This window comes from Diuraphis noxia, unplaced genomic scaffold (assembly GCF_037042655.1).
Source record: "Diuraphis noxia isolate RWA-SAM2 unplaced genomic scaffold, SU_Dnox_SAM2 contig0001, whole genome shotgun sequence".
Taxonomy (NCBI): Eukaryota; Metazoa; Arthropoda; class Insecta; order Hemiptera; family Aphididae; genus Diuraphis; species Diuraphis noxia.
The window spans coordinates 82241383-82363278 of record NW_028301711.1 but is presented as its reverse complement, the minus strand read 5'-3'; the positions used below and the strand labels follow the sequence as shown (position 1 = coordinate 82363278).

The 121896-nt window shown below is 28.6% G+C and overlaps 8 protein-coding genes, 1 long non-coding RNA gene and 2 pseudogenes across 10 annotated transcripts; 7 read left to right on the top strand and 4 right to left on the bottom strand.

The window, feature by feature from the left end:
- The first annotated feature begins 997 nt into the window (after nucleotides 1–997).
- On the top strand, nucleotides 998–7115 carry LOC149062074 (zinc finger MYM-type protein 1-like; annotated as a pseudogene).
- Nucleotides 7116–13351: 6236 nt separating this feature from the next.
- On the bottom strand, nucleotides 13352–14677 carry LOC149062073 (uncharacterized). Its single transcript, XM_089221942.1, has 3 exons — nucleotides 14290–14677; nucleotides 14057–14225; nucleotides 13352–13947 (listed from the first exon to the last, which is right to left on the bottom strand). The coding sequence occupies exons 1-3, from the start codon at nucleotides 14398–14400 to the stop codon at nucleotides 13487–13489; spliced, it is 741 nt and encodes a 246-aa protein (XP_089078068.1). The 5' UTR covers nucleotides 14401–14677; the 3' UTR covers nucleotides 13352–13486.
- A 5771-nt stretch (nucleotides 14678–20448) lies between these two features.
- LOC149062072 (uncharacterized) lies at nucleotides 20449–21688 on the top strand. Its single transcript, XM_089221897.1, has one exon. It carries the CDS (start codon nucleotides 20627–20629, stop codon nucleotides 21461–21463), a length of 837 nt encoding a protein of 278 aa, XP_089078023.1. The 5' UTR covers nucleotides 20449–20626; the 3' UTR covers nucleotides 21464–21688.
- A 420-nt stretch (nucleotides 21689–22108) lies between these two features.
- Nucleotides 22109–23534, bottom strand: LOC149062071 (uncharacterized). Its single transcript, XM_089215198.1, has 5 exons — nucleotides 23426–23534; nucleotides 23108–23261; nucleotides 22537–22988; nucleotides 22301–22469; nucleotides 22109–22212 (listed from the first exon to the last, which is right to left on the bottom strand). Exons 1-5 carry the CDS (start codon nucleotides 23492–23494, stop codon nucleotides 22109–22111), a joined length of 948 nt encoding a protein of 315 aa, XP_089071324.1. The 5' UTR covers nucleotides 23495–23534.
- A 9615-nt stretch (nucleotides 23535–33149) lies between these two features.
- LOC149062070 (uncharacterized) lies at nucleotides 33150–33822 on the top strand. Its single transcript, XR_016190717.1, has 2 exons — nucleotides 33150–33295; nucleotides 33367–33822. It is a non-coding gene; the product is annotated as an uncharacterized LOC149062070 (long non-coding RNA).
- A 1278-nt stretch (nucleotides 33823–35100) lies between these two features.
- On the top strand, nucleotides 35101–42333 carry LOC149062068 (uncharacterized). 2 transcript variants are annotated; one of them, XM_089221731.1, is made up of 11 exons: nucleotides 35101–35769; nucleotides 38644–38844; nucleotides 39050–39202; nucleotides 39734–39832; nucleotides 39894–39980; nucleotides 40045–40122; nucleotides 40198–40287; nucleotides 40398–40532; nucleotides 40716–40965; nucleotides 41031–41185; nucleotides 42152–42333. In XM_089221731.1, exons 2-11 carry the CDS (start codon nucleotides 38652–38654, stop codon nucleotides 42262–42264), a joined length of 1353 nt encoding a protein of 450 aa, XP_089077857.1. In that variant the 5' UTR covers nucleotides 35101–35769; nucleotides 38644–38651; the 3' UTR covers nucleotides 42265–42333. The 2 variants fall into 2 exon arrangements, with proteins under 2 accessions (XP_089077857.1, XP_089077889.1); XM_089221763.1 differs by lacking the exon at nucleotides 35101–35769 and adding an exon at nucleotides 38188–38568.
- LOC149062069 (uncharacterized) lies at nucleotides 35788–38207 on the top strand. Its single transcript, XM_089215197.1, has one exon. The coding sequence runs from the start codon at nucleotides 36036–36038 to the stop codon at nucleotides 38205–38207; it is 2172 nt and encodes a 723-aa protein (XP_089071323.1). The 5' UTR covers nucleotides 35788–36035.
- Nucleotides 42334–44136: 1803 nt separating the features above from the next.
- Ge-1 (Enhancer of mRNA-decapping protein 4 homolog Ge-1) lies at nucleotides 44137–65823 on the bottom strand. The gene is made up of 19 exons (XM_089221486.1): nucleotides 65316–65823; nucleotides 55791–55996; nucleotides 55482–55708; nucleotides 50589–50726; nucleotides 50291–50512; nucleotides 50113–50231; nucleotides 49841–50024; nucleotides 49616–49781; nucleotides 49320–49544; nucleotides 48366–48514; nucleotides 48220–48300; nucleotides 47963–48051; nucleotides 47523–47854; nucleotides 47331–47449; nucleotides 46843–47008; nucleotides 46665–46791; nucleotides 46437–46590; nucleotides 44662–44822; nucleotides 44137–44591 (listed from the first exon to the last, which is right to left on the bottom strand). Exons 1-19 carry the CDS (start codon nucleotides 65339–65341, stop codon nucleotides 44408–44410), a joined length of 3075 nt encoding a protein of 1024 aa, XP_089077612.1. The 5' UTR covers nucleotides 65342–65823; the 3' UTR covers nucleotides 44137–44407.
- Nucleotides 56620–57960, top strand: LOC149062067 (E3 SUMO-protein ligase ZBED1-like; annotated as a pseudogene).
- LOC149062066 (uncharacterized) lies at nucleotides 60779–63828 on the top strand. The gene is made up of 3 exons (XM_089221493.1): nucleotides 60779–61041; nucleotides 61185–61419; nucleotides 63814–63828. The coding sequence occupies exons 1-3, from the start codon at nucleotides 60875–60877 to the stop codon at nucleotides 63826–63828; spliced, it is 417 nt and encodes a 138-aa protein (XP_089077619.1). The 5' UTR covers nucleotides 60779–60874.
- Nucleotides 65824–86222: 20399 nt separating the features above from the next.
- Nucleotides 86223–109993, bottom strand: LOC107168972 (irregular chiasm C-roughest protein teiresias). The gene is made up of 10 exons (XM_089221679.1): nucleotides 109274–109993; nucleotides 99917–100069; nucleotides 93194–93365; nucleotides 91433–91593; nucleotides 91006–91359; nucleotides 90342–90464; nucleotides 90136–90282; nucleotides 89759–90067; nucleotides 89137–89312; nucleotides 86223–86872 (listed from the first exon to the last, which is right to left on the bottom strand). The coding sequence occupies exons 2-10, from the start codon at nucleotides 100014–100016 to the stop codon at nucleotides 86612–86614; spliced, it is 1803 nt and encodes a 600-aa protein (XP_089077805.1). The 5' UTR covers nucleotides 100017–100069; nucleotides 109274–109993; the 3' UTR covers nucleotides 86223–86611.
- Between the last annotated feature and the right edge of the window lie 11903 nt (nucleotides 109994–121896).

Sequence of the window (121896 nt, the reverse complement as noted above, 5' to 3'; positions counted from 1 at the left end):
TGCGATTTTTGTCTGTTGACCTTTTCGGGTCAAAATCTAAAGCGTGTGGTTTTTGGATGCAACCTAAAAATTTGTACCCTTGATATTTACATCATAATAGTCGAACCGCTATTGATAAGATTATTTAATTTGCAATGAATGACACTATACAATATACTGCCCAGTAAACATAGTACGTATAATCTACGTTTATAATAAGAATAATTTCGGTGTATACACATACGTAGTAAAACAACGGTATAATATACGTTTAAATAGGTTTATTTTACGTTTGCAATACGTATACATGTATTTTTTTAATATTTTCGTTATAAATGTACGTTTATTCCACGTTGATGATACGTTGATCATTGGTAAATTGAACTTACGTCGAAATATGGTTAATTATATATGTACGATGTACCTACCTAAATATTATATTTTATGTTACCAATGGACTTACCAAAATAATATTATAATAATATAGTAATTAATAATAGTAGGCGATGTTTACTGTGGTCTGTGCCGCAACCCGCACTGCCAAGGGGTCACTGGTGTGGACCGCGGTGACTACAATCCCGATAATGCATAGTTAATTATCATTGTGGATTGGTGAATCCCGTTAATAATTTATAAATATATTAAACGTTCCGAGGCTAATATTGCTTAGGCGTAAGGTCATCCCCGTCGTCAACCCCCAACTCTTCCTACCCCCCATCGCCACTTCAGCCTGTCACGTCGACCACCGCCTGTCGGCCATTGCTCAGTTACTCTGCTGCGAGTGCTGTCTCTGCGGTTCTGGCGTTCCGCGTAAACTGTACTACTGTTTGATGTTGTATTTATAGGCGCTCATAGGGGGGGGAGGGTGCTTAGCACCCCCCTGGTATCAAATTAGCACCTCCAGTTTTCCATAAAATTTATTTCAGTATTTCACCAATAATTCATCTGCTTGATTTTATAAACGCCTATTTTACATTGTATTTTGTAATTGCTTCAATTTACTTAACATCAAATAATTATGTTCAGTATTTTTAATAAAACAAAGAAGCTGAATCCAAAAGTTTTGGACGAACCGGTACAATTAGGCATTAATTTTACAGTAAACGAAGATGATCCTTGTAAAATTGATGAAAATGAAAACACAAACTCAAACAGTAATAAAGATACTTTTGTAGCTCAGTTAAGTACAAATATTACAGTAAGTAAAATTATAAATATTTTTTATATTAACTATAGATTATAAGCTGATAAATTATTAAAATAATGTATAGGCACAAAATAGATTTAATTTATTCTATGGTATATTATGTAATAGGGATCTATAGATATCTATTTCCAGTATATCTAAATTGCAGTAGATACTAGGAGTCTTGGCACCTTATTAGTTATTTAGTAGGTTATATCAATGTGTATTATAATTCTTGTTCATTACCTACTTTATTAGTTGCAAAGTGATCAGCCTGCACAATGTACAACACATATGTCTTCTATTCCCATTTATGTCATAAATGACTTGGGTGATTTACAAACAGAACCTATATGTCCCAAATTACAGCTAAGAATTAAAATTGTATTTAATAAATATTAAATAATGAACTTAATTAAAAATAAATTAAAACTTTTACCTACCTACTGAAAACATAATTTGTTATAAAATTACACAAATATTAAATAATTAAAGTACCTCTATTTGATTGTAATACATTATTGTGTTACTTTTTCTGTTTTTTTTTTTTTTTTTAATATGACTAAATAAACAATTGTATTTAATTAACTAAATTGTTTAATTTAAAATAGGCATATCCAATGACAAAATTTGGAAAACAAAAAAGATCATTTGGTAGTTCATACTTCCGACAGTATGAGTGGTTAGAATATAGTCTTAAAAGAGACGCCGTATTTTGTTTTTGTTGTAGAATGTTCGGCAAATCTGAAGATACTTGGGTAAAAATTGGTTTTTCTAGTTGGCAAAAAGTAAGATTTTCGTACTTTTATAATTTATACCTTTAGAATGTGTTTATTTATGATTACTTGATAATGACTCTATAATATTATTGTGATTTTCAGTAAAAAAAAAAAAAACAGCGGAGAGAGCGCAAGTCGGCGGCGACCAAAACTCGTCGTAGTTCGCGCTTCGACGGCGTACGACGGCGTAGTCCACTTGGTGGGAGAAATTAGAACTCGAAACCGCGGAGCGACTTCATTTGGATGGCCGACTTGCACTCTCTTGGCGTAATTAGTATAGTTTTAATTATTTATTTTTCAATAAATTTATGAAAGTACCATCTTTATCTAATAAAATATATTATAAGTTAGGTAAGGTATTACCTATGAATAATTAATTATTGATCTTTAATAATAAATATAGACTATAGTCTGTTATATTAACTATTAATGCATATGCAAAGTATGTTTATATTAATTTTAATTAATACCAACAATATTGATAAGTATTAAAAAGAAATATTTGAATAGTTTTCCTGTTAATAACTTAATACTTTTTGTTATAGCTACATGAAAAACTAAAAAAAACACAACACATCTCTGTGTCATCTGACGTGCGTTGCTAAATTATCATCATATAATTTAAGTCATAAATCCGGATCAGTTTTATCCAATTTTTCTTTTGGACATCAAGAACAAATTTAAAAAAATTATACATACATATTACATTTGATTGATATAGTGTTATACTTGGGAAAACAGGTTAATGCCTTTAGAGGACATTCAGAAGATACTGAATCTTTAAATCAATGTATGTGTAATATTGTAATACCTAACTAATAATACAGATATAATATAGAAAAACTGTACCTATTATATTTTCTTATAAGTTATATATTAGTGTAAGAAAAAATCTTTGATAAACATAAACACTTTTAATTATTATACAATAAATTATGCATATTATATACTATAATATTACTATAAACATTTATTATTGTTTAGGGAATTTTAAAGAATTATGCAAGCTTTATGAAAAATCAGTACCAGATTTCCATTTCATTTATAAGCAACCTACAAACTATAATAGTTGAAGAATTCAAGAAGAGTTAATTGAAATAGGTATGTGCTAATCATATTAATGAAACTATTTTAGATGAAATTTCTACAACTGGATTTTATGCTATTATGTGTGATGAAGCTAGGTGAGTATTTACTAAAAATGTTAAATATTTAATGCCAATATAATTATAAATATTTTAGAATCCACAAAGAAGAACAGCTTTCAATATGTGTTCGCTATGCAGTTGAATTGGAAGTGTATGAGCGATTTTTAGGCTTTGTGGACGTATCAAAAGGACGAAATGCAAAAATTATTGTTAACGCTATATACGCATATTTTGAGGGACAAAAAATATCTATACAAAATAATACCCTCATTGTTGCACATTCCTATGATGGTGCCAGCGTTATGTCTGGGAATATGAATGGCATTCAATCTAAAATAAAAGAGCAGCATCCTGCTGCTGTGTATACTCGCTGTATGGCTCACCACCTAAATTTGGTGGTTGTTGACACATGCAAAAGCATTAATGTATTAGTTTACGTTTGTTAGTTATAAATAATTATAACTATAATATATATGTTCAACTTTGAAACTTAATTTTAAATAATGTTCGTTTATGTGAACAGAGTGCTCAGGCACTTGAATTTAATGTATTGGCAGCAGTGTATGTACATTTTTCAAGGCCATCAAAGAATACTGAACTAATATAAATTCAAAAAAAAAATGGGACTATTTAAGAGTACTGTTAGGCGGGTATTTGATACTCGATGGGTAGGTATGTCGGTTTAAAAACTGTGAATCTATAATAAATAATTTTGAAAGCATAGTTAAAGCACTTAAAGAGGAAGTTGAAGATCAGGTAGACAAAGATGTTGCTCAAGCAAAAGGTTAATATTTTAAATTGTATAAGAAATAATATTAACTAACTAATATTTTCCAACAAATTGACAATGATATGCTAAATGATTATTAATTTTCAGGCATTTTAAGTTCAATAACAAAAAGAAACTTTAATGTCATAATGTTCATTCTTTATTATGTAGGGGAGACCGGGTATGGTTGTCACAATTTTTACATTTCGATTAAAAAAAAAAATCTTTTGTTTTTTTTAACCTTGGTAAGTTCACAATGAAATATATTATCATAGGCACTCCTTGTAAAAATAGCAAACACTAGTATTCAAGTTAAACGCATTTTTAAATTAAAAAAGAAAAAATGTGACAACCAGCCCCTTTTAAAGGTTGGTTGTCACAAGGCTTGGGGTTACTTGTCCCAGGTAATTACAAACATAAATTAAATGACAAATAACAAACAATTTCAACTCTTATTTGTTATTATATAATTTGTATAGAACAAAAAAAACTTTAACAATCATGTTCAATCATGTTTAGATAATGACTAGTTTAAACTTTGTACTAGAATAAATAACAAAAGAAATAGATAAAAATATTTTGTAATACAACTTAGGTAATTAAAATATATAATAACTCGAGTAGAAAGATATGTTAAGCAGAACTTGCATCACTTACAATAGGGATATCACAATTGTGGCACACATAATGTATGTTACCAGCGGTACACTCCTCATGAGACCATTCTTTACACTCCATGCAATGGATCCATTTTTCTCTAGGACGTGAGTTTGAAAAAGGTTCTAAACATACCAAACAAAAACATTCCTCCTCTTCTAGGTGGTCTGTTGATAATTTTCTTTTTTTAGGAACTTTTGGGACAATTGCTTTCTTGGTGGTGTCACTATTTTGTTTTTTTGTTTTTGTTGGTTTTATTTTCCTCATTAATTTTTCTTGTTCCAATTGATTTTTAATTGGACTATCAGTAAGAATAGCAGTTTGACGTTTTCGTCGATTATTTTTGGTTGTTTTTCTAGCAGGTGCTTTTGGAAACGGTCGAATATCAATCGGAGACACAACGGTTTGGTTTTTTCAGAATCGGGCGATGTTGTAAAAGTTTGTTTTGAATGACTTTGGACAGCTTCGGGATTAGAAATTGACATATCGGAATAACTTTGTTGTACAACCGGTATATTTGGTGAATTTGAAATAACTATATCAGTCTCAGATTCAACATTTCCATTAAATGAACTATTAGATTCTACGTTTGTGTTTTGAGTTGTTGGATCTGCTCTATCTGTGACATAACTTGGTGCAAAATTGATGTCTGAAAAAATATTTCGATTGAATGGATATAATACCTGTGCACCTGAAGCCAGATTGAAGATTTGTAGGTGTCATAGAAAGAGGATAAGCTTGAGAAACAGTAGTTGGTATATCATAGATGGTCATTGTTTTTCCTGGATTATTTATTATCCAAGAATCACCAGCAGAATTTAAGTATTTTTTGAACGGTCCAAACACTGTTCTGTCGAGAGGATGCAATTTATGTGAGCAATGCGGAGGAAAAGATAGCATAATTATGCCATTATTTTTTTGCAAAATCAAGCCCCTCAATACTCAAATGTGATCCATGGTTGTCCAACAATAATAACACAAGTTGTTCGATTGTACTTTTTACGTGGTTTTGGAAGTGTTTAAGAAACAATATAAAGTCTTTTTCTTGCATCCAACCAGAAGGATTAGCTGAACCATTGGAACCGGGTGGACCGTTTGCTACAAAATGATCTTTATAATGGACACGAGGGAAAACAAAAAAATGGTGGTATATTGTTACCGATAGCTGAAATTGCACATGCCATAGTCACTAAAGTACCTCACTCTGCTGAAACTATGCTTCCTACTTGTTTGTATCCACGTCGAGCCATTTACTCTATTAGGAGATTGAACTGTTGTCACGCCATATTCTATATTTCATGAGCTTGGAAAAAGTGTCTTGACATGACCGTAGACAAATTGTCAAAAAATGAATTGACGTTTGTACGATTAAAGCTAGAAACTCGAGCTAAACTTGTCGGTTCTGGTGTTCTAATAGACAACGTAGGATGTCGTTTTAAAAATGCTGTAAACCAGTCTGAACCAGCCAATTTATTTTAAGTCCATGATTAATATTCAAAGAATTTTTAATGGCTAACTGGTAAGCTAAAGTTCGAATTTCTTTAAGGGATAAACCAAAATAAATATCAGAAGCTCTTAAAATGTAGGACTCTAGTTGACTCTCTATTGTTTCATTAAAAACCATTCTATTTTTAATGTAACCAACATTGATTGTAGGAGTAACAATTTTACTATCAATCTGTTCTTTTTCGGGTATTTTTTTACAGTACCTAGCAAGTGTGCGATAGTTTATTTTAAATTCCAATGCAGTTTTTCGAATAGACACTTTATTTATGTTGACATTTCTTACAGCCCTTAACATTACATCGGGAGGTGTTTCCCCGTTTTCAGTCTTTTTTTTTTAAGTTACGAACCATTTTTCCTAAAAATTTAAAAAAAATAATTTAAGAATTAGCTTAGGTAATACTTATTAACTTAATAGATATTTTTCTGGGGCTGATTGTCACATGTGACAACTGGCCCCACGTGATATGTGACAAGAAACCCCAGTTCACTACTTCAGATAAACACCTTGATTATTGCTTATCACTTATATGTACGATCGAAAACGATACACAAAAAACTACCTTAGGACATTACTTAAATGTAAAGTTGATAATAATAAGAATAGTAGTATCATATAAGTAGAAAATTTGAATTTAATTCATGAAAAATATTTACTTGCCAACGAGAAATATAGTTTTTTTGATGCACACAAGGTTATACAGCCGCTAACGACCTCGTGACAAGACTAAAATGATTAGAACTATAGTGATTGTGTGCTATATCATTTTTGAATAGAAGCGCCATCTAGTTTCAGAATAATATAGATTGTGACAACCAACCCATGGGATAAATAGCCCCGGTCTCCCTTACTTTGTATCATTAATATCTTGAGCAATCAGCTTCAAAATAAAAAAGCTACATTGGGAAATTCTGGAAAAACAATTAAAGGTGTTATAGTTTTATTTAATAAACTCCGCTCTGATGAAGCTTTTGATAAATTTTGGCATAAGGTTCAAGATTTTGCAAGTAAAAATAATATACTATTGACAATACAACCCACAAGGTTAGTTCTTTATTATTTATTTGGATTTTGTTGTAGTTGTCAACACTGACATTATTATTATTATTATTATTATTATGTTTTCATATACCTACACACCATCAACTGCCATGTTGCTCGGTATCTTTGTATCATCGCATTTTGTAAATTGTCAATTATAATAAAACCACATAAAACATGGCACTGTGGCTAAACTTGTTTGTCGATTGCTATAATTTGTAAATACACTACAAACTCAAAATGGATTCAAAAATACCAAAAGAAATGAACTTCAGCGGCAATATTGAAGTCAATTGGAAAAACTGGAAACAACGACTGTCACTATATCTACTAGCAAGTAATAAAAACACGTGTTCGTACGAAACAAAAACTGCGATATTACTCACGTTACTTGGAGAAGAAGGCATCAATATTTATAACACATTTGGTGAAAAGTAAATCTATGACGAGAAGAAAGTCCTAATATTTCAAAAAGTAATTGCGGCATTCGATGAGTACTACCTGGGAAAAAAAATATTTAAGATTTAATTTTCTTAAAAACAAACGCCAACACGGACAGTCACTAGAAAACTGCATTAAACAATTAAAATTATTAGCCGCACCGTGTGAGTATGGGCAACTCACAGACTCCATCATAAGAGATCAAATTATTATTAATACTTCAGATGTAGTACTCCAAGAACTGTTAATCAATAAGTCTGATTTATCATTAGAAAAAACTATAGAAATCATTAAACAAACAGAAAATGTCAAACATCAAATTTAAATAATTAACAAAGGGGAGAAAGAAGAGTCAGAATATTCCCACGTAGATGCAATAAAAAGAAAAAACTATAATACAAATAAAAATAAAGTTACACAAACAAACTTCCATTGCAGCAGATGCGGCACACAACATGCAGCAAGAAGCTGTCCAGCCTTTGGGAAACAGTGCAAGAAGTGTGCTAAACCCAACCATTTGGCAAATGTATGACGATCGAACAAAATGGTTCAAGAAATAGTAGATGAAGAATCTGCAGCGATCAACAGCTTGTTTGGAGTCAGTGAAAAATCATTGTGCCCCAGACACATAGCATTCAACAACCATGGTTCGTGGAGATTAAGGTAGAAAATAACTATATTATAGATTTAAGCTAGACACCGGGTCTCAAGTTAATTTATTACCTCTGAATATATATAAAACACTAATTATAAATAAATAAATGCTGGAACACTACAACTGTTAAACTTGAGGCTTATGGTGGATATAAATGCATGCCGTTAGGCTCAATAAGATTAAAGTGTGTAGTCAATAATATTATTTCATGGGTGATCTTCTTAATAATAAATAATAGTACCATACCAATACTGAGTCTAGAGGCATGTGAGAAATTTAATCTAATCAAAAGACACGAAAAGTGTATCAGCATGATTACACAGTGCACTAGCCAAAAAGACAACTTTTTGATAGATAAAAAATATTTATAATTTCATAACATTTTAATTAGATTTATTCATTGTACCTAAATATTTGTTTTAGAATATTATTAAATGATTTTGAAAATATGAGGAAATCGAATATTTAAATTGAAATATAATTAAAACATTTTCAAAACAATTCATACCCAATATTATATATCAATTTTCCACAGTATGTTTTGAAAATCAACTATTTAAGCCTAAATATAATCAAAACATTTTCAAAAAAATTCATATCAAATATTTGGTTTTTTTTATAATATAACTATATTCTAATAATTGGCCAATAATAATTAACCTAGGAGTGTATAATATACACTTATATATTTTACGCTAAAATTTTAAACCTGTATTATTTCTAAAAGGGTGGGTAGTATTGATAATAAAAATTTATTGTAAAAAATATGGGGTCGTGGACAGTTTTTCTTCATTTCCTTTTGAAAATTATTTGCAACATGTAAAACGAATTGTACAACCGGGACCTGCTCCATTAGTACAATTATATAACCGTATTCAAGAAGAGCATGAATGTAAAGTATTACCATATGCACCATCTAAACAATATCCATTTTTAGATGGTCATCATTTCAATGGTCCGTTGCCTGATGACTTAAAAAATAGTTCAGTTATTCAATATTCAACTTTAATTATGTCCAATTTTACAATTCGGGTTTCCAAAATTAATCGCAGGAGTACTAAAATGCATGATTGCATAATAATTTTTTCCAATACTATTGGTATAGTAAAAAATATTTGCAAAATTAATGAAGAAATCTGTGTACTTTGCAACATGTTTGAATCAATATTATCTTCTTATTATTATGTTCTTCTAAATCAGTTGGGGTTGGGTGTAGTCAATTGTCTAATAAATTTTCATTATTTTCTATTCGAGACATTCAACTCAATGCTTCCTATTTCCCTATTAGAAATATAAATGATTTGTCAAAGGCAAATTTTTATGTGTGTGCATTACTTCATACAAATTGTAAAGTAAAATTTTTTAGTAATATTAAAATAATTAATAAAATTAATGAACATCAATTTAACTTAAACGTATGCATATATTTTAGAATGGAAAACATAAAGGATTATATTGTTGTGCAAAGCTGAGACATGTATAACATAAGTCCTATTCCAAAAACATGGCTTATTAACGAGTCTAAATTTACTCTTGGAGAGATATGTCAATGGTACTGGCCTGCAGAATTGCCCATTAAAAAGTCTGAGTGCTATGCTGAAGTTAGCAAAGATTGGGATATTAGATCTGGTGTTGCATTAAATATGTCAGGTAATATAAAAAATTTAAGCAATGGTAAGATATTCATATGTAGGTATAAGTGATTTAAATTATAACTTTTATACGTATATTTATTTTCATACAAAATTATGTGTTCATTTTTTTATAGATTCATTTCTCTCAGCCAATTTTATCGTACTGGTGGAAAAATTGAATTCATACAGATTCGTCATTGTAGAGTTTTTAGATGAAAAATCTGCAGTTGCTGTACGATCAATTTGGATCATGTTATAATGAATGGTACCTATTGCCATATTCTAATAGCATATAACATATACTATATTTTCTACCTAGCATTAATAATAAATTATATATTATGTATTCATATCCATTATCCAGTTAAAATTTGTTAGATTAAATTTTTTCTTAATTTTTCAAAATTGTTTATCTTAAATTATGTATACATACTATATACTTAAGTCTCATGCCTTATGTTTAAAATTAATTGTATACTATGAGAAATATTATATCATAAAGGTAAATACAGAGTGTAACAGTACTATTTGACAAATATAGTAGTATTTATAATGGAAATTTGTTAAATAGTACTGTTACACCGTATATATATAAAAAAAATTTTTACACAAAATTTTTAAATGATAAATACATTCCTCTTACACAGCGGCGTAGTCAAGGTAGGGTTTATTTGATGTTGTAACTTGTAAAACACCCCAATCCCCTTAGCTTTTTGCTTAATATTCTTTTTTTATTTTAATAGCCCAATACCATTGATTTTTTATCTGTATATTTTACTTATGTATATAATATATGTATATTTATATTTATATATTTTTATTTATTTATATTTATATGTATATATTTGTATATATATATGACTTATGTCAATTATAGCTAGCTAGCTATAATTGACAAATCCTGGCTACTCAAATCTTACACTGGATATAAACTAATTATAATTTGTTAGGTATTACCAAAAATAAACGGTATGAAACCAAAACTGTATATTTAGTATATAATCAGGGCCGTATTTAAAAATTTTGCGCCCCCGGGCACAGATTATTTAATATTAAAATCTAACTTATCAATTAATAAATGAAAACTGTTTAATAGTAAAAAAAAATTAAAATTTTTTTTTAAACATTTAAGTTTTTAATTTTTTTTTTTCCATTAATATAATGTAAATATCTCCCCCCCCCCCCCCCCGAGGTCACCGTTCATACTTTATTTGAGTATCATTACACCTTACCCAATTATTTTAATGCCTTATTAAGTTTGTATAATGGCCCTCGGTCATTTGTTCCCCATGATGACATATAACTGAATGCACTCGATAATAGATTGAATTAATTTTTAATTTTGTAGTTGGAACTTGATTAATTATTAGGTTATTAATTTTATTTTGGAAATTGTTGGACCAGAGTAATACTATTAACATTTATAGGAGGAAATAAATTAATAATTTGCCCTTTGTCATTTAATTCTAATTTTTCATGATATGATTCAGGTAATACTTTATAAGCAGATTCAAAAGAGTATGGTTCAGTGTTTTTGCTATGCTTTGACTGACCTAGTATAGAACACAATAAATCAAAATTTAATTGTTCATTTTTTGGCACAGCCACTGTGTAGTTGATACTTGAAATATGCGTTTTTAAGAGTTTAACATTTTTAGTTTACGTTTTTGTTACTGCTATTTCTTTTAATTAAAACCCATTTGATCATTTTTTCAATAATGGGTCTAGATTTCCGAGAGGAAGATTCAAATTGGTTATTAATTTATTAGTCCACTTTTCAAGTAAACCTTTAAATGCAAACAAGACATCATGCTTTTTACGTGTACCTGGTTGGGATTTATGAACAGTTCTATATATTTTTTGATAAGCGAGAGCTTCATCCCGATGATTTAAATAGTTTTTTCGACGTTTATGTTTTATTTTCCTTAAAGAATAACGAGTCATTCTCAAAATTAATTACACACAGTTAAAATAATAATACAATACAATACAATGGTACACGGTTAAAATAACGTGCGCGTATTTGAGGTTATAACTTATAATACGTCAGTCAATAAAACATAATATAACGCTGGACGTGCAAGAAGGACGACGGTCGACGCAAGAAAGAACAATATTGATAAATGATAATATACGCGAGCCGGTACGTAGGTATTAAGCCGGGTCCACACGATGATAGTTACTCTTGCGATAGTTGCTATCGTGATAGTACTATCGAATACTACCTATCGCCGTGTGAACATGTCAATAGTAACTATCGAACCATCGTGAGAGCAGCTCTCACACTATCATACGTAGTATGTCCAATAAATACGCGAACTGATTATCTACAGCGGTCTATAGGTCAAAGTACGACATCATACTATTTTAGGCTCACTCTATAACTACTGATAATGCGACAGTAATCGTCCGACCGTCGAGATTATTGTACTAAAAGCACACGTGTCGTTTAAATTTTTAGTTTTTTTTTTGTATTGTCGAAATGGAAATTGACAGTTTAACCGAACAACGAATAATTATTAAATTTTTGGTGAAACTTGGGAAAACCTCACTACAAATGCATGAAATGTTAAATACTGTTTATGGAGATGATGATCTGAAGAAAACAGTTCTTTTTAAGTGGATTAAGCGTTTCCAAGAGGGCCGTGAAGACTGCAAAGACGATACGAGACCAGGACGTCCTTCAACCACTTGTAACGACCTAAACATTGATCGTGTGTAGTCTCTAGTGCTTTCCGATCGAAGAATGACAATCCGGATGTTGGCTGATACGCTAAGTATCGGAAAATCGTCTGTGCACACAATTTTGACGGAAAATTTAGGTTTGAAAAAATTGTGTGCGAAAATTGTTCCAAAGCTGCTAACACCGGACCAAAAGTTGAGGCGAAAAGAGTGCTGCATTGACTGGAAAAATTCGGCACTCACTCCTAATTTTCTTGAAAGGGTTATCACTGGTGACGAATTATGCACTGAAAAAAAAACCACGATCATATTAACAAAAAACTATGTTGGATTGACAATAATCTTGTTGATATACAGCTAATAAGATAATTGTCAAACCAACAAGTATAAAATTGTTAATGAGACAATAATTCTAATAATATAGCATTGTATTATTGACAAATATATTGTTAAAATGATAGTTGAAACTGTTAATTCAATTTATTTTTCATCATTACATTGACAATAATCTTATCACCGTAATAATAATTATTACTTATTCATCCATTTTCCATTGTTAAATGAATATCAGCATTGTATTATTGACAAATATATTGTTAAATTGATAGTTGAAACTGTTAATTCAATTTATTTTTCATCATTACATTGACAATAATCTTATCACCGTAATAATAATTATTACTTATTCATCCATTTTCCATTGTTAAATGAATATCAGCATTGTATTATTGACAAATATATTGTTAAATTGATACTTGAAATTATTAATTAAATATCTTTATCAGCACTAAATTAACAATTATCTTATCATAATTATCAAGGCTGGATCCAGAATTTTTTTTTGTGGGGGGTTTACAAAACATGTATATTGTAATTTTATTGAATTTAGGTTTTGATATTTAGTTAAATATTACAATTTTTTATGCAAATAATTATTAAAATAAAAACGCAGTATAGATATACTCTAAAAAAGTACTTCTGTATTTTACATTTTTAAAATACAATTACTATTTATTGAAGTTCAGCTAAAATTTGAACCAATTTAGGGAAAGGTTTATCATATCTTGAATGTATACAAAAGAAATATTTTTGAATAAACAACCATACAATAGAAGATTCAGACGGATATTCTAGATTAAACAATTGGAATATTTTAAAGCATACTTCAATGGATCTGAGCACTGAATGCACCTTATACATGACCGAGTCAAAGTATACCAATATTTCCTTTTGAACATTTATTGTACCGACAATCACGATAAATGGTTGTATAGGAATCCCTTGGTTTCGAAGTTGCTCAAGGTGATGTTGCTGGGCTTCTACAGATTCTTTAAATACTATAAAGCTATCTTGAGAATCTTTGATAGAATATTTAGTAATATTTTTCTTGCCGTTACTGTCTTTAGTTACCTTTTTTGACGTAGGCGCAAACATAGCATGCAATAAATAAAATAGTGCAGCATTTTTGACATCTATAATTTAAAATTTTAAAGATTCATTATCAAAAGATATGTAAGATACAAATGAATATAGTTTACACAATAAAGTAAAATACAATTATTGTTTAATTGAATATCTTACTTTCGTTTATATCAATGTCATTATTATTTGATACATTTTCTAATATTTTACGGCAATTAGTATCTTTGACTTTTTCATCAAGCAGTTTCATAATTTTTTCTGCTTTATCATTGAAATCTTGGTAAATATTATTAGTATTTGGAAATAAAGCGTTAAAATCAATATCAATCTGAAACATAATTTGATAAATATTAAATTATGTATTTTATTCACTAAACATGTTAATTATTTACTAGTTTATGTCCATAAGGGATTAAATAATGTTTCCAGCTTTTTAAAATTTCTGCTGTTGACGTAGCACATTTTATGTTATTTAGACGATAGTTTATGGTTGCCTTCCACATTGACTCTAATTCTGGATATGTACTTGACGCGGTCCCGCGTAATAGCCGTTTGAATTCAAACGGCCTATGCGCGGAAATCCGCGCCGTCTATTCTCTCTGTCAACCGCCAATCGACGGCGGTCGACACCGACACGCGATAAGCGCGCCTGGAGATGTCGACCGCCGGTACCGCGAACCGTGTTGTAGCAAGTTCAGTTCTACGACCGCGCTAAGAGTGACACGCACACCACGCACCCACCGTCCTCGCCGTGTCGCACACACCTCACCACACAATAGTGTCTCCCATTGTGACTTTTTTTTTGTATCGCGCATTCTATTTTTTTTTCTTTGTCTGTCGCGGTAGTTTTTTTGTGTATAAAAACAAAATAAAAAAAAACCAATCATCGCACCTCAGCGACCAACTAAAACGTGTGTTTATTTTTTTTGTCCTATTAAACCACTATCACTCTCACACTTGTGGGATCCGTCCAGGACCGCCACAAAATTGGCTCCCCGTACAGGAATCACCGGTAAGTAAACACTGTTTATCTTAACTTACCCCATACTACCCCCATTACATTTCCCTGTTGTGCAACTCGCGGAAAAATCCCCGATCCCATACGACGCAAACGTGGTTTGCAGGCGGTAACGGAAAAACCCGGCGTTACGTAACATAACCACAAAGCACGTAACGACCGACCGACCACGCCGCCCGACTTACGGACGCACCGATCTCAGCGCGCGCGACACCGCAAACACACGGAGTAGGATAGGTAGGAACGCTAGAGCGCGACAAAGTCACACAACCACCGCCAAGCACCACCACCCGCAACGTCATCCGCGATCACCCGGGACGGAGATACAAATAACTGCCGCCGCATTCGTAGTCGCGATAGTCGACCGGACAGCGCACACACGCGCAACCGCGACATACGCTGCGAAAACCGGTTAGTGTAATCACCCCGGCGCGCACAACGACAACAGACCCACTGACCTACATTCGGACGGAAATAGCACCGATAAGCGGTCAACAGCACAACAACAACAACAATCGCTGTATAGTGTGTTTACTATTTTCCCCATCAACAACACCGGAAACACAGCCGGACGAGATGTCGGGAAAATACATAAACGAATTGACCGTTGCGGAGCTCCGCTACGAATGTAAACAGCGCGGGCTACCGGAAGGGGGCGCGAAAGACGCCCTCGAAATCCGGCTGACCCAGCATTTCGCGGACATGGATCTGCAGGCCAACTCCGTCCGGTTTCAGCCGATGGAGACCATGAGGGCGGCCGCAAGTGACTCGGACACGAGTCAGACGCACCACGCCGGACTAACTGAGAACACAGCGGACGACCACACGGACAACCACCAGCCGCAGAACATCACCAACCCGCCGCCCACTCAAAACAATCAACAAGCCACGGACCTGATAAGGCGGGCCCGCGGCATACTGCAGGAGGCGCAGCAACCGACAACGACACCGACGCGTGCAGACAGTTTGGAGTCGCGACTGGCCATGCTCGAGAGCTGCATGATGCGTTTTGGTGACGACCAGCGTCGCATAGCAGAGACGATGCGACGCCTGGAGATGGGCATGTCTCAACAAACACCGGAACGACAACCGGAGGTACCATCACCGTCCCGCCTCCACAGCACGATGTTATCTGGACAACACCGGAGCACGCCGGAAACATCGGCGACCGATAACACTCGCGCGGGCACACACACACACACAAACACGTCGACCACCACGGACCACGGATCAAGTTACACCGCGACACGCGAATCACGTGCCACGGATTATCAACGACCCGAACACGCACCCGACCGGTCAGTACGATTTGAAAACACGGCGTGTCATCACAATGCTCCAACACCAACCCACACATATGAACCGCAGCAGTCTATACTGATACCGTACGACGACGTACGTACAGCGAGATTTTCACTGCCAGAGTTCCACGGAACCACACCCGAGGACCCGGTGCGGTTCATACATAAGGCGGAATCGATACTATACCAGTCACGTATAGATAGGTCGGGCTGGACAAACATTATTGAACCGCAGTTAAAGGGCGCAGCCAGTACATGGTGGGACACCATCAGGTTACTGGACCTCACCTGGGATGAGTTCCGCGCCGAATTTTTAGAAAAGTTCGACAACGCGGACATACAATCTCGACTGCGGGCCGAGATAGTATCGGTTAGACAAACGTCGACGCAGTCACTGACGGAATTCGTGATTAAAAAAAATCAACTCGCGCGCCGCATCAACACCGGGCTACCTGAACCACAGCTAGTCAGTACGATAACCGGATTAACGCGAGACGAATACCGCACGCACATACGGCTGCAAAGACCAGCGACATTCGCCGACCTTCGCCGGATCGCTGGCATCCTGGATTACACACCGGAACAGACACCACCACCACCGCTATCTCGACCGCAACCGAAACCGGAATATAAAAAGATCGGACAAGCCCGTGCAACACGGCCGACAAACCAGCAGCGAGCACGGGACGGTACAGCTGGAAAGCCACTACCGCCCAACCCGTGCAAATACTGCGGAGGGCCTCACTGGAACAGTGACTGCCCCGGGTACACACCGGCGTCGGGAAACGGCAACTGAGTCGGCGGACATTTGTCCGCGCCGCCGTCTCACACACACACACACACACAACAACGCCACCACCAGCAACACTCGGCATTACGGACGGGGATATAACTGTCAAACGCGCATCAACAAGCTCGGCGTCATCAGATATATCACCCGCCCACACACACATAATTTCATTAAGTAGTAGGTCGTCATCACCACACACAAACACACAGACCACTACTATGAAATTCACGCGTGCACCGTTGGAACACACAAGTAGCACAGAGGCAACCGAACCGGACGCTCTGATAATGGCGGTGCAAACCGCTCACCAGAGCACCGGAAACGCGGTTCAGAACCAGTTGCCCCGCTACAGTACACAACCAACGACGAGGAACGAAAAGCGAACATGCCCCGACAAAATTCCGACCCCCGCGGTCGAGCTCGAATTTAGGTCAGGCTTCGTAACAGCGTTACTCGATTCACAAGCACAAAAGTCATATGTAAGCCCGAACATTGCACACACATTTGGCACACCACACCAAGGACAATCCACACACGTACGAATGGCGGACGGACACACCACAATGACAAGTGGTACCGCCACATTCGTAGCCAGGATCGGAGACCTAACGGTCACTTTCACTGCAGCCATTCTGGACAACCTATACTGCGACATGCTCCTAGGACACGACTTCCTCGTACACAACGAAGTCACCTGGGACTACACAACGAGCACGATCCACCTTGGTACACATAGGAGAACAACGGCATGCTGGAAGGGTCGGAAAAGCCACCACCACCCTACACCAGACGTCGATAATTTGGTAATACATGGTGACATACACACGCGCGCGAAAATAACCGAAGTAATTCGCAACTACCCGGACGTTTTCAGCGGCAACGTAGGTCGCACCAGATTAATCGAACACGACATACTCCTGAAGAACCAAACACCGATAGCACTCAAACCATATCCCTACCCGCAGGCAAAACAGGCCACAATCGACAACATGGTACAGGATATGGAACAACAGGGACTTGTGGAGCAAAGCACATCACCATGGACCGCACCCGTCGTCTTAGCAAAAAAGAAAGACGGATCGCCCCGACTGTGCATCGACTACAGACGACTCAATGACGTCACTGAGTCCGACGCTTATCCAATGCCGGACCTCAATACGTTGATACGTCAAATGCGAGGCGCAAAAATATTTAGCATTTTGGACCTTAAGTCGGGATACTGGCAAGTACCACTTAACCAAAACGCTCGAAAATACACGGCATTCCGGACGCGTCGGGGTCTGTATCAATTCCGAGTCCTTCCCTTTGGCCTTAAGAACAGCCCCATGACCTTTGTACGTTTAATGAACGAAGTACTGAGAGGGTACCTGGATGAGTTCGTCCGCGTATATCTTGATGATATAGTGGTGTTTTCAAACACTACGGACGAACACCAGTGCCACTTGGACAAAGTTCTGGAACGTCTACAGAGACACGGGTTAACATGCAACACCGAAAAATGCAGTTTCGGATCAACCGAAATATCATTTCTCGGACACCTAGTCACCTCCGACGGCATAGACAAACAACCGGAGAAACTAGAAGGCATCATGCGGTTCCCAACACCAACCAAAGTTAGGGACCTACGGAAGTTCCTGGGCGTCTGCAACTGGTATAGCCAATTTGTCGACAACTACGCGGACACCGTAGCGCCACTAACAGACCGGCTCAAACAGGGTACCAAATGGTCATGGAGCGAGACCGAACAGGCGGCATTCGATACAATAAAACGCGCCTTGTGCGACTCGCCAAAACTGTCGACACCGGATTACGGAAAACCGTTCTGCCTACAAACGGATGCTAGCGAAATAGGAGCAGGTGCCGTCCTTTTCCAACGGGGTGACAGACCGGACGAAAGACGGATAATCGCCTACGCAAGCAGGAAGTTTAGTGACACACAGAAACGGTACGCCGCGGTTGAACGCGAGTGTCTCGCGATAATTTGGGCAATCGACAAATTCAGACCATATTTGGAAGCTCGCCGTTTTGATCTTTACACGGACAACGCAGCACTAACATGGCTCCACCGAGCAAATAACACAAACTCCAAGTTAACCAGGTGGGCACTACAACTGGCTAACCTGGACTACCACATCACGCATGTACCCGGCGTACAGAACGAGGCGCCGGATATGCTATCACGGAACCCGGCACCCGGGCCACCGGTAGACGAGGAACACCTCGAGGAGCGACTAGTAGGGGTACCCACACCACCACACAACACCACTACTAGCGCACCGGCCGACAATCTGTTCGCCACTACGGACCCGGACAAACCAAACAACGACCACACCATCACACACACTATGCTCGCAACTTGGCAGGCCAACGACCCCAAAATACGAGACATAGTGGACAACGGGATACCGGACGAGCCGGCGCACAGCACCAGAAACGCCACGAGAAAGAATAGCCAATACATTTTTACCGACGGCCTTCTGCGGAAAAAGCTGGGCGAACACACACCCGTAGTCGTACCAAACGACAAAGCACAAAAGGTGATTTGGATATACCACAACCACGTCCTCGCAAACCACCCAGGTTGGAAAGAAACATACAGGGCGGTAAGACAGCGTTTTTTTTGGAACGGCCAGAAAAACGACGTCCGACTGTATGTCAAGTCGTGCCACATTTGCGCGTGTACAAAACCACTGAACGCGCGCGCAGATGACCCGATCGCCGCCAGAACACCGCGACACCCCTGGGAGGTAATCAGCATAGATCTCATGGGCCCCTACCCGCGTACGAGTAGGGGAAAACAATATTTACTGGTTGCCACGGATTTGTTTAGTAGATGGACCGAAGCATACCCGCTCGGGACAGCCACTACGAAGACAATAACCGAAACGCTTGAAAGAGAATTCTTTTCACGTTTCGGATATCCCCGTGTGTGTTTAAGCGACAACGGCCCACAGTTCGTATCGAATGACATGTGCAAAGCAATCGAACGATGGGGGGCCGAGGGCTGGACAACTCCGGTATATCATCCGAGGGCCAACCCAGTCGAGCGCCGCAACCAGGAAATAAAAAAAGGTCTACGCGCGCTACTCATCGACGGGAACCACAACACCTGGGACACCAAGTTAGCCCCCATACTGTTCTCTATCAGGAATAGACGCAACGACCAGACAGGATACCCACCGTCGGTACTTGTCCTCGGCAGAGAGGGCAAGCGACCCGGGGACTGGGCACTGACTCGGACAGCGGACAACCAGATAGAGCACACAGATAGGGACAGAGCGAAACGGGAAAGTGCCGTACTGGACGTACCACCTGTAACAGGGGGCCAGACGGACACAAAATACCGAACAGGTGACTTGGTGTACTACAAAGCACACCACCTGTCGAGCGCGCACAAAAAATTTCACGCCGGCTTCGCACCGAAATGGTGGGGACCGGTGAAGTTACACAGACGCGTGGGTAAAGGCGTGTTCCTCACGGACCAACAACCCGCACGCAAAATCCACGTGTCCTGTCTCAAACGGGCGACGATCACAGCATAACCCCACCCTACACCACCCCACCCACCAACAAACCCATAACTAAATCTAACAAATTTTAGTCGGAACAACAGCCCTACCATGGACCAACAACGGCCGACCACACCGCCAACCGCCATCCAACAAGCGGCCGAGTTGCTGGAACGTAGCCAGCAACTACTGAAGGCGGCCAGCATGGAGGAGGCGACCAACACCACCACGGCGGCACGGGTACGGCGGATGTCAACGGCGCAGCTGCAGCGGGATCCGGTGTTGTGGGCCGCCTACACACGGGGGTGGGAGGACCGCACCGAGGTTTTCAAGAGAGCAACAAGCGGCGCTCCCACAACCGTGCTACGGCCAAACAGGTCACGCAGTCCCCGACGGGCGGCAGTACCGGCAACGACGCGACCGACAACCACGTCACGACCGGCAACAACTGCACGACCAATCAGGCCGCTGCTGCAGCACCCGGTACCCGCACCACGGCTGGCCAAACAACCCACGGCCGACGTAGGCAGCCGTCTCGCGCCAACCACGCGGACGCCAACAGCCGTCACCTCCACGCCAACACCCGTACCAGCCTTCAACGCCCGTCAACGCCGGAACCAGCAGCGCCTGCGGGACCATCGGGCGAAAAAACAACAAGAGTCCCAGCAGTTCCGCCTGGAAAAACCGGCACCAATCACGGCCCCCCCAGCCAACTACCCGGCCCGCACCGTGACCTCGGTACCGGAGGTAGTGATACCTGCCGGAACAGCCGGGACCACGGAGCAACCGACCACCGCCTTCTCACAACCCGTTGATATGGAAATATCAGCGGAAGAGGAGGCGGAACTGTTGGACGGGCCGGACACGCACCTTGGTGACGAGGAAGACATGGAGACCGTGTTCGATAACACGTTCCATAGTCTCCCGGCGTCACCTCGGCGGCAGTAGACACGCCGGGGCCACGTCCGCTATCACCAGCCGGAAACACGTGCCGGAACCCCGGAAAAGTGCCCACAGCCGACATCGGCAATCTCTCCCCAGACACCGCCGGGGCACGTCCGCTGTAATCAGCCGGAAAACGTGCCCGCGGACAAGGTGTCCACCACAACCACACTCCAACACCCACACCACCGCACCACCGATACTGGCTGGCACACCGCCGTCGTTGGCGGTTTGGGGGGGGAGTATGACGCGGTCCCGCGTAATAGCCGTTTGAATTCAAACGGCCTATGCGCGGAAATCCGCGCCGTCTATTCTCTCTGTCAACCGCCAATCGACGGCGGTCGACACCGACACGCGATAAGCGCGCCTGGAGATGTCGACCGCCGGTACCGCGAACCGTGTTGTAGCAAGTTCAGTTCTACGACCGCGCTAAGAGTGACACGCACACCACGCACCCACCGTCCTCGCCGTGTCGCACACACCTCACCACACAATAGTGTCTCCCATTGTGACTTTTTTTTGTATCGCGCATTCTATTTTTTTTTCTTTGTCTGTCGCGGTAGTTTTTTTGTGTATAAAAACAAAATAAAAAAAAACCAATCATCGCACCTCAGCGACCAACTAAAACGTGTGTTTATTTTTTTTGTCCTATTAAACCACTATCACTCTCACACTTGTGGGATCCGTCCAGGACCGCCACATACTTGAACCATGTTTAAGAGCATCTAGTATGCCATCTATTTCAATTTCAGAAACTAAAAATATGGAATATTTTATACACAAAAAAAGGTATATATATGGATTAATAAGCATCTTCAATTAGATACATTCAATAAAATTTACCAAATTCTCTTTCAGTCCAGTTGGTTTTCTTGTCATTATATGTTTTATGTTTGACCGCTGTACTGGGGACTAATCCATTGTTTTTTAAATTTCTTAAGCAATTATAATATTTGGCATATAATTTTCCTTTTGGATTCTTATTATTTCCAATTTTCATAAAATATACATCCTGTAGATACACATACAATTAAATAATTATTTAACAGTAATCATAGTGAATCAATTCCAATAATTACCTTTACTTCTGATTTAAACATCACTACAATTTGATCGGCAATTGATTCTGCCAAGATGACAGACATTGGTAATTTTTGTGTTAGGACACGTCCAATGAGGATATCGACCAGCGTCGATCGAATGCCATCATTCAATTTATTATTTTTCTCATAATAATTTAATATTAGAGCACCTTGTGTAGTAGAGTTTAAAACTTCATCCACTTTCAATTGATATTTGATATTTGATGATTTTTGAGTATCTTCTACAATTGGTTTGCTTGAAGGGCACAACACAATTTCACCCAAATTTGTACTACTATTGTGGTCATTGCTTACAATACTAGCATTTGTTTGCCATTTTGTAAGTTCATCTTCAAATTTAAAAATTATTCCCCAAGGAAATGTTGATAATAGTTTCTCGACATGATACGTTTTCATAATAGCTAGAACTTTAATATCTATCAATTGATCTACATAAAAATTGCAATAAAAATTACAACAAAAATATATTAGTTTAAAATTTTTAGATTTATTAAGAATATTTTATTGTAAATAGTATACTAAATTTAGAACTAAATGGAATTCTTACCCACACAGGTTTGATATACACACTGTAAACCCCATTTTTTAAGTAGTTCTTTAAGTTGTGGTAATTCATCATATGGGTAATTATAATCCAACATTTCATTTACAGCAGCATGCTCGTTACTTGATAAATCAGGTAACTGACCAATTTCAGTTAACTACATAAGCAATGAAATAAATATTTAGGTAAGTAATGAATTGTTACTGGTTTCAGTACTATAAGAACTAGGAATGGATAACATTAATTTACTAAGTTGTAAAGTATAAACAATAAAATAATATAATAACAATTTTATTTTAAAAAAATTAAAATAGCACATACATGACAAGAGGAATCTTCATCATAAAAATTGACATGATGTGTATTAGGATTGTCATTACTATTAGCCATCTTGATTTATAATTATAATTTGAAACAAAAACAACAGAATCTATATAGTTTAATCAAAAAAAAAGAGAACATTAATGTAGTACCTATATATATTTTAGAAGTTATACATGATGATAAATAAACCTAAATACAAATACGTTTAAAGCATAATTGGTTAATAACAATTATTAATGTAATTAATAATACTCTTTTAAACGGATCATTTTTTGACCAGATGACATTTTAGTTATATTTATTGGAGGTCCACTAAATTCATCTACATTACAAATACAATTACGATTAACAACTTCTTCGCTATAATCTACACTAAAAGATTCATAATGAGAGTTGAAATGATTTAACTTTATTTCATTAGCCAGGACATACACTATACTATCTGGTTTAGTAATTAATACAATTTCACATATTTTAAATAAGCATATTTTATCATAGTTTTTTGTTAAAAAATAATCTTTTTTGTATACAATTCCATTTAATTTTAATTCAGTATAACAGGCATATTGTAGCACAGATAAATTAAGTTTGTTATTTATATTTTCTGTATAACTACTTTGAATTTTGTGTTTATCATTTACAATAATTTTTTTTTCTGGTAATACCATTAAACTATGAGCAAATTTTAATTGCATTTTTTTTGCTAAGGTTAATGTCATATTTTTCCTGGAAGTAGTTGACCTAGCATACATCTTTATTTCCTTGTGTTTGCCTTCATACCGAAAACACCAATAATGTCTAGGAGGGCCTGAATGTATTATTATTGTTGGATAGTGGATCAAAAAGTGATGTTTCGGTTTCAAGGTATCATTGAAGAGTGTAGTATACATAGAATTATGATTTGAAATTAATTGTTTTAGATGAGAAATTGCACTATTCGTAAAGGTATATGATAGAAGAATGTCTATAATTTGGAGCAGTGAAAGAAAAAAGGCCCAAACTTCATCATTCTCAGGAATAAGATCTCCTATCATAAGAGGAAAAAAATGAACAAAGGTCATAACTTCCCTAGCTGACATTTTTAAATGTTTTTTTTCTAAATGAATCATTTTTATGGGAGGTGAAATGTTACCTATCTCTATGGGTCCATAATTAAAATTCATTTTTCGATTGTTTAAAGTTTCTAGCGAAAACAATTTAGCAGTAACAATATAGTATTTTATAATGTGACATAAATCATAGTGACAAACCCCTTCAAATAAATCATGCATTATATCAATACAAAAATTTTGTGTTACATGAAACCCTGTCACTTGATTTAACAAAGATTCTTGATAAATCCCCGTTTCTTGAAAATTCATACTAGCAACATCATCAGAATAGTTGTGTAAATTGCGCAAAAGACTCAAGTCTTCTTCAAGCATTACTCTAGTTGAGGCCTTAGAAGCTTTACAAAAACGACAAAAAAAATTGGCCGAAAAAGATTTACTGAATTCTAATAAGCTGTTAAGTCCCAAATTATCTCCAAGAATTAAACCTAAGACAAAATTAATATGAAAATGTCCATCTTGAGTGTTTATATCTATCCCTTCATTTTCAAGTGTATTTATTTCATTAACAAGACTTTGCAAACAATTATCATTACCAAATTTTTTTATATCAATGTGTTTTAGTAATGCAGCTAAAAATATAGTAGATAATTTTGAATTATTTTCGGCTAGCTGAAATAGACTGAAATGTGGAATGTGAGCCTAACGGGTTATTTATTTCAAATTCATCCATATATAAAAAAAAAGGTATTATTGTTTTATTAGGAAATAAAGATATTTTTTGTCGCCAAAGACTTCCTTGCACAAAATGTTCAATAGAAGAACTTTCATTATCCTTATATAGTTTTAAACGATTATACTGTTCTTTAAAATTATCTCCCTGTTCAAAATATTTTTTAAACTGAAACTGTAAAGGTAACAAAACACCTTTTGTGTTTTTTTCGCTAAATATAGATTCACCATTGTATTGTACAGGGCAAATTTCATTATTAATTGTAAATTGGTTTATTTGAGATAGAAGTTCATTTTTAATAAGCCAATCACCCAAACGATACTCAGTGCTACAGTATAAAAAAGGATTTTCTATAACAGAAGCAATTCTATGAAATTTAGCCACCTTAATTGGTTCTTTAATTTCATCATCTACTAAATTCTTCAGCATAGATACAATTGGTTTAATTATTTTGTCTAATATGCCAGTTTGAATATTGATAATATCTACTCTAGTAAAATTATTATTATTATGCAAGTTTACAACAAATTCTACTGCTGATTTATACACGGATTCACTAGCTAAATCAAAATTAAATGGAGCATTATTTATATAATCAGAAAAAAGATTATCATCATTAATATTTTCAGTATTATTGGTTGATGTTGAAGGATTAAAACAAGATTGGTCTTCCGGTTGATGATTTAAAAGAATATTTTCAGGGAAATGCTTATTATGAATATGCCGTTTAAATGAAGCTAAGGATAGAAAAGATTGTGTACATGTCTCTTCACAACATGTATAGTTACTATCTGTTTTTAGTAAATGCAAAATTTTAAAGTGATAAACTAAACCCTTCCAACTATCTGCATTAAATTTACATAAATAACAAAGCATTTTTTTTAAATTAACTTAAAAATATGTCTATTTACAAATTTACAACAAAAGGTCAGGTACATTGGGATAAGTACAGCAAAATGATTTAAATCTTTACTTGAAACACTGCTAGGTATCAATTAAAATGAATAGGTACACTACCTACCAAAAAATGTAATATTAATAAGTATAAATGAAAAATCATATCATTAAACAATATTAAGTAATAATGAATAAATTAAAAATAAAAATTATGACTTGACTTACTATAAACGTACTGCAATAGTTTTTAATATTTTTCAAATGAGCTATCCAAAACTATGAATACTGGGTTCATTTAAACAATTACAATCTACCTAAAAATTACATTATATCATTAAATACTATTAAGTAATAATGAATAAATTAAAAATAAAAATTATGACTTGACTTACTATAAACGTAATGCAATAGTTTTTAATATTTTTCAAATGAGCTATCCAAAACTATGAATACTGGGTTCATTTAAACAATTACAATCAACCTAAAAATTAATTTATATCATTAAATACTATTAAGTAATAATGAATAAATTAAAAATAAAAATTATGACTTGACTTACTATAAACGTAATGCAATAGTTTTTAATATTTTTCAAATGAGCTATCCAAAACTATGAATACTGGGTTCATTTAAACAATTACAATCAACCTAAAAATTAATTTATATCATTAAATACTATTAAGTAATAATGAATAAATTAAAAATAAAAATTATGACTTGACTTACTATAAACGTAATGCAATAGTTTTTAATATTTTTCAAATGAGCTATCCAAAACTATGAATACTGGGTTCATTTAAACAATTACAATCAACCTAAAAATTAATTTATATCATTAAATACTATTAAGTAATAATGAATAAATTAAAAATAAAAATTATGACTTGACTTACTATAAACGTACTGCAATAGTTTTTAATATTTTTCAAATGAGCTATCCAAAACTATGAATACTGGGTTCATTTAAACAATTACAATCTACCTAAAAATTACATTATATCATTAAATACTATTAAGTAATAATGAATAAATTAAAAATAAAAATTATGACTTGACTTACTATAAACGTAATGCAATAGTTTTTAATATTTTTCAAATGAGCTATCCAAAACTATGAATACTGGGTTCATTTAAACAATTACAATCAACCTAAAAATTAATTTATATCATTAAATACTATTAAGTAATAATGAATAAATTAAAAATAAAAATTATGACTTGACTTACTATAAACGTAATGCAATAGTTTTTAATATTTTTCAAATGAGCTATCCAAAACTATGAATACTGGGTTCATTTAAACAATTACAATCAACCTAAAAATTAATTTATATCATTAAATACTATTAAGTAATAATGAATAAATTAAAAATAAAAATTATGACTTGACTTACTATAAACGTAATGCAATAGTTTTTAATATTTTTCAAATGAGCTATCCAAAACTATGAATACTGGGTTCATTTAAACAATTACAATCTACCTAAAAATTACATTATATCATTGAATACTATTAAGTATTTATAAAACAGTTAAAAAGAATAAATTATGATTTGACTTACCATAAACGTACAGCAGAGGTGCAATTTAAAACTTTATATTAATTAGTAAGTTCGTAGGTATATGCTTATTTCGGCAGTTTGGCACAGAATGTGAATATTATAGAATCATATTAAATAAGAATAACGAATATTAACCATATTAACAATATACTTATAAACAAATGATAACAGTATTATCACGACGATAATATACCATTGATTTTCGGTAATCCCGGTGTTATAAATAGATATTAATGGTCAGAGAACCCACTACGTACATAATAAGATCGATAATATACGTATTGTTGTTTTAATAATGTATTATTAATTTTGTTATTTTTTGATTAATTTATTGACAATATGTATATTTATATAGATAATACAATTTTTAATTTATCTAAACTATTGTTATAATGACAAAATATTATCTTGATGACCAATATAAACCTTGTTAAAGTTTAATAAGACAATATTGTCAATAATACCAATGGTTTTTTTTTCAGTGTGGTTTTACGAGTACGATCTAGAACTTAAAACTCAGAGCATGGAGTGGAAGTCAAAAAATGATCCCCGAACGAAAAAATGTCGTAAAAGCCGGTCAAAAATTAAGGTCATGTTAATCGTTTTTTTTGACTACCGTGGTATTGTGCATCATGAATATCTTCCTGAAGGACAAACTGTAAATGCTATTTTCTATGTGGAAGTTCTTAAGCGCTTACGAGATCGTGTGCGACGTGTACGACCAAATTTGCTAGGAGAGGACGGGTGGATTTTGCATCACGATAATGCGCCGGCTCATTCTTCTTTGCTGGTCCGTGAGTTTTTGGCCCGAAATTCAATCACAACACTTGATCACCCCCCTATTCTCCAGATTTAGCCCCCTGTGATTTTTTTTTGTTCCCAAAATGTAAAATGGTCATGAGGGGTCAGCATTGGGACGATGTGGAAACCATAAAGCGCGAAATGACAAGACAGCTGAAAAGCCTAACTTCTGAAGACTTTGAGGGATGTTTTGAACAATGGAAACGAAGATGGGATAAATGCATCACTATAGACGGAGACTATTTTGAAGGGGATAAAATTGATTTATGATAAATTATAACAAATAAAAGTTTTATTTTAAAAGTTCGCGTATTTATTGGACATACTACGTACATGCATGATAGTTGAGAGCTACTGTCGTAAGAGTGATAGTAACTATCACAATGTGAATGCTTACTATCACATTATTTTACTATCGAGATTAGAATTTTAAATTTGGTTATCAATGATAATATCACTATTGTTTAAATGTATATTTAAAGTATTAATAAATTTTAATAATTTAAATTTATTTATAGTTTATTGTAATATACCTTAGTAAATTTGTTAGTATTACAATGACTCACAATTTTGATGTTATGGAGTTTCTTGAAGAGTACCAAAAATATCCTTGTTTGTGTGATAAAAGCTTAGAAGAATATAGGAATAGGGTAAAAAGAGACCATGCTGAAGAAATGTTGCTTCAGTTTTCCAAGATTAATTCCTTTATGAATTAAGACAAAAAATTAGAAACATAAGGTGACTAATCTTATTTTTTTATTTATTTAAGTAACATAAATATCTTGCAGGTGTACATATAATCAAGAAGTTGGGAAGATTAAAAAGTCAATGGTAACAGGATCTGGTTCAAATACTATTTATAAACCAAAGTTATCTTGGTTTTCATTAGCTGATAGTTTTAAAAAAAAAAATAATGATGGTGGTTATGAACCAGATACCAATTTAGTAAGTTTAATTTTAGATGTTTTAGTAAAGTAAAGTAAAACATTTACACTCTGCTACTTTAACTATCTGTATATTGTGATTAATTTATAAATTATTGAATCATTCTGTCCTGCCAAGAAACAACCCCTTCATTAATAAAATATTCAGCCAGGGTATCTTTTTTTTCTTGCTTCAAGTAAATAATTTCGCTGGTTTGCTGTTGCTATTTCAACAAATCCAGTTGATTCTGGTTCATTTCTCCAGTCTCCAGGTATGATACAGCCGTTTTCCAAATCTTCAATGTCAACTGTTTTAAGATCTTGATTTAATCCACTTTTTCTAATAAAGTTATGTAATGAACATGCAGCTTTAGTAATTTTCACTACTGTTGTCGGTGCTAGAGGTATTGGCCGTCTAAATAATCTAAATCTACTTGCAAGAATTCCAAAAGCATTTTCGACTATCCTTCTAGCACGACAGTGCCTATAGTTATAAATCTTTTCCTTTTTGGTTAAAATATTACGTCTTGCATATGGTTTCATTAAATAGGATGTCAAAGGGAAAGCGCTTCATCGCCTAAAATAACAGCATCCTCTGGTATATCCAACAAGTTTTCCTCAATGGCTTTTTTAAGTGAGGATTTATTAAAAATTCCTCCATCTGACACACTTCCATGAGCACCAATATCAATACAAGTAAAATTGTAATTATTATCTACCAATGCTAAAAGGACAATACTGTATGTTCCCTTGTAGTTAAAAAAATTAGATCTAGAATTGACTGGACACTCTATCACTATGTGTTTCCCATCTATAGCCCCAATACAGTTTGGGAAGTTCCAAGATGCATTAAAACTATTGATGATTTTATCCCAGTCACATTTATTTTTTGGAACCTGAAATTAAAATAATCAAATAAATTATTTATTTATTTATCCAACCAAAACAATTACAAGCTTATCTCTATTTTTTATTGATTTCACAAGCCATCAGTAATCCAGGGTTTTATCTTACGATTTTTCCTACTTGATTGGGACTTTGATACAATAAAGTTATTAATTTTGTCAAATATATTATTATTAAAAATATTTATTGCTGCATAAGTATTATTGGGTTTGAATAATCCAGTCCATTAGGATATTATTGAAAAACAAAAACAAAAATACACTTATTTATTTTTTGTTTTAATTTAAAAGATAGTAACATCAAAGGAAGCTCAAGAAAATGATGATAACTATGAATTAGTAGATATGTCTAGTATAGTTTTGGAACACAGTGAGATTTTAAATTCCAGTGAGATTGAGCTACCCACAAATATAAATAAAAGAGTATCAAAACTATAACAAAATAAAACAACAAAAAAGTCTAAACTTGATAATTCATTAGATAACGCAGTTGAAGCTCTAAAATTTGCTTGTTCCAAACAAGAAATAACAGAAACTGAATTCACATTATTTGGAAAACAAGTTGGGCTACAGCTGGAAAAACTTCCATTAACAGAAGCATTAAAATTACAAAGTCAAATTCAACAATTACTGATAACAGCTCCTCGCTTCAATGAATGATCAAAGTTTATCATCATCAGTAGTATCAAATCATAACACTTATACCATAACATTACCAAATCAACATAACAATTACACAAGTAAAAGTAATCAAAAAGAAGTACATTATTAACCTCAAACGTTTAATTACACTATATCACAACCTCAACCACAAGAAACACCACAAGACGATGAACCCTCAACATTAACATTATTTTATAATAACTGGAGTTCCTAAATTCAAACATCTTTAAAATCTTTTATCTATATTAATAATGATTTACATAAGTTACACCCTGTTAGATTTAAATGTTTGTTTGTTAGTAACCTACCGTTTTCTAATTATATTTTTACCAAACTATTCTATATAAACTGTATTATAACTACATGTTATTTATTAGATATTTTGTGTTCAAGAAAGGTAACTTGATTATTTTATAATTTAATGATTTTATTTTGTAATATGTTTATACATATCTTTACCAAGAGATGTAACCCAAAGACTGGAAATACAATTTGTTTTAATTTAAATTTAAGTATTGTTTTACCTCAATATATTCTTGTAGTCCTTCATAAATTGCATCAAACACATCAGGTATAAATTCACTGATGGCTGATTTGGAAACTCTATATAAATATTGCAATGATTTAAAAAAGTCTCCCGTTGCTAGGAATCTCAGTGCAATTTCCAATTTAATTTGAGGGATTAATGACATTCTCATCATTGTATCTTGCTTCTTCAATCTATGTTCAACCTATGTAGCATAAAATTACAAAAATAACAATTAATATTTCTACTATATTAACTATTTAGGTAAGTACTATCATTATATGTTACCTTAGCTAGTAAAATATTGAACATAGTTTCATCAATTCTCAGAAAGTTGAAATAACTCTTTGGATCTTCAATTGCCAACTCTTTTATTAGTGTGTTAGATGCCCCCAATGTGTTTCTACGCATTATCCATTTTTTCGTCCAAACACGTTTTTTATTCTTTGATGTTCTTGATCTTTTTAATTTAATTATTTCTGCTACTACACGTAGCATGGCAATAGTGATTTCATTTGATATTTTTAATGAATATTTGTAAAAAATGAAAGTATATATTCAATATTCACAATGTTGTCACTAATTTTTAACTTTATTACTTTTTACCTTTTTTTACCTTGTTTTTATTCACACTACGTCCCTACTATCATGTATTCTACTGTCAGTGTACTATCATAATGTGGATGCTTTATCTCATGATAGTTACTATCACGGTACTATCACGATAGCGACTCTTGTGAGAGTAACTATCATCGTGTGGACCCGGCTTTAACTGAAAACACCGCCACCGCAAGCGCTGTGACAAAGCACGCGCGTACGGTAAAGCCGGGTCCACACGATGATAGTTACTCTCGCGATAGTTGCTATCGTGATAGTACTATCGAATACTATCGCCGTGTGAACATGTCAATAGTAACTGTCCTTAGATCATATACAATGGATAGAGCTACTATGATAATTTCCCGTGTCCAACATAACCCCCCACTTAATTTGTAGTTTTGACCCATATAGCAAATGTGATGTATTGATATATATTTGATATTCAGTTTATATAATTTTTTGTACATTCGATAGTTAATATACATACAATATCGTAAAGATAACTGAAAATCAATGTACGTGTTTATATATCGGTATGATAACTTCACAATATCAAGATTCTGATATCAAAAACATGATTTTCACGCAATGTGAATTAGATATTTTTTTCACGATATTTGCTGTACATGTTATAATTAATATTTACTTGATATCTAAAAATGTTTATCTTAAATCACATATGTAAGGTGTATCTATTAAATATCAGAAATAAGATATCAAATATCTGATTTATGGACAATATTCGTTGGATATTTTATTAATGATACTTACAGAATATATTGTCCCAGATATTCATAAGGTATCTAAAAAAGCTTATCTTGAATATATTATAATAATATAATATAATAATAATAATTATATTCAATATTGATATAATTATATACCGTAAAACCGGGTGAATAGAAACTGAGGGGTGAATAGAAACACTTTTTGGTAATAACTTTTAATAATTGGTATCTTGATATGATTTTTATTTATGTGGATTTTTCTTCCATGAAATAATTGGTAATGTTGTTAACAAACGGTATACAGTATTTACTTTTACCTCCAAACCAAAATTATTATCTTTAAAATATTTATTTTGATAAGAATATTTTGGCTCCAAAAATGAAGCGCAAATTCGTTATCACTGAATAGTATCAAAACAATTTTTAAATCCACTCAATCTATTTTACACGGACAAACATACTTGTGTAAATTAATGTAACGTAAGTATAAACTCGTTATAACTATTATACAATTTATAATAAATTGTTGAACTTAGATTTTTTAATTTTAGGGTGAATAGAAACATGCCCAATCAATACAATCCAGAACCTCGGAGCAACCGTTATAAAGTTCCAAATAAATGTGATCTAGCAAATGCTGTTATGTGTATTAAGCAAAAAAAAATGTCGTACCGAGAGGCTGCAAAAGTATATGGTATTCACCATTCTGTTATATACAGACATGTAAAGAATCCACATATGAAAAAACAAGGCGGACAAACTTCACTCACAAAACAGGAAGAGGATTTAATAATTGCAGGTATTTTACTGTTAATTTTATGTAAGTATGAACTAAAAGACTAGTTATTATAAATTTGTATAAGGCAACGAAAAGACTGCTTGGCTTATTATTTGAATATTTATAAGAGAAAAATATAATTTGTTATAATATTTAAAAAGTAAATAATTATTTTGTTTTGTTATGTTATGTAAAAAAAAAAAAAAAAATATAATTTGTATTGTAAAAACATTGTTTTTTTTTTTTTTAAAACTTCAAAAACTGTTTCTATTCACAATCAAACAGGGTGAATAACAAATCATATTACATTTATATATTTGTTTCTATTCACCCATACATGAGTATGAATAGAAACAGCATACTTAAAAATATATATAAAATCAATTTTGAAATTTAGTTCTTTTAATTTTTAATGATTGTATTGTGTGTTTAAAGACCCAAATTTTAAGGTATTAATATGCTGTTTTGTTATTTCCATTCCAAAGTTATTAGCTTTTGAAGTTGAAAAGTGTTTCTATTCACCCGGTTTTACGGTATATTATTATATAATATTATATAATATTGGTATTATATAATATATTATTATTTATATTGGTACTTCTTGAATTTTATTATTTTATTAATATTTAATAATTATTATATAGGTACTTCAATTTATTATATAGACAAGATGTTTCAGGCAGATCTTTTAGGCATGATCATATCCTAATATGTTTTGTATTACTAAATTATGCATATTATACTATAATATTATGCATGCATTTATATTTTATAGTAATGCAAGTTTTAATTTTTGGAATTTTTAAATACTTTATTATAGATTTTTTGTTTTACTTATAAGGAAGATCCTAAAAGAACTTCTGTTATTTTTCTAATATAGTCCCTCCCCTTTTCACTTCTAATTATTTAGTAAATAATTATTGTGGGAATTTTTATGTATATAAATCAAAATTTGAATAACTATAAGTTCTATAAGTTATGGGATTATAATATATCTATGGAAATAGGTAAAATAGATATAATTATTATAACTTATAAGGGCTTATATGATTTTAAAATGTAACTATAATTACAATTGATCTATCAATATCAATATCAACATTGAATGTGTATAATAAGCTTATAATATAATAATTCAAAAGTATATTCTAATAAAACGTTAAGATCTTGTAAATATTAATTAATATAAAAATATACATATTCAAATTAAATGTTTGATTACATACGATACTTCTTTAAAAAAAACTTTAAAACTAATAATTTCAGTATTTGTTTTGTATTGAGAAGTTATACACATAATATAATATGTTTAAACCTTTCTTCAATTGTTTTAATTATAAAATTTATTTGAATACTTGTGTTAAGTTTTAATACCTCCATTAAGATTTAGATCTAATTAAATGTTGGAACGTATTGTTCAAAATATATCTACCTTATTATGATATATTAATATATTATTATTAATCATCCTATACTATATTCTAATTTTGTTGAATATTTCTGTTACTTTTAAATGCAACTACTCATTTTAACTTTTAATGGATGGTGTTACGTTATGGTTCACTATGGTTGGATACTTGGATAGCCAACAGAGTATAGACATTATAAACTAGTAACTAATAATTTTAGTCTAATACCATGGTATTAATATGGGTAATAAGAACATTTATTGTTTCTAGTATCATCATTCTAATTTCTAATTCATTTGTATTAGCTGGTAATTAGGAAATTGTATCAATATCTAATATTTCAAAACGCGCGCTTTATTTTGCGAAACCATCACAGAAACCCACCACCATGGAGCGTGCGTATTAGCGCTCGCCGCAACGTCGATCAACGGTGATGTCGCTTGATATATATATATATCTTAATTCACTCCTCGTTATCACTTTATCAGTCGCCTGTATACAGTGAACAATGAAAACCTCGTTTTTGTATTACGCCACAATATTATAATTTAAAAGTTATAACCTCACTACAGTCTACAGTTAATTATTTTTTCCGCCAAAACGGCTGGACGTTGGTGCGAAGTGTGAACACTGAAATTGTCTTGTGCATTGTGCTTGTGCTATTCCTAGAGCTATTCCTTAGTTTATTGAACCAAGTCGCACACTCAGACGTTGTTGATTTTATGCTGTGTTGCTGTGATTTCAAGTTTCAAAGTGTTGAACAAAATGTAAGTATAATATTAGGTATTTCTATATTGGTGCAGGTATTACACTTATAATATATTATTTAATGTTCATAGCTATTATAGCTTTAAATAGGTTGTAGGTACCTATATTATATTAGTCATTGCTTTTAACTTTCATTTTTTTTATAATTTTGATATATTTTAACAATAGTTGAGTATCTTATTTACAATATTATAAAATATAATAGTCTGGTATTATATTATTATTAGTTATTAAGTTTTAGTTGCATAACACCCAACTATTAAGTATGTTTCGTAAAAAAGGCTTAAGTAAGTCTGCCAAACGCAGACGATTGTTAGAAGCAAATAATTTTATTGAACATTTATCTGTTGATACTTATTTAGACATATCACCAAATAATAATATTAACAATACTATTTCATCTCTAGTTTCATCTGAGCTAAATAAAAAAGAGGTTAATACTGTTTTATTTAAAACCTCTACTAGTTCATCTGTTGGTAATAGTTTTGATCAATGCTTTAATGATGATGGCTGTGTTGGTTTAGAATGTGAAATAAAGTCACATAGTGAAGTTGAAAGTTCCGAGGAAAGTGATGATAATAGTGTGCTCGCAATTAATGATGAAAGTACTCCAAAGCGAATCACAAATGATTTAATTGAATGGGCAACTAATCACAATATACCTAATAATGCATTGGATAATTTGTTAAAAGTTTTAAAATCTCATAAATGTTTTGAAGATTTTCCCTCAACAAGTAGAACATTTTATAAAATACATTCTGGAGTTTTGTATGATAAACCTATTCAAGTAAAACCCGTTGCACCTGGTATTTACTATCATTTTGGAGTAGCTAGTAGCATTAACAAATATATAGACAAACATTTTTCTTATGAAACCATTAAATTAGTCATAGGAGTTGATGGTTTGCCATTAACAAAAAGCTCTGGTAGTTGTTTTTGGCCTATACTAGGTTACATACGACAAAATATTGAAACTGTATTTCTCATTGGAATATATTGGGGGTACAATAAACCAGTTGATGGCAATTTATTCATTAAAGATTTTGTTGATGAAATTAGTAGCTTAATAATCAATGGAATTTATGTAGACATTATTATTGAGAACACTTTGAAAACAGTTCATAAAAAAGTTAGCATTGACAGTTTTTGTTGTGATGCACCAGCAAAGGCGTTTTTATTGAAAACAAAATCTCATACAGGATTTTTCTCATGTACCAGATGTACAGTGCAGGGAAAATATGTATTACGACGGGTTTGCTTTCCTGACTTAAAATGCTCAAAAAGAACTCATGTAGATTTTGTGAATAAAGTTCAAAGACAATATCATAGCACTGATGGTAATATAACAGAAATATTAAATATTCCTGGTATTGATGTTGTCCAACAATTTTCTTTGGACTACATGCATGCTGTATGCCTTGGTACAATGAAAAAAATGCTTATGTTATGGAAAGGTGATAATATTGGCCGAGGAGATGCAAATAAACAGAAATTAAGTCCTGGATTAATTAAAAAAATGTCTGAACGTCTCTTGTCATTAAAAAATGATATTCCTCTTGACTTTGTGAGAAAACCAAGATCATTAGATGAACTTCCAAGGTGGAAGGCCACTGAATTTAGGCTTTTTTTATTATATGTTGGTCCTGTTATTATTCATTCTATCGTGTCAAAGCAAATATTCCAAAATTTTTTATTTCTAAATGTAGCCATGACAATATTTCTAAGTCCAAATTACAATCACCTAGCCACATATGCTAAGTCATTTATGTTTGACTTTGTCAAAAATTTCGGAATATTATACGGTGATCATTTTATATCACATAATATCCATGGGTTAATTCATTTGTATGATGATTATCAGAATTATGGTATGCTGGATAATATTAGTTGTTTTAAATTCGAAAATTACATGAGCCATTTAAAAAAAATGGTTCGTAAAAGTGACAAGCCTCTTCAGCAAGTTGTTAGAAGGTATGAAGAGCGTTCTAAATATATTCCACCCACAGACTCTTCTGCAAATATAAAAGAAACAGTCCAATTTAAAAAGTTGCATAATGAAGGGCCCTTAAACACACATACTTCTTCTCCTCAATATAAAATTGTTGTGTTAGACAAAATTAAAATTAATGTGGACTCTAATGCTGACTCTTATGTTGGTTTAAAATTAAACGGAACTTTATGTATTGTTAAAGTTGTTAATGTATGCTATTGCCAGGAGCTAAAAAAACAAGTTTTATTAGGTAAGGAAATTGAAAGAATGGAAAGCTTTTTTACTAAACCTTTAAAGAGTGAAAAATTAGGAATTTTTAAAGTAAATAATTTTTCCAAACAACTTAGTGTTTGGAATATTGATGATGTGATTACCAAATATATGATTTTAAAAGCTCATGATTTAAATTGCATGATAGCTTATCCAATTATTCATTTTAATAGGTAATTAAGTTTTACTTATAATTTTAATTTAAAAAAAACTTAGTTATATTTTGACAATTCTTAATGATAAAACTAATTTTAATTTTATATACCTCCTATCAATATAGTTTAGCCTATAATATGTACATATTTTATAAAAAAAATCCTTATTATCTATTTTAATATAGGTACCTGCAATGCTTTACATACGATTTTTAAATAGATGGCTACCAGTTTTTTTTTTTCAGGAACGCCTAAATAAGGAGGGAATGATTTCAATTTCTTATCCTAAAATTTTTAAATACCTACCTAAATACCTATTATTATATTTTATATTGTTCTTTTTACATTATTACACTTCAACAGTTAGTGCACTAATAATAATTGTAATGATAACATTAAATAATTATAACAATAAAATAATTTATTTTAATTATAAACTGCTTCTACCCGCTTCACAGCATAAAACATGTGGTCAATTGTTCATTTTGATGCCGATAACTCTGTTGAACCTATTCCAACATATTGGTTGAATAAAGATAAATCTAAATGTGCCTGGCCAAACAATGACTCAAGTGCTGACAGATTAAGAAATAATAGAGCGAAGCCAAATGCATTCGATTTTTCTTATTTCAGCTGCCGAGTACTGGCTAATAATATTGGTAAGTATTTTATATGTATCCTTTTATTGTTCTGAATTTTGAATATTTTAACTTATTTTATTTTATCTATATAATAAATTTACATTGGCCTTCAAGTCTACAATTCATCAATTTTATTCTATTTGTATAATTCATCTTTTTAAACTCAAAAAACTTGTAAATATTACCTATATAGTTCTAATTATTGTATGTTTAAACATTTAAGGTTCATTAGCCAACGCTGTAAAAAAAGTGAAACTAGCTATGTATACTTCAGATTTGTCAGATGTAGAAGATAAAAAAACAAAATCAGATAACCATATATGTGAAAAAAAAAGAAAAGTTTTTAGTTTATCAAACAATTCATCTAAACAACAAAGTAAAAAACATTTTACTTTACCTCTCATGGAGATTCTTTTAGTTTTTAAAGATGATCTGTGTTTAACTAAAAGTAACAATACCTTAAATTTAAAACTATCTATAATAAAGTGAATAAGCCACTTTTATTCAAAATTAGTTATTATTTTCAGTTTAAAAATTTAATTTTTAGCTTAATGTTCAATTAGTCACAATTTAACCACAAATCAACAATTACAGTCAAGAGAAAGTGAAAAATAAACCTAAAATAACTTAATCACAATCTTAATAATATTAACATATATTAGTATATCTAAAGTAATATATTATATTATTCAGTGTACTACCTAGCTATTACTATTGTTTTTCATACCATATTAACACCTGATTAATATTCAATTAAATATAATTTTCTTCAAATTTAAGTTCTTCAAACACCAAATTAATTTTAATATATTGTGGGTGCTTATAATCACATTCCTTTATAGTTTTAAATCTATAATGACACATTGTGCTGTGTTCTTTCTTCATACATGTTTATTTGTTTGCATAGATTTCAAGAAAGTAAAAAACGATGATGCACTGAAAAAAGTAGACATAGACATCACAAATAATAAGTTGTCTAATGATTCTGACGAAAGCTCAGAAAAATGTAAGTCTATTTTAATTAATACATTATAATATAATAATGTGTACATTTGATTGTTTTTCAGCTTTATTTGATGATAGTGATACTGACAAAAATTATGAATTACCTACAGCTACAGCTGAATGTTTCAAAAAAAGTATACTTAATTATGGTAAGAGTAAGAATAAGACTTAAGTTATGTCCCTAAAATTTATGTTGAAAAAATGTATATTTAGAATCTGAAAATGATGAGCAAAATGATGATACTATTTTCGCTGCAGCTAAATCAACTGCAGTTTTAAACAAGCATCTTGGTATGTATATAAATATATTATTTATTGAAACTTAAGTATCGCGTTAATATTTCCAGTTACGTATTTTTTTATTAGATGAGTATAAAAAAAGTCCAACATTGAATATGAATATTACGCCTATTTCCAAAAAACATGCTACAGCAAACAGAATTGTTTTTCATGAAAGTATACAAATTTAAGATATTTATTCTATTATAATAAAACTAATAATAATCTATACCTACCTTATCTATATGATTTTTAAGTTAATTCTTTGTCTTCCTATGCACTTAAAGATACAGAAAATGATAGTGCCCCTTCAACAAGTTACCATACAAATATTCAAAATGCTCAAGTTTCATGCTTAACCAATGATGCAACAAATACACCAAGTATATCTCCTTTAATAAACGACAATGAACAACATTTGAGTAAGCAAAATATTTTTTATACTTACTATAATTCTATAATTTAGTATACTTATTATATCTACCTATATTAATAATATTATAATTAGGTAGGTATTACTTATTAAATTTAGTATCTTTAAAACTATAATATCATTGTAGTTTTGAATTATTCTAGGCACTTATGTTTAAATAGTGATTTTACAGATTTTCAGAAACTCATTTTGAAATATTTGGCTTCTTTAAAAGTTGAAATTTCTAATATTTCTGACACTCAACAAGAAATTATTAAGATGGTTAGTGATATCCAAAACAGAACTTCAACTCAAGAAGATGATTCATGGGCACATGAGATCGATTATTTTATTTCTAGTTGGCCAATATCTGACCAAGAGGGTCTTAATGATATGGAAAACAAAATTAAAAGCGATTCCAATTTTCGAAAACAAGTTGTAAGGTTTTATTTATAAATTATTGTTTATTTTTATTTGTTTATTTTATTTGTTATTACTTATAGGTAAGTGAACTCGCAAGGATTGGAGGGAAGTCGCTACAAAATTTGATATATAAGATGTTAAAAAAAGTTTTTGATGACACTATTTTACTTCAATTTACATATTATGGCTTAAGAAAGAAGGACAATTTTTCTTTATTGGCTATAAATAAAGTAATAATTGGTAAGTTTAATATTTGTAAATTTTTGTATTATGTTAACTCTGAATTGGTGTGAATATATTAATTTATATTACATCTTGATTAGAAAAATAATTATAATAATATGTATATTAAACATGTCCTAGTAGTTAAAAACATAAAGAATAACTTTTTCTTAATATTTCAGTCAGTACAACAAATTTTTCAAAAAAAGTTAAGATAATATATTTTGTTCATTCATTCAGGTATAACATGACAATACTGATTAAAATATTAATCATCAAGTTAAACAATTTTAGTAAAATTATATTATTCTTAATTATTTTAATTAGGTATGTGGAAATATTATCTTTTATGGTGTTTTTTGTAAGATTAAAATTTTAACTACTGTTACTTATGATAGCTAAATGTTAGACAAAAAAAAATTAATGATGATAGAGATAATATAGGTAAATTTATAATTATTAATTATTGTATATTTTTCTTTTGGCTGAATTAAATCAATATTATATTTACTTTTATTAAATTATTATAAAATTATAAACTATTTTATGTAAATACTAAATAACGTAATAATGTATATAACTAAACCTACTATTTTTTTTTTGTTTTCTTAAGTTTTCAATCTGTATATAACTGAAATAATAATACCTATTACCTAGTAATAGTTACCTATATATAAAACGTTTATTTAACTAATATATACCACAATATTCATTCCTTCTTTTTATAATAATGCAAACACAATATGTTTATTCTCTAATATAATTTCAACTAAATATTTATTAACTTTTAATCTAATTTTTTCCTGATTAATTTAAAAAGTGCATCAGAACCTAATACCTCTACTAAATAACAAATAAATAGGTTCCTATATATTTATATTATATTTATTAATTTCTTATTAATAACAGTGAGAAAATGTCTATTTTAATAATGTTTATATTTCAATGTATTAAATTAAGTTAAGAATTGTTATATGTTTATAGAAGCAGTATTAAAATCAAAATTCAAGAGTCATTCCAATGATGAAATCATAACAGCGATTAGCAAATGGTTAACTGGAGCAAAAGGAAGATTATCCAAAAAAGAAAATGAATAATATTTAAATTTTTTAATAATATAATATTCTTATTAATTGTAAATGAAATATTATAACAATAATAATAAAAAGAAGAATATCAATTAAAATGAAATTAATAAACTTTATTGCATTTTATCATTCTATTTATAATGTCATCACTATACCTAAATATTATGATGTATAATATAAACAAATTAATATTTAATAATAATAATATGAAAATTACTAATTATTTTTTATATACTATAAATAACCAACACGGTATATTGTTTAGATATTTAAACATATGTAATATTGAGATATCCATGAGATATTATTAAATCATTAATAACATATTAATTAGATATCACCTATTTGATATATTTTAGATATTGATTTTTGGTTCATAAGAAATCTATTGGATATTCTATAGATAATTAAAAATTTTCTATAGAGCTATTTCAGATATCAAACATATATGTAAATTAAAATTACAATATTGCTTAGATAACTGTCAGATAAACTATTGCTATCTGGGGAGGAACAAACTACTTGTGCGCATGTGCATAGGAACAAGCCAATCAGGGCAATGGCGCCAAATAATAATAGTTTAAAATAAAATGTATACAATAATGTTATATATTTTAATTATTTGATTGTTATTTTAATTTGTATAAATCAACGTCTGGCGGCAATTTTACAGATTTTAATTATTAATTTTAGAATATTATGCTTTTCACTAAAGTTAAGGTTATTTAAACCTTATAAGATACAAATGCAAAAATAATAAACTACATTAATATGATAATTAATAATAAATTATAATATCTATACAGTCATTATATTATATTGTCAATAGTTTTGTCGACTATTGTATTATTTATGTAGGTTTGTAATTATATAAAAAAAAATAGTAAGTATAATTAAAATAATATCGTGTAATGAGTATTATGAGTACCTAGGTATTATTGATTTCTAAATAAAATTAATTTTGTAAATTTTCGACGTATACTTCTCCCCGAAATTGATAATATATGCATTTTGGCATAATGGTGTAATCTTATCTTGATGTAATGGCGAATTATTAATTGAATTAATTGTGATCGGTGATTATCAAAAACATCTTGATTTAATATATGATTTCTCATTGTGTCTGAATTAAATATTGACGTTTCTAAACAAACTTCGTTCAGTGATTTAATGCACAACATTTGAGTTATATTTTTTTTTGTTAGAAGCATGTCATGATGCATTCGAATTACATATTCTGTTGCAGAGATTCTAATGTTAATTTAGTTTCAAATGACTCAGGATCCTTAAACAAATTCTTAAATGAATATTTCATTTTATTTAAAAGTAGAGTCATACATCACAATATATTGATTCTGTACAATCACAAACATACATTACTTAATTAAATGATTATAAGCCAACAATATATTGTACCGTACAAATTCATAAATTAACGGAAATAGAAGAAATACTTTTTAAAACTAGAAACATTTTTATCAAAACAAGAAATAACTAAATGTAAATTTATAAAATAAATGTAAAAATAATAAACATTTATTCTTGAATCAAAAATAACATAATGATGAAAGTTTCTATTTAAAGAATAAAATTTTATCAATTCAACCACACAGAAGAAGTCTCACAACAAAGTCAACACATACAAATTATATCACTACATTCAACAATTAATTTAAATACCAAATTAAATATTTAATCTTAAAGTGTTTTTCTTTGTTTTCCATTTAGATCTAGGGAACAAATAATTTGAAACTAGAGTAATTCTAATAAAAATAACTACGAAAAACAACATTATTTCTAGTGGATAATATTAAGAACTTACATCATGGTTTATTGTTCTATTATTATATGGATATGTTAGAATAAATAAATATGAACAAATTATGAAATAAACAATATGTAATATGGTTTTTGCATTAATTCAAATCTTAGAATTATACAAATAAATATAAAAATATGAAGTAATTTTTAATACAATTTTACATGTTTGATATTTGTACAAAATCAGCAATAAAAAACTAAAGATAAAAAAAAATGATTAAATTAAGTGAATAATATGGATGATTATGGTCCAATCCATAATAATTCTTAAGTCTCTCATTAAAAATATTAAAAAATATGGTATTTATTCAGATGTTCACTTAATAGCTAATTAATGTCTTATAATTGCCTTTATAGCTAACTGTAACATTTTTAACCTGCGATTATAGGGATTTAATGGATACTGTAGAACAAATTTCTCGACACTAGAATCCATCTTGATCAAAACTAAGCTTGTATTTTCTTTGTGGTGGTCATTGGTATAGTCTAAACTTACAATTGCAGCTTCCAAATACCTTTATAATATGATATAATTAATAAACGAATAAACAATATTAGTTATATATTACAAAATAAAATAATTACTTATGCTTTAGTTCAGTATTATTCGTAAGATCATGGGATAATTGTTGAATCAGTGATAATACAATAGGAGTTTTTAAAGCGTTTGGTGGGGTGAAAAGTAGTTCTGGTTGTACTTTTTCACAAACAAACAGTACCAGTTCTAATTTTGATGCAGACAAAGCCTAAACAAAATAAAAAACACTATGAAATTCAGAGTTGTTTTTGATAAGTTAATGTACATATATATTTATGTTTGTAATTTAAAAATTTTATTAGCTATATAAATGATCTTTAATAATTAAGTAATAATAAACAAAATGTTTAAAATAAAAATATAATATAATATATAAAACTGTGTTAATCAATTGATAAAATTAAATGAATATTTTGGCAATGTTACCAATTGTTTTATTTTTATGTTATTTACAATTCATTATTAGTCGTAAAAAAACATGTTTTTTTGTAATGATTTGTTTTAAATATCAATTGATAAATCCAATTTATCCTTAAAAAAAACTTTAAAAAGTTTAAGCAACTCTAGATGTAAAATTAGATATAATTTCTCAGGTTTTGTTAACTATTTTGTATTTGGAATTTGTAACAATCTAGTCAAATTAGACGAAAAAACAAGTTCAGCTCGAAAAAATTCCTACCTTGTTGAATTTTGGTGAACACCTTTATGACATCGTTTAAAAATCGCCATTTATATCATGTACGCGTCAAAGGTTATTAGAAGTCAAAGGTTACGAAATTTGCCTTTTTTTAAATATCTTACTTTTTATGAGTCGTACAATAAAAAGTTTTAGTTATAAATTGTGGAGTAAGTAATTATCTACAAAAAAGGTCTTATGACATTTTCACGTAAAAGTTATAGTTTTTGGGTTATAAGGCCATCAAAATGTACACTTTTAATGAAATATTATAAATTTTTTGGTAAAAACAAGAAACCATTGCGTTAATATCTCGCTTTATACTGGTTGTACAAAAAAAACTTTCAAACAAAAATTGTAGAAAACAAAATTGTGTACAAGATGATTATACATATAAATCCAATCGCACTTGCGGTATATGAATTTTAATATTTACAATACAAAATTACAATATTATATATGCAGTATAGTACTTCGGTAGTTTAGTATTTAGTTGTGTTAGGTCCGGTCCGTACGAACGTCGTCACGTGTTCATTGTGAATATTGTTTTTTGTGAGTTTTGAATTTATTTATAAGTACTGCTTGTTTATATTTATATAGCCTACTAAATTGCGAGTAATTGTTTTATTTATAAAACCTCCCTATCGGTCGGCGAAACTGCAAATGATTACAAACGTTGAAAAATACTCCCAATGGAACGGAAAATGGACATTAATGAGTCTTTGTATTGAGTGTCGTAAACAAAATACACACAAGAGAAACATTACCATATCAAAAAGAGGACGTGAATAAAGCGCTACAGGTCCATCAGGTCTTTCACCCCATAAAAACGAACAAGTAAATTTGATTTTCAAACGCTATGCTTTGTTTGTGGTGATGAAGCCAAAGAAGATATTAAGAAAAAAAAAACGACAAGAATATGGAATGAAAATTAAACAGGTCAGCACACTTACATTCAAAGATAATATTGTAAGGGATAGAGTTCATTTAGAATATGATTTAGTAGCTAAATACCATGATAATTGTTTAATATCTTTTAATAAATATAAAACTGATGGAACAGTAGGTAGCTCACGTGATGAAAATATAGCTAAAATATGACTATTATTTATATATTATATGATGAATTATAAATAAAAATATTACTTTTTCAAATGCCAGTGCATAATCTCCTTGTTTTATAATATCAGATAAAATCATAAATTGGTTGGCAGTATTATCAGTGTCTTTCATACATGGTTCAACTTGCGACTTCTCTTTAAGTAGAATTGAAAATTGTTTTTGCAAATCATTTTGAGTACTAATAAATATAGAAAAAATTATTAATCAATAAATTATAATTATGTTAGATCCAATTATTTACAAAAATGGTACCTTAATATTTTTTTCTCTGTATTTTTGATTATGTTATTCATGTCACCCCTGAATTTATCAAAAGCGTATTCTAATTTGTTATTGATATTACCATCCTCATTGAGTAGAGACTTTAATTCGTTTTGATCTAAGAATAAAAAAATGTATAAAATGTTTATATGTTTTATTATCAACTTACATTCTAGCGATCTTTCTGTAAAGGATGCATCAATTTGTTTGAACATGGAACAACAAGCATGTTCAAACTTAGGTATAACCGTACTCATAAAAAGATCTTTTAGAATTGCATCAAGAGTTGGATTTAAAGAAGCAACCAAAGACCTTGTAAATAATTCTGTATCTACCTAAATGTATAAATATAAATTTATAATTATTTAGTTACAATACATTCTTAATCAAGTAAAGTAGAAAGGTAACATAAAATAAATGAATACTACTATATACTAATACTAATACTTGAATTACGAAATTAAAATTTTTTATCATTATAGAACACAGTAATTTTAACTATAATACGAGTTTTTAAGAGTTTATTAGTTTTTTTAAAGAGAGAATTACAATTTTGTAATAACTAATAGCTATATTAATAAAATATAAATATTTAAGTAGTTAATTTGGAATTTATTTTTATGTGATTAATGGTTATATTAAAAAATTCTTTTATACTTTATTAGAGTTTGTGGCTTTGACAATCTCTGTTATTTTTTTATGTGAGGTATTTAGTTGATGATCTATCATGATTTGAAGTTTCCGATGTGATTGATCACTAGCATTCTTGACCATATCTTTAATAAACAAAAATTTGAAAAAAAAAACTCCATCAGTGAGCTAATACAAAGTAATTAAATTTATATTTACTCATCAAAACTGGTTCTAGAGTTGCACATAAACTAGATGAATTTATTGACATAGCAGCATTAATTTGACTATCTATTTTTTTTTGTTTTTTTGATATACATTTTAATTGAGTGTTCATCTCATGTAAACTTGTTAAAATATCATCTATTTGACCACCAATTCCATTATCTACTATATCAGACTTATCCAAAGGTCGCCTTATTGTTGAGATATCAGAACCATTAAATACAGAATTGTTTGAATAACAATTGTTTTCTTCTTTCTCATCAATTTCATTAGAATAATTACTCACAGTTTCAAAATTATCAGTGTGTGTTTCCATATAATTGTATCTAAAAAATACAAATTTTGAAATAATACAAATAGTAATAAAAAAAAGCATTTAAATATGTATGCTTTAACATAAAAATTATTATTATAGATAAAATATCTGTATTTACTGTAATTTTTGGTCAGTATGTTGCAAAATAGTCTGAACTTCATTATTACTTGGACTACATTCTCTAACTTTGTTCAAAACAAAAGGATCCTAAAACAGTTAAGACAAAAATATATGTACCTAAATATATATAACATTATCTTTCTAAATAAATTTAAAACTAAATATTAGTTCGGTTTGAACATTTTATCCATAAAATGAATTTAAAAATCTAATTTAAATTCATACATTATAATAATTAAATTGTTTTAAAATTACTTGTGTGTAGGTATATGTATTTGATGATTGAACAATAATTGGTTTTATATTGTTGTAGCTATCCTTTTTCCCATTCTGAATCTAAAATATTCAACATGTTTTAAGATACAAATCATAATGCTGAAAAATAATCAACAAATTCATACCTGCATTGAATTAGAAGGAATAGGAACACTTTTTTGGTCAAGGCTTATTCCTTTTAATCTTAATTTTTCTTTTACTAAACTATGAATTTCCATTGGAGTAAGATCATGTAAAATAGTATTCTCTTCCTTGTGTTTTTGAAAGTCTTTATCTGTAATACACCGTGAAAATAATTTTAATTAAAAATAAATATATAACTATGGTTTAAAAGGAACTTCAAAATGTGACATAAAATACAAGTAAATAGACTCAAAAACATTTATATATTAAGGATAACTAATGTCTATAATATGAATTCATACACATACATTGCACATAAATTGCATGTGAATTCTTAAATAAATATATGTAAGATGCAAGTAATATGGAATTAAGGAACATTTACACATTACTCGATATATTTAGTGTTACCAAGATAATTTAATCCGAAAAAAGAAAAATGTGCTTTTTATTTCATTAAGTTTGTTATTACTAATAATTATACAATATTTTTGAAAAAAGTACTAATTTAGTATCAATCATAACATTATTATTGTTTATTATAATCTGAATATTTTTAAAGCAATTATAAATAATATAATTAAAGATTTTAATGTTTTAAAACAATTATATACTAAAAATGATGGCAAAAAATTAATAAACCTCAGGCATGTCCAAGATTAATAATAATATTTAAATTATTTAATTCAAGTAAAAAAAATTATTCAATTATTTAATAAGTCAAATTAAAATCCAATTATAAAAATACAAAATATGATTTACGTTCATTAAAGTTCTATTGATGCTCAACTTATTTTAAAGGTATCATTATTCAAAATATAACAACTTGCAAATTAAAAAATTTTGGGATACAAATCATACATTTTAATATTGGTACTTTAATACTAAAATCAGCATATTATTGCTTGCTAAAGTTAGTAATAAAATATTCAAGACATTTAATTTCTTATAATTACTTTCAGAACTATTTGCTGTGGGATTAACTGATTCACTAAGAAGATCTAACACTGGTGGTTTTGGGAATATACTTGTAGTTTCAATTTTATTCTGATCCTTATATTGTTCAGTAGTAGATAATTCTGGAGATGCAATAATTAATTGACCTTCTTGTAGTGACTTTGGTTGTATTGCAAATAAGTTAATAACTGTTGTATAGTTACTAGAACTGGTTGAAATACAATCTGTAAATTAAAATTATATTATTTGCGTTATTTATAATAATATAATAAAAGTTGATTCAAAAACAACATACTTGAATTGTGATTTTCTGTAATATCTAAATCATTATGATTAATTTTAGCATCAACAATTATCATATTTAATATGGGACTTTGTAGCAAAACTTCAGTAATGCCAACTATTTTTATGTTTTTTTTAGCAGATTGAATGTCATCAGCTACCTCCATGACATATAATAACTGAAAGAAAGTAATTAATAAATTTAAAACAAAAATTTAATTAATAAATATTAACATACATTATTTTCAATGTCACTTAAAAATATATATCTTCCAGTCCCATCAACTGTGAGCTTCATGGGATTTAGTTTTGTAACAGGTCGAACAAATGTTATTGTTTGAATAGATGTCCATGTTTCACAAGACCATAAAATGATTTCGTCAAGATTAGATAAAGTCACTACATACTTCCAAAGTTCAACACTACAAACATTTTAATGTATACACAATTCGTTTATTTTAAACATAAGAAATATTTAAAAAAAATTTATAAGGCTGAAGAATTACTTACTCTCCATCAATAATTTTACGGTTGTCTAAAAATGCCAAAGATTTTAAAGAACAGAATATTTCTTTAGGATGCCAAGTAAATACACGTTTTGGTGTATCAGAAATATGATCAAACGATACCTAAAAAATAATAAAATTAATGTTTTTTACTCTAACAATAATAGTTCTCTATTGCTTACTTGATAGAAATAAATAGATCCATTACTTAATGCTAATGATATATTTGAACCGTCGGGAGAAAATGATAAACTAATAATATCAGCTTCTTTCAAATTGATTTTTATTACTGCATTCTTAATATTATTTAAAATATTTTTATCCATTGATTTATTTAAATTGATATTGGAAAAAACTGGACCATCTGTAAAATTGCTGGCAATGCCGATATGCCATATTTCAACCTTATAAACAAAAATAAAAAATATTAACAATATATTATAATTTCATAAACCAAGATTGAAATTAAATTATTCTTACTTCTGAAGCACGAACCACTGCCAACATTTTCCCTTTATAAGTTGGTTCAAATTCAAGTTCTTTTAAATAATTAACCTGTTCCGGTATATATTGACACCAAGATAATAAATATTTATTCTTAAAGCAATATGATGGATCCTAAAGAAATGAAATATGTTTGATTAATTTATTATTAGTAATATACTTAAACAAATTATAAAAAACAACTATTAAATACACTGGTGGTTGGTTGTGATAAAATATAAAGTTAATAATTTTTTAATACCTAGAAAATGTATATAATTTATTATATAAAGTATAAAATAATTTATAATTAGCTACATAGTATACTAAATTGAAAAAAAAACATACAAAACAACTAAGAACAATTTTAATGAATGGAGCCTATGGAGGAATTAAAAAATTGTCTTTAGAAATGTAGTTTTCTTCTACTGATACTTTTTTTATGTATATTCAAATGAAAGCCTAGTATGTAAACTAAAAACCACTTCTTAAATACTTAAGATTTAGCTATAACTGCATCAGAAAAAAACAGTTAATTAAGTTCAATACTCACTCATGGCCTGAAAAATTTTAAATATTATATAGAACTCACCGAGCCCAACACAGGTGCCAGATTACAAACACAAGTAAGAATCTCATCTTAATAATAGACAAGAAATAAATTAAAAATACAATAGAGGAACATAAATCCTGTACATACACAAACACCTAAACATCTCTAGTCTTTAACCTTTAATGACAATTGTTACATCAAAATGAAAAACACAATACAGTATACTACTCTTATTAAGGAAACTAACCGAGGTACAAGACAACTACAGGAGCTTACTATAGACTTTTAGAACTAGATGGATCATTAGGTATGTTAAACATATGCAAGTGGGTAGAGCTTGTTATGAGAATCAGGTATTAACAATTACAATAATTCAGTTTTTGAGTAAGTTTTATGAGACTCATTTGATTTTGATTTTCGCTATAGGTACTACATATGCATACATTGTTAAAAAATTGAACCATCATAAAAATATAAATGTACACAAATAATGTTCTTACCATCAAGTTTTATAATAGATCGATTAATTTTTAATTTTTAATTAACGTAATGATCGAAGCAACTTTTGAATAATTTGGACATTTTTAATAAAAGTTATATCAGCAGAGTCCTAGACAGCTCATAAGTGATTGCATAATTTTTCTATCCCAATATGTTGTAGAGTTAGCATAACACATGAATTTAATTTGGCTCAAGAAAGTCAAATAAGTTTTTGTTTGAAACCTTGAACAGGATATTACTCAAAAAACATTAAAATAGAAACCACAGTCAATAGCTATTAAATATAAGAAGCTAAGTGAATGATTAATGCTCATAGAATCAAAAAATATTCAACTGATGTAGACATTTAATCCTGGATGAGTTAGCTAATTGATTGAACCAATTATTTTAGAGTGGATTACCTACTACAAATAATATTAAAACTACAACTGCATATTTCTTATTTCTACTGGTAACGTATCATTTGGTCGGTAAATTAAATGTAGTACAGATATAGCTCGACTTATTCAGGTGCGATAGATAGCAATAATATTAATTTTGTGTTAACGATCAGTGATCACATATTTAAACAATTGTAGATTCTGAACGAAGTGATGAATGTATTGATTTTACAATGATGTGTGTTTTTTTTTTTGTGTGTGTCTGTGTACAGCATAACTAGTCGAAATAATGCTTCGATTTCAAACTTTGGGGGTGGTTTCCGATGTAAAGTTGAAGATCCTTGGTGCATTATAAAGGTCAAAAGTTTTTCCAACAGTTTTCAAAAAAAACGAGAAAAACAAAAAAAAAAATGACAGAAAAACGGGAATTTATACGCAAAATCAGTTTTCGACCAAATCGATTTTTTTATATAGTTGTAATTCAAAAACTAATCACCGTAAATACTTAAAATTTTCAACAAATGTTTATGTTAGTGTTATCTATATACAGTTAAATTTTCAAAATTTTTTGACTTTTTTGAGTTATTTATAGACCACTGAAATTTAAAATTTTTTTTTGAAGTGTCGGTAAAAAAATGTTGGACGACCAAAAAAACTTGAAAATTTAATACACGGTTCCTTATGAGTTGTTCTTATTGTAGCTAAAAAAAATTAAAAATCGTAAGTCACAATTTTTTTTAATAAGCGTTTACAGTTCAAAATTTTACGAAATCTGTCGAAAACGCTAAAATTTGCAAGTAATTTTGAAGTTGAAAAATCATTAATTTTTTTGCGTTTATAACTAAGGATTAAAAATACAACACTAAGTTTACCATAAGTTTTCCTTAAAGTAGCTATAGAGAAAACTCGAAGCATCATTATAGGAAAAATTTTAAGTGCGTTTGAATTTTAAATTTTTTCGAAATAGCATAACGATAACGATTTATCCTGAAACGATTTTAAATATTTGTTATTATTCAAAAAGTATAAATCGTAGATACTTGAAAATTTTATCAGTTATTTAGATTGGCATTTTCTTTACATGATTTAATTTTCAAAATCTTTTGACTTTTTTTGAGATATTTATAGACGACTGAAATTTTCAATTTGTCTGAAAATTTTTTTTTGAAGTATCGATAAAACTTTTTGGCCCTATCAAAATACTTGAAAATTTAATACAAAATTTCTCATAGGTTATTCTTATAGTGATTAAAAAATTATAAGAATACATAGGCACAATTTTTTTAAATTAGCATTTGAAGTTCAAATATTGGCAAAAATTCGTCAAAACCATGAATATTTGCAAATTAGTTTTAAGTTGAAAAATCATAAAATTTTTTGCGTTTATAACTAAGGATTAAAAATACAAAACTAAGTTTTCCATAAGTTTTCCTTAAAGTAGCTATAGAGAAAACTCGAAGCATCATTATAGGAAAAATTTTAAGTGCGTTTGAATTTTAAATTTTTACGAAATAGAGTAACGATAACGACTTATCCTCAAACGATTTTAAACATTTGTTATTATTCAAAAAGTATGTCATAGATACTTGAAAATTTTACCAATTATTTAGATTGGCATTTTCTTTACATGATTCAATTATCAAAATATTTTGACTTTTTTTTAGGTATTTATAGACAACTAAAATTTTCAATTTTTTTGAAAATTTTTTTTTTTAAGTGTCGATAAAAATTTTATGGCCCTATCAAAATACTTGAAAATTTTATACAAAGCTCCTCATAAGTTATTCTTATAGTGATTAAAAAATTATAAAAATACACAGGCAGGATTTTTTTTATTATTAGCATTTGAAGTTCAAATATTGACTTAATACGTAAAAATTAGGGCAATTTTCAAATTATCTTAGATCGAAATCCATAAAAGTTTTTCTTTTTATACCTAAGATTTGAGAATTTAATACAAGGCTCATAATATAGTTTTGCAAAAGCAGTTGAAAAATAAAAGAAATATATAGCCACATTTTTTTTTTACATGCATTCAAATTTTAGTTTTGACAACATACGTAAAAATCACGAAAATTCATAAATTATTTTATTCTAGAAATTCATAAAAAAATTTCCATTTATACCTAAGATTTGAAAATTTAATACAAGGCTCCTAAAATATTTTTACAATAGCAGTTGAAAAATACAAGAAATGTATAGTCACATTTTTTTTTTACATTTAAATTTAAATTTTGACAACATACGTAAAAATCACGAAAATTCGCAAATTATTATAAGCTAGAAATTCATAAAAAAATTTCTTTTTAAATCCAAGATTTGAAAATTTAATACAAGATTCCTTACAAATTTTTCAATCTTAATCACAAAAAAAATGTCCACCGGAAATTCAAATTAAATTTTTATTAGCATTTGAATTTCAAATATTGACAAAAATTCGTCAAAACCATGAATATTTGTAAATTATTTTGTAATTCAAAATTCATAATATTGTTTGTATTTATATCTAAGGTTATAAAATTTAACACCAAGTTTTCCATAAGTTTTGCTTCAAATAGCTATAGAAAAAATTTGAATCGTCATTATAGGAAAAATGTTTTGAGCGTTTGAGTTTTAAATTTTTATGAAATCGCGTAATGATAACGATTTATCCTCAAACCAGGTATATGTATGTATATCTATGATAATATAAGATATTATGAATTATGATGACTACATGATAACTACACTAATAGATTAACCATACCTTATGCAAAATGCGTCTTAATTGAAAAATAAGATATTTGTTTCAAAATAGAATATATGACAATATTTAAATATAATATATCCTATACTGACAAATCATCTCCGTTCAGAATCGTTTTTCGTATACAATGATACCTACCATTGCGTTCAAATTTAATCCCATCCATTACAGTAACCTACTGTACAGCAGAGTGACATCCATGACTTACCCGCTTTTTTTTGTCACATTATATTATTAAGTTACCCAAGCTCTCGTTTAGCTCACCCGACGTACAAAATATCGTCCTAATAAACTATGCTAATTATACTGTGACCAAATTACGTGAAACATTCTGAGAAAGAAAGAAAAATTACTTTTTACTATCCTCGCTACAGATGGACTTATGTCAATCTCTCTTACATTTGTCCATGGGCAACACTAAATAATATAGATAATATGTTATCACAAAATATAACAGCATAATAGTAATTCACATCATTACACTATCTAACATTATAAAAAAAATAACTATTATAATAACTATTATTATCTATTTGAGTATGATAATTTTTAAATCTCTGGTACATTATTAATATTAAATAACCAATATGACACTTAAATTAATTTTATGAAATATAATAAATTATTTAATGAACCTAATTAAATATATTTATGCATATTATATTTTATGCATTCCAGTCATTTAAATACATTATAAAAGATTAACAAACCCCATTGATTTGAAAAACAGGAAAAACTCTTAGTTTTGGAGATGGACCGCTCTCTTCTTTAATGACATACACAAATGTAGTTCCAGATTGGTCGATACAACCCAACATTATTATTTCATAAAGATGAGCAAAACTTATATCTTCAATTAAATTTGAAAACCCTTTAATTAATGCTCTTTCATTACTCTCTGTTTTAACAACGCGGACCAAACCCTCATAAGCATCCGCTACAGTAAAAAATAATAAAAATAATATAAGAAAATAAATTATTTTCAAAAATGAAGTATTTTATAGTTATTGATAACTTACTACTAGAGAAGCCATAAGCTATGAATTTCTCACTTATATGTAAAGCAATCAACTGCCCACGATAATAGCATTGATCCCAATTAAAATTAACAAAATTTTTAAGCGTTAATTTTGAACTTCCTTTGTTATGAGATCCGTGGCTTGAAAAAACTTTAGTAGAGTTGCTATGAATTGTGTGAGTATATTCTTCATCCCCAGTGAATCTTCTGTAAATTACAACAAACATATTAACAATAGTAGAGGTAAAATTAGGTACAGAAAAAAATAATGATAAATATAGATTATTTCATTATTTTATACATTTTAATTAAAAAGGGAAATATGAGTCAATCAGAAGTCTCGTTTGCAACTGTAATAGGTTCTAGAAATCACTGATAAGAAAATAACTTAATTTAGTTTTTTTTTTTACATACTATGTTCAAATATTAGTTTAGAAAAAAAAATCAATACTAATAAAAGTGATATTGATTCCAGTACAAGTGTTAAGTCCATTCATAAAAAATATCAGCATTGGTTTATTTACTTACACTAGTCAGTAGAAGTCCTAACATAATTCAATTTTTATAGAATTGGCTGTCAACAAAACCCTAAAATATGATAAATTAGAAAATTTAATTTAAGTATGTAGTAAAATTGTTTGTCATTTTAAACATTCAAATTTAGGCAGTCAATATTTAAAAGATAAGCAAAAACAACTAGATTTGCCAACAAAAAGCTTGTACGCTGTAAAACTAGGTGGAATTCTATGATTATGATGCTTGATCGACTTTATGAAAATAGGTTCCCAATGTCAAATATTCATGCTGATCGTTCAAAGACTACAGTAGCGATGGCACAAAAATTTGAAGTGACAGAGTACCAAGGGCAGATATAGAAAAGTTAATAAAATTGCTTAAACCTCTACAAAATTATAATGACCACTGTTTTTTGTGAGGGAATATATTGTTCAAGTTCAATTGTTAGGCCCCTTCTAAACAAAGTTATACAAAAGCATATTTTAAAGCATAATATAAGTGATGATGAAATATCTGAACATTTTAAAACCAATGTAATAAGGAAACTTTTAGATTGTTTTAAATTACTATGATGTAATTCTAGTGTCGTGTCTGCTAGGCAAATAGAGTCTTTTCTCGGCCCAAGAGGTTCAAGGACTTAGAACATGAAACAGTTGAAGCAAAAGAGGAAATTCAGACATGGGTTAAAAATTTGATAAACAAAATGGCTGAAATTAATTGCGATGTGCAAATTGAAACACCTGATACTAAACATCACAGTGCTCTTGAATTTTTGTTTGGCGGTGAAGTAAAATGTAATACAGGGTGGGGCACTGAAACGGCCGATTTTAAAAATATATTTTCTCAGTAGTAATTAAGATAAGAATTCTCACTAAATATTATTAGTTCAAAGACAACATGCCATTTAGTAAACATGGAACAGTGGAGTGGTAAACAACGTGCTTATGCGATAAAATTGTTTTACAAAAATAATGACAGTTACGTAGCCGCACAGCGTTAATTTCGTCTTCATTTTAATCTTAAACGGCATGATTTGGTACCATCGGCTAAGGCTATTAAAATATGGATAACCAACTTTGAAGAAACGGGTACAGCAATAAAAAAGAAGCCTGTACGACAAAAAACCATTCGTACACCTGAAAACGTTGTTGCTGTCAGAGCCGCTCTCATAAAGAGTCCGAGTGTGTGGAAAATAGTAGTGGAAAATATACGAAGTAGGCTAGAAGAGTGTTTGAGAAGAGATGGCCATCATCTTGAGGACATAATTTTTAAAAAATAAATGGCATGTTATATACTTCATTATAATAAATAATAATAAATTTTTATTTGGTTTTTTTATTTTATAATTTATCTATGAAAATCGGCCGTTTCAGTGCCCCACCCTGTACATCTGATTCTGACATTCAGTATCAACATTACTTGGCAGAACCATAGTTAAAATTTGATTTTGATGCACTAGGTGAAAGACACGTGCATCAAAATATCCACTAATTATTGCTTTGGCAAAGAAATATTTAAGAATACCAGCAACATCAGTAAGTTCTGAAAGATGTTTCTCAACCCCTGGAAACATAGTGACGGCCAAGAGAAGTTGTTTGGCGCCAGAGACAATAAACAAGCTAATTTTTCTTTACCAAAACCAAAAATTATTATAGCTTCCTAGATTAAGACTCGTGAGTGATTGCTTTGCTATTTTATAGCATATATTTTTTATTTTACCATTTAGTACACACAGCTTGTTGATTAATTTGATATTATTATTATTATTTTGTATTTATTTTATAGTATATTATTAATTAGGCAATTAATTTTTACTAATTTAATTAATTAATTAAAGCTATTATTTTTTTTTTTTTTTTTTTGGAAAAAAACAAAATTTAAAATATTTAAATTTTATAATATACGAAAATGCAAGTGAATAAATAACTTCTGTATTATTTATTATACTTACTTTTCATTATCAATTACTCGTAGGTACATAACAAAAATTACACACAAAAATGTGATAATAACATATACTAGAAGGTAGTGAACACAATATAATATGATATGTTTTCTGCAAGGCTGGGCATTAACGAGTTAAAAAGTTAAAGTTAAGTTAAAAAGTTAATTTTACTTTAACTTTTTAACTTAACTAGTTACCTTTGGATTTTCATTAACTTAACTATTAACTTATTAAATTTATTTTTTAATTAATGTAAAATAAACGAATTAACTATCATTTTAAGAAATAAGTTAAGTTAATTTATTTTGTTTTTAATTTTTTACATTTCATTAATTGAATCTATTTTGATTTTTTTGTCATGTCAAAAAAATATTTGCTGTAAATTGTTTCAAGTTAGAAAAATTATATTTTTTCAATCACTCTGTATTCTAAAGGAACACCCTATATATTTTTAATTTTATAATAAAAGGTTTTACTTATAAGTCATTAAATTGAATATTATATCAAGTCACAATAATAATATAGACATAATAATATAATATAGTACCTAAATGGCTATATGCATATATATGGTATAATATTGTTGTTATCGAAGATCAACGTCGTCATTTCGAGAAAAAATAAATACCAACACTAAAGACTAAAAATAAAAACCGATTACTTATAGATTTTTCGATTATAATATGGTTTTGTGCGATGTCGACATGAGCCTGTAATTTATCAGTATTCAGTTGTGATTGTGAACTTTTGGTTTTTATAAAAAAAATAGTAACAGTAACAGTATGCACATTGAAATATTAAAATATTAAAATTAAAAATACCAACTCATCATATTATTATTTATTCAACAATTTATATCAATAAGGTAAGTGGTAACAAACTATAATAGCAACTACTAATATTGAATAATTGGAAATATATGTTTAATATTTTTAAGCTGTAGAATCTTATTCTTTAATGTCTTTCAGCATTAAGATTTTTGTCATGACGAGTGAAACCGAAATAACATTACAATGGCCATTCTTAAACAATTATTTTGAACAATTATCAAGTAAAGATACCTAACCAAAAAATAAAAGGATTTCCACTTCTCAAACATCCAACTCAAATTTCTGAACACATATTAATGTACGCTAAATTATTCATAAATTATAAAAATATTTAATGGTTAAATAATCTTTACCTAAATGTAGGTACTTAAATTGAATTATTTAATATACATTTATAAGACTAGGATAATGAAATTTGAAATTTGTGTAACTTGTTGTAAAAATAAATAATAATTTTTGCTTTTTGTTTAAGTATTGTTATAATAGAATTTAAACAGATGCAATTTAGATTTTTATTTTTATTTGCACTAAAACACATTTAAAAACCTTTTTAGAAAAAAGAAAAAGTATAGATACTTTTAGAGCTAAAATTAAAACTAAAATAAAATATGCTAACAGGACATTTATAAAAGTTTTTACAGATTATATTTTTAAATATTAGTAATAATTATGTAATAACTAATAAATAATATATTTTTCAGCTTATACATCAGAATCATTTAAATGCATTTAATATTTGTACTAAAAAGAGATTAAATGAAGATTTGCCCGTTCAAGAATCAAAAAAACAGTTGAAACTTTGTGAAGTTGGAAAAGTTCGATCAAAAAATTTAAGCCAAGCTGAACTTGACAGTGCCAATTTACAGCTCATAATTAGTACTGTATCTCCTTATTATTTAACTGAACATCCAACTTTTGTTAAATATTGCCAAATAACATCAAATAAAGTACCAGTCTCAAGAAGAACCCTTATGCGTAATGTGGAGTCCATGTATACCCAAATGGCCAAATGAAAGATGATTTTGAAAAAATTAATTATTTTTGTATAACTGCAGACTGTTGGAGTATATTCCATAGGTTTATAAGTATATTATTAATTTTAATTATGAATTGAATTATATTATTGTGCACATAGGTACTATTAAAATGTAATGATTTTAATATTATTTATTTTCTGGTTATAGATCATATATTGGTTTTAGGGTTCATTGGATTGAGCCTAATACACTAGAACGCAATTCTAAAGCACTTGCATGCAGGCGCATGATCGGACATCATTCATATGATAATATTGCTGAATGCATTGATAAAGTGCTTAATGAATTTAATATACAAAATAAAACAACTCTCGTTGTTACAGACAACGCTTCAAATGTTGTTAAAGCTTTTAGGTATGTATATTCTTATTTCTCTAGACTTCTTGCTTTTCAAACAAAGTAAACACATATACCTAGGTTATAATATTAAATATATCATAAATTCATAACAATTAAAATGAATTTTTTAAGTCCATTAGAATTATTAATTAAAATAATATTGTTGCTTTATATTACTATATTAGACATTATATTTTTGTGTATTTGTGTTGTGAATAATATTGAAAAAATTGAAATGATCTGTATTGAGCTGCAATTGCCAATTATTTCAAAACCTCGTGAAGTTGCATTTTTAATTGAATATTGCAATGTAAATGAAAAATTTTATCTAATAATTTATTAATTTGTATATTACAGTTATTAAAATCTGTTTTTTTTTTTTACATGAATTATATTGATTTCTGAATAATATTAGGTCATGAAGACTATAGCTCAGGCTTTGGATATATTGCAAGGAGATAAACATGTGTTATTAGGGTTCTTGCTTCCCACAATAAGTGTAATAAATAAATCATTAAACGAGATGAACAATTTATCTTTTTGCAGACCGCTTGTTAATGCATTAAAGAAAGATACAGATAAAAGGTAATTTTAACTATGGATATGAAATATTTATATTCATCCAAGACTCCAAAATATTTAAATATGTACTTTTATTGTATCTACCTATAATTATTTTGTAAATAACTATTATATTTTATAGTTAATCAATTTTATACGTTTCAAAGACATACTGAATCTCAATCATGTCAATTAGCAGCTTGTTTGATACCAAAGTTTAAACTGCACTGGGCAGATCCAGATAAGAGAAATAATATTAAAGAAGCACTATATGGATATGTTAGAGAACATAGAGTTGAAATATCACAAGAAAGTAATGTAACGTTAAGTACAATTTTTCAAAACATTGATACCTCTTCCAATGGCAATACTGGGGATGATTTTTTTAGTTTTAATGAAACTGTAACATCGAGCAATGATAATAACATTAAAACTATCATAAATTATTATTTTGAAAATTATAATATAAAAAATGTTTATGATTTGCCACAAATTCTGAAAGAGCCATATTTAGAGTTTAACACTGCAGTGCCATCATCTGCGCTCATAGAACGCTTGTTCAATGCTGGGGGACAGTTTTTCGATAAGAGGAGAGCATCAATAGCAGATAAAAATTTTGAAATGACTCTCCTATTAAAATTCAATGAAGTTAAATAACTCAGAGAATAACTGTTTTAATTATTATATTATAATTATATATTAGTATATATTTATTATTTATTTAATGGATTGTTTTTCAATTACAAAGATTGATATATAATAGTATAAGTTATTACTATAAAACTATAATTTAAATTTGATTCAATAAAGAAAAATAATTTTTTAATGCAATTTTTTTTAGCTTACAAATTAATGCTACATGTTTATGTATAAACTTATAGTTTAAGTATAAAAGACAAAACTGAAAAAAAAACTATACAAGACTAAATGAATTTTATGTTAAAATATTATCTATTAACTATTTCAATTTATTTATTATCTATTTGTTTAAATTATATTTTCATTTTTAATATAATTTGAAGACATTTTGTATATGATAGATATAAATATATTATTATTAAATTATGAAAAATATACTTAGTATCTGTTTAGTGAAATATTTTGTGATTATTTATTACACAATAAATATACAGTATTACTATATTACAAACACATACACACACATATATAATATCTCTTTGAAAGAACTAAATAATACTAATTTATTATTTATAGGTATTCATTATTATTTATTAGTTTATATTATTACTTACTACTTATTAGATAGGCAACTACTGTTCTTAAAAATACAATATATCTACTATATGGAAATACTGTAAAAAGTATAAACACTTTAATCTATAATTTAGGTTTGGTTTGGTAAAAAATTAAATATGCTGGTCACTGTTGTATAAAAAAAAAAATTGGTATTAACTTTAAACTTAACTGAGTTTATTTATAATCAAATTAACTTTTAACTTTTAACTTTTTGTTATTGGTGCATATTAACTTAACTTAACTGAGTTAAAAAAAATCATTAACTTGCCCAGCCTTGGTTTTCTGTCATATCGAGTTCAGAAAGTAAAGAAATCATTAAGTCAGAACTGCAAAGTCGTAAATATAATTGTATTTAAGTTGTAAATATATGAGTACTTTAGCACACATATATTTAAATACATGGGTATATATGGATATTTTTATTATACAGGCCTTAAACCTGTCTTGTATAAAAACACAGGTACCTGTATAGTTCATAACACGTGTAATCAAGACCTCTATTTTAAATTATATTATATTTTTTTTAATCTTACACAGGTTGCATTCTTAATTGTTTCTTTTTTTTACTCTGGTTACTCTTTTATAACAATTACTTTTTAATGTCTTCAAAATATTTTATGAATACAATATTATTATGATCTATTTAAGCAAAATAAAAATGAAATTAATGTTATAATCTAATAGTCATGATAATCCGAATGAGTAGCCAATAGTAATTAGTTCTGATACATGGAAATAGTATTCTAATTTATAACAATTAACAATTCATTAATACTAATGAAATGTTGAAAATTTAGTAATCTTCAATATTTATTAATAAAATATTTAAAAAAATTAAAAACTTAGATAGGTACCTATTGCCATGTGTCTAACAATTAACACATGAAGGGAAATGAGTTTAAAAAACAATAGATTGTTAGATTATACTTTTATTGTAAGGTTCAAAATAAATTTATTGAAAAATTATAAAACTTCTAAGTAGAAAATATAATGCTTGAGTTTATTATTATAATTAGTGTTTTTTGAGCTAAATGATTGATCTAATTTAAATGTTTATCAGACTCCCTTTCCCTTACATACCCTTTGGCCAGCTAGTTCAACAACTTGCATAATTTATTTTAGATGTTTTTGAATTTGTAATAACAGCTATACTATGATTATTGATTGTTTATTGCAGACAAGTTTCTCAAATATTAATTAAGTGTATCATCACTTACCAAATTTGGATACCACGTTGAAACAGAGAAAGATATTGTTTTACTATAGTATCTACATTAACTATTTAAATACAGATGGATGTTGGTACATAATATAATTGCTTAAAAAATGAAATAAAAATATTTCAGTTTAACTTATTATTTGACAACTTAAATTAAACTAATATTAACTATACATGTGTTTAGGTACCAATTGTGTACAGGTAATACAAACCAATAAATTCACACACATCATTTAGTTTATGAAATTATTTTACCAGAGCCTTAACAAAAATAAGATTTATCAATAAGAATATTTGAATTTATTTTTTGTTATTATTAGGACTCGGATTGTTAAAAGAAATATTAATATTTCTTCATTAAACTGGTAACATTTGAGTTATTCAGATATGAAATTATGTTTTGTGGATCCTAGATTAATAAGGTATAGGTAAATTTATAAGAATTTTTTAATGAAAAAGTCAATAATAGTGGTTATTTTTGCAAAAATATGAATGAAAAAAAATGAGTTAAATTAAAAAAATTTAAAACTGTATAAAAAATTGAAGAGTAATTAATAGAAAAACAAATGGACAGACGAGAACAACTAGTCACTAAGACTAAAGTACTAGATTATATAACACTTGGAGACTTAAAATATTACTACTAAATATACTACTTATTATATTATAGGCATTAATCTAGAAATGTGTGATCCTAACTAGTGTAAAATTATCTCCATATTATCCTGCACTGAGGTAATACACCATATTTGGTGCAAACATCCTGGTATATTTCGTAATCCTTTGGTTTGAGAAAGCAAATTACTAGACTATGTCCTATAACAATTTTTGAAGACTGAAAATATTAACCACAAACAATCATTAGATATTATAAACTCTATAAGTAAATAGGTAGGTAAATATGAAATATAGTATGTACTTTAGAGTGTAGGTAAAATATTAATTAACACATTCAATGCCATGGTCAACAAGTAGCCTCAAAAATGTAATATATAATAATACGAACATAATAATATTACACATTGTCGTTTAATAAAGTAATAAATATTAGTTTATGTCATTAATTTTTCACGGAATGTAGAGATAACTTTTATTACTATTAGTAAAATACTGATATATATACCTATAATGCATATTGTCTTTTGATAAATATTATAAGATTTTATTAATTAAATATATTATTTATAAACTATAATTTATGTTTAGGTTCTACATATAAAATGATAATAAAGTAAAACGTCTGTGGCCAATGTCAATCAGGCATAAGTTTGTTGTGACAAAGCAATATCAGAAGCACAAATAGACCTCAGCATTGAATGAGTTAATTCCTGCATTTATGAAGATGTATTTTATTCAGGATGTTATCAAACTTACTTATTTAGACTATCAATAATAATTTTATATTTATTTATATTAAGTACCTAGGTAAGTACTGAATTTAATAACATCTGTATCGTGGATATCACCATTGGGAGAGATAACATAGTATAAACTCGCTAAGTATATAACAAGTATTCATGTATGTATGAATTTATGACATGGTTTCGAGCCCAGTAGTAATATGAAATTGAGAGTCAATGATTAAAATCACGTTACACGCAATTTAATTTTAAACGATGTAGGTACCGCCTAATCAAATTTTGCATGCAGGCCAAAACAATCATGATACATTATTAGCCCAGAGTATAAATAAGCATACTAAATTCGTTAGCAAAATGGATTGGCGAGTGACGATCTCGGCATTACGCATTATCTAAACATGAAATTAAAGTAATCGGTTTTTGACAGTTGGCGTCGCTCGCTTTAGAACATGAATACTTACACAATCTCTTCGATTTCTTCGGTCATGTTGACGGATGGCGTGAATTGATTTCGGAGCAAACGAGTAACAGACAAGATCTCGGACAAGATGAAAAAAAAATGAGGTTTTTCAAGAACGCTGAATGTTTACGATTCGGATGCAAACGTGATCAGCAACAATCTATCAGTATTGACTGGACGAAACAAGTTGTGGTTTTCGGTTGATACCCAACAGTGGCGGCGACCAAGCGTTCACCTACCGTGTTTATCGTATCGAACAATGGACGCTGTACGTTCAACGAAATGGACACTGCGAGAAAGTTGAGAGAAACACAACGCAAACACAATCGGTTATCACTTCAGCTGAAAATAATCGAATAAAATACAAGTGCAAAACGAGACGTGTGTACCATAAAAGTCACACGGTAACGATACAATCTTTACTCAATGAACGCTAATACTCGATACGCTCCTCAGTTTCTCACTAGGATCGTGACGGCTACAGCGGCAGATTTGAAATCACGCCTTATGTGAAAATATTGACTGCCACGCCTCCACCTCCACCGGCGACGACGACGCCGCCGCCGCCGCCGCCGACCAGCGCTGTGTTCCAAACAAAGACTTCAATAATAAATAGTAAATACTAAAAATAGTCTAGTGATGGGATTTTTCATTCCAAATGACTCGTTCCTTTCTGTACTTTTTTATTATAGTATCATTACCTACAGAATACCAAATACATCATACTAATACTGAACCGAATTACTACAACCAGCACATACCTACCTAGTCTGTTTTTCAACCACCTACTCGTACTATTTTGTTGTAGTATTGGCGACTATTTGGCGTATTGCACTATTATAGTTAAATAGTTAATAGTGTATAAATAGTTGTATATATTATAATAGGTTAGGGCTTGGGACTTCGACTACTATTATGTTCTTTTGCAGTTTTAATTATTTAAATGGATTCAGTTAGTGGCGTTAGTGCCATACCTTGGGTTTCAATTCAAGTGATAAATGAAAAAATAAATCCATAATTTAATATAATAAATACTAAATCTATAAAATGTTATTTTGGTATCAACATCGGGAATCACGCATTCGTGTTGTATACCGATAAGTAACAATACAACAAATTATAGTGATCGGCGATAAAAACACAAACACTAATTTTAAAATAATTATATAATATATCCGGTTCAGGAAATCTATTTAAAATTAAGTTTATTCTATAAAATTAAAACCTTACTCCTTCATATAAATAATTATCAAATATGCATTTATAAAATGAAGAATGTTCAAATATGTAAAACATACAACTATAAATGTCAAATATAAACTTCTATTACTATGAAACAAATTTCTATATTACTTAGCTATGATTTTAATGATTATTTAAAAACATGCAAACTTCTAGAAGTCCGATCCCTAACCATGGCGATAGTGGAGACAGCCTACCTATTTATTTATTTTTTAATTATCAAAATATTAAAATATTCAATGATCCTAAAGGTAATCCATATAAAAGTTTGAGGTATTTTTAGTTCTACTGTCTTAGTAGTTGTTATTACAAATTACAATCATAATTAAATAAAAATTGGTAACTTTATTTAGATAAAAATGAATTCAAATAAATTTGAAGATTATTATTTAAAAACAATAATTGATAATTGTTCTTTATTTTTAGCAGACAATCAATTGGTAACATATTATAGTACTCAGTAGCAGTAGCAACTAGCAGATTAACTGTTTCTGCAGGAAGAACATACAATAATTAATCTTTTAAAATAATATTAGATTATACACTTACACGATTTATATAAATATGCACTCTTATGAAAGTAATACAATATAATGGAATGATGAATACTCACTTATGAATCTAAACATTATTCTCACCTGTAAATCATTTTTTATGAGATCATCTGAACAGAGTAAATCATGAACTGACTCATTATTTCCTAGTAGGGATCAAAATTTCCGTAAAAAAAAGGTTTTCCGAAAAAAACCTGAAAAATTGGTAATATTTAAAATTTCCAGAAAAAATGATTTTCCGAAAAAAACCTGAAAAAAACCCGTTTTTTTCGGAAAAATTGAGAAAAATTGGTAATATTTAAAATTTCCAGAATATTTTATCTGGATTATTAATAGTAAAATATTTTTTCTCTTAATAATTGAAAAGAATAAAGATAATTCTCAATTGATAATGCATTAATTCATCACAATGGATGAATTTGAGGATTCTATAGGTACTTTCAGGTTATATTAAAATATTATATCTTTTATTTATTATCATTAGGTAAGTAATACTAAGTTATAAGTTATATTACAACTATTTATTCGTAATAAACTAATAACATATTCTCAAAACTTTTGAGTTCAATATAAAAATATAAAAATGTCCTGAATAAATTAAATTAACAACATTGTTCATAGTTTGAATTAGTTTTTATTTTTTAAAATAATAACACTCACTTTGTGTAAACTCAGTCTTCAATCTTAAGAGTTAAGTACATAATATAAAATATTAAAACATTTAATAGGTAATAACTAATAACTAATTAACAGGAAATAATAACTTGGAAAATTAAAAATAAATAACATAAATATGAAAAATATTTAAACATTTATCAAATTTAATAACTCAAGTGACAACCGAATGTCCAAATATAATAAGTAAAAGAAGTTATGCGGCGTTTAGAATTACATTATAAAGGATTAAGATATATAATGGAGTTAAAAGAGAAAATTTAATAGTTTACAATGTTTTGACATTTAAGAACTAGATACTAGACTATATAGTTTATCAACAGAATCAGTTGATTCACTTGATTCTAATGAACAATCAGTTGAATAATCTACGTCTTCTTCGTTTTCTTTCTCAACAATTGGAGTTAACATTGACTTATGAATTTTTTTCTTGGTCTGAACTCTCTGACTAATTTGTATACCTTACTGATTCTGATAAATTATTTCTCTTAGCAGACTGAGGTAAATTTTCAGATATTTTCTGCTTAATATCTAGTGGACATTTTTTGCATTGAAAAGAAATATGTTGTTTCATCCTAGTGGCATTAGAAAACTTGTACTCAAATGCACAAAATTTACATTTCACCGATTTATTTTCATGTTTGTCAAACAAATCCCAAATTGAACACAATGGTCTCATTTTAAATGTTTAGGGAAACTGAAAAACCTCCTGAAAACAGATATTGATTAACTAATTTGAAATTTTATTATAATTAATAGGTACCTATATCATATACATTAGGTTAGGTAATTCTAGTTTCAACATTAGCATAATGTATTTATGAATAGTGAGCACAGACCATAGTAAATACTAAATAGTAAAATAGTACAATCACAAAAAAATTTAAATATCAATAGGTAAAAAAAACACAAATGTCAAATACTGTATTACCTAATTATAAATATTAGTAATATTACATTATTACTTACCTATTTTATAAAGAATTGATATTCTAAGGCCGCGGTAATAGCATAGCAATAAATAAAAGTAATGACTTAACCACTTTACATTAACAAAATTAAACAAATATTAAGTATTGAGTTGTAGGTAATAACACTAATAACACTAATAAGTAACGATGTTTTTGTTTTTACTTTCTAAGACCGTGGTTTCTATTGATTCTAAGTTTCTTATCAAATCTAAATCAGTGTTGTATTTATTTTTATTTTAGTTACACAACGCGACGGTCGACGTCAATAATTATTGTTTATACTTTATTATATTTATTATACTACAATAGTGCAATACTACTATTCAGTCGAATAGTACCAACTACCAATTACCAAATAACAATATTGTCAAATTGTATGGATGATAAGTGATAACTTTACTGTTGCCTGTATCCCACCAATGTCTTCAATTTTAATCTTACGTCACTAATTGTTACGTATTTCAGTATATTTTTTATTGTTTAATGTTTATATTAAAAATATAAAAATAATAATAAATACGTTCTAACTTCTAGTTCTAATGATGATGGTCAAGGTCTAACACTCTAACGTTATTTGGAAAATTACAGACTTCAAAGATTATGACATAAATACTAAAATACATATAATGGGTAATGTGGGTAATGTTATTTTTAGAACAATCAACAAATATCCAATAATATAGTACAGTAATTTATGATAACCGATCGTACGCACTACGTCGCGCGCCGTATTGATAAATGATAATAGTATAAATGTATAATACCGTTAACCGATGGGTCGTTGAATGTTAAAACTGGACTTTCAATATACTTTAAAATAATTTTAAATTTTTAAGCGTAAAATAAATTATTTTAATTTTCTCTAAATTTTCCATATTTTCTTCGAGTCTGTGAAAAAAAAACTGTTTTTTTTTCGGAAATTTTCCGAAATATACTTTTTTTTTTAATTTTCCGAAAACTTCGGTTTTTTCGGAAATAAATTATTTGAATATTCTCCAATTTTTCAATATTTTCCGGGGCTCTGGGAAAAAAACTGTTTTTTTCCGAAATTTTCCCGAATTTTTCCGGAAATTTTCCGAAATTTTGATCCCTATTTCCTAGTACATCATTATTTTCATCATATTCTGTTTACTATAGAATAAGTAGGTACATATTTGGGAAATTTAAATCTAAATTCTAATGTAGCTATGTTGTTAAATTTCATGAATTAGTATATTACAATTCCATACCATTTTATCAGAAGCTACGATATTATGTATAATATTTTGTTTTTTTGTAAAATAGTTCAACAAACTGTTTAAGGTCCTTTTCATTATGACTAAAGTTTATTACCTTTATTTCAATATTCAGTATAATAATAAATTAACTAAAATATAAATAATCAATATAATGGTACTCGCCGTTTTCCCGAATCGAAATTCCCGAATGGTATTTTGCATTATATAAAGATGATTACTTGGTTAAGTTGTTTTCGGAAAAAAATGACACATGTACTTGTCATCTGAAGCAAAAAATGTAATCATATTAAAGCTGTAAGTATATCAATTAATTACATGGACATTGAACAAGATCGAGCAAAGTTACATACTTTATTGAGGAAATCTAGAGGTTTCATTACTGGGAGGAAAAAAAGTTTCAAAGAATGTGGCGGTTGTTGATGCAGCAGATGACTCGGAGTTATTTCATGCAGAAAAAGACACCATTAAATCTTTCATGATTCCAACAGCAACAAAAAGTGACTCTGTTAAAAGACGTTTCATACAAAAACCGCAAGACAATGAAATAACTCCAACTAAAATATGCAGGACTCACTTAACTCCAAAACGTTATAATAATGATAATATAATAGATACTACTCAATTTAGTTCCATATGTAGTAATGTTGTTGATACTGAAGTACCTAAGGAAAAACAAATAATTATATCTGATGGTGGAGTTGGTGGACATACGTTTTTGAAAACTCACACTGATGTACTATCTTTTTCAATAAACCATAAATTACACAATACACAGCAAGATACATTTGAGAGGAAGTATAATAAACTGCAAATATTTAGAGTTTGCGGTCGGGATGTTAATAAAAAACACCTTGACCCATTGTATCATACGAAAGATAGTGTTAATGATTCTACTGAATTATATTTATATGGTTCAGTCATTGGGATTTATTTGTCAATATTATGCCACGAAGAAAACAATACCGACAATCTGTTACATTCTTTACATGTGATGACATGATTTTAAGCCACTATAATGAATCTGAAACAGCCATGTTAAAAGTTGGAATGAGAGAATTTTTAACAGAGTATGACATAGTTTTATCGGCGCTTTCCATTACCGCACAAACATGACCCAATACCGCACAAAATGCATAACCCAATACCGCACACAATAATAGTATAGGATACCGCACAAATTTATAAAAAGGTATAGCCTAATTCCGCATACAACAAATGGTACGATACTGCATAAATTTATTAAATATAAAAATTTAAATAGTTAAAAATATTTTTTAGTCATAATATTTATAGTAGTATTAGTAATAGTAATAAAAATGTAATAATTTAAACATAAATGTTATTGTAGACATCTATTATAATATTGGTTTAAAATGTAAACCTTTTTTTCTATATATTCCATTACAGTCAGTTTGTTTGTTAATAAAAGCGAGTATTGATATACCAAATTGGCTTCTCGTTCCCGATCACATTTCCGTTGTATTGCTTCAGTTCCCTTCTTAATTTTTCGCATTTTCGCTTCATTAATCACTTGTTGGTCTATTAAAACATCAATCTAAAAAATATAAAATTCTATATTATTAGATGAACATACCTGAGAGTCTTCAGTACTTGATAATTCTTTACGAATTATTTTTATTGGCTTTTCATATACATTTTCAATAGCCTTACGTTTAATAGCTGTACGAATTTTTTGTAGTTCTTTTTTTTGTTCATCATTGTCCTCATCGTGTTGGTGATCTTTAATATTACTGCGAATTAAAACCGTTTTTTCATTGTTGGTGATAATAGTTACATTACATGTTTTTTGCATACACCGCCAAACAATATCACCTGAACTTTTATTAGTTCTAAAATAACGAAAGTTATAGTTGTCGAAATGAATAGAACTATTACCACGGTTATTAGTAAAAAGTTTAAACATATTATATTGATTTTATTTTAAATGTCACGTGGAATGATTCAAAGATTGAAAGACGACTTAAAACACACTACAAATTTTTACACTGCGAATACAATCTTTTACAGATAAAGCTTAATAATGTCGTTATAGATAATTGTCGATAAGTGACGATAATCGTCCAAAATAAACGTGTGCGACAATGGGATATCCAGTAATTTAAAATCTATGTGCGGTTTTGTCCCATGCGTATTTTTCGCGTTTGTACGGTAACGGGCGACGCCCAGTTTTATTACCTGTTTGCAAGTTCAATCACTGCTATCTTATTGTTGTTTTCACATAATTGTATAATATCATGTTTCTTGACAGTAATTTAAGTTCAGTTAATCGTGATGATGTAAAATTCACTATAAAATTATTTAAATTGTATTATAATTTTTTTGGTAAGGATTTTGATGAAAAACGCTTTACCATCACGGACCAAAGGTATTCCAACAATTTAATGGCTATGACTGTGGTGTATACGCTTGTTTATTTGGAAAGACAATCATTTAAAAAAATAATAACCATCACCAATAAGTACCACTTGCAATGTAATTCACCTGTTTACAAAAACATCATAAAAAATAAAAATACTCGATCACATGAGAAAAGGTACAGAACCAACTATTGATAATAAATTTGATGAAACAAAGCTGAAAATGTTTCCTTATAAATGTAGTGCTAACATTTCCACTCAAATTACATGTTATGCGCTTCCTGGTAATACAGATCCAATGGAATATTTAACAAATATTGCCAATAATTACTGGACAGATATATCATATTGTGATAAAAGTGAATGCCCAGATCCACAGAACCAAAATCAAGATTACTCAACAACAATTGAATGGATGTATTGCAAAATAGAGCATCATTGGTTTCATCTACAATGTATGGGGTTTGATGTTTGCGATATAACGGAAAATTCATACATTTGTCCATCCTGTAAAGTATAACGTATTTGTCATACATATTTTTTTAAATTTCAATCTATTAAAACAGATAATAACAATTGTAAAATACAAAAAAAATTATTAGTTTCAAGTTTTCAAATATCAAATACCAAGAACTAAGAAGGTATAACTTTTTAAATTGAAACAGATTTCTTAGCAAGTAATCACACCATTTTTTATTCTTAAATTTTTTTTGTATTATTAATATACTATATTGAACTAGTTATAATGTGTTATTTCTAATGTTCTGCCATTATAACTGCTATTTAAAAATATAGCATAAAAATAATTTTTATATTTTATTATATTACATAATATGATATTTCATTAGGTATATATTAATATTATATATTTATGTGTTATTTATATCATAGTCAACAAAATTGAAAATACTTATATTGTCATACCTCAAAATAATATAATAATATATGTATATTCTTATAGTTAGCTGTGGTATAATCTATACAATATTTCAACTAATTATTTGTTTGTAATTTATTATTTAATTACCGCAGAAAGATAAGTATCAATGAGTTATTAGTATAATAGTTTATTGCCATAAAAATATGTAAAATGTATTTATTTACAAGTATATACAATTAAAATTTTTAATCTGTTGGTAAGCAGTTCAGACAGTGGTAGATATGATAGTGGGTGGAGGGGCGTTAACCCCCTCCCTTCCCACCCCTTCCCTTGGGCGATATTAATAACGTTTTTTTATTATTACTTTTGGCTAAACTAAAAGGCTATTCAATTTTTGAAAATTCGCCCCCTCCCTTGGGTGACTACTGGTTCACTCAGATCTCAGATTGCAATGGACTCCCATATCAATGGCGTAACGCACAAGAGTGATAAGTGACATTTTCGTGATTGTTCAGGAGAACAATTTTTAAATTTGAGCTGTTATAACAATTCAAAAATGTAACGAACTGTACTGAAATTTTCCTTAACATGTAATGAGTAATGAGGATTAAAAATTATTGTTCTACTATAGACAAATCTCGAGAAAAAAAAATTTAAAAAAAAAGCTATTGTACTTAACACATTTTATACATGTAAAAAGTAATGAATAAACACATCACATTTTTCTTCTAATTTCAATAAAGAACAATAATTACTTGAATAATATTATAATTGTTATTATAACAAATTAAATTCAACCTTTTAAAAATGTGTATAAAATGTATAAACAAAATTCAACTTATTTTATGACAACTTATCAAAATATAACATTATTAATTAATAATATAAATATAGAATATAGATAATAGGAACTTCAATCAGCGGTATCCTCATCATCTGAGGACATTTATTGTGGTTGACATTTTTTGGTGGTTGGTAAGTCATTATAAAATTGATAATAATCATTTGGTATTATTTTACAATTCATTAAATACTTCAAGTCTTTTTTCTTTGCTTCGCTGATAGGAATTTTTTTTGAGTACTTGATATCTAATAACTAACTGAAGTCCATTCTTGTTTCCTACCTGCACCTCTTTTCATAGATGTGTCTATTTTTTTGAATACCGTTTCTTGTTGATCATATTTGTATTGCATGATAGAAGGTTAATTTTTTTGAAATCTCATCCACTTCAACCAATTTACTTTCACTTTTTCTGTGTTCAAAGTTGTATTTTGTATCATAGAACTCACTCATTTTTCAAGGTTATAAAATTCATTATAATGCATAGTTGTAACTTTGTATGGACTAGGTTTTATCCTAGCAGATGAAAACAATAATGCCCATTCTCTGGTGGTAAATACATTCATTACTAGTTATTTAGCGTCTGGTGAACGTTTTCAACGATTGCACTTCCATTTTCGTTTGGGAGCTACAACCATTGGAATAATTGTTGATTCTGTATGTTCGGCGATATGGAAATTGCTATCTTCTATTTGTTTGCCATCACCAAAAAAAGAAGACTGGATAAAAATAGCAAACGACTTTAATGTAATATGGAATTTTCCAAATTGTGTTGGTGCAATTGATGGTAAACATATTTCTATTATTTATCCTCCAGGTGCCGGATCGGAATATTACAATTATAAGGGCTATCATTCAATATTGTACTACAAGCGGTAGTCAATGCTCACGCAAAGTTTGTTGTCATAGACGTTGGTGATTATGGTCGATGTAGTGACAGTGGGATTTTTAAAGAATCATTATTTGGTAAAAAATTAATTAATAATAAATTAAATTTGCCTGCATCAAAAAAAATTGACCAGAATATAAACGAAGACCCCCTTCCCTTCAAGACTTCCCATTTGTATTTGTTGGCGACGAAGCTTATCCACTTTTACCAAACCTAATGAAGCCATTCCCTCGCAGACAGTTGACAAATGAAAAACGCATTTATAACTATCGTTTATCTCGTGCGAGGAGAATAGTAGAGTGAGCATTTGTAATAATGGTAAAACGATTTAATGTATTGGAAAATAAGATGTTAGTTGGCCCTGAGAAAGCTACTAAAATAACTCGGGCGATATGTGTGCTTCATAATTTAATTATGACAAAAGAAATAAACCTTGCAGAAATTCATAATGCAATTGAAAATAATCATAATCAAATGAAAATAAGAAACGAAGCAAATATTGTTCATCATAACAGATCTTCTATGGCAGCTATTGAACAACGTAATAAGTTTATAGGTCCATTTCCCTGGCACCCCCACTTTGGAATTTTGAAACAAAACCAAGAGCCTTTTTTTGTGCTTCATTTGTGCTGATTTGTGCCGAAAATCCCGACATTTTTGCTTTTGAACTTCCTGAAATATGAACGTTTTTTATAGGGGGTGCTGAGGAAATGGTTGTACCCCCACTTTGGTATTTTTAAATGAAACCAAGAGCCTTTTTTTGTGCATCGTTTGTGCTAATTTGTGCCGAAAGTCCCGACGTTTGTGCTTTTGAACTACCTAAGATCCGAACGTTTTTCATAGGGGGTACTGGAGAAATGGTTGCACCCCCATTTTCATATTTAAAAATTTGAATATTTTATAAACTATTAGTTTTTTGCATGTATTTTCATGTTTACTTTTTATAATTAATTAAATTTTTGTTATATTATTATAATATGTGTTACAAAACCTACATCGATTTTTATATACCAAATGTCTAAAATACATGATCAATAACATAATTATTACAATATAATATAATATTAATAATGATTGTATGCTTTGAATTCCATTTATTTAATAAAACATTTATCGTAATAAATTGTAATATGATGTGTTAACTAGGTATTAAAATATATGTGTTTAAAAATGGTTTTCTTAGACATAATTAAAGAAAAAGTATAACGATTACATTATTATAATTATTATCCTTTGTTAATTAAAAAGATTAGTACATACATTATAAAATACATAGAAATAAATAGACGCCTTTTTTTTTAAATTTTCATATCGCTTTGTAGTCATATATATCTGCAATTTATTTTTAGTACACAGAAACAAATTTATTCATACAAGTTTGTATACTTAAAACTATAAAATATATTAACATAATTATATACATATATAAATTATAATAAAATAAATAGATATAATCTTATATAATAAATTATCAAACTCTATGTAATGTACATAAACTATAATAAAACATAGCGAAAATAGATATGAAACAATAAAATAATAAAAAGGTAATAAATAGGTTATCCAATTGTATTTATCTGCATACATATAAAATAAAACAAAACAAATTTAAATATTGAAAACTTAAAATTAATAATTTTCCATATAAATAACACATGCATTATATCTAGTTTTTATTTTTGATAAATTATTTAGTGTATATTAAATATTGACAATTTTGTGCCTCGGTTGTTGGTCTCACAGTTTTTTTTTTGGTTGAAAATCATCGTATTTTTCCCAAGTATTATTTACCCATCTATAACAGCACGCAATATAATGACCAATTGCATTTATAGTACTTGATATTGGTGGAATAAACTTAACAAGACCTCGTAGATAATATAACTCATTTCTTATTTTGAGTATGTTTGGGATATCCTTTAATTGAATATTTAAATCAAAATATTTTTCAACTTTTCGCTGTTTCGTAAGAGGTACAACTGGCTCAATAATTAAATGTTCTTTAAGTCCAGAGACTGAGTCATATCTATGTTACAATTTTCACAATTTGATGGTGAAAAATTATAATTTTCCATTATATCTTTTAAGAAAATCAGGTCATCAGTTGGTAAATTTATTATTAAAATTATTTCTTCCCTGATGCTTGTATTTAAACAAACATGGCATACCATTGTTCCAACAATTGAAGGGAAGTTATTCAACAATTTTTTAACATAAATTGACCTGTACAGGATGTGTCTAATACTACAGATCCATCAGGCTGTAACTTACATGCATTTTCATCAACAATTTGTTTTAATAGCGTAGCTCGTTTTTTTGTATGTTTGAGCATTAACACCATCACGTACTCCATTAGATACTAATGCCATAAATATATTTTTTAAATTTTGTCCCACATATTCTGCATATATGGTACTGTCTATATGTATGCGCAAAACCATATTTGTGTAAAAGAATCAAAAGCACACGTATTTACAATTGATACGTTTACGTTATCGAGGTAAATAGATTTTAATTCAGCAATACTTACATTCTTTAAAACGCCTATAACTGAGTTCTTTGTCCGACTATTATCATTATAATATAGTATTGTAGGATCTTAGTCGACGTATGTTGATTGTTTTTTACATTTTTTTAATTCGCCCAAGCATTTCCAATTTTTAAATATTTCTTCATCTAGATCATCTGGACACTTTCCAGAAGTTACTTTTGTTTGTGGTTCTTTTCCTTCGTTATTTTTTTTTTTTGGATCTGGATGTTCAACATAAGTTGATGCTATTAAATTCATATTTCCAATTATAGAATTTACATGAGTTATAAAAAAATCATCTAAATGCAAAGGAAGAGTTTTATGTTTAAAAATTACCGACTTTAAATCATTAAACAGACTCTCTGATGTAGCGCTTGTTTCAGTTATATTACCATAACCAAAAATAGACACCATAACAGCTGACCAGCAATGAATTAACTTACTGAAATCGACAAGTTTTTTCGCTAGTATTGGTGAGTACTGCATATTGTCATGATCACCAGTGCTGTTTGAATTTAATCTACTTGATTCTTCACAATACAAATAGATTTGTTTTATTTCATCAAAAATTGTGATAGTATTAATTATTTCACAACGTGTCACGTTCTTCCACTTCATTAATTTCTATGCTATGTGTTGCTATTTTTTGTTTTAGTTAGTTTTTGGCGTTTTCACATTCAGTTGGTAATTGATTATTGTTCAATCAGTCAGTTTCATTTAGAGCTACTGTAAAAATTAATTTAAAAATATTTTTGATTTCTTCAAATGACGTACTTCTCACTAGCAAACCAATAGCTCTCATATAAAAGTTTTTTATTCTATAGTTACAATTTTTGAGTTCAGACCAAGAACTTACTAAGTGCATGACATGATTAAAATCGTTTCTAATCATGCATGTTGGAACATCTGCTTCATAATTAGCTTTGAACAGTTCAAAAGGTAAACATTTAAATTAGAAAATTGTGTAAACGATTTACTAACGGCATGCATTAATGCTAATCATTGGTCTGTATTTATTAATTTCGGTGGAGTCTTTACTGTACGAAGCCATTCTATTAACCAATAACTAACGCAGTTATTGTCATGCTTTTCCGATAACATGTGTCCAACTACAAATTGATTTTTTTTTCCGATTATATAAAGCGATTTGATATAAAAAAAATACTGTGAGTCTGTCGTCCTGAGAATAGATTAATTTTTTTTACTACTGACCCTGTTGCATCGATTGAAATAGTTGGAGTATAATGAGTTTTCGAATAATTTCTGTAGTGATTTATTCGGCTGATGTCCAATAATGCATAAAAAACTTGTCATATCCAATTTCTTTTATAATATTATTGTAAGGGGGTGTTCCTTTTAACAGTGATATAGATATTAGAGAATTTTCATGTATATGGTATTTTAATAGTGACTTATGTTTGATGAGACTTAGAGCATTTAACGAAGGTATGTGGCTTGGTTCATTGTCTCCATAATCCATAACTTTTTTGGCCTCAGTACGTTGAATGTACGCAGCAGCCATATTTTGTGTTTTCAATTTATTAGTGTAGTCTTCTTTTTTCTCTCCAATTATTCTTCTTTTTCTATAGCTCCTACAGTTTTTAAATTGTCCAGTCATTGTTCACCTTATTATCACTCGTACATTTTCATCGGGACAATTATTAAAAATGCCTGTAAAAATACTTTTACAAGTAGAACAATGTCCGAGTATATTTAAAAATATCTGTCCATTAGGATAAATTTTTACATGTTTATAGACCATAGAACAAGGTAATTTTGTCTGTTCAAAAAAGTGTTCATACATAACTGATGTCCAATTGTAAGGTTTCAACGAAAAATATGAATGGCAATCAATTTTTCCATCGGAAACGACGATATATTTGTGGTGTACCATCGTATAGACTGTCCCACTCAGTACGAGTAAGAGTTATATTAAAATTAAGCGTTTTATCTATATCATCATTGTCTTCAGATATTTCAGATGAACTACGACTTATATTTTTTTGATCATCATTAGTTTCAGAAATTATTTTATCTTTACAGGGTTCAGACTCGCGTATTTTATCAGGGAATAACGTGTCAGCTATACCATATCTATTGACTTTGACAATAGTGTAAGCATATTTCGCAGAAATCGAGTATCCTAGTTCTTTAGAAACACCTAACTAGCATGCATCGCTGTGTCCTTTGATGGTCGTTGAATTTTCAAAGCGAAGATTATATTACATTTTTTTATTTTTTTTTATTTTAAACCTTAAAACAAGGTAAGTAAATATCAAATTGAAAATTTTTTAGCGATTTCAACCGTTTTAAATTAAATTTCGAAAAATCCTTTCTTTGTGCAGATGATATAATATCAATCTACCCTCAAAATTTAAATTCGATTACTCAAATAGGTTTGGCTCTGCGTTTTTAATAAAAATTAGTTTTAATAATAAAGTGATAAAAGTGTCAACATATAAGTCAGGTACTCAGGGTAGTCAGGGTTATACCAACTACCTATATAAAAATCACGAGATGGCACATATATATACCTAACCTAACCGTAGTAAAAAAATAAATATTTAGATTAATTATAAATATCATACGAGTATATTATACTAGTTGACCCGGCAAACGTTGTTTTGCCTAAATTTTTTTTTAAAGTTAAGTTGACCCGGTGAACTTAACGCCTTCAAATAAAGTCTAGATTAATAATAAAATTCAAGTATTCCATTGTAATGAATTGTTACAGAAATCAATATATTGCATTTTGATAAACAATGTTTTTCGTTTAGTTTTCTGGTGCAAAAATAAACAACGATGGCGGTTTTCCAACACGCGAACTGGCAACGTACAGCTGCCCGTGCGAAAAACATGGAAATTCCAAATTGATCCCACAGACTTCCAACGATTGGCCTTGCGATTTATTGATTGTCATCGCAAGAGCCAATCTAACGGGAAACTGAATCCGCTTAAACTGAAATGGAAGATCCGTTGGAATGATCGGAATTTGTGAGATGAGGACTTCCTCCCCTTTGAAATTGCCCTTGATGATCTTTGATTGTATTACATTGTTCATCAGTTTCTTGACAGACAATCGTGTACCATTACACAATTTAGGAGGATTTAGATTCCGCAACATAATTATGATCGATCCCACTTTTACCTGTAAATTATGCGGTGGAGTTCCTGGCACATCAAGCGAGTTCAAAAATTCTGTCGGATAGTTGACCGCTTCGTTTTCGTCGGTCGTGCTGTCAACGGATTTGTATGAACGCAGTTCTCCAGCAATTTTACTCTGAATTGTAAAATTCAAGCTATCGACGTCCTTATTCCTCGCTGCTAGTATTGCTCGTTCACTCATCCAATCAAGATTGTTATAATTGACCTCAATGTTTGGGAACACTTTTGTAATGAGTTCTTCCTTCGACGATGTGAACTCACAAAAATTTGCCGGAAACGATATTAATCCAGTCAAAACATCAATCGGAATGTGTCCATTACCAAGTGCCAGCAGTTGTCTCGAGAATTCAGCAGCCGATGGGTCGTTTTGCAACGCAACTCTCATGTTCTTGGTCAATTTCAACTTCTTGACATGCCGCCACAAAAACGACGATTTCAGGCATGCATTAATTTCATCGGCAGCAGTAGATTTCGGAATGACGGGAAGTGTTTGATGAAAACTCCGGAGAGCAATATCATTGCCCCACCAAATCGTTTCGAATTACCTCGTAAATCTTTCATCGTTCGGTCAACTGCCTCCAAAGCTAGTTTATGTGCCATCGTGCATTCATCCCAAATGATGATTTTGCATTCTCGCATCAATTTCGCTGTTGCTGAATTATTGGTCGTTGTGCACGTAGGCTTGTCAACCATGAGAAGATTCATTGGCAGCGTCAAAGCTGAATGTGTAGTTCGACCGCCTTCCAACAATGTGGCAGTAATGCCAGAGGATGCGAGAGCCAACGCAATTTGTGATCTTGACCGAATTGTTGCCAGAATCAACGAAATGACGAACGTTTGCCTGTCCCTCCAGGAGCATCGAGAAAGTAAATGCCTCCTGTTCCATCATCAACAACCTTCATCAGCGAATCGCATACATTCTTCTGCTCGGCATTCAACAGCGGCACATTTTTTCGGACTCTTTCAGCCTGCTCATCTAGATCATAGTTTTTCTTCCGCTGTAATTCAAGATTGAATGCAGCGTGCCTCGAACGATTTGGCGCTGGCATTCCCAAAGTTGACAACAGACTGCCGCACATGAGCACGCACATGTCTTCGATCAGAACTAATGCTTCGTTGCACATCTCGTCGTTACTTTTTATTATTATTATTATTATTTTACTCTAAAGTTCTAAGTGTCTATAAAAAATGTATATCAACCAGAATATAAAAATATATTTTTTTTTCGATTTTTATCGATATTAATCGATTTCAAGCCCTGCTATTATCGATATTTGTATTATTATTTATATTATATTTTTATTTATATTTTTATCTGCTAGATGGCGCCACCGGTGTTACTCAGTTTTTGTCTCTAAATCTCTAACTCACAGGAGTGAGGTCCATAATTTATGCTATAAACCCGCTCTCCGACATGCTCTATCATTTAAAAAAAAAATTGAGCCAAATCGGCCAAGCCGTTCTCAACTGATGCAATTTCGAATTTTTTGTCTCCATTTTTATATATGTATATAGATAATATTAGCTTCATCTTATGGTAATTTTCAACCATTATTAACATGTTACTATAAGGGAAATTACGTTTAGTCCCTCATCTTATTTGTTTTAAATAATACGAAATTAAGTTTTTTTTTATGTATGAAGGAAGAATTATATTATTATATTTTTAATATAAACTTATAACATAGAAAAACATCTACACGATGTATGTATATATGAAAGAACGAAGTAAGCGATAGCAAGACAGGAATTGTGGTATCAGACAAAAGATCTAGAATTAAGCCAAAAAATGTCGACATGTTGGTTTTCTTAAACCAAAATTGTTGGTTAACATAAATAGTATAATCATTTTTATAATTTAAATGGTTATTTTTTTTTGTTAAATGTTTATACTTTTAGTTAATATGTTATTTATTTATTACAAGAAATGTATGTACCTCATAATGTGATTATTAAAAGACTTATTAGGAAGAACTAAATAATATTTATAGTATGTTGATTTTTAAACCAAAAAGAAAGTAACTATTTTATAATTTTTATATTTTAAATCATTTTTTTTTTGTTTAATGTTTATACTTTTGTTGTGTTAAATTTTGAATTTGTATTACCTATATTTTTTTAAATTAAATAATATGTTTTGACAGGTTGTAATTGAGTTAAATAAACAGTTTAAATACTTTGCATATTTTATAATACTTATAATTTGTAAAATACCATAGATATTTCTTGTATTTTGTACTGTGCAGCAAAGTATACACTACACCTTCATACTTCTACATTAAAAAATAAACTATAGATAACTATCGATGGTACCAACTTATAGTATCGAAAAATATCGATGGTGTTAACTATCGATAAATTCCCACCCCTACCTCCGGGCGAATGGTGGTGCTACCTATCGCGCTCCCGCGGTACTATCAAACTGCCGTCCAAATTGGCACATCAGGAATATTTACGAGTGGTATCACCTTATCTTCTCTACATCGTGCTTTGGACTTAAGGTACCGATTTATAACAGACTCATTGGTCATTATAGGCTATTACAATTAATAGTCCTACGTCCTTACTCCTTAATCCTTACCGTACGCGTGCAGTATTTTTCTATTGTATTCCAAAAATGTGGTCATTTCACCTGGGCACCAAAAAAGATAAGATGAAAACTATACTACAGCATTGGGGGCATAGATCGAATACGCGTGTATAATATTATGTTGATATATTTTATAGTTTTAAGTATACAAACTTATATGAATAAATTTGTTTCTATGTACTAAAAATAAATTGCAGATATATATGACTACAAAGCGATATGAAAATTTAAAAAAAAGGCGTCTATTTATTTCTATGTATTTTATAATGTATGTATACACGATTGTATTAATTTATTTGTTTTGACTTTATAATAAAATAAACTGTTTATCCCGATGAGTTGTTAAGTAACTATTTAATAAAAATGTATTTACATTTTTATAAATTTTTAAGTTTGTAATAACTAATCTATTTAATTAACAAAGGATAATAATTAAAATTATGTAATCGTTATACTTTTTCTTTAATTATGTCTAAGAAAACCATTTTTAAACACATATAATATTTTAATACCTAGTTGACACATCATATTACAATATTCCAGGGTGGTCCAACCCGCGAAGCTTTTTTTTTTTTTTTGGCCCTTCCAACAATTTAAAATTTAAATTTTAAATCACAATAATATTATAACAAAATCGCAATAAGAAGATAAACAATTTATACCATCTTATTACGAATTTATACTTTAAATTTTACATTTTATTATTATACGGCGGGAGTTCCCGGGTGTCGATCATATCGCGATAAGACGCGATGAACGGCGTGAATGTTATTCACAATCGCACAATTGCGAGCATTAAATATTTCTCTAAACTTAATCTTAATCTTATCAGTAATCATTAGCCAGTCGACCCCGTGTGTTAGTGTGCTCGTGTGACAGTGCCCGGGTTATTACTGTATAAACGTTTAATTTTTACCATGTCTGAAAGAAAAAAACGTAAATTTGACGATGAAAAAAGAGTATTTAATTCAAAATGGGAACTAATGTATTTATGTATTGAACATAACAATAAGCCTATGTGCCTAATTTTTTTACAAGTTATTAGCGTTCTAAAAGAATATAATATAAGTAGACATTACACGAGCATGTACAAATCATATAATAAATATACTGACGATACTCGGCTTGCATTATTAAAAGACCTTAATTCGAAATTAACAAAACAAAAAAAATGTACCTATTTAAAAAAAAAAAAAACAAATTAACGATCGTGACAATTTAATAGCTTCTTATGAAGTGTGTTTAGAATTGGTCAAACAAAAAAAGGGTTTAGAGACAGCAAATTAATTAAACGTTGTGCAATAAAAATGGCAAATACTTTTGGAAACAAAGAAATGGCAAGTAAATTTGAAACCGAATCATTGTCACTAGAACCGTGCATCAGATTAGCCACCTCAGGGTATTCGATTGAAATTGATAAATTGGCAACTGAAAAACAATGCCAATCATCACAATAATAGTTTATTTTTTATTGTTATAAGACATTCCTACCCTAATTAATTTTTTTAGTAATTTTTTGTTAATTTTAAACATGAAAACATTTAAATAATAATAATAATTAATAATTAATAATATTTAAATTAATTAATAATAATTAATAATAATTAATAATTATTATTTAATAATAATATATTTTTAATAATTTTAAAATAAAATATATAAATAGGTAATAATATAATTTTTTTTCTGGCGGCCCCCGGTGTTTTTATCAAAGTGTAAAGAAAAAGTAGCATTAAACACAATGTTCCATTTACTTAATTTCGAATTTGAATGATGATAAATTTTTCAAAAATATTAGATATAAAGGGCAAGAGACTTATTGACCTGTATGAGGATGGGTCGTCCAAGGGTTTATTAGGTTTAGAAAATAGAACAATGTTTGAGAATTTCCAAAGGATTGGTAAGTACGAGAGTCTTAGACTTGCATTAAATATATATGTTACTAATACTATTGCTTTTTTGGGGAGGCATCTAGCTACTTCTGCCGTTATCAGTTCATGGTCCGGAGATTTTTTAGGAGTATTTTTGGATAGCCTATTTGACTTTCATACCCAACGTATGAAATATTTTTCAACATGATTGGAGGTTGATGGAAGGTCTAAACCAGCCTTTACCTCGTCAACACATTGATGAATGAATATATTATGATATGGTTGAAAGGATTCCTGGTGTGCTTTAAGAACTTCGGCTTTATTGGTATCAGAAGAAGCAAGACGTGTATGGTCAGGTTTCTTTAAAGAAGTAGAAGAAGTTTTAAGACTAAGTAAGTTTTTGGTTTCTTTCCATAAGCTTCCGTCAGAATATGAAAGATTGGTTAGTTTTTGTACAAGGGTATCCGCTTTGTTTTTAGCTAGGGTTTTTTTTTTTTGGGAGTCGGCTTATTTATTATAAACGCTTTTGTGCGACGGTAGTCGCGTACGTCGATAAACTGCTCCAGCTCTACGTTTTTCCACTATTAGAGAGCGCATCTGTTTAGGAAGAAGAGTCTTCTTCTGCATTGAGTGCTTGGAGGTGGTCAAGATATTGTATAAGGAGGCAGCTGAATGGATAAGTTTGGATAAGTGATTGCTTCGTCAATATCGTGCTCGGTTTTTAACTTTGTTGAAAGATTAACTTTTTGGGCAATTATGTTATGGAATATATTATAACGATTGGTCGATTGTGAGAAAAGAGAGTGACTAACTGAATGTGTTTGAGGAGTTGCATCGTTATTTAGTATTACAGATGAGTGATCTGACTTTAAGTCTAAAATGAGCCCCAGCTTTGGTGCTTAGCATTAAAGTCACCACCAGCAATAAAGTTGTTAGGAAATGTGTCAAAGTATTCGGTGAGATTAGTGTCTGTTATAAGGTGCTTGAGAGGACTGTAAACTGCTGTAATAACAATAGGAACATTATTAAGTGTGAGGGAAGTTAGGAAATAAATATCCAACACATCAATATAAAATCGAAGAAATAAAAATAAGATGATATTATATTGTATATTATACTATCACAAAACACGTTTATATAAAGGTATGTGGCAAATGCAGATAATGTTTATATAAGTAGATCTCAAACATTTTTCTAATCACTTTTATTTTAGGAATATAAAATAATTCATTATTTAATTTGCGTTTCTAAAGTTTTCTATATTAGACGGATCTTTATTTATCTTGGTGTTAAACATTTTTCTTTCAAAATATTTTTATTAAATAGTATACATTTATATAAATATTTTCTAATTCGCATATCTGTGTGACATGCATTATTAATCAACAATTATACAACAATAAGAACTGAATCTATACAATTTGTTCTTTTTTTTTTCATATAATGCATAACATATAAATAAATTATTATTTATTATTTATGTTTTAAATGCGTAAAAATTGACGTAACTAAACACATAATTAAGTAATTACTAAACATTTTTGAGCAAACTGAATGTGAACTAGATGTTTGGACGGGTTCTCTGGTTCGTGTACTCTTTGTCACACTCAATATGACTGTAGCTTCTACTAATGTTTTACCGGAACCGACGATCAAATTGTACTCTCCACTGTGCACTGGTGTTACCGATTGTATCGTGAGAGTAGCTACTTGGCAGTAAGAAGATGTTGATGACTAAAACATGCAATAATATCCATAGGTAATATTTAATTAATTGTCATAGATCATAATAGGTAATACAATCTCAGTATTCTAGCTATCTTCTAGCTATCCTTTTTTCGTTATTGATGCAAAAAAATATTTTTTTACTTCCAAAATAGAAATTGTAGGTACATTCATTTTTTTTATCGTTTGATAGTAAATTTATGTCTTTAAATCAATTTACCATATAGGTAATATTAACATAACATTAACTCATCCCCAAATTTGTTTATGATATTATATATATATTTTTATTAATCAAACAGTCCTATGATTCCAAAATAGTCAGACTACCGAAGCGGTGCAATTGAATTGGCTCCCCAATACAGGTAGTCAATATTTTACCCTTACTAAGTACCTCTGAATTGGCTCCCTACCGTTTTTTTCAAAAATGTATTGGTTGCCAAAATGTTAATCATTTAAAGTAGGTATAATATGTAATTCGTATATTGTACATCGTTACACAAAATTAAATTTAAAAATTTAAAAAAACATACAATATGTTACCGAAGTACATCATTATAAAATTTATACATACAAATTAATAATTTAAATAAAAATATTATATTAGACTATTTTTTGGGGGTCTTTACTTATTGGCCAATATTTTTATATATTGAAACTCGAACTTACACCAGTATCACATTTACTAATTTCATTTTCTAAAAATTTAATTTAATTTCTTATTTCTTATTTCTTTAATGTGTGGTTTTGTTGTATTGGAACTCCTTATAATAATTTTTGTATCAAATTGAATATTATATAATGTATTTAGAAAGTTAAATATATTTGGATTTTACGTTGTAAAAGTAAACGCCTATAATATGAGAACCCCTGGTTAAAAAAAAATATTTAACAACTTAAGGAGCCAACTCAAGGTTCGAATTTATATCTACCCAAAATTGGGAGCCAATTCAATGGTAGCCTACCGAAGTTGTCTTATACATAAAAATTAATACCATACTGAATTCGTGGAAAATAGGTATAATGAAACACAGTAACTATCGTTTGAATAAGATGACGATTATAATAATGTATACCATTTTATAATATTGTAGCGTGTCATTTTCTTTTTAAACATTCGTGTTTGTTTTTAATATGAACATGGTAAAATTGAATTTAAGAATTATTCTAAAGCGAATTATTTGATTTAACAATAATATATTTTAATTTTTTTTAAACAATTATTTATGTAGGTTTTTAGGTTTAGGATTCTCTTTAAGTTTCATCTAGAGTCTAGGACAAGGGTTATTGCTAACCTGCGACAAACGTGTTTTTTTCGGCTTATTAAATATTATTGAATGACTCATTAGCGTATAAGTTAGGTTAGTTATTAACGTTTAAAAATTAGTAGTTATAAAAATCTGACTTAAAATTCAATTCCACCTATATGTTCTACCGAAATAAATCAATCTTATGCTTATTATACCAACTGCACCGTACATTATAGTTATCAGTTACAATCAAAAAACATATTTAAATTCGCCATGAAATCTGATTTTTTTAATTTTCTTAAAAATGAACTCCTCATCATTCGAAATTGAATTTTTAAATTTTAACAACATTAGAATGGAAAAATCAATTTAAAAATGTAAAAAAGTTATTTTCATGTATATTTAATGATAAAATAAATTATATTCGTTATATTCGTGTTGTGAGTTATTGACATGTGCGTGCACGTGCGAAAGTGGTTCGCTATCTATTTTACACACAGTCACTCACACTATTTTTTTTTTTAAATAATCACTTACTATATACTAATTTTACATGACTCACAAGCATGCACAAAGAAAATTGTTAATATTTAATTATTAACCAATATGAAATTTTTTTCAATTATACAAGTTTAAATTATTTTAAAATTTATTTTATTATAATTTATTTAGTTCATTTTAAATTTAAATGAAATGTAAAAAAAACATTAATAATCTGAATTTATATTATTTGATTGTAAATTATGTAAACATATTAACTTCCATGGCACATTTGAACATCTCAACTGGTTTATATTATATTTACCCTCCTACTCAATACTATGGTCTCAAATGGTAAACGAATTAGAAAATAAAAATAACCAATCTCATTACAATATTCGATGGAACGAAATGTAATTTTAAGTATCTATGTTTGTTTCATAGTAATACCGGGTTGGTTATTGATTTATATATAACAAAATGATATATTTGATTTAGATAATGCAATGATTTGCATTACCTAAATGTTTTACTTATACTTACAGTTATGTTATGAGCTGTAATCTGTCCTATGACGGTTCCTGGTCTAATTACTCTATCACTCGCTATCCAAAAAACTTTGTTAACCATTGGATTAGAACAAAATTCAGCTGATAATCTAGTATCATTTCCTTCATGTGCAACAATAGTTCTGTTTTCAGTATATATCACTGGACCACCTGGAAATTAATAACTTGTGTTAATCGTGTATACTTTAGAGTAGGGATCGACAATCATATTTAGAGGAATATTGGTAGATGTTGTCAAAAATTATTTGTAATCAGGGGATGGACTGGGGAAACTATTCATCTCAAGAAATCTATATTTGACCAGCTCTTTCCATTTCACCATCACATAATTTAAAATCTTAAATATAAGTAGGTTAATAATGAAAGAAGAACATTATTATTTAATTTATTATTATGCTGCATGTAATAGTATAAATATAATAGGTACCTAAACAAATAGATTACCAGACACCAGAAAAGGTTGGTGATCCTTGCTTTAGAGTAGGAAATAGCCAATATGACAACAGTTATTCAATTAAAAACATATTTTTATAGACAACTTATTACTTATTATTTATTCTAAATAATTTCATCCATGAATAAAAACAAATACTGACCGACAACATTTAAATGAAGTGTATACACCCTGAGTTTTTCTAGATTTTCATTTTTACTGCCGACAATACATTTATATTCACCAGCCTCTTGATATAATACTTGATCTATATGAAGATTACTGCTTGGCCCTATTGGCTGTAGGTCATTATCATTGCCAGTTTTAGCCCAACAGGGTATTGCAGCACTAGGTCCCGATGGACATTCCAATTGAACTTCACCACCGACTGTGACCTCGACAGATTCAGAGGATCCAGAATTGTCTTCTTCGATGAACTCTTTGCGAACTGTATCGAGATCATTTAAATTGTCTAAAATATAACAAAATTCAAGTAATTAGATTTTAAAGTTAAAAATATAATTATAATGCATAACTCACATCTAACATTTAAAAAATAACCAATTGAAGAATACTCGGATAACAAATGTCTGCTTGTACATTTATACCAGCCACTATGATTTCTTCGTATTGACGTAAAGTTTAAAAAACCATCATCGGTTTGGAGAACAGGTGGTGCACCATCATCTAATACAAACATAGTTAAAATTAGATAATTTGAATTTTAAAAATTGTAATCGACGTACCTTTTTGCCAGACAGGAGATGATGGTGGATTTGAATCAACATCGCATTTAAGAGATACTGGAATACTTTCTTTAATAGGAATTCCAAATCCAGGAATTCTACTGATTCCAAAAGAGGGAGTATCTATTAATACGAAAGTCAATTTAAAAAAAAATTTGAACTCAAAAATATAATAATACCTTCATTTTTATCAGAAGTAACGTTACTATTTATAATTACATACAAAATATAATATTTAAGGTCTAATAAAACATTTTAAAGATACATTTACACTCCTCGCAGTGACGTAATTAGTACTTGGATACAGAGGATAGAATTATTTGTACATATTATTATTTAACTTGAATTAATGTTTTGCTTTGCTCGTAATAAGATCCTGTTAAATTTTTACATGGTGACATTGTGTCAATTAAAAAAGTTGAATATAGTATTACATTGTATACTCTTATAAAACGTTAATAATACAATGTTCTGACGAGAAAAAAATGTAATAAAAGTTTTACTCTACGTAGCTTCGGTATCACATAATAATTCAAAATTACGTACAGCCACTAAAAATAATTTCTAGGAGTCTTGATTACTCATTTTATATTATATATTAATTACGACACAGCAACCAGTATTTTGTATATTCTTATTAATTGAATTTAAAAGCTTAACTTACATTGAACATCAAGAAGAATAGTAGTGTTCAAGGGGTTTACAAGAGTAACATGTGTAACTATACACGCCACAGTAGCATTGTGATGAGCTCTAAGAACTCTCTGAATTTTAGCTGAACTACGACTTATGTCTTTTTCTTGATACGATTCATTAGATTGCAGTAATCCTGAAGACATGGCTTCATTTTCTAAGTTTGAATTACTTGGAAATAGTAACCAATGTAAGGATGGCATTGGATTTCCACCTTCAACCACACACTCTATACTTAAATCCATGTTTTCTTTGACGGGTACAAATAAATTTCCCGGGTCTAAACGGTGTCCATCAATTAATAAATAAGGTTCTTTTGGAATTTCTAGAACGAAAAAATAAATAATTATTTTAAACACTACAAGTATTATTTTTATTATTATATAAAAATAAAATACCTAAAACTACTAAATTTATTGCTCTAGCTAATTGTTTTTCGTTTACGCATTGCCATATCCCATTATCATCTAGCCTTATATTATTTATAACTAAAACTCCTGTGTTATGGTTTAGATTATAACGATGTCCAAGATCAACGTTCTTCCCATTGTGCAGCCATCTATTATAATTTAAACAAATCAATTTTATTTATTATACACATTTTTTAGATTATTAAATAATTATTTATTTAGGTAGATATCTATATTAGTGTTTATTATTTAATTGCTATTAATTTAAAAGTATTTACCATTACTTTTTTATTTAACAACAATAATATTACAGTAACATTAATCTGTTACTATATACTAATTTAAAAAATAAAATATATTATAGAATCAATAATTTGATAAACTGTAGTGGAAACATATTTGCAATTTATTATTGTTAATTGTTTCCACGTTGGCTTCCAAAAGGCAAACCATAATGTTACCTCTAATTAAATGGTCTATAAGATCCTATAGTTGTAATTTCGAAAATTTACTAAATATTGGAAATTAAATCTCATTTAAATGACGTAATTTAAAAATTAATTTTATTTCGATATTGGTATCAGATATCAATAGTTTACTTGATTTGAAATATATAATTTAACAACTTTAATCGGATATATTAACATGCGATTAACAGTTTTTATTTATTTATTTAAATTTTAAGCCATAATATACCAATTTAATAATGCAAATCACTTATAAAACATTGAGTTGTATACATAATCGTATGCATACCTAGGTATGTAATTAACTTTAATATTTAAAAAAAAAAACTTATATGTTATATAGTACCTACAATAATTATTTCTCATCAATATTTTTGTACTCGAAATCAATATGTTTATTCTAATTTACATTTATATTTTATTAATTTCATTGTTATGTCAAATGTTTATAGTTATAAATGTCGTTCGTACATGAAGTATATCAAATAATTATATACATTTTTTTGTTATGAAATAAATAATTAAATAGTTCAGATTTAATCTAAAGTGTCGTATGCCTACCTACTTTTTTGGGATGATACTTCATTTGGGATCTCACCATTAGTGTAAATTAAAATAGAGAGTACTTAAAACTGTACAAACTTCTCTAAAGAAATCGAACGACATTTTTTCCACAAATAAATGTTCATAAACCTACGAAAATTTGATTTGTGATCAGATCAAAGTATGGCGAGATCACATTTTAGATCTCATCATGATAGGTATTAGCTAATAATTATTATCATTATAATCTATTTGTATTTAATTAATCAATTAATTTTAATAGTTATATAAAGATGTATTGTAATAATTTCCAATAAATGTTCTTAGCTTAAAAGACCTTAACAAAACTAGTAGATAGTTACCTAGGTATTCCAAATATCGTCATAGTTTACAATATTATTAACATTATTTGAATACATGCTACTTTTATTCATTATTTGTAGATATCAGGATGTACAGCTTAATAGAACAATTATTACGAATAATATTCTAGCGATTAATCTTTATAAAATTACTTATTGATTCACATAACGTAATATATATAAATATTATATAAGGTCTATAAGGATTATGTCCTACACCTAGAATAATGCAATATATCATCATAAATGTATATTTAGAAATTAGGGGGTTCCTAATTAAAATTAAATACGTTACTTTAAACCCTAAATGTTTATGCAAATGTTTTTATTTGCTTTTAATTGTGAGTTTGTGTAGTATATCGCGAGCATATACTCACTTTAGTTTCATTTGTAACCAATTGGACGTAACATTTAAAGCGGGTAAAATTCCGCATGGTAACTTCACATCTGAATGAGGCCAAGTTAATTGCTCTATAGGGCTTAAAGTACTCAGCCCAGTATTGTCTCTTTGCTGATGATGTCTCAAGATGTGAGTCATCGTTTTGACATCTGCAAAAACATTGAAAATTATTAGAATAACTTTCAGGCACCTAATTAAAAAAAACTTTTAATTTAATTAATAAATTAAAAATTGGTTTATTTGATTTATATAATAGTGATAAATTATTTACATACTATATTCAATAAACATACTTGATTAGTTTAATAGCGTGGATAATTGAGACAACTAATAAATCTATTTACTATTAGGCATTTAGCTAATCAGTACCTATTATAGTGAGTTGACACTAAATGGCAGGAGGAGATGGGAGAATGGCGACCACCTAAGCAGGTTACCATAAAATAATATTTTATAAGCACATAAATATGTAATAATAGTTAGTATTTCAATAGTATGCAAGAGATGTTAGTTTGTTGCATTTATAAGAATTATTATTTATAAGGCCGTCACTGCCCAATCAAATTCGATCCTTAAAGCGGACGATCCCGGGTGCTATAAACCAGCTAGAGCACTCCGGGCCTCCTTTAGTATTTATGATCTTGGCCCCGATTACCACTGTCGAATCCTTTTTTAAATTTAATTGTTATTGATTTGTAAAACTCTTTTCTAATTTTAGAGAAAAACTATCGTATACATGGTCGTCTAATTAATTTTGCACCTTGGACTAAAAATAGCCATTATTAAATTTAAAATGTTTAAATATACAGGGGGTCCAGCGTGTTTTTGTAAAAATGTTAAAAAATATATTTTTTTATTTAATTATTTCCAAAAAAAAAAAATTGAACATAGCCATTTTGTAGAGTTTATTTTTCTTTAAATATTGACGTTTCAAAGTTTTATTTTCATTAATTTCCTGATTTTTTATTTTAGTTTCGAAAAAAATTGCGAAGTATTTAACACCGTAGTGTTACATCAAACATGTGACCCACCAGCGCGTTCTCGTACGGCCAGGCGAACACTTTCAGTGTGCCTAGTAATAATCATATTTTATTTCTTCAAAACTAGAAAAAATATTTAAAAGTTTGAAAGAAATAAGGAGAAAGGTTGAAGATAATATTTTAAAGAGTCAATTATATAATAAGAAGTACTATGGTAAAAACATAAAAAGCCTACATTCTAAAGAAAGGGCTATTTTACTATTATTAAGAACACAGATGTAAGTGTGGGGGTTAATAATAATTAATACCCAGATTTAAAGGCCCATATGTGATATAAAGTCCTACCAAATGATACATTTACAGTTAAAGACATTGAGGGGTTTAACACACTCAAATTTCATATGAAGGAATACCTAATGAGATCAGATAATTGTGACACTGGATTAGGAGAGTAGAGGAATAATTATTACAATGAAAATTAAAAATGTACTGAATTTTTATACTTACTAGATATTGTCGATATTGTTATTAAGATTATATTGAAAATGTGTTAAATTTTCAGGTTACTATATTTTGCTATTACCTACTATGGAATATTAAGAATGTGCTGAATTTTTATTTTTACTAGATATTAATATTAAGATTATATTAAAAATGTACTAAACTTTTATGTTACTAGATTTTGTTATTAACATTGTACTTATATTACGTATTGTCATGATCAGTGGCGGACTGGCCCGGGGTGCTAAAGTGCGATCGCACCCCGGGCCCATAGAAAAACCAAAAAGGTTTTTATTATTGAAAATAATTACTTTATCATTATTTGCCACCATCACATTTTATTCTTATTACTAATTTGTATTTATTATCAAAACATAATAATAAAATAAATAATACAAAAGTATAAATTGTAAATGATTAAAATAGACATAAGTACCATCAGGTTATAATTCGGGACTGAAAGGATTAAATATACCAGCGTTGGCCATTCAGCACTTCAGCAATCGAGAATTAAAATATTAAAAATTTGCCATAAACAGTAAACACAAAACGGTGATCACTGACATTTCTATAATAAATTATTCTATGACATAAGCGTTTATTAAAATCATATATATATATATATTATATAAATATATATTAACTCTAGCTTGCACACAAACAAATTGTGAAAGGGCATTTTCCAAGTTGAAAATTATTAAAAACAGATTACGTTCAACAATGGAACAAGATTTATTAAACGCACAACTTCTTCTAAGTATAGAAAACGATTATTTGCCTGATACAGAAAGTATAATTGATAAAATTTCAGAAAGTTCTACAACATTTTCAAATTATTACATTTTTAAAAATTATACATTTTATATACACAAATATAATACAAGATGTTTATTAATTGTTTTCAAAAGATAAAAATGTAACTATTATAAAAAAAATTAAATTTATTTTACACTATTAAGTTTATACAGTCCTATTGTTTAAAAACTGAAATTCTTCTTATTTAAGAAAATAAGTATGTACTATAATGAATACATTAAAAAAAATTGCTGAGAATAAAGTAGAAAGTGCATTATATGTTTTTTATTTTATAGAATGTTGATAGGGCCCTAAAAATGTTTTTGCACCCCGGGCTTTTTTATTCCAGTCCACCACTGGTCATGACATTGTTTATATTCTGATTTTATATACTGTTGATGTTTATATATTGATGTACTGAGTTGTATTATGTATGATTAAATTATTATTTGTGTATTAATCCCAGGGTCTGGGATAGGTCAGGAGGGCCAATCTGTGATAAAATTAGTAGTAATATTATTATTATTATTACTATTGTTATTATTTTACGTTCCTATATATTATGTCGGAGGTTATGTTCAAGTTTTGTTTATGTCTGTTGTAGCGAAAATGTGCGCACACGTTTCTTTTTATTTTTTTATTTTTTTATTTTAAGAATAAGGCTTCAACATCAAAGGTTATTAGCCTGAAAAGTTACATATATGTTTCTTAAAATTATGTGTACATTTATGAAATAATAGTTTTTTACAATCGTTATTTACAGAGCTTACAATTTTTTAATAATATTGGTAATGTTTAGGAATTTAATGATCTTTGACGTGTTGTGTTCATCAAGTGCTTCTGCAACATTGGGTGGCATCTTCAGGTCGGTGCGTATTGAGGTGTATTTTTCTTGTTAATATTATTTTTATATGATAGGTAACAAAGATTACCTAGTCATGAAAGTCTATTAGTAATTCTTACAATATTTTAATAAAATTGTTCACATATTTTTAATTTATCTTACGTACGTTTTATTATGTAGATAATTATCTTTGAATAATAAACATACAAGATACAAAAATATTGTTAATTCATTGTAACCCATATGAACCTATTCAAGAATTAAGTACAGTACCTAAATCTCGTCCAATGAGTAATCGACCAAATTTCCAATTATAAATTTAAAAAAAAAATTAAGCCTTAATATAATAATTAATACTTCATATTTATAAGTTAATATCTATAAATAAACGGGTTATCTAGAATTCAGTTTTCATTTCACATTATTGAAATCATATTTTAAAAGGAGGCAAACCTATGCACCCACTCCTTGGAGTTTAGAGTTACGACTTGGGTAATATTTAAATCAATGCTCCAGATAAATAATACAAAATAAAAATAAAATCTACATGCTTGCATTACTGAATTACTGATAACAAATACCGTAGAACGGGGTGAAGTGAACCTGCTGGTATGAAGTGGCCCATTCTAATTTTTTTAAATGTTTATCAGCATAACTTTAACATTGTTTCATCAAAATTAGTTTAATAAATTCTACCTCCATAGCATTATGATAACAAACAATGTTTGATACTAGTGATAACAATACGTGCAAAATATGTTATCAAAATAATTTTGATAACAAACCTCATTTTTTTTGTTTTTGTATGATGGTGGTAAGTAGAAGGTACAAACTGATGATTATCATTGTTATTCATTCCATAGTTTATTATAAACGAAATTTTAGAATTTTAGATATTTGAATGTGATATTATATCCAATATATAAATAATATTATTAAATATATAAAATAAGGTAATATTTTTACATACAACTTTAAACATTAAAGTACTAAACAATAAAAGTAAAGCACATGTGATTTGCAAAAATTAATCGTTTTTTAAATAAATTATTCATAAGCAGTTATAAACAACCTATTTCAAAAAGGTTGAAATGTAAATTTATTTAAAACTTAAATCGTTAAGTTTTCCAAGTACTCTTGAAAACATTGTAAAAAATCAACACTATTTTATAGTGTTCACTCTGAAGGTGTACCTACATTGTACACACTACACAACACAATGAGTACAGCATAAAATAAAATATTTGAGTCACATCTAGAAAACGGGTGCTCAGATGGTTCGTCTTGACAATATGACCATCGCAGAGATCCCTTTATTGGGCGGAATCCCCGAAGGGCTGTTTTATTGCCAATAGGTACTTTATATTATGTATGTAGCAGCTCTTAATCATCTGCCAATATGGGGGACTTTATATAAGTACAAGTAGTCAATAGATAAAGCGTTGTGGTTGTTAATGCTAACTTCTGATTTTCAAATAAATATAAAACAGTGCGATATAATATAATATTATTATTGTTGTTACTGTTATATTGTACATAGGACATGGACACATAATTAAAATATTATATAGTTTATAGTATTTTAGTAGTTTTTACTTATTGATGTTTTCATTTTAAGCGCGGAACGTCATGAAACGTTCTATTTAGAATGGTTCTAAATAGTCGTGCTATCACTAATGTTATCGTAGTACGAATAATAATCAAATCAACCAACGGTTTCTTGTTCTTGTTTAAGGAAAAAATCTCGCTTAGTTTGGTATTCAGGATTCAACCACAATTTATAAAGAATATGAGTACTAAACGAAAAAATACCTCAATATTGAGTTGTTTTTTTTTTTTTTTTTTAATCAAACTAAACCATCTGCTGATACTTCAGAATCGAATAATGACCTAATTCCTTTACCACAAAGTGAGACTATTGAGTCACAAAACCTAATTTTGGTAACTACCTAGTATCTACTGGCTACTCGAATACAAATTTAGATGTACTATTCATAAACTTTTCTGTAGTAAAAATAAACATTTTACAAAATCAGACTTAACATTTATACACGACATGCATATTATAGGCTAGGTTGAGCGGAATACTAGAATGTAACAAATAACAATAACTTTGAAGTACGAATGAACGATATAGGTGGTGGCACTTTGAAAAATGTTTCCAACAATACCTTAAAGGAAAGAGAAAGAATAGAGTGCTAAATAAGTAACAAAAAATTGTATAGTTTTGAAACATAAAAGTAATATTAAAGAATGAAAAAGTTACAGAAAAATTAGGTTAATGAGCCATATACAATTAAAGTTTAGAAGAAGTTGTGTAAAGTAGATTAAAAACTTTATACAACTATACTATATGTAAGTGCGTGAATTTTATACCTCGATATTTTATAGTTGTTGATTTCAGACAAAATTTTTTATATTTTATGAGATACAACTCCAAATCAATTTAAATAAATATGATTAGGTATACGATAAACTTATATAATCTATATGAAACAAATAAATAACAATAAATTGATGAATTATGTCTGATTAAATATAATATCGAAATATAAAATGCATAAAACACAAACAAATTAATAAATTGACGATCGAGTTGACGATAGTTAAAACTGACAAACCATAATTACGTACCTACCTAGTTATTTAACTATAAATATTATTATTTATACGTATAATATAATTTAATTAGATAATGTACTTAGTAATAACCATAAATCACTATTGCACGAATATCTTCGAATGCCCGCGACATCACAATGCAGTTTAGCTTTCAAGTGATTTTTGGATATTATTTCAGAAATTTAAGTATTTCACCCAGTCTGAACAATGATGCAATCAAAATTTGTCGATCGCACTTACTTCCAAAGTTATTACCTTATGAAGATTTATGATGCATTTATACATATATCTATTAATCACAAATCACAATGGTTGTACTTAGATTATACGTATATTTTTAGCGCAAGGCGTTGTAAATATTTCAATCCCCCACCACCCACCACTATCATGACAAAATTAAGCCATCGTATATAATATAGGTTGACCAAACGTCCGGTTTTAATATATATGCGTCCCGTTGTCCCTTGTGGAATCTTTGTAGTACCTAGTAAAATATTCCGTTTTCAAATGACAGACCAAGAATTAACGGTAATAAGAAGATAATTTGGCAGCTGGAACTGAGTACTAGAAGGCAGAAATGGCTTAGTGAAATCAGATGGCTCGCACTAATGTCTATCTAAACTTAAAAGAGTTTTGTAGTTATATATGTACCAGTACCACTGTTTCTTTAACATAAAAAAGTTTTAAACAGTTTTAAAGAATTTCTCCATGACGTGTTCAAACTCCGAGTTGTTTGCAATATAAAAATATACAACTAAATTTGTGAAATTCAGTGTTTTTAAATAGGTATGTGTCTGGTTTTGTCATATACGTATTTGCACATTTGTGCGGTAATGGGTAAGTGTAATACGCAATTTTAAGTTTTCAAATTGATTTTTACTAAGAATTATTCAATAATATTTATATTAGGAAGTTTGAACATTTAAAATTAAGTTATTTAAATATATTTTGTACTTACCACCAATTAAAAAGAGAAGAAATATAGTACATATTATAAAATCCTTAATTGTTGATCCAGAAGAGCTTAGAAGTAGTGCTTTAGAAGAAGTCAACTTCATTTTTTCAAGATTTGATTGAACTACTCAATAGAACATAATATGAATCTCTTCACCTGTTAACGAAAAACATAATAAAATTTTATTTTAATACATCGATTTAACTAATAATTTATTTTTATTTTTTATGATTAATTGTGTTCGATTGACATATTTTATTACACACATTTGATAGTTTTAAAATATTTATTTGGACAACAATTACGTCATAAACAACAACATAACAATATACTAAGATGTAGTTACACATAATACACCTAAATCAGTAGATTGAAGAATAAAAAAAAATATTGCACATTAAACTATCATAATTTAAGTAAGCATAACACCTGTTTTTTTCAAACTGAATAATTTTGAATAGTATAAAATAATGCTATAGTTGTGTTATTGACATGCTGGTACTATCAAATATTGTTTATTAGTATTAGTGAAAAATTAATTAAATGTACTTGTACATAGAGGTACTCTAATCCAGAATCTGTAAATTTTTAGTAAGTAATATAGCCTTACAATTGTTTCGTCATAGGTGTACCCCTAACTATAGTTTTAAAGGTATTTATAAATATCTCATAGCCACAAATACATGTACTTAAAATCAATAAACTAACTTGACGTCTTAAACTATAACAGAAATAATATAGTAATATAGACATAATTAGTTTTCTTGCGATCAAGTTCATAATATGTCATATAGGTATAGTAACAATTTGTGTAAAATATAACATCTAATAAATCAATAAATGGATATCTGATATGTGTACAAACTACAAACACAAATTCATACAATAATTATGTCTTTAAACATGTATGATATACCTAAGCAATAACAAAAGAAAAGTTTAATTTATTTTATATATTATAATGATTTATTATTTATGAGTCAAGACATTCAACGTCAATATAACTTGATTACCTAATAATATTTTTATAATTTATAATTTATAATAATGTTCTGTTTAAATAAAAGGGAAGAAAATTACTAAATTAGATTGTATAAGACAACATAAACGTAAGTAAATTTAAAAAAGGTAAAATTTTTTTTTCTCCGAATAATCTGCAATGATTGAGATCAAAAGAAAACGGCATAGTATTTAGTTTATTTTCCTGAAGAATGCTATTGGATATCATTATGAATTCGAGTTCTTTTTTAACGATTCTATTATGTAATTAATTTTATTATTATTTAAATTAAATACTTCCATCGTCTTTGTTGCAATTATAATTATAAGTACTTTTACTTTTGAAAAATTATGTAATAGTAATTTTTATAATTTTTTTAGATAATTGTTATTTAACTACAAAGAATTTGTCATTGTTTTATAATTATACACATTTTATGTCACCAGATAGATAATAAAGTCTATAATACTTTCATTTGCACATAACTAAATGCAACAACATTTTTGGTATAATGTTGATTATTGTATTACATATAAATATGTAATATATTATATGTCGTATACGGTACACTCTTATATTACATAAAAATCTTTAAAAAGATGAAATAATAACATAGACTATAGGTGTATATATTTATATTTGTATGGGTTATTTTTAAAATGTTCTCATTAAAACCAAAGTTCTCAAAATGCTGATACTTTTTAAATTCCATAAACATTCAATAATATATCTTATGAATTATACCTAAAATACTATAGGAACCTACGTTTCATTTTATTATTATTTATAAAATATTAAATTGGTATATTAAATTTAAGATTAGTATACAGACCAGAATATTGTTAACATTTTTACTAGGTACCTATAATGTACTGTGCTCGTCACTACCTGTATTTCTCTGCTGTTTGTATTATAACTGTTATAATAGAGAAGAGGCCAAGAGGGTTGGTGAAGAAAAAACATGTTTGTACTTCTTTATTTATTTCTACGTTTTTATCTTTCTTTTCAGACTTTAAATTGTAACAGCTCGTTGAAAATATTACGAAACATAACAATAATTCACAAATAAGCTTAATTATAATCAATAAAATAAATGGTAAGATTTTAAACTTAATAAAAATAAAGCCCGTAGAACGTAAAAATTTGAATTATAAATTATTTAATACGATAACGTTAAAATAAAATAATAACTACAATACAATAAAATTACATCATTTATAGTTATTGTGATTTTTAAATTCATTAAATTGCTTAAAATTATTTAATATTTTAAATGTCATTATTCTAAAGACTTATTATTATACGTTTCACAGGTAAAAAAAATGTTCGTTTCTTTGTTACTTAATAGTTAATTTAATACATTTCATTATATAGTTATATTATTATTCAATTTTTATAACATTGATAATATATCGTAATATTATTATATATAAATTATATTTTATTATTTTTCACACAAATAAAAAATAAAAGTTCAACCTTTACGTATAAATCGTTTTTATTCACGGCTTTATTCATACAATACAAGTTTACTAGATGGAATGCATCTTAATAACTTCATAAACTTAAAACTTAATAATGAAATAATATGAACAGTCAATATTTGGGTTTTTCAAAATATTTTTACATTATTATTTATTAGTGAGTAGCAATATATCATATGGTTATAATTAATATGTTATAATACTTGTTTTTATGGCAACAATATTTCTATGCATATAATATAACAGCTTTTTTAGTAAATAAATGTTAATACGAAAAATCAATTGAATAACCTAAATATCTATTTAAAGAAAATTAGAACTCTCATTAGAAATATAAATTTCCTAGATTTGAGAACGTAACTTTTACATACTTTTACAGTTTTATAAAATATTTAACGATTAGTTACGAAAATAAGTTGACAACAAATAAGTAATAAAATATACTTATGTAACTTAATAAAATATTTGTCTTAAGAGGATAACGTCATCAGTACAATGTTTCATGACCCACACTCAACGTGGATAAAACCCCAAATAAAATGCTTTCACTTAGAAACTTTTTTTTATTATTTTTTAGTAATCTTAAAGTAAAATCTATTTTTTTTTAAAGTTCTAGAAGATAATATTTTTGAGGGTACGACATATCAGTTTTATACTTGACTGTTATTTGACTCAGTATTTGATTTTCAAAATAAGAAAAACAATTTTAATTTTCAAATTTAAATTATGTTTAAATTATTTTGAGGCAATATGAACACATCGATTTATCTTACCCTCAAAAATATTATTTTATAACGTTTTTTTAATAGATTTTTTTACTTTAAGATTATATAACGAAAAAAAGAATGATTTTTCATAAATATTGTTTTGTCAATCTATCTGTTTTTAATTTTATAAAAAAAACTATACATTTGTATTTTAGGGTAATTGTGATAATAATGTTTTATGCATGGTTATAGGTGGCTATATACGTATATAATGAACTTTTCATGTGGTTAATTTATAATACTTAAGCCTATAGTATATACCTACTATTTATGCATAACATATTATAACAACTTTACAGCAGAGAGTTCATAGGTTTTTTTAATACCTAGCTAAAGTGAAGAATCTAGATAATATTACATTCTTGATCTAAAATATTGGTATCTATATCTAGGATATACCTATCTGATATTTCTATAAGGCAATTTATAATTTTATTTAAATACATTCCGTCTATTTAATGTTAAATTTCTTCTCCATATCATCAACTTAACTAACATTTATCTCAAACATAACGGAGTGAATAAAAAATGAATATTTTGCTTTAGTTTCTGGATTTTGAATATTCGTGAAACAAAGGTTTCTTCCTATTTTAGGTCATGATCATATCTAAAAAAAATAGGTTTTTATGATGATAATATTATTTCTTTTGCGTTTCCTTTATTATAGTAATACCTACTCAATAACGATGTCATTAGATTGTGTAATAGTCTCTCAAAATAAATATAGGTACCTACTATTTTTTATTTAATGACATATATAACCTACATACGGGATAATATAATACAGACTACTCTAGTTTCCTTGAACAGTTTGTAATACAAACTTTGTATTATACAAATACATATAGGCTTACATTTTTCCGTTGTTTCGTAAAATTAGAATTCCTCTGCCTTACAGTATAAATGTTGTACCAAACGAATCATTTAAATGTTAAAAAGTGTATCCAATAAAATTAAAATATTTATTTGGCAGAATTTATTATTTTCTTAGTAATTTAAATACGTTCGATTTTTATTTTAAATTGTTGGGTATCTAGTTTTTTAAATACATATTTATTTATTATATATTATTTTATAATTGTAATTGTATTTGTATATAGTTCGTATTTATGTAGTTTAATATAAAAACAGTTTTTGTGTAGTTTTGATAATAATATATGAGTTGTAGATTTTATCATAAACTCTATAATAAAAATAGAGAATTGTAATAAATTAGTTCTACTTATGAAACCATATAGAACAATGTTTACCTTAAATTAAAATGTATATTTTTATTTTGCATTTAAATTTTATAGTAAATGAATATTTCCTAATATTTACACTATCTTCTTATATGTATTGTATATATAATAAATACTAGCCACTAAGTAGATATAAATTATGTCATGTACCTATACCTAACAAGGGGAGGGTGGGCCCAAATTATTGTTATTAAAATGTAAAATTTGATAACAATTAATGAAAAAAAATATTTATAACATTTTTAACTCATACATAACTTCAACACAAATATAAAAAAATAAAATATATTCAGATATTTAGTACATTATATCATATAATTTATATGTACTATAATGAGTATAATGTTTAATATAATAATAGAAGTACCTAATATTTGAGACTATCAATAAGGTATGTAGCTGTCTAACCACTACCTATATAGGAAAATCGTTTATATTATATTTTCCTATTTTTACGAAAAAGTGACTCATGATAAAACTTGGTCTTTTGTGGGCTACTGGCTACTAAGTTATTGTCTCTTGAAATTGTAGATTTTTTGAGCAATACAAATCGATAAATGATTAAAACTGAGTTTAGTTTACCAAAAAATATCAATAATTTATTACGACGATAGGCGACGATTGCTTACATTAATCAGTTATTTCCATTGTTATTATACAACATAGTTTTAAAAAATTTTGGAATCTGCTGAAAATTTAAAAATCAAATTTTAAGGTACAATCAGCATGGAGTTGCCTTAAAAACATGTAAAAAAAAGTAAATTTATTGTGTAATATGCACTTTTTAAAAATTATACACAAAAAGTGTACAACCTATTGCTAAATACGTTTTTTCATCAAACATTTTTTTAATAATTAATTAATAATAATAAAATAACATCATTTTTTGATTTTTAATACATTTAAGTAAAAACAATAAACGAATACCTAATTATGGCGATTACTTGATCAAAATCGAGTTTTTCTTTCATTTATATAAATGCAATATCTACTTTCATTGAGTATATTAAGTATCATTAACATATAGCTATATGTACCTAGGTACTTATTATTGTTTTAAGAAAACCAAATTATTATATCCGAAAATTATGTTCGCTCAATAATACCAGCAATATCAGATGGTCGACAATCGACATTAATATTGTCACATTATTGACTTTTAGGTTTAGTGTTGGTTAATCTTAGTATACGAAATACGAATTATGTAATCCATGGAAAACTTGGTCGGTCAATTGAAATAACTAGTATTATATTATGCTCTTATTGAAGGCAAACAATTTTCGCGTAAATCGTTTCTCCTATACTATACGAGATACGACAGTCTGTGTACTGTATGTATCTTGTATCTGTATATATATTTTAAGTATACAATACAATGTATGCTCAATGATACTGTTTATAAAATATAATCCAACACAAAGGATGCAAACTTATGATCATATTTCTATTATTATCCTTTGAATAGTATTTCCGTTTTCAAACATGACTCCCTTGAATAAAGTTAAACGTTACGTAATAATAGTCTATTATATGCATGTGCATTCATCAATTAATTACTATTAATTTATCATATTATCCATTCATGTTAATATATTTTCATTAAGATGAATTTAATATTATTGTAATATAGTTTGATATATATAAGATATTTTTAAACTACATAATGTTAGTGTTAACTGTTAACTGTTAACACGACTATTTTAAAAATATCGTATAACTATCGTAAATAATCATAAATAAATAAGGTAATATCCTACTATCCTAATATTGTAGTGTTTTCCTACTGTATGTTTATAACAAATAGGTATTATATAAGTGCATACGCCATGATACATATTTTATGATTTTAGGCAATTATAGGTATTTATAACATTGAGGTATATATGCAAAAGCAAAATGTGACAAACCTAATAAGTGGTTTTCAATAGAGTAAAATATTAAAATCTCAATATATCATAACTTATATTAAGTTAGAGTCGTTCCAAATTATAGTAATAATAAGTGCATACGCCATGATACATATTTTATGATTTTAGGCAATTATAGGTATTTATAGCATTGAGGTATATTATATGCAAAATGTGACAATACCTAATAAGTGGTTTTCAATAGAGTAGAATATTAAAATCTCAATATATCATAACTTATATTAAGTTAGAGTCGTTCCAAATTCTAGTAATAATTTGAATAAATAGTCATGTACTTTAGGTAAATGAGTTCATATATAATATTTTATTAGTTTTTCGATAATCGCTGGCCGCTGCTTATCATGTACACAATACACAATAAGCGTTTTATTATTTTTGTGATACTATTTTCGTACCTATACACTGCATAGGATATAACTTATTATAGGTACATGTATTATATTGACTGCTTGAGATAAAATAAAATATAATACCATATAATAAATTTTCTTTTAAAATAAAGAGTGTACCTAAGCATAATTCGTACAGATAAGAGAAAATTCATAAGGTAAGAAACATTACTCACAAGGTCACAACAGACCAAAATATATAGATTATCTATATTCTATAAATTATAGTTAAGATATTTAAAGATTTTAAACATAATATTAAAAATAAAAGTTAATGTATTTGTTACGTCTATTTAGATGTATTACATATTTACATTTACCAAAACCTGAACCTACCTAAATGTAAATTATAAGACTGTGTAAATTAATAGAACACGATTTATAAAAATATATGACCCTTCGTAAAAGTAACTATCTAAATTTTTATTATAGAACGACTATGTTAATAATAAATATGCACACTATAGAAATAAATAGAAATAAAAACCGTTTCAAGCATATAATGTATTAGGTATGTAAAGAATTTAAAAATGTATACCAATTGTAATACACTAATACAGTAATACCATAAATTAGTTGAGGATGTAATTAATTTCATTAGCAGTCGAAGTATTTATTTTTGATAAACATTATTAAAAAATGCCAGTAAATATATAAGTGTATAACACTATCAATTGCCAATATGTCTTTTGATTACCTATGTTTCACAAGACATAGGTGCTAGGAATACTGAGGACAACTTGTCCCCTGGATTTTCGGAGTGTTTTTAAACTGAGAAAATGCGAAGAAAATCGGAGAAATTTTTAAACTTCTCGTCAAATCTTCAAATTTACCTTACCCCTAGGTAAATTTCTGCGGTTTCTTATGCACAATATTATTTATATTAGGCATTAGCTATGATTCGAATAAAAATGTACAAGTTGTAACGATTTTCTTATTAAACGAGAATTAGTTTTCGCTTTAACCTAACTATCAAATTAAAAAAAAAAATTTACCTCAAACGCTTGAAAATTTAATGTAAGGTTATCGTTAACTTTTACCATACCTATTTAAAGATATAAATTAAGAAATTGTATTCTCAAATTCAAATATGGACGAAATTATTAATTAGATATTTAAACAAATATGTATTTAATTAATTAAATATTTAATATAAATTTTCTAATTTTGTATACACGATATTGTAATAACACTTTGGATTAATTTTATGCATGTTATGTGCTATTTATGCCGTGAATCTATTTACAATATCTTACTGTAGGTATAATATAGACTGTTAAAGTAATTAAATATTAATAATATAATAAATGCAATATTTTTGGCAAAAGTTAATTCAACCATTTCAACCTATCGTATTACTTATAGTAAAATAAATTATTAAATTAACATTATAAGATACTCGTGAGTCATGAGTCATGGACTATAGGCAGAGATGGGCAACTCAAAGTTATTATGGAAACCTATATAGAGGGCTAATTTTTAGAAATCTAGTGGGCTAAAGCATAGATACATTTGAAAAAATGTAAAATCAATAAATTATCGTAAAAGTGGATATTTTTCAACTGTTCATTTTTTCCAAAAGTACACGTCAATTTCTTTTGTATGAACAAATGGATTTGTTTACAACTTACATAATTTTAATTAAAATAAATTATCCTACTTTTTAGTTTCAACTGCCGTAGAATTATCGTACGAATATATTAACCACAAATAACATTATTAATAGAGATACATTTTAAAATTGATTTATCGTTTAATTCAAATTTAACACATAATTTTCACACAGTGACTTACTCAATGACGAGGTACACTAATTGAACTTATACCTACTATTCCTACAGCAGAGCTCTGAGCGATTACATATTCTCCCCCCCCCCCCATTTTTATATTGGATTTTTCAATACATAGTATACTGTACATTTTAATATTTTACCTATTCGCTTCGATTACTTTAATTTAAGTAATCGAAATAACTTTAATTAAGTTTATTATTTACTTTTTGTACCTAACATAACAAACAGGCATTGATATCGCTAAAAACAACATTAAATCTATACTATTATAAGATGTATTATAGGTATATACTGATGCTGTATATCAATAGTAATACAATATATAGGTACCTGCAATAGCCGAGTAGGTAATACTACGCATCTATTACCCTTACAACTAATACTATTCATTATTATTACGCGTAGTTGATAAATAAAAACATACTGTGGCATAATTATAGGCACTAATTCTCGACATACATAAAAGTAATAATATTAAAGCATAAATTAACACTAGAACGAGTAATGAATTGTAACAATAATAATTATTGATCGAATATGTATTATAATGCATCATAGTCCTAGTTCTGAAAACACGTAATAATAATATTATAGGTATAGGTAAGAGCTATGCACATTTGAGTAAGTACTACTTGCAGTTATCATCTTTCACAAGTAAGGTTTTTTAGGTATTGATATTGTTGTATTTTGTTATTACTCTGTATATACCTAATACACGCACTTATATTATGTATATTATGTGAGTGTGTATAGTGTACCTTTGACTGCGAGGAGCTGGCCAACCGCGGTTGACAAATATAATAATTGACCGTTTACGACGTGGTGCCGACGACGACGACGGTTGTGCCGCGAGGAACGTCATCACTACATCGGTGTCGCGGATGGAATATTCTCGTTTTCGACACCATCGGAGGCAGAAGACGACGGCGGCGGCGGCTCTATCGTTATATTTATATTATTGCAGTGGCGCGTTCTCCCAAATCGACAGCGGCGGTGGCTGCATTGGCGGCGTCAGCATCGTCGACGGCGACCACGTCGCATAGGATTCATCGATTAGTTGTTGTTCAATCATACTGCCGCCTTGGATTTTCGTGATTTCGGGCGCAGACGGTAGTATGTACGACAGACGAAAAACAAAGGACGAAATCGGATATTATCACTAAGAGGACACAAGCATTAACAAAAAGCGATACAAATCGCAAGTACGAAATACCGGACCGCAAGCGAAAAATGTAAAACGCGAAATGAAGGGGAAAATACGCGTATATCGAGAACAAAAGCGTCGATAATAATAATAACCACAACGATACGTTTATTTTATTATAATAATATTATATTCGATGAAGTTAAGAGAAGCGCCGACTTCGTGCGCGTATTGTTTAGTGTCAAATCCGAGTTGCGCGTAGAGCCACTTTTCAAGTGTAGCAGCAGCACAGCAGCAGCAGCGGCGTCGGCGGCGGCGGTGGCGGAGTAGCAGTATATAGAGACAGTTTAGTACCCTGCGGTATCGCTTGGCGTGTGTATAGTCAGCCGCGTGCGACTGACAGTTTCCTTTTTTTTTAACGCCCTTTGCACACTCCCCGGTATCCATGGCAACCCCCTTTCCACGTCGTCCCCGCGATGATGATTGTCAAACAGCCACCGCCGCCGCTATATAGCTACGTGTCTAGACCTCGCCGGACGGAAATTTAAAAATTACGCGTCCAACAAAAATAAAATCGCTTGTACACCCGCAACCCAGACCATCGCATCATTAAATTATAATAATAATGACGGCGATTACAACGAAAATAATAATAATAATAATATAGTAAATCGAACGATCTCTTGTTAATATATGAGCGTCCGGCGGCGGTGATAGGTCAAACGATAAAAGGGACAAACGCTCAATATACAAGTATATATTATATATATATAATATATATGTATATTATATGGGGGTGTGGATGTGTACGTACATATATATGATTCGTAGTTTTAACTCCGCGCGGCCGATAGCTTCGCTACAAAAATCAATGTGCAGTGTGACTAAGCAAACGCGAACCGAATATATCCTTAGGAGAAAAAAAGAAATAATAAAATCATTCCCGGCCATAAATATTGATAAAAGCGATTTGATTTATATTTGCAATATACATATATTATACTATTATAGCTATAAAGGAAAGATCAGTGCTGTACAGAACTAAACTGTAATATAGTTGAATTACTAGATGAAAATTTAACGATTTCACACATATAGGTGCCAAACAATTTATTAACAAATTTCAATGTTCGTTTGTAATAATTAAGAGAAACTTCAGCAAGTTCTGATAAATTAGATGTAGGTAGCTAAAAACTTATATGTTATCAATAGTTGTTTACATACACATAATATTATTTCGTATTGGTATACTATATAGAATAGAATATGGGTAATAACAATAAATACATCTAATTTTTATATCATTAGTAGTTTATACCTATATACTATATTAGGCTATATAGGCTATTAATCTACGTACCTAATATGTATTTCATTATAAGTATTATTACACAAATAAATACATATTTAACTGTACAAGTTTTATTTAGCCATAAAAAAAATTATTGTTTTTTTTTTTGAATTATTTAATAAATATAAATGAGTTAATGTAATTGTAAATCTTGATGTTAATAAAATAATTGTATTTAATAATGGAATTAATAATGGATTAAAAAAATTAATATTTTTTGGAGGTCAATTTAATCCTAATTCAATTGATGGTGCTAATGAGTTATGTAAAAAATTTCAGAAAAATGAAATAAATAAAAATATTTCAGAAATAATAAATAAAATTATTCTAAATTTAATTAAATTTATAATATAAAAATTATGATTACCTTGAAATGTTCTTTCTCGAATAATATCTCGTCATCATAAAATTGAAATACTAATAATTATGAATAAGTTTATTAATAATATTAAATTAAATTTAAAATTTATTATTATTAAATTAGAAATTATTAAGTTAAAAGTATTTATTGATATTAAGATTGGTCATGGACTTAAATTTAAAATGAAAAATTAAAATGAAAAATTAGCCTTTGCCTATAGGTTTAACTTAAAATAACCATAACATATTGTTAAAATACAAACCAACTATACTTACCGTTACCGCGCGTCTATACCGTCTACTAAATTATAAAAAATCGATGAAGTAGATAATTTCTGATGTACAGTAGTGTACATCGTCATTAAGAAATTTACTGTGTAAAGTGGATATTATATTATGTGTTGAATTTAAAATTTAAATTCAATAATAAATCATTGTACTTATAGGTAGGTAAGAAAAAAGAATCTAAGTAAAGATGATCTGTCAGTCTATATTCTCTATATCATTAAGTACATTTTAAAATACATTTAAAGTGCTTTTACTGCTTTTAAGTAATTTACTTTAATATCAGTAAATTAATTTACCCGAGAGATTAATTCATCGTTCCATTCCCCTGAAATTGAATGAATTTAATTGGCTTTTAAAAATTGTATCATCCAATCTTCCACAAATATTAAATCAACAGAATAATGCATTATAACAATACAGATTTGTATGATAATAAAAGATAACCATACAAATCTCTTTTTGAAAGTAATCTCAATTTTAAGATAAAATCAAATAATATTATGTAACAATTTTGTTCTTTGATAATATTTATGAAACAATATTTTATAAACTACTATTAAATAATAAATAGTTAGTAAGAATATTAGTCATATAAATATTTGGACTTTTAAAGGAAGGGCAAATTACAACCCCTGATACGTCTTGTTCCATTTGACTCATCCATGTTATAACTTTATGAGGTATCTATATTCTATATATCATGTTGGTATTTATAAATATTTTTATTATATTATTCAAGAACACAAAATAATGTAATTTTCCATTGATGTCATTTAACTGAATTGCATAAACATAATAAATATATTTATGATAAATAATGATATTGTAACTTTTAATGTCGAAACAGTAAATTATTGGAATTCAAAATATAATAAATATTTAAAACAAATATTTTAGATTCTGAACGAAGTGATGAATGTATTTTACAATGATGTGTGTGTTTTTTTTTTTTTTTGTGTCTGTACAGCATTACTAGTCGAAATAATGCTTCGATTCCAAACTTTGGGAGTGGTTTCCGATGTAAAAGTGAAGATCCTTGGTGCATTATAGAGGTCAAAAGTAAACATTTTCCAACAGTTTTCAAAAAAATCGAGAAAAAAAAAAAATGACAGAAAAACGGGAATTTTTACGCAAAACCCGTTTTCGACCAAATCGATATTTTTATATGGTTGTTATTCAAAAACTAATCACTGTAAATACTTGAAATTTTCACCAAATGTTAGTGATATCTATATACAGTTTAATTTTCAAAAATTTTCGACTTTTTTTGAGTTATTTATAGACCACTGAAATTTTCAATTTTTTGAGAATTTTTTTTTGAAGTGTCGGTAAAAAAATGTTGGACGACCAAAAAAACTTGAAAATTTAATACAAGGTTCCTTATGAGTTGTTCTTATTGTAGCTAAAAAAAATTAAAAATCGTAAGTCACAATTTTTTTTAATAAGCGTTTACAGTTCAAAATTTTACGAAATCTGTCGAAAACGCGAAAATTTGCAAGTAATTTTGAAGTTGAAAAATCATAAAAATTTTTGCGTTTATAACTAAGGATTAAAAATACAACACTAAGTTTTCCATAAGTTTTCCTTCAAGTAGCTATAGAGAAAACTCGAAGCATCATTATAGGAAAAATTTTAAGTGCGTTTGAATTTTAAATTTTTACGAAAAGCGTAACGATGATAACGATTTATCCTCAAACGAATTTAAATATTTGTTATTATTCAAAAAGTATAAGTCGCAAATACTTGAACATTTTATCAGTTATTAAGATTGGCATTTTCTTTACATGATTTAATTTTCAAAATATTTTGACTTTTTTTGAGATATTTATAGACGACTGAAATTTTCAATTTGTCTGAAAATTTTTTTTTGAAGTATCCATAATTTTTAAGACCCTATCAAAATACTTGAAAATTTTATACAAAGTTCCTCATAAGTTATTCTTATAGTGATTAAAAAATTATAAAAATACATAGGCAGGATTTTTTTTATTATTAGCATTTGAAGTTCAAATATTGACTTAATACGTAAAAATTACGGCAATTTTCAAATTATCTTAGATCGAAATTCATAAAAGTATTTTTTTTTTAATTCTAAGATTTGAGAATTTAATACAAGACTCATAACATATTTTTACAATAGCAGTTGAAAGATAAAATAAATGTATAGCCACAATTTTTTTTTTTACATGTATTCAAATTTTAATTTTGACAACATACGTATAAATCACAAAAATTGGTAAATTATTTTATCCTAGAAATGCATAAAAAATTTTCCTTTTATACCTAAGATTTGAAAATTTAATACAAGGCTCCTAAAATAGTTTTACAATAGCATTTGAAAAATAAAAGAAATATATAGTCACAAATTTTATTTATAAGCATTTACAGTTCAAATTTTGACTAAATACATAAAAATTACGGCAATGTTCAAATCATCTTAGATCGAAATTCATAAAAGTTTTTCTTTTTAATTCTAAGAATTGAGAATTTAATACAAGGCTCATAATATAGTTTTGCAATAGCAATTGAAAAATAAAAGAAATATATAGCTACATTTTTTTTTACATGCATTCAAACTTTAATTTTGACAACATACGTAAAAATCACGAAAATTCGTAAATTATTTTATGCTAGAAATTCATAAAAAATTTTCCTTTTATACCTAAGATTTAAAAATTTAATACAAGGCTCCTTACAAGTTTTTCAATCTTTATCACAAAAAAAATGTCCACTGGAAATTCAAATTAAATTTTTATTAACATTTGAATTTCAAATATTGACAAAAATTCGTCAAAACCATGAATATTTGTAAATTATTTTGTAATTCAAAATTCATAATATTGTTTGTATTTATATCTAAGGTTATAAAATTTAACACCAAGTTTTCCATAAGTTTTGCTTCAAATAGCTATAGAGAAAATTTGAATCGTCATTATAGGAAAAATGTTTTGAGCGTTTGAGTTTTAAATTTTTATGAAATCGCGTAATGATAACGATTTATCCTCAAACCAGGTATTCGTATATCTATGATAATATAAGGTATTATGAATTATGATAACTATATGATAACTACACTAATTGATTAACCGTGCCTTATGCAAAATGCGTCTTAATTGAAAAATAAAATATTTGTTTCAAAATATACGACATATAGAATATATGACAATATTTAAATATAATATATCCTAGACTGACAAATCATCTCCGTTCAGAATCGTTTTTCGTATACAATGATACCTATCAAATTTAATCCCATCCATTACAGTAACCTACTGTACAGCAGAGCGACAACCACGACTTACCCGCTTTTTTTTATTTTAAAATATAACCTCTACAATTGTTTTTTATTTTAGTAATTTGTTTTAATTGATATAAGTCATTGGTTACAAATACATCTATGGTTTTGGTTTTAACTAGAGGATTAGGATATAAATGCCCTTAAAAATACCGAAAAATGCATTATTTATTAAATAAATTTAAGTTTTTAATACATATAAAAAAAAATATAATGTGAAATTAAATTGCATTTACATTACACTTTACTTTAGGCATTTTAATTTTAATATTTGTTTCGTTGATGCAAAAATAAAATGTGAATTAAATAATAGGTATTCATAAAATATGAACATGTCAAATACACCTGCAATCTACGTTCGACGCAGTGCCGTATATAGGGGGGGGGGGCCCTAGGCCCGGGCCCATAGTGAAATTTTATTATACAGTCGTTACCAGAAAAATTGAGACGGCGGTAGCGGCGCATTTTGGTGTAGGCTTTTTTGTTTAAATTCATCTAACAGCATTCCAAAAAATGCTATTGAAGCTTTAAAAAAATGTTCCAAAGTTGAATTTCCACCAATATATGTTGTGTTGAAAATATTATGTACCATACCTGTTACTACTGCATCTGTTGAAGTTGAAAGTTTTTCAACACTAGGTCGACTTAAAACATTTTTGAGAAATCAACAAGGAAATGTTAGATTGTCGGGCGTTGCATTGATGACGATTCATCGTAACATACCTCTAAATGTTGAGGATATTGTTAGTATTTTTATTTAAAAAAATAGAAAAATGAATTTTACATAATATTGACAAAAAAATGTTAAGTCTACCTACTGTAGAAAAATGCTTAATTTATTATGTATCTTATTTAATAATAAATATATATTAATACATTTAAATTCCTATATTTGTATCATTTATGTCATAGGTAATTAAAACCACCAGTTCCCAAAAAAATTTTTTAGTTGTAGCTATGGTGGGGGTAAATTGGCCCATAGTGAAAATAATTCTTATATAAGCCACTGGTTCGGCGTAATACACAATACAACTAAAAGCGTCGATAATCATGCACACCACTGATATAATATTATTGGTCGATAAGAAAAATATGTTGTTTGTTTTATGCATTCAAATCAGTTAATTGAATAGTTTGACGTACAGATAAATTTCAACTTAGTCTAATTTAAAACCGGATTACCTGATGTTAAGTTCAAAACAAAAATAATTTATAATACATATAGTACTAAAGTACTTGAATTATTATTATTTCAATGGGATTAAAAATGAGCTAAAAATTTGAAAATGCATTAAATAAGTCTAAAAAATATCCTAAAAAGTATAAAATGAAAATAGTGTTTTGGTTAGAATATATAGGACATGAAATAGGTACTTGAAACACGTTTGTTGCTTGGAAAACATCGCGTAAGATATTCCAAAAAAAATATACAAATGCATAAAAATCCGAGCCTTACTTATAACAATATAACATATAATCGTAAAAATATTCAGGAATTAAACTTAAAATTCTAGCAAAAAACCATTTAAATTTTGTAATAAATATACGACTCACTTAAGTAGTAAATACATACTACCTATACCTTACTGTAGTCTGTAGATATTGTGTACTATAATAATAAGGTCCGAGAGTGACTATGGTTTAAAAATCCTTAAAATATGTAATTATTTAGCATATATTCAGTTGATGTAATATTATTGCAGAATGAGTGCAGACACTGCACGATGATCAGTTTTTAAATTATAACATGTACCTATTTTTATTTCTATCAGTAAAAGCTAAATTAACGTTTATATATGTAACTGTTCTGCTTACTGGATAAACCGCATAAATCATAAATTAAACTTACGTTATTATTGCGTGTGTAATTAAATTTAATACTTTCGTCAACATAATATATTATCTCTAAATATGCACCACGTAGTTACCTATTATATTTTAATAATAGGTACCTACTTAATTAGAATAGCCATATCGAAAAGTAATACGCAGATGCTCATCCGTTTAAAATTAATACACAATGTAATATTTTTTTGTATAGCCGTACACGGTACAGGTAAATAGTTTGGCTTATTAAGAGAAACAATTATTAAGCATTGTGTTTAAGAGTACTAATTGGACATTAGATAAATATATATACATGTATAACAAATCTTTCAGTATACATCATACATGTAAATATTTAACTGTGCAAATTTTATAATAAAAGTAACTATTTATTTAATTATTGACATTTAAACATTTTAGATTTCAAGCGGAGCGGTGAATGTAGGTACTTGGTACTTATATTGGTTTTACAATGATGTGTTTTTTTGGGAACCGTTAACACCATTTAGAGTATTAAAATGTTAAATGTTCATCTTTAAGGGTGTTTTCGGGTAACAAAATGGATTAAGATATTAAGTTTTTAATGTTTTTAAAGGGGGGAGGGGATCCTAAGCAAAAATGTCTCTATACTTCTAAGTATTTCTGTAAAAAAGGAAAAAAAATAGGGAAAACCGAAACTTTTCCCCAAAATCTATAGTTTTTGACAAAATCTGTATAGATAGGTAGGTACCTAATATGTATGATACTTAACAAAATTCGTCAATATCACAATAATGATATCATGTAAATTACTTTGTAATTCAAACTTCATACAATTTTTAACTTTAATATAAGTTTCCTGATATAATTTTTTTTTACCGGATACTAAAATAGTTTTGTAAAAAGCCACGTAGAGCGTTTGAAGTTTAAATGTGGAGGACCTTGGATATTGATACAAAAATAATTTATTGATTATTAATAGCACTCGAAACAATCCACTTTTACTTAAATTATAACAATTTATGTACACGATGAAATTTATAAAAATATTGAGACAATGATGTTTAACCTATACCTATTTAAAAATACTACCAATATAAAGAAATTTAAAATCTTTCGATATTCCTGTTTAAAAATTATTAACAAAAATTCCGTCAAATTATATTGTAAGTTCAAATGTTAAACGATTTAATTTTTTAATTAATTTAAGTTTAATTTAAACGAAAAAAATCATTTTTCACTCAGAATTTTTTTTCATCTGCGATTTTTCGTTGAATTTAAATTTAACACAGCCCTATCACAGTGACCTACTTAATGACAAGCTTCACTTGGTAGGTACAACAAAGCAGTTACTACCTACTTGCTTTCTTTTTCACCATAAATGTCAAAAAAATACGGTTATATTATGTCAATAAGCTTGAATGTTTAAAATATTGTTCCCTGTAGGTAAGTTGTTTATATCGGAATTAATAAAAAGGTTGAGGGTACCTAAATCTACAACATTCTTTTATGAGCCTTCTGGTTTAAAATTTTGACAAATTTTAGAAATTCATCCAAATCGTTTCCACTTACTAGAAATTAATGACAGTTTCTATAACGATTTATTTTGAGGCAGTCATTTAGGATAGAAAAATAATATATATTGTGATGATGACCATATATTGGTTTTTGGTTAATATATTTTCTTTAAAAATAAAAAATGATATTGGGTCTGTTGTCTGTACAAAATTGGTTTCTTACTGTTATTTGAATTCGTTTTTTCAATTCTAAAATGTATGTAGAAAGTGCTTACTTATGTCTTATACTTATACAAATTTGAAAATATATGAAGGTTGGGCGTTCCCATAAAAAAACGGAAATTCACATCAATCATAATGTACTTTCACAAATGACATACAAATAAGTGTTTCAAGTAGCCAATATAATCATTCTGTGGCCAGCACTAAGAAAATGCATTTTACAAGTTAAAAACTTAAACTAAAATAAAAACTTTTTTAAAGTTTTAGATTGTTAAGATTTCAAAATGTTAATATTAAATATGATTTTTGAAGCTGATTTTACTTTGTGTACTGCTATTGCCTATTGTCTATCAATGTATTTAAAGTAATTAATTAATAATTTATTGTGTTTATTTTTTTAAATCTGACCAAAAATATTGTTAAAATTTCAAAATTTTAATTTTAAACATAAAAATTGATATTCATAATATACTTCAATAATGTGTAGTTATCATCAATACGCACGATCATCGTCTCGACGACGACTAATAATAATAATGAAGAGGACGCCATACCCGCATATTGTGTTGTACCAGTTTTACTATAGAGCGTAGCATAGCAAAAACTGTTTCGCGAGGAAAAGAACCGAGAAACCTACTGTTATAACTAAGAAACGAAATTTTCACCATATAAAAAGGAAAATTTTGTTAAACTGAAAGCTAACATAAAAAAGGAGAATTTTGTCTGTGCAATAAAGTTTTAATTTTTTTTTTATATCACTTACCTATACCAAAAAAAGTTCTTATTGTTTCAAAGTACATTATTTTTGTATTTTTAAGCACGAATAACTTTTGTTGTAGTTCTGATATCAAAAAACGAATATTACACAGACAAAATTATCCTTTTTATATGGTGAAAATTTTGTTCCTTAGTTAGGTACCTATAGCTTAAAACTCAAGCTTTCTAGGTTCTTTCTCACGTGAAACAGTTTTTGCTATATTACGTACTTGTAAGACGGAGATAACACTGCGCGTTTGGCGTCCTCTTAAGAGTTTCATTTAAAATTTGTAAGTACCTAGCCTACTACTACTAACCTACTCATTTAATAGAATTGGACATGGGTGTATAATAATTAATAGCAGGTATACCTATATTATGTTGAGATTTTAATGCATACATGTTATAATTTTTTATGGGAAATTTGTTTATTGTTTTACTCAAATTAATATTTAGTATCTACAAGTAGCACACTTGAGCTTGAGTACATAACATATTTAGTAATAATAATTTAAAAAAAAATTTGAGCTACTGTCCTGACACGACTGCATTACAGGCCCGGATTAAGAGATTAAGATCTACAGTGCCCATAGGCTGTAAAAAAATTGGTGCCCTTATTTAAAAAAAATATTGTACACATTTCTTTACTCGATACTTGAATAAATAATAAAATATTATTTTAGGTTTATTAGCTACATCAATATATATGTGTAAATAAGTAAGAACATAAAATTAAACAAAATATTTTTTAGATATATAAAAATATAAAATAACCATAGGTATTATAAAAAAATGAAAAACCCCCCAATATTTTATACTTTTCTTTTTCTTGCTTTTTGATGGGCAAATGTGTTAATAAGTAATCATTAAAATCTAATTTTTCAACCAATTCTGCTTCAATGCTAAATATTGCTAATGCATTCAGCCTTTCCTCCTTCATGGTTGACGTCAAACAGGATTTTACTCTTTCTAGGGCCCGTATTACAATAGTTGAACTTAGGTTAAACCACCGAATTCGGCCGATAAAATCAGTGGTTCAAGCGTAACCGAGGTTTAAACTATGATTTATATAAAGTTCCACATGTGTTTCAACAGAACTCGGTGTTTTATATACTATGTGGGTATACACCCATAAATATCTGTTATTTTTTCATAAGCTGTATTTTCGAACTAAGTTGACATTAAAGAGTATCAATGATCACATAATATACATTTCTAATAAAATCAATTTTTCCTGTGATTTCTGCGAGAGGTTGAACCTCTTGATTAATCAACCATAGCCTAAAAAAATAGTTTTAAATGTTGTTAATGTTTATGACTTTTTTCAAATTATTTTATGTGTATTTTAAAATTATTAAGTTAAACATACCTTTCTCTTTTTTTTTCTCTTAGAATCTTTGGCATACTTTGAACAACCAGTAATTTCTACAGCCTTATTTTCAAAAACATCAAAATCATCTCTAATCTGTACAAAGTTATTTTCAAGGCTATTATATAGGTATAATACTGTATGAAGATCAATGTCAGTTGATTGTAATTTGTTATTTGTAGCATTAGAACTAAAATCATAATAAACTTTATATTAATTTATTTATATATTAAACTGACCCTATTAAAATAAAATAAATGGAAGCATAATCTATTTGTTGAAATATTAAATTATAATTTAGTTATTACTCTGTAGATTGTATACAATAAGTATACAATAGTATAAGTATGACAGTATTGTCATACTGTATATTAGCTATATAGTTATACATTAGTATAGTAAGCAAAAATGCTGAGACGACACATTGCTGTCTTGGGCGTCTCGTTCGTGTTGTAGCTATAAGTATATGATAATAATTATGAATATAGTTGGTAGGGTAGTCGAGATTCGCGACCCATTGGCGCTATACCTACGTTTATGAAGTGCGTTGTATTATTATAATTATTATTATTCGATGTAATAAAAACTTGTTTACTAATTTAACTTAAATCTCTCCAGATTACTGAATTAATCTATTCCACTCAACACTATTATTTAAAAATAATTAATTTATAGAGTAAAAGATATCTGTTTAATATTGAACTCTATATGCATATCATTAAACCAGTTTCTAAAGTTTTTAATTTTACAAGCAACCCATTAGCTTCTACTTTATATACAGCTTTTTCTTTTTAATTATCAACTATACTATGCAAAGTTTCAATTATAAATGCATAAGAATTAAATAACGTATGGCAATCATCAAAACGAGCACTCCAGCGATACTTTTTTTACACTAAGATTGTTCTTCAAAAATGTTTTTAAAATATCCCGACGTGCAGTAAAACTAAAAAAAAAATTGTATAGTTTCTGGAGAAGCATAAAAAATGAAGTAGCAGAACTAAAACTTTCTGCTGCACACGTTCCGACTAAGAGAATGTGCGGAACATGTTACATAGATACTCTGCAAATGAATTAAAACTTTTAATTCTTGATTGCATCCCAGCATATTGACCTGATATATTTCTCGAATTGTCGTAGCTCTAGCCAAAACAATTTTCAATTGGTATATTTTGTGAATTAAGAAAATCCATTACAACATTGCTCATTTATTCAGATTTATGACCACTGTTTGGAATGAATATTAAAAATCTTTCTGCAGGTACACCACTAG

Bases quoted from the DNA above. Each gene is read 5' to 3' on its own strand.
- LOC149062073 (XM_089221942.1), bottom strand. From the start codon at position 14,400: ATGTGGAAGGCAACCATAAACTATCGTCTAAATAACATAAAATGTGCT. The intron at 14,226-14,289 runs GTAAATAATTAA...ATTATGTTTCAG, and splicing joins TCCCTTATGGACATAAACTA to ATTGATATTGATTTTAACGC. The intron at 13,948-14,056 runs GTAAGATATTCA...TTTAAATTATAG, and splicing joins TGACATTGATATAAACGAAA to ATGTCAAAAATGCTGCACTA.
- LOC149062072 (XM_089221897.1), top strand. From the start codon at position 20,627: ATGGACCAACAACGGCCGACCACACCGCCAACCGCCATCCAACAAGCG.
- LOC149062071 (XM_089215198.1), bottom strand. From the start codon at position 23,494: ATGGCTAATAGTAATGACAATCCTAATACACATCATGTCAATTTTTAT. The intron at 23,262-23,425 runs GTATGTGCTATT...TTGCTTATGTAG, and splicing joins ATGAAGATTCCTCTTGTCAT to TTAACTGAAATTGGTCAGTT. The intron at 22,989-23,107 runs GTAAGAATTCCA...ATTTTTATGTAG, and splicing joins TGTATATCAAACCTGTGTGG to ATCAATTGATAGATATTAAA.
- LOC149062069 (XM_089215197.1), top strand. From the start codon at position 36,036: ATGTTTCGTAAAAAAGGCTTAAGTAAGTCTGCCAAACGCAGACGATTG.
- LOC149062068 (XM_089221731.1), top strand. From the start codon at position 38,652: ATGTGGTCAATTGTTCATTTTGATGCCGATAACTCTGTTGAACCTATT. The intron at 38,845-39,049 runs GTAAGTATTTTA...TAAACATTTAAG, and splicing joins AGTACTGGCTAATAATATTG to GTTCATTAGCCAACGCTGTA. The intron at 39,833-39,893 runs GTAAGTCTATTT...ATTGTTTTTCAG, and splicing joins TGACGAAAGCTCAGAAAAAT to CTTTATTTGATGATAGTGAT.
- LOC149062066 (XM_089221493.1), top strand. From the start codon at position 60,875: ATGAAGACTATAGCTCAGGCTTTGGATATATTGCAAGGAGATAAACAT. The intron at 61,042-61,184 runs GTAATTTTAACT...TACGTTTCAAAG, and splicing joins AAGAAAGATACAGATAAAAG to ACATACTGAATCTCAATCAT.
- Ge-1 (XM_089221486.1), bottom strand. From the start codon at position 65,341: ATGACCGAAGAAATCGAAGAGATTGT. The intron at 50,513-50,588 runs GTAAGAATAATT...TTTGTTTATAAG, and splicing joins CAGTGGTTCGTGCTTCAGAA to GTTGAAATATGGCATATCGG. The intron at 49,545-49,615 runs GTATGTTGTTTT...TTTAATTTACAG, and splicing joins TACAGAAAATCACAATTCAA to ATTGTATTTCAACCAGTTCT.
- LOC107168972 (XM_089221679.1), bottom strand. From the start codon at position 100,016: ATGAAGTTGACTTCTTCTAAAGCACTACTTCTAAGCTCTTCTGGATCA. The intron at 90,283-90,341 runs GTACGTCGATTA...TGTTTGTATTAG, and splicing joins ATCTCCTGTCTGGCAAAAAG to ATGATGGTGCACCACCTGTT. The intron at 90,068-90,135 runs GTGAGTTATGCA...GTTATATTTTAG, and splicing joins TTATTTTTTAAATGTTAGAT to ACAATTTAAATGATCTCGAT.